General features: G+C 40.6%; 3 protein-coding genes across 4 annotated transcripts; 1 reads left to right on the top strand and 2 right to left on the bottom strand.

The window, feature by feature from the left end:
• Nucleotides 1-12,874: 12,874 nt before the first annotated feature.
• dnajc25 (DnaJ (Hsp40) homolog, subfamily C, member 25) lies at nucleotides 12,875-40,778 on the bottom strand. The gene is made up of 4 exons (XM_059974830.1): nucleotides 40,414-40,778; nucleotides 34,263-34,415; nucleotides 17,886-18,356; nucleotides 12,875-16,838 (listed from the first exon to the last, which is right to left on the bottom strand). The coding sequence occupies exons 1-4, from the start codon at nucleotides 40,717-40,719 to the stop codon at nucleotides 16,716-16,718; spliced, it is 1,053 nt and encodes a 350-aa protein (XP_059830813.1). The 5' UTR covers nucleotides 40,720-40,778; the 3' UTR covers nucleotides 12,875-16,715.
• Nucleotides 40,779-55,961: 15,183 nt separating this feature from the next.
• Nucleotides 55,962-97,076, top strand: smc2 (structural maintenance of chromosomes 2). The gene is made up of 24 exons (XM_059974827.1): nucleotides 55,962-56,371; nucleotides 61,432-61,581; nucleotides 66,425-66,547; nucleotides 68,454-68,492; nucleotides 68,720-68,830; nucleotides 70,748-70,792; nucleotides 73,040-73,273; nucleotides 73,679-73,828; nucleotides 74,186-74,419; nucleotides 75,525-75,684; nucleotides 76,035-76,152; nucleotides 76,545-76,683; nucleotides 76,812-76,931; nucleotides 78,249-78,453; nucleotides 78,715-78,850; nucleotides 79,522-79,646; nucleotides 81,734-81,927; nucleotides 83,993-84,136; nucleotides 85,581-85,775; nucleotides 90,832-91,032; nucleotides 92,457-92,573; nucleotides 95,177-95,337; nucleotides 96,341-96,488; nucleotides 96,885-97,076. Exons 1-24 carry the CDS (start codon nucleotides 56,204-56,206, stop codon nucleotides 97,074-97,076), a joined length of 3,609 nt encoding a protein of 1,202 aa, XP_059830810.1. The 5' UTR covers nucleotides 55,962-56,203.
• Nucleotides 97,077-98,544: 1,468 nt separating this feature from the next.
• On the bottom strand, nucleotides 98,545-124,410 carry LOC132396847 (neuroendocrine protein 7B2-like). Of its 2 annotated transcripts, XM_059974829.1 has the most exons (6): nucleotides 123,386-124,410; nucleotides 122,878-123,090; nucleotides 110,300-110,449; nucleotides 108,302-108,414; nucleotides 102,987-103,040; nucleotides 98,545-98,681 (listed from the first exon to the last, which is right to left on the bottom strand). In XM_059974829.1, exons 2-6 carry the CDS (start codon nucleotides 123,074-123,076, stop codon nucleotides 98,565-98,567), a joined length of 633 nt encoding a protein of 210 aa, XP_059830812.1. In that variant the 5' UTR covers nucleotides 123,077-123,090; nucleotides 123,386-124,410; the 3' UTR covers nucleotides 98,545-98,564. The 2 variants fall into 2 exon arrangements, with proteins under 2 accessions (XP_059830812.1, XP_059830811.1); XM_059974828.1 differs by having other exon boundaries at nucleotides 122,878-124,410.
• Nucleotides 124,411-125,734: the final 1,324 nt, after the last annotated feature.

Genomic DNA, 125,734 nt, shown 5'->3' with positions numbered 1-125,734 from the left:
CCAGAACTTGAGAAAGCCATGGAACCACACGTATTTAGAATTTGCCCGTGAGATGCAAATATATTGTGAGCGTTGGTGCGCCTCAAAAGGGGTTGATGAAGATTATGATAACCTGTTACAGTTAATACTGATAGAGCAGTTCAAAAGTTGTACCCCTGAGAGTATGAAGATGTACTTGGATGAGAAGGAGACAGAGACTCTGTCTGCAACTGCCAAGTTAGCAGACAAGTACGCCTTAACCCAGAAGTCGAAGTTTTCCTCAAATAAGAGTTACCAGAGAGGCAGTAGGGACGATAGAGAAAGTCCACCGGCTAAGGTAGAGAATAAGCCGGGAGCTAGTGGAAAAGAGAAGGAGGAGGAAAAGCAGGCTGGCAGGAAGGTTCCTAGCTTTACCTGTTATAATTGTGGGAAAGCTGGTCATATAGCATCTAAGTGCTTTGCTCTGAAGAAGAGACAGGAAAAGGGAAAACGGCAGTCCTGACAGATTCAGCAGATTGATGGGGAAGGCAAAGGTAGATAGAGCCCAAGAGGGGCATGAGAAGTTTATCTCGAAAGGGACGGTGTCTGTGAAGGAAGAAGAAACCCCAGTTCCAGTGCGGATCTGGAGAGATGCTGGGGCTGGTCAGTCATTGATTTTAAGGAAGGTATTAGATTTTGGTTCTGAGACTGAGACAGGGGAGGTTGTGTTAAGAGGTATCGGAAAAGGGACAGAGGCTGTACCTTTGCACAGGATATTTCTGAAATATGACCTGGTATCTGGACCAGTCAAAATAGGGGTGAGGTCAAAACTACCGATGGACGGTGCGAACGTCCTACTTGGTAACGATCTGGCCAGTGGTGACATGTATTCAGCAGTGAAGCTGACAAGTAAGCCTGTGAGTGCTGAGGACCCGCCCCTGGATTCTAAGATTTATCCCGCATGCGCAATCACTCACAGCATGTCTAGAAAGGTGGCTGAGAAAGGAGCCAGTTTAAATGAGTCCAGTATTGATTTAGCGGAGATGTTTTTACCGACCCTGTACCAAGAGGGTGGTTAAATGGATGATAGTGGGGTGAAAGAGAGTAAAGGAGAGGAGGTAGATTTACCCTTAGCCAGGAGGGACTTTATAAAGGAACAGAGTTGTGATGAGGAGCTTATGGTGTTGAAAGAATCAGCTCTTTCTGAAGTAGAGATTGATAAAGAACCAGAAGGCTACTACCTGAAGGAGGAAGTGTTAATGAGGAAGTGGAGGCCGACCACAGTGCCAGTCAATGAGGACTGGGCGGTGGTACACCAGGTGGTAGTTCCGAAGGTTTATCGGGATGACATTTTGAACTTGGCTCACAAGGGACCTCTAGGTGGACATTTGGGAGTAAGAAAGACAATGGATAGGGTTATGAAAGATTTTCATTGGCCAAACATGAGGAAGGATATTGTTAACTATTGTAAAAGGTGCCATACTTGTCAGGTGGTAGGAAAGCCAAATCAGGTTATTCCTAAGGCACCCCTCAGACCCATACCTGCCTTTGGGGAGCCTTTTTCCTGAATCATCGTGGATTTTGTGGGTCCTTTGCCCAGAACTGCGAGCAGGCGGCAGTATGTCATGACTATGATGTATGCTGCTACTCCATTCCCAGAGGCTGTGTCCCTGGGGAACATTAGGACTCCTGCAGTAGTAAAGGCCCTCATTAAATTTTTTACCATGGTAGGGTTACCTAGAGAGATACAGTCAGATCAGGGAAGTACCTTCACGTCCCGTGCATTTCAGCAAATGTTGACACAGTTGGGAGTTAAACAAATTCTAGCCTCTGCATACCACCCGGAATCTCAAGGAGCGTTGGAAAGATTCCACGCAACTTTAAAAACCATGATTAAAGCTTACTGTCAGGAAAACACTCGAGACTGGGATGATGCATTACCACTTCTGTTATTTGCTGTGAGGGACACATTTCAGGAATCCCTGGGGTTCAGTGCATTTGAGCTCGTTTTTGATCACAGGCCCAGAGGACCTTTAACCTTGCTCAAAGAAAAATGGTCTAGTCTGAATGTGCAAGTCAATGTGATTGACTATGTTTTGAAATTCCGTGAAAGGCTCCAGAAAGTTTGTGATTTTGCAAAACTAAATCTTAAAGACTCCCAGACTAAAATGAAACAATGGTATGATAAACAAGTCCAAAAGCAGGAATTTCAAGTGGGCAATAAGGTTTTGGTCCTGTTCCCTGTAGTTACCAACCCCCTACAGGCAAGGTTTCAAGGGCCATACAAAAGTGATTAAGAAACTAGACTTGCTGAATTATGTGATCGAAACACCTGATAGGCAAAAGCCGAGCCAGTTGGTTCATGTTAACATGCTGAAAGGTTATCATGACGTGACCCCCATGGTGGGTGGTGTTGTCGCGAAGACCGCTGAGGCAGAAAGGATTGATAAGGAGGGCCTGAGCGTTTTGAAAAGATAAGCATAGTACCCACCAGACTAGAGAACGCTGTTATTTTAGCCAACTTTGCTGATAAAGTCAGTCATTTGGAGCCTGCACAAAGAAAGCAGTTGACACAGCTAATTAACCGGCATGCAGATTTATGCCCAGATGTTCCCAGAAGGTGCAAAGTAACAGAGCATGATGTTATTGTTACCTCGGCCCAGCCGATTAAACAATCCCCTTATCGGATAAATTTGGAAAAGAGCAAGCTAGTGGAAAAGGAAATTGAGCATATGATAGCTGCTGGTATTATTTGTGAATCTTCCTCTGCATGGGCATCTCCATGCGTGATTGTACCGAAGCCGGACGGTAATATAAGATTCTGTACAGATTACAGAAAGGTGAATGCTATCACACAAACAGATGCTTATCCTATCCCCAGGGTGGATGATTGTATTGATAAAGTGGGTAAAGCGAGATACATCACTAAGATTGACCTGCTATAGGGATACTGGTGTATTTCTTTAACTGACAGGGCTTGAGAAATTTCAGCCTTTGTCACACCATCAGGGTTCTATGAATACAATGTGTTGCCATTTGGAATGAAAAATGTTCCAGGGACATTTCAGTGAATGATTGACGCAGTGATTAGAGAGTTAACAAACACAAAAGCTTATATTGATGATGTAGTGGTCTGGAGTGATACATGGGATGAACACCTTGAGGCTGTGGAGAAGCTGTTTAAACAAATGTCTGTAGCCCCTCTCACAGTGAACCTCGCAAAGAGTGAGTTTGGCCATGCCACGATCACGTACCTGGGGTATGTGGTAGGACAGGGGCAGTTGGCTCCTGTGCAGGCTATTTCCAAGGTTCCTGTCCCAACAAATAAAAGGGCATTGAGAAGGTTTTTGGGTATGGTGGGGTACTATTGGAAATTTTGTAAGAACTTTGCGGATATTGCCCTCCCGCTTACAAAACTCTTACGGAAGGAGGAAAAATTTGAGTGTAGCAGTCCGTGTCAGGAAGCTTTTGAAAAGTTGAAAATCATACTGTGCCATCACCCTGTGTTAAAAGCACCTGACTTTTTGAAACCTTTTTCCCTGGTGACTGATGCAAGTGATGAGGCTGCAGGGGCAGTCCTATTGCAGAAAGCAGGGGATGGAGTGGAACACCCAGTGGCGTATTTCTCTCAAAAGTTCAATGTGCATCAGAGAAATTACTCCACTGTGGAAAAAGAATTGTTGGCACTTATCTTGGCGATACAGCATTTTGAGGTCTAAATTTGTTCAGCACAGAGACCATTAATTGTTTATACTGATCACAACCCCTTGGTATTTTTGGCTAACATGAAAAATATATATAGGCTACTAAGTTGGAGTCTGTTGTTACAGGAATTTGATATTAAAATACAACATGTAAAGGGGAGTGATAATGTAATTGCTGATTGTTTATCTAGATGTTAATTTGAACATGTATCTGTATTATTCTTGTAGTTAAGACAACTACTGTATTATGTTAAACTCTGTAATTCAGTGTTTTATTAGATAATTTTCCCCTGGTGAAAATTCCCAGAAGGATGGGGGTGTTATGAGTGATGAACAGACCTGATGGACAATGGGGTGAAGAGTTAACCATCCCCCCCCCCGAGAAACACAAACTATTACTGTTGCTATACTGACCATGAGAAAGAGACGAAAAACAGGCAAGAACATCTGCAACAGATAAGAGAGAGGGGGAAATTGCTGATTAACCATATTGTGACTCCTTTTTGAATTATTTATTGTTTTGCTGCAAGGACAATAGTTTGCTCATAAACATTCCTCAGTGGACTGAAGGAGTGGGCTGATTTGATGGACACAGTCATTCAGGAGTGATGGATAGCTGAGTCCCCGTTAGTAGGGATAAAAAGACAGGTCTGGAGAGACACCCTCCAGACACGCCAGTGGACACTGATTGAGTGTTGGAACCCACAAGAAAGGTGGGGGCTTCAGAGACCGAACCAGGAGATTGGTCAGTAAAGCTCACAGTGTTAAAGCAGGGCCGGTGGGGACTTGTGTGTGTGTCCACTCATGCCAGAGTGACGAGTCCACCACAGAAGAACGGTCTAGCTGAAGGACGGAGAGGTCATAACTGAATGACCACACCGATATGATGGATTAAGAAAGCAAAGGAAGGTTTGCCTGACTGTAGCTGTTACATCTCGCTCGCTCTCTCTCTCTCCAACAATTACAATACAACAACCATAACTACATCAGCACTCATGAACTGAACTTTATACTTTTCTATGACAATTCATTTACCCCTAGACACCGATAGAGCTTGTTTATTATTATTATTATTATTCCTATACTTTTAGGTTTATTACTGCTAACTTGTTTTATATGTATATTTGCATTATTGATATGGTTTTTGCTTATTTTTATTAATAAACACCTTTAGTTTGGTACCACCAGACTCCAACGGATTCTTCTTTCTCTGCTGGTTAGACACCCAGTTACAGGGTACGTAACACTATGTCCCTCTGAAATGTGGGCATCTTATATCCGAATAAAGTTGCTCAAATTTCTATTGTAGTGATGTGCTACACACAGCGCTGAAATAAGTCGTTTTGAGACTAGTTTATTCAAACTTTGTGGCACTGGCATTTAATCCCTGGCGCCCACCCTCTCCAGGCGGAAATGACGTCAGAGGTGCATTACCAAAGTCTCCCTCCCTCCCCCCCCCCCCCCCCGCACACTGGCTATTTGTGAGCCGGTTCGCCTGCGCAGAAAGTGGGTCGGTCGCCACATAACCCCCCACCCCCCCAGAACCGGCGATACACCCCCCAATGTCCACAGTCTGGATCAGCCTCTGTTTGGGAGGTCTGCCTCTGCGCCGCAGTGCCTGAACCTCAACCGGCTGCGCCAAGCCCAAATGGGCTGGTTTGAGTCGGTCCACTGTGCAAACCTCCTCTCTCCCCCCAATGTCCAGAACATACGTGGACTCGTTGTTGTAGATCACCTTGAATGGCCCCTCGGCCGCTGTAGCGGTGCCCGGTGTCTGCCCCTTCGTACAATCACCAACTTACAGTTTTGCAGGTCTTTGGGTACATGGGTCAGGGTCCGTCCGTGCTGTGAAGTCGGTACGGGGGCCAGGTTACCAAGCCTTTCGCGTAGCCTGTCCAGGACTGCTGTGGGTTCTTCCTCTTGCCCTCTTGGGGCTGGTATGAACTCTCCCGGGACGGCCAGGGGTGTGCTGTACACCAACTCGGCCGATGAGGCGTGCAGATCCTCTTTGGGCGCTGTGCGAATTCCAAGTAGGACCCAAGGAAGCTCGTCCACCCAGTTAGGTCTGCTCAGGGGGGCCATGAGAGCCAACTTTAGGTGACGGTGGAAGCGTTCCACCAGTCTGTTCGACTGTGGGTGTTAGGCAGTTGTGTGGTGTAGCTGCATTCCCAACAGGCTGGCCACAGCCGACCACAGGCTGGAGGTGAACTGGGCGCCTCTGTCGGAGGTAATGTGGGCTGGTACCCCGAAGCATCCTACCCAGGTTGCGATCAGTACTCGGGCGCAGGAATCGGCAGATGTGTCGGTGAGCGGGACCGCCTCTGGCCACCTCGTGAACTGGTCTACCATAGTTAGGAGGTACCGCACTCCTCGGGACACTGGTAGGGGGCCCACAATATCCACATGAATGTGGTCGAACCTCTGGTGGGTGGGTTCGAACTGCTGCGGCGGGGCTTTAGTGTGCCGCTGCACCTTGGCTGTTTGGCACTGCGCGCACATTCTGGCCCACTCACTGACCTGCTTGCAACGGTTGTCCTGATAGATGGGTGCACCGAACCATATATGGAGTAGAAAACTCGCCGCCTCCAGGCTGCCGGGACGATGGTGCAAGGTTGGCCGGTAGCCACGTCGCACAGGAGAGTGCTCTCACCTGGGCCTACGAGAAAGTCCTGCAGCTGCAAACCCGAGACTGCGGTCCTGTAGCTGGGCATCTCATTGTCTGCCTGCTGCGCCTCCGCCAGTACTGCATAGTCCACCCCCAGGGACAGGGCCTGAACAGCTGGTCTGGAGAGTGCGTCCGCCACGACGTTGTCCTTTCCCGAGACATGCTGGATGTCCGTCGTGTACTCAGAGATGTAGGACAGATGTCGCTGCTGGCGAGCCAACCAGGGATCAGACACCTTCGTGAACGCGAAGGTCAACGGTTTGTGGTCCGTGAATGTGGTAAACGGCCTGCCTTCTAAGAAGTACCTGAAATGCCAGATTGCCAGATACAGTGCCAACAGCTCCCGGTCGAAAGCACTGTACTTGAGTTCGGGTGGTTGTACGTGCTTGCTGAAGAACACCAGGGGTTGCCAGCGCCCCTCAATGAGCTGCTCCAGCACCCCACTAACTGCTGTGTCGGATGCATCCACCGTGAGGGCGGTCGGAACGTCCGTTCTGGGGTGCACCAGCATCGTGGCATCTGCCAAGGCTTCCTTGGCATTAACGAAAGCAGCCGTGGCCTCCTCGTCCCAAGTAATGTCCTTGCCCTCACCCAACATCAGGGTGTACAAAGGGCGCATGATTCGGGCTGCTGAGGGGAGGAAATGGTGGTAGAAGTTCACCATACCAACGAACTCCTGCAGGCCTTTGACTGTGTTGGGCCGGGCAAAGTGGCGGATCGCATCTACCTTGGCGGGCAGAGGTGTTGCCCCGTCTTTGGTAATCCTGTGGCCCAGGAAGTCGATGGTATCAAGACCGAACTGGCATTTGGCTGGGTTGATCGTGAGGCCAAGATCTCTCAGGTGGGAGTAGAGCTGGCGGGGGTGGGACAGATGCTCCTGACGACAATTGCTGGCTATAAGGATGTCGTCCAAATAGATGAACGCAAAGTCCAGGTCACGTCCCACCGCATCCATTAGCCGCTGGAACATCTGTGCGGCATTCTTCAGGCTGTACGGCATTCGGAGGAACTCAAACAGGCTGAACGGGGTGATGAGTGCTGTTTTGGGGAAGTCTTCAGGGTGCATCAGGATTTGATGGAATCCCCAGACAAGGTCTACTTTGGAAAAGATTCTCGCCCTGTGCAGGTTTGCTGCAAAATCCTGTATGTGAGGCACAGGGTAGCGGTCTGGAGTGGTAGCCTCGTTCGGTCTGCAGTAGTCGCCGCATGGTCACCAACCCCCGGCTGCTTTGGGCACCATGTGCAGGGGGGAGGCCCATGGGCTGTCGTAACTCCGTACGATCCCTAATTCCTCCATCCTCTTGAACTCCTCCTTCGCCAGACGGAGCTTTTCTGTGGGGAGCCTTCGTGTGCAGGCGTGGAGGGGTGGTCCCTGGGTTGGAATGTGGTGCTGTACCCCGTGTCTGGGCATGGCCGCAATGAACTGCAGTGCCAGAATCGATGGAAAGTCTGCCTGGATTCTGGAGAATTCATTGTCCGACAGCGTGATGGAGTCCAGGTGTGGGGTCGGCAACTTGGCTTCACTAAGGGAGAATGTCTGGAAAGTCTCGGCATGTACCAGTCTTTTCTCTTGCAAGTCGACCAGCAGGCTGTGAGCTTGCAAGAAGTCCACCCCCAGGTGTGGTTGGGCCACGGCGACCAGTGTGAATTCCCATGTGAACCGGCTGGCGCCGAACTGCAGCTGCACTGTGCGGGTGCTGTAGGTCTGTATCGTGCTGCCGTTTGCGGCCCTCAGGGTGGGTCCTGGCTTCCTGTTGCGGGTGTCGTACCCCGTCAGGGGCAAGACGCTGATTTCTGCTCCAGTGTCGACCAAGAAGCAGCGTCCCGACTGTTTGTCCCAGACGTACAAGAGGCTGTCCTGGTGGCCAGCCGCCATAGTCATTAGTGGCAGCTGGCCCTGGCCCTTGCAGGGCAGGCGATAACGGCAGGCTCCTGTGCCCCACCGCTGGTGGTAGAAACACCACTGTTCACTGGCCTCCTCACTCCTGCCTCTGTGTTGTGTGCGCCACCCTGCCGGGCCTGGTCTGGTCTGCTGTTGGGCGCGTGGCCTGGTAATCTGACCAATGGACTCTCCCTCTTGGCTTTCCACAGTACGTCTGCCCATGTCGCCACCTTCCAGGGGTCGCTGAAATCTGTGTCGGCCAGCAACAGATGTATGTTCTTGGCAGTCGCTCTAGGAATGCTTGCTCGAACATGAGGCAGGGCTTGTGTCTGTCAGCCAGGGACAGCATCTCGTTCATCAATGCTGATGGCAGTCTGTCTCCCAAACCATCCAGGTGAAGCAGGCGGGCAGCCCGCTCACGCCACGAGAAGCCAAAGGTCCCAATGAGCAGTGCTTTGAATGCTTCATATTTGCCTTCTTCTGGGGGTGACTGTATGAAATCTGCAACCTGGGCGGCCGTCACCTGGTCAAGGGCGCTCACTACGTAGTAGTAATGCGTGGAATCAGAGATATCTGCTGAATCTGGAACTGGGCTTCTGCTTGGCTAAACCACACGGGTGGTCACAGTGTCCAGAAAGTCAGCAGTTTCAGTAAAACTGCGTGAACAGATGAGGAGTCGGTCATCTTTGGTCCAAATCCCATTTGGACAATCGGGGTCACCAATGTAGCGATGTACACGCAGTCGGTTAGTCGTTTTGAGACTAGTTTATTCAAACTTCGCGGCGCTGGCACTCTCCGGGCGGAAATGACATCAGAGGTGCATTACCAAAGTCTCTCCCCACGCGCTGGCTATTTGTGAGCCAGTTCGCCTGCGCAGAAAGTGGGTGGCCACACTATTCTATTAACCCAAATTTCACATGGCCAGTATGAAATGTGGGTTATCCCTAAAGCCGATTGCATGGGAAATGGGTAACAGACTAAAAACACAGGGAACAAATAAGTAATGGACTACAAACACAAGAAACAAATTAGCAGACTAAAAACACAAGAAAGAAGAATCCAGGCGTGTACTTCTCTTCCTTAAACTTTGTATGGAACTGCAAAATTAAAAGTCAATTCCTACAGAGGGAAAACACTTATCAGAGAACAAAAGGGAAGGGAAAAAACACTAGGTGGGGCTCAACATATTCACAGTCTCTTAAAGGCAAAATTTCTTAAAGGTATAACACACACAAGCAAATTGAAGCATGTGTCTACACCTCACACAGTTCTTCACATTCAAATCATTCACACGATTTACTGGAAAGAGAAATGCAGGTCGAATGATCCCCGTCCCTACAAGGATGAGGCGTGAAGGTGCTAACCACACCCCAATTCCCGCGCTGCTGAAGGTCAGCCAATGTAATGTCACCAACATGGGACTCAAGGCATCCTGAATGGGATGTGAGGAATCCAGCAAAGAACAAAAGGCCTTATTGGGAGAGAGTTAGAAGAATGTATGACCCTTTCCCGTTAATGTTTTCTTTGGAGAAATCCTGACGAAGGGTCTCGGCTCGAACCATCAACAGTGCTTCTCCTTATAGATGCTGCCTGGCCTGCTGTGTTCCACCAGCATTTTGTGTGTGTTGTTTGAATTTCCAGCATCTGCAGATTTCCTTGTGTTTGCTCTTAAAATGACTTTCTTTTCTCACTTCCTCTGGCTGTTCCCCCCCCCCCCCACATTGCATAAAGGGTGGTTGTGGGAACCTCATTTTCCTGCTCCTCCAGTCCCCAGCTTTGAGCATCACCAAAACATGTCCTTTCAGTTCATGCTGGATTCTCCCACTCCCCATCTGCTTATCCAACTTCCGTACCTTGTTACACGCACCCTTTTCTACATACAGTACTCCAAATTTTGTGATAATTGGATCATTGTACTTATGGGACAACCAGCGGCTGGCCCTATTAAAAGCAGCACTATTCCATTTAAATAGAAAGCTGCTGCTGTAACCACATATCCTATCATTCCAGAAGTTAATTCAATATCTTCTGGTAGGTTATCGCTATCACTGTACAATTCTATAATAAGAGCCCACTGGTGAAGGGTTTTAGTTCTTCCCCCTACTGTGCTCTATTCCACTTTGGGTTTCAAATTCCATTCAGAGAGAGAGAGTGAATTTAATTGCTGCTACTGCTTGATCCCATAGTAATGCATTATGTTCAGGGGAAGCAAGCTTAGAGAGTAGGTTACATGGTCAGCACAACATTGTAGGCAAAAGGGCCTGTAATGTGCTGTAGCTTTTGTTTCTATGTTTATTCTAATCCTCTTAAATGAAAGCTAACATTGCATTTGCATTCCTTATCACTGACTCAACCTACAAATTAACCTTTAGGGAAATCTGCACTAAAACTTCTAAACTCTTTTGCACCTCCAATTTCTGAATTTGATTTCCATTAAGTCTTTGCCTATATTCCTTCTACCAAGGTGTGTGACTATACACCTCTACGTTGTATTCCATCTGCCACTTGTTTGCTCATTCTCATATCTGCCGAAAAACTTTTGCAGACTCCGTTTTCTCAACACTATCTGCCCCACCACCTACCTGTGCATCATCTACAAACCTGACCCCAATTCTGTCATCCAGATCATTAATATACGTGAAAAGAAGTGGTCCCAACACCAACCCCTGAAGAACACCATTTGTCACCATCAGCCAACCAACAATTGCCCCCTTTTTCCCACTCTTTTCTGCCAGTCAGCCAATCTGCTATACAATCTTTTCTGGAATACTATGGGCTCCAGGTAAACAACTTCCACTTTATCTATCCTGTCTGTTACGGAGCAAGATTCCCCTTAAGGAAATTATGCTAACTTTGGCCAATTTTATTGTGTGCTCTAAGTACCTGACAACCTCATCCTGAATAATGAACTCTAACATCTTGTCAGACTAACCAGTCTATAATTTCCTGTTTTCACACCCTCCCTTGTGACATTTTCAATTTCACTTCAAGCATTCCAGAATACAGATTCCTGAAGATAATCACTAATGCCTCCACAATCTCTTCAGCTACACTTTTTCAGAAACTTTGGGTTTGAGTCCATCAGGTCCAAGTTGGTTATCTACCTTCACTTTTCAGCTTCCCAAGTACTTATTAACAGTGACTACTGTATACACATTTCTTCATCCTGACTCTTGAACTTTGCCATGGTGCTACTATCTTCTACAATGAAGACTGATACAATATACAATACTTACTCAGTTTGTCTACCATTTCTTTATTCCCCATAACCATCCTCCAGCTTCACTTTCCAGAGATAAAATATCCACTCTTGCCTCTCTTTTTACTTTTCATATATAGAGAAAAAAAACTTATTGTATTCCTCATCCTCTCTTTAGAACAGGGGTCACCAACCTTTTTTTTGCACCGCAGACCGGTTTAATATTGACAGTATTCTTGCGGACCGGCCAACGGGGGGGGGGTTAAACACGACTGGAATACAGCGATAATCGAAGGAGGTTCCTTATGTCCTGTCTATTCTGCAATTTAGTTTACACGGTCATCAGCACTTGCTTCTGTCCCACTTGCTCACGTTTTTTTCCCACTCAAAAAACAACAGGTTTGTCTTTAAGTGCAGGGTGCTTGGACTTAAGGTGCCGAAGTAGTTTTGAAGGCTTCATTGCCTCATTAGAAAGCCTCTGGGCCCGAACTCCAGCCTCCTGTTCACCCGCCACCAGACACCTTGGCCAGGTGCGACTGGTCGTGGATGGGGTGAGAGGACAAGGTAGGGGCCGCGGTGGTCGCAGTGCGGAGAGAGCAACTGACCAACCGAGGAGTGAGACAGGACAGGTGACCTCCCCTCCCCCATAGGATCTATCGGCTGACAGGGTTTGTCTTGAGGGATGACTTTCAGTAGATCGCGAGGTAGCTGCTCTGCTACTTACAAAACCCTGAGCCTGAACTAGGTCACCTGCGAATATTTTAGCACCGGGTTCCCCACGAACATTCGGTGTGCTAAACAGGTTTAGAGGCGGTGCCCATCTGCCCGCGCTCCAGGCCAGTAGCAATGGCGCTTCCCGCCGGCCAGCCCGTGATCCCTGGCGCTAGGTTATCACTGCAGTTAGGCGACTGATGACCTCGCGTGGGTTCAAGTTCAACGGTGGGCGTGATAGGGAATGAGAAAAGGTGCAGCTGACTCATATCATTTCCTCACGGCCCGATGGTTGGGGACCACTGCTTTAGAATACTGCTGCCTCTTTGGGATGAACCAATCCCTTGTCTTCCGAATTACTTCCAGAAACTCTGGCCATTACTGCTCCACCATCATCCCTTTCCAATCACCTTTGGTGAGCTCCTCTTTTATGCCTCCGTAGCTATCTTTACTCAATGGCAATACCAATACATCAAACCACAGGGAGAATTCTATTATATTGTGATCACTGTGCCTCCGAAGGGTTCCTTTGCCTCAAGTTTCCTCATCCAATCTGGTTTATTACACAACACCCACACCAAAATTGCCTTTTCCATAGTGGACTCAATGACAAGCTACTCTTAAAAAACAATGACATCTTGTAAGCATTCTGCAAATAACTTCTCTAGGGATCCAGCACTAAGTTCTGGGTGGGGATGTGGAGATTGGTAATTAGTTTATTATTGTACAGAAATACAGTGAAAACCTTGTTTGTATACAATCCATGCAGATCATTTTATTTAGAGATAGATCACAGTAACAAACTCTTCTGTTCTAACAAGTCTGCGCTGCCCAATTATATCCATGTGACCAAATAACTTAACCCATACGTCTTTGGGAAGAAATCCACAGGGTCACAGGGAGAATGCATAAACCCCTCACAGACAGCACCAAGAGTTAAACCTGGGTCACTGGTGCTGTAAAGCATTATCTAACCGCTATGATACCATGCCCCCCACTCCTAAAATCCCATACTGCAGTACAAAAGCCTAATAAACAATGTAGAATAGAACTGGCTAAGAGAAAGGGCAGTGTAGGTAGATAATAAAGTTCAAGGACTATGACAAGGTAGATCAAGAGTTCATTCTTGTTCTACAAGAGGTCCATTCCAGAGTCAGGAGATTGCCCGAGTTCATGTGAATCTGGAAGATGATGTTAAGGGCAGAGAACAAGCACTATTTCCTGTTTAAAGACACAATATGCCCCAGTGGTAATAAAATTATTATACAGATAAGGTTGCATGTAATTAACTTATTCTTTCCATGTGATTCTGAAGGGTTCCTCCATATATCCAGGAACAACTTGAATATACTTAGCCAAAAACTCAATATTTTGGAGGGGAGGGTGGTTCCAAAGAGAAGTATTGATAGGTATGGAATCCGCATAGGGTGGAACAGGGAATACCATCCCAGCAACCTAGTTTGATCCCGATCACCACTGCTATCTGTGTGGAGTTTTAACATTCTCCCTTTAAGTTTCCATACCCTTGAGTCTCCTTCCAGACACAATGGCTGTGAACAGACTGCTGTAAATTGTCTCTTGTGTATTGAGTTGGGTGGGGAGGGGGGGGGCAGAGTTGAATAGGATTGCAAAGGGTTATAAGACAAGTTGCTGGAGGAACTCAGTAGGTCAGAGTGATAATTGGCATTTGATACAGGGTCAAAACCTGAAATGTCTGCTGTTCCTTTCCCCCCATGGATACCACCTGACCCGGTGAGCTCCTCCAAGAACTTGCCTTACTTGCTCCATTCTACAGAATTTGCACTCTGCTGTCTCATTAAATGAGTGGTTGATGTTTGAAGGGACTGTTTGCAAGCTTCACCTGAATCTTAATACTTCCACAGAAGGTAGTAATATTGAAAATTGTGCAAGAGACACTGCAAAGTATGATACCAATAACATTGCACAAAATGAGTTAAATTTATTTATAACCATATTTAAATAGTGTACTCTAAGTTCAAGATTCCTTATTTTTCCATCAGAAAAATTAACTTTGGATAGTGTATATCAAATATTTTTAAATAAACATCACTTTTCCTTCTTCGTTTATAGACTTCGGTAGTAATTCTGTAATCAAAACATTCAGAAAATATTTTGAGGGAGGAAGGAGGATGATTCAAATTTGAACTCATGAAATGGACATCTGAACCCTGTTTAGGATTATAATCACATAGCATGGGAAAAATTAGCAATAGCTATAAAATTGTTCATTTCAACAAAAAGATAGAAAGCAAGCAAATACTCAAGGGCACAACTTGAAAACTTTCCCCAATCATGCTGTAAGTATTGCAACCTCAGAACAAACTTTGTTATTAATATAAAGATATTAACATAACACACTAGTTTCATTTCCCTCTTCCACTTTAAAGCGTTGATACCTTGTTATGTGGCTCAAAAGCTTGAATTTAGAAAGCACCTCCAGATTCAAAATGTTTACTTTTGTATTTTTTGCAGTGCTGTTACAGTTTCCATAAGCATCAATTTGATAATGACAAACCAATTGGTTGAAAGATGAAAATTGGTGAGGCCATTGTTCATGCACAATGAATAAACACAAGAGAAACCTTACTTGATGTGCTTTTCTCAAGTCCAGGATCACAATGGTGATGGACAGTAATAAATTTCAGTTGATATCAGGCTACTATAAAGACTGGGGATTGAACCTACCACCTTCTCATATACTTATACCAATTATCCACTAAAAATATCCCATGAAGTGCAGTGCTTCCATTTAACTATGACATGGAAGCAACCTCTGACAAATTATCTGGCTACCTCTTGACTATATGGAGTCCACCTTGTCTCAGGCTGTTTTACTTTAGTAAACATCCATAAAATATTTACTATAATCAAATATCAGCCTTGAGGTCACCACTCAAGGAACTTTTATTTTCAGCTACAAAACTATTGGGACATATTTTGTGAACTGCATGGGATGCACTATATTAATAATACCCAAGAGATAGTTGACCAAGGGGAAAAAAAATCACTGTAGTGAATAAATAACTGCTATTTTTGGAATATATATTCGCACACAAAATTTCATTGCAAATAAAGCATTGAAATGAAAACAAAATGCAGATTTTTAAATGGTTGCAAAAACTCTCAAGCTTCTATTTCTTTGATTCTGAATTAACAAAAGAAATATCAGTTACAAAGATTCTGACATTTTGTATTCAAAATAACTATAAAGTTATAGATAAATGGAAAAACATAACACTGTTGGGTTTTGGAAAAATGTTTAGGTTACATGCTATAGAATAGATAACTGAATAAAATGTTACTCCCTCATCCAATTTAGCCTACATACAAAAAAAACTCAATCCATATTGATGGACCATGTGTCTGAAAGCATTATTTAAGAAATTCATAAAATCTTAAATGTTTTCTAGTTTATGGTTAACTGTTCAAACTATCACTGCAAGGGTGCATTCATAGGTATTAGTTTTATGTAGCACAGCCAGAATTAAATTCTTTTTCTTTATAAAAATAAAATAGATTAGCCATGCTTGAGTTTATGAATTAGGCTATCTGTACTTTTTTTACAATCAAAGCCACATAACAAAGCTCACAATCTTATTCTAAAGCACAATTCTGATATTCATAAAATAAGCTGAAATGTCAAACTGAGGATGTACATCTAAAACAAACAGAAGATGCACTTCAAAATACTTCAACAGGTTGAAAGAGACATTAAATACTAGCAAAATAAAAACCTAATTTAATAGCTGGGTATCAAACAGTAGCCACTGCCTTCTGAAAATGTTCAATTCAGAGCAAGTCACTACTGAATTAGAAAGTAAATTTTTATCAGACTTGTTCCCAAGATAGAACTCCTGCTACTCCAAAGGCAGAAACTCTTGCCAAAGGAAATGTAAAAACAAACATAATTTTACAGGAGTAAAAATATAAAATAATTGCATCAAAATGAGAAAATGTATAACAGGAGTACAAGCAATAAATACAATATAAACTGAATTCCAGCATGTGTTTACAGAGCTGTGCATGCAATTGTGCAGCCAAAAAATTAACATACAAATTGCAGGCACCTCAAGATGTTTGCTATTTGTCTGGAGCATCTTTAATGTAAAATTCCATCCAGAAAGCTAATAACCACTAAATGTTTAAATTTCACATTTTGACTTTTTTTGTATTTCAAAATATGTAATTTACAACTACAAATTCTACAATGACCAAGAATTAATGACTTAACCGTCATGATAATGCAATTTCATCTTGCCTATATATTAATACATCTATAAGTAAATAAGGAGACAGTACTTTTCTTGTAAATAAAAACTGTCCATTCTACCAGTTCAAAAATATAATCTGAGCAAAAATCATGTAATGAGACTTTATTAAATATCAGTGCATTACCCACCAATATTTCAGAACACTCCCCTTTTCTGAAAGAGCTCATGTTGTATTAGGACTGCTAATCCATTGTATTAACTACATCCTGAGTTACTTAATCAAAGATATTTATATATTGTTATCAAAATAGAATCTCTTTTGTAGAAAAGAACACTATAAACAACAGCAAGATGGCAGAGGTATTTAGTCGTCTATGAAGGTTAATCTCCCAGGGCCCTCATTTTTCATCCACCGACGATATCGTTTCCACCGTGGATCTGAGGCTACTTTCTTTTTAAGTTCTTCCTCTTGTTCCTGCTTATAAACCTAAAATTAAATTAACAGGCATGATTAAATCCTAATGTATGCTGCTCCTCTTTCTATGCTTATGCCAGCTTACAATTAAGGAAAACCACTGGTTAGAGATTGCTGATCACAAATAAAGATTGGTTATGGAGTAAAATAGCAGTCTCAATCACACAGAATTTGATGTATCGTGCTCAGTGTTTGCACATGAACTGGGTCGGGGAAAGATCAGATCAGACTGCAACCCAATCCTTTAGATTGTAGGCTAATGCTGTCCCAAAGCTTGTCCTGCCAAACAACCACATCAAGGAGGATCTACATCTCCACTGCAGGCAGCATCTGGGGTCAAATTACCTGAATGCAATTGTCTCTTACTGGCTATACTTCAATAGTGAAATAAATTTCAGTAACAGACCAGACTATGTAACAGTTCATTCCCCCAAGCTATCAGACTCCTCAATACCCAGAGACTGGACTGACAACAACTTACTGCCCTCTACTATCTTGTTTATTATTTATTGTAATACCTACACTGTTTTGTGCACTTTATGCAGTCCTGGGTAGGTTTGTAGTCTAGTGTAGTTTTCTTTTCTGTGTTGTTTTCAAGTAGTTCAGTGTAGTTTTTGTACTGTTTCATGTAGCACCATGGTCCTGAAAAATGTCTCGTTTTTACTGTGTACTGTACCAGCAATTATGGTCAAAATGACATGACTTAATTAGTTCAATGATGCAAATAAGGTAACAGAGCTGTAAGAAAATTTGGTTAAGAGATTATTTCAGAAATAATATTTTCCTAAAGATGAACTGCAAATCAGAATGTATAATTATTAAAAACTTAGTCATTCTGATACCAACTCACTCAGGAGGAATTCAATTTTTAAAAATTACAATATTCTTCATTTTAATTTTACACTCACACTGTTTACCTTTAATATTTGGATGCATAATACAGAATGCTGAAAATATTCAAAAACTTCAGTACTGTACTCCCACAACCATAAGCACAAATTTTGTGCATTTTTGTTGACATAATCCACTGTGATCCAGACTGCAGTAAGCAATGCTTACCTCAAAGTTTGCCTTTAACCACAGTCTCTTCTCAAGGAACATCTCTTTTTGATTATCTTCAAGACTATCGAACTGGCCTTGTGACATATTCATATTTCTTCGGATAATGTACAACTTCTCTTCTTCTCCATATTCTTCTCTTAGAATGTGAAAACGATAGATCCATCTGCAATACCAGATAATGTACCTACATATGTAATAAGGAGCCAAAATTATTTGGAACAGGAGAATATCATATAAGCTTGGTTTCTGATAACCTCCTTTAATATCAATGTTGTTTTTGATGATGTTTTTAATGATTTCCTCCTCTTCCTCTTTGATTTCTTCTTTAGTGCGTCTGTTTTTCCCTTTTTCTTTAGTTTTATTAAGTAAACCTTGCTGCTTAGCAATTTCTGTTGCCTGGATTCTATACTTTGGCACCGTGGTGAGATAATTAATGGCTTCAGTGTAACTGCTCCACCAGCTGTAGTACTGCAACAAAAAGAAAAATTTAACATACACAGAAATAACAGCAGAAGCCATTAAGTACTGTAATATTTTACAAACACGATTTTCAAGTCAGTTTTCAGTAGCAAATCATTATGCCCAAGACTAAAGTTCTGGAAAACAGTTTAAACAAAACTTGGTTTATTTTGGCAGCATTATATAACATTTATAGTCTTCCATTAATTGGATGATGTTTACACAGTCTAGAAATGAAGGAATGTAACCTGATATTCTTCAGGGTCTTATACAAGTGAAACCTACAAGTTTGCAAACTATTTCTTTTGCAACATACACAAAATGCTGGAGGAACTCAGCAGGCCAGGACTCACCTGCCCTGAAGGGTCTCAGTCCAAATCATCAACTGTTTACTCTTTTCCATAGATGCTGCCTACCCTGCTGAGTTCCTCCAGCATTTTGTCTGTGGGGCTTTAGATTTCCAGCATCTGCAAATTTTCTCATGTGTGAGAAACTATTTCTTTTGACTGCTTTAATCTAATTTGAATTCAATGTCTATATATTATAAGTTTATCATAATGCACCATCTCACCAGTGCCAGTATTTATGAAAACATGTGACATTAGAGGAAGTTCATTTGGACCATCTGTCACCAGAATGTTAGTTCCTGGTACATAACCTTCATGAAGGCTGCTCTTATCACACCATACTTCTCCAAGTATTTTAGTCTATTTGCAAAGCATTCGTTTTTTTTTAATAATTTTTTTAAAATTAGTTTTTCAAAACATTTTACAAATTAAAAACCCCAAATCCCAATGAGGAACATTAAAACAGTGCAAAATTAAGCATACAATAACAATATGTTACAAAGGAAGAGAATTTAGCAAAAAAAAAAGCACCTAAATTAAAGACAAGTAAGCTTAGTGTCCTCCCCAAGCCCCACAACACAAGAAAAAACAACAGCAACTCCAGACCAACCACAACACAATATAGAGAGTATAAGTAAGGACAGCCAAGCTCCCAGACTGTGAATACACTCAGCAACAGAGGATAATAATGCCTTCTACCAGAAAAAAAAAGCTGAAAGCAAGGGACCGAAGAGAAAAAAAAACCCTAGTCAAGAGGAAGGTTATGAAAGTACTCGATAAAAGGTCCCCAGACCTTATGGAACTTTAGATCTGAATTGAGAACTGAATAACGAATTTTTTCGAGGTCCAAACAGGCCATGATGTTGTTAAGCCATTGAGCATGAGTGGGCGGGGCAGCATCTCTCCATCTGAGGAGGATCAAGCGTCTAGCTAGAAGAGAGGCAAAGGATAATATTCGGCATTTGGTTGGACCCAGACATAAATCTGTCTTGCCCCAAAAACCGAACAGAGCAATTAAGGAGTTTGGTTCTAGGTGCTGATTCAGAATACACGATAACGTAGTGAAGACATCTTTCCAGAATTTCTCCAAGCTAGGACAGAACCAGTACATATGGATGAGAGAGGCCACGCCCCTCTTGCATTTATCACAGAGCGGACTAACGCTAGGGTAGAATCGAGATAGAGCCCATATGTCTAAATCTAAACTATGAACAATCTTAAACTGTAAAAGGCAGTGGCGAGCGCAAAGAGAGGTTGAGTTAACCGATTTGAGAACTGAATCCCAGCTCTCCTCAGATAAGGAGATATTTAAATCCTGCTCCCAGGCCATTTTGATTTTATCCATGGGGGCCCGTCGTAAGGCCGCTAGTTTATCTTGGATGATTGATATTAAGCCTTTGCCTAGTGGATTCATGTAAAGAAATAGGTCCATTGCATTTTTCGCAGGCATTTCAGGGAAGTTAGGAATTAAAGGAGCAATAAAGTGTCGGATTTGGAGATATCTGAAAAAATGAGCATTGGGCAGATTGAACTTAACAGAGAGCTGCTGAAAAGAAGCGAAGCGATTATCAATGAAAAGATCTTCAAAATGTCTAATGCCCTTCCTATACCAAACCTGGAATGCTGAATCGTATGTAGTAGGTAAAAAAAGGTGATTGTGAGCAATAGGGCTGGAAACGGAAAACCCCTGGAAACCATAGCATTTCCTGATCTGAGCCCATATACGCAAAGTGTGTCTAACAAGAGGATTAGCTATTGATCTGGGAAAAGCATTCGTTTTGATGCAAAAAATCACTATGAGAACATTAGGAGTCAATCAGATAACATGGGACTACAAGCACAAAATTAGCTAGATAAATGGGGCAAATTCCTTCCACATAGACATTAAGTCAATTTTTATAATATTGAAATTTAATCACTGTATGACTTTAGATCTCTGAATGCTACTTCATACCACAAACATTTATATTTTGCATAAACACTAAATACCTTTAAGTCTGAAAGACCATCAGTCTTATAGGTAAAAAAGATGATTCCAATGCACCAAGTATTATTATCAGTTACCAGAGTGGATTCATTGTGTGTGTATATCAATGCTTTGGAAAAGCAACAAAATTCATCCCATTTTCCCAATCTTAATCAATAACCCTGCAAATGCCTCCTTTTGAAATTTATTTTTTTTTTACATAAAATTTTTTAATTGAATTTTCAAATAGGTTACAGAAGGAAAAAAAATTAAAAAAATTATCAACCCTTCCCCCCTCCTCCCTAACATATCCCTAATAGAAAGAGGAAAAAAAAGAAAAAAGAAAGAAAGAATGCCTGGATATCGGAAGATCCCCACATGCTCCATGGAGTTAATAATAGCTTTAGTATATATATTTATTTCTTTCCCCAGATAACCAATAATTTTATCTTTGGAGCACCTATATATTTAATCCTATCTTTTGTAAATAAGGGCGCCAAGTTTTCAGAAATATTTCATATTTATCTATTAAATTATAAGTAATTTTCTCAAGTGGAATGCAGCTAAAAATTTCATTCTTCCAACGATCTATACTTAAGTATGAATCCGATTTCCAAGTAACTGCAATAGCCTTTTTGGCTACTGCCAATGCAATTCTTATGAATTCTTTCTGATATTTATTCAATTTGGATTTCAGTTTTATCCCTTCAATATCGCCTAGTAAAAATAATGTTGGATTATGTGGAAGTTGTGTTCCAATAAAATTCTTAAATTTGTCCAAAAAGGTTGAATTTTAAAACAAGACCAAGTAGAGTGTAAAAAAGTACCAATTTCTTGATTACATCGGAAACATTGATCAGATAAATTTGGGTTTAATTTAGTTATTTTTTGTGGTGTAATATATAATTGACGTAAAAAATTAAATTGCACTAATCTTAACCGGACATTTGTTGTATTTGTCATACTGTCTAAGACATAGTCTTGACCAACTTGTTTCTTCAATTTTAATATTCAAATCAGTTTCCCATTTTTGTCTTGACTTATGAATTCCTTGTTTAATTGCCCGTTTTTGATTCAAACTATACGTACAAGAAATAATTTTTTTAATTTTTCCTTTTTGAATTGAAGTTTCTATTTCATTAGGTTTTGGCAATAACATTGTTTGACCCAATTTATCTCTTAAATAAGCCCTTAATTGGAAATAACAAAAAAGAGTGTTGTTTGATATTTTGTATTTATTCTTTAATTGATCAAATGACATAAATATACCTCCTTCAAAACAATCTCCTATATATCTAATCCCTTTTTGAAACAAATTGTATAAAAGTTGGTTATCCATTGTAAAAGGAATAAATTTATTTTGAATTCAAGGTCTCTTTGCTAATAAAGATTTCATTATCTCATCATCAACATTTATCTTATCCCATAAATCAATCAAATCTTTTAATATAGGCGACTCGTTCTTTTCCCATATCCATTTAGATTCTCACTTATATATAAAATCTTCTGGTATATTTTCTCCTATTTTATCTAATTCTATTCTAATCAATGCCGGTTTATCTTCATCAAGAAAAGATGCAATAAATCTAAGTTGATTTACTTTATAATAATTCTTAAAGTTTGGAAGTTGTAACCCTCCTAGGTCAAATTTCCATGTCAATTTTTCCAACGATATTTTTGACATCTTACCTTTCCAAAGGAACTTCCTCACACATTTATTTAACTCTTGAAAAAACTTCTGCAGTAATTGTATTGGTAGTGTTTGGAATAAATATTGTAATCTAGGGAATATATTCATTTTTACAGCATTTACTCTGCCTACTAATGTTATTGGTAACGTCATCCATTTATCAAGATCTTCTTGAATATTTTTCAATAATGGTAAATAATTTATATAAATTCTTTATATCATTATCAACTCTTATACCTAAATATTTTATACCATTTATCGGCCATCTAAATTGAGTTATTAGTCGACATTGACTATAATCTCCTTTAGTAAGGGGTAGAATTTCACTTTTATCCCAATTTATTTTGTAGCCTGATATTTTCCAATATTCTTCCAATCTAGAAGATAATTTACGCAGCAAATACAATCGGTTTGTTAAATAAAGCAAAACAACGTCAGCAAATAATCTTATATTCTTCCTGGTCAACTCTGAAACCCATAATATCTGGGTCCATTCTAATTAATTCAGCGAATGGTTCTATCGCCAACACAAATAAAGCAGGTGAAAATGGACAACCTTGTCTAGTTGACCTTGTTAACTGAAATGATGTTGAAATTTGACCATTGGTCACTACTTTAGCTTTGGGATTAGTATTTAAGGTTTTAATCCATTTTATAAAAGATACTCCTAAACCATATTTTTCCAATACCTTAAATAAAAAATCCCACTCCAATCTATCAAATGCTTTTTCTGCATCTAAGGCAACTGCCACACTCATTTCCTCCCTCTTTTGTGCCAAATGAATTATGCTAAGTAACCGAGTTACATTATCTGCCGATTGTCTATTTCTGATAAATCCTGTTTGATCCATATGTATTAATTTTGGTAAGTATTTAGATAATCTATTAGATAAAATTTTTGCTATTATTTTTTAGTCAGTATTCAACAAAGAAATAGGTCTATATGATGTTGGTTTGAAAAGATCTTTATCTTTTTTTGGCACTATTAAAATAGCTGTCGAAAAAGATTCTGGAAGTTTATGCGTTCTCTCTGCTTGGCATATTAACTCCATAGAAGGAGGAATTAGTAAATCTTTAAACTTTTTATAAAATTCGGGCAGAAAACCATTTTCTCCTGGAGATTGATTACTCTGAAGTGATCCTAGAGCTTCTTCAACCTCTTTCAATGTAAAAGGCATATCCAATCCCTTCTGTTCTTCCGAATTCAATTTTGGAAGAGTTATTTGTGATAAAAAACCTCTCTATCTCGACATTATCATTTTGTGATTCTGATTGATACAGTTCAGAATAAAAATTCTTAAAAGTTTCATTAATTTCTAAAGGTTTATAAGTAATTTTATTTACACTTGTTCTAACTGCATTTATCGTTTTGGAAATCTGGTCTGTTTTTAACTGCCAAGCAAGAACCTTGAGTGATCTTTCACCTAGTTCATAATATCTCAGCTTAGTTCTCATAATTGCTTTTTCTGTTCGATATGTCTGAAGTGTAACTTGTAACTTCTTGTTAACAAGTTGTCTTCATTTTTCTTCTGTCATATATCTTTCAGATTCTTTTTCAAATTTTGTAATCTCTTTTTCCAATTGATCTATTTCTACCATATATTCCTTCTTAATTTTAGAAGTATAACTTATCATCTGGCCTCTCAAATATGCCTTCATTGCTTCCCGTACTATAAATTTATCATCAACTGAATGTAAATTTGTATCTAAAAAAAAATGAATCTGCTTTTTCATGAAATCACAAAAATCTTGACGTTTTAATAATATTGAATTAAATCTCCATCTGTAAATCGATTCCTCTTTATCCATTATTGTCATTGTCAAGGAGGAATGATCTGACAATATTCTTGCATTATATTCCATATTTTTCACTCTGTCTTGAATATTCGTTGATAATAGGAAAAAAATCTATCCTTGAATAAGTTTTATGTCAATTTGAATAAAATGAGTAATCTCTTTCTTTTGGATTAATTCTTCTCCATATATCAATCAAATTTAAATCTTTCATCAATGATAAAGTTAATTTTGCTACTTTTGATTTTGTAACAACCTTTGTTGATCTATCTAAAACTGGGTCTAGACAAAAATTAAAATCTCCACCTATTAATATTTTGTCATGTGAGTCAGGCAAATTCAAAAAGGCCTCTTGTATAAATTTTACATCATTCTCATTTGGTGCATAAATATTCATAAGAGTCCATAGTTCTGAAAAAATTTGACAATGTATAATTACATATTGTGGCGACCCATTTCATGGCACATCCGAACCGACTCACAATTAGATAGCCTACGGGGGTCTGCGAGCACAGAGCTTTGGAGCCTCTGCGCCATGGGGGGCAGGTTGAGGGAGGCTTAAAAGTGAGGCTGAAGATTTCGAATAAAGTTTTTTCCTTCGACTGCAGTTACCGACTCCGTGTTGTAATTTTAGCGCTGCGTGTAGCACACCGCTACAATTGGTGCCCCTGTCGGTCCAAACAATTTTTGGACCAGCAATGACCGACGCCGCCTCTGTTCATGCGGTTTCGTTGAAACTGCCGGGTTTCTGGACACAGCACCCGAACCTATGGTTCCAGCAAGCCGAAGCCCAATTCCACGTTCGCCAGATCACCTCAGAAGACACCCGCTACTACTACGTGGTGAGCTCCCTCGACCAGGACACAGCGGCCCAGGTCACGGAGTTCGTACAGTCGCCCCCGGCAGACGGCAAGTACACGGAATTCAAAGCCCTGCTCCTCAGGACTTTTGGACTCTCACGGCGCGAGCGGGCTGCCCGTTTACTGCACCTGGATGGCTTGGGCGACAGACCTCCATCGGCTTTAATGAATGAGATGTTGTCTCTCGCCGACGGACACACACCCTGCCTCATGTTTGAGCAGGCATTCCTGGAGCAGCTGCCCGAGGACATACGCCTGCTGCTGTCCGACGCGGATTTCAGTGACCCCCGGAAGGTGGCAGCCCGGGCGGACTTGCTGTGGAACGCCAAAAAGGTGAGCGGGGCGTCCATCGCACAGATCTCCCAGCCACGCTCCCGGCAGCAAACCAGTCCAGGCCCGGCCGCAGAGCCCGCCAACCCCCGGCCCAATGACCGCTGGTGCCTCTACCACCAGCGGTGGGGCGCAGAAGCCCGCCGTTGTCGCCCGCCCTGCAAGTTCCCGGGAAACGCCAGGGCCAGCCGCTGCTGATGGCTACGGCGGCTGGCCATCGGGATAGCCTCCTGTATGTGTGGGATAGAAGGTCGGGACGCTGGTTTTTGGTCGATACTGGGGCTGAGATCAGCGTTTTACCTCCGACGAGTTACGACACCTGCAGCAGGGCACCGGGTCCCCCCCTGAGGGCCGTGAATGGCAGCACAGTAAGGACCTATGGCACCCATCAGGTGCAGCTACAGTTCGGCTCCAGCCAGTTCACGTGGGACTTCACACTGGCCGCCGTAGCCCAACCGCTTCTGGGTGCGGATTTTTTGCAGGCTCACAGCCTACTGGTCGACCTGCCCAGGAAGAGACTGGTACACGCCGAGACCTTTCAGACGTTCTCCCTGGGTGCAGCCCAGTTGCCAGCCCCTCACCTCGGCTCCATCACGCTGCCCGACGACGACTTCACCAGGGTCCTGGCGGATTTCCCATCGATTCTGGCACCGCAGTTCACAGCGGCCATGCCCAGACACGGTGTACAGCACCACATCCCGACCCAGGGACCACCCCTCCACGCCCGCGCTCGGCAGCTTCCCCCGGACAAGCTCCGACTGGCGAAGGAGGAGTTCCAGAGGATGGAGGAATTGGGGATCATCCGGCGGTCCGACAGCCCATGGGCCTCCCCCCTGCACATGGTGCCCAAAGCGAGGGGGGCTGGAGACCGTGCGGCGACTACCGCAGGCTGAACGAGGCTACCACACCGGACCGCTACCCTGTGCCGCACATTCAGGACTTTGCAGCAAACCTGCACGGCGCACGGATCTTCTCCAAGGTAGACCTCGTCCAAGGGTACCATCAAATCCCGATGCATCCTGACGACGTCCCCAAAACGGCTCTCATCACCCCGTTTGGCCTTTTTGAGTTCCTCCGCATGCCGTTCGGCCTGAAGAATGCCGCACAGACGATCCAGCGGTTAATGGACGCGGTGGGACGGGACCTGGACTTCGCGTTCATCTATTTGGATGACATCCTCATAGCCAGCAGCAGTCGTCAGGAGCATCTGTCCCACCTCCGTCAACTCTGCGCCCGACTGAGTGCGTACGGTCTTACAATCAACCCCGCCAAATGCCAGTTCGGACTCGATACCATTGACTTCCTGGGCCACAGGATTACTAAAGACGGGGCAACCCCTCTGCCCGCTAAGGTAGATGCGGTCCGCCTTTTTCCCCGACCCACCACGATCAAAGGCCTTCAGGAATTCGTAGGTATGGTCAATTTCTACCGCCGCTTCCTCCCTTCAGCTGCCCGGATCATGCGCCCCCTGTTCGCCCTGATGTCGGGTCCGAGCAAGGACATTACCTAGGACGAGGAGTCCGCCGCCGCTTTCGTTCAAACGAAGGAAGCTTTGGCGGACGCCGCAATGCTAGTACATCCCAGAATGGACGCCCCTACCGCCCTCACAGTGGACGCATCAAACACGGCAGTCGGTGGGGTGCTGGAGCAACTCATCGCAGGTCGCTGGCAACCCCTGGCGTTTTTCAGCAAACACCTGCGACCACCCGAGCTCAAATACAGTACTTTCGACCGGGAACTGTTGGCGCTCTACCTGGCAATCTGGCATTTCAGGTACTTCCTAGAAGGTCGGCCCTTCACCGCGTTCACGGACCACAAACCGCTTACCTTTGCGTTTACGAAAGCGTCCGACCCCTGGTCGTCCCGCCAGCAACGCCACCTGTCCTACATCTCTGAATACACGACGGATGTCTGGCACGTCTCGGGTAAGGACAATGTCGTGGCGGATGCGCTCTCTCGCCCTACTGTTCATGCCCTTTCCCAAGGGGTAGACTTTGAGGCACTGGCAGAGGCGCAGCAGGCGGATGAGGAGATTCCGAGTTACAGAACCGCAGTCTCCGGTTTGCAGCTCCAGGACCTCCCCGTGGGCCCGGGTGAGAGGACCCTACTCTGTGACGTCGCCACCGGCCAGCCCTGCCCCGTCATCCCGACAGCCTGGCAGCGCCGCGTTTTCGACTCCATTCATAACTTGGCGCATCCCTCCATCCGGACAACTGTCCGGATGATTTCTAGCAGGTTCGTTTGGCACTGACTCCGCAAACAGGTCAGTGAATGGGCCAAAACGTGCATGCACTGCCAGACGGCCAAGGTGCAGCGGCACACCAAAGCCCCACCGCAGCAGTTCCATCCCGCCCACCGGCGTTTCGACCACATTCATGTGGATATCGTGGGCCCCCTGCCAGTGTCGCGCGGAGCGCGGCACCTCCTGACTATCGTGGACCGGTTCACAAGATGGCCAGAGGCGGTCCCGCTCACCGACACCACCTCCGAATCTTGCGCCCGAGCCCTGATCGCCACCTGGATATCTCGCTTTGGTGTACCAGCCCACATTACCTCCGACAGAGGCGCCCAGTTCACCTCCAGCCTGTGGTCAGCTATGGCCAGCCTTTTGGGGACTCAGCTGCACCACACCACTGCCTACCACCCACAGTCGAACGGGCTAGTGGAGCGTTTCCACCGTCACCTGAAGTCGGCCCTCATGGCCCCCCTGCGAGGAGCCAACTGGGCGGACGAGCTTCCCTGGGTCCTACTCGGCATCCGCACAGCGCCCAAGGACGACCTGCACGCCTCGTCGGCCGAGTTGGTATACGGCGCGCCCCTGGTTGTCCCCAGGGAGTTCCTACCAGCCCCAAGGGGGCAAGAGGAAGATCCCGCAGCAGTCCTGGGCAGACTACGTGAGAAGCTCGGTAACCTGGCCCCCATACCCACTTCACAGCACGGGCGGCACCCGACCTGCGTACCCAAAGACCTACAGAACTGTAAGTTTGTGTTTGTACGAAGGGGCGGGCATCGGCCACCGCTGCAGCGGCCATACGAGGGGCCATTTATGGTGCTCCGGAACAACGGGTCCACGTTCGTGCTGGACGTTGGGGGGAAAGAGGAGTTTTTCATGGTGGACCGCCTCAAACCGGCCCATGTGGACCTGGCGCAACCGGCCGAGTTTCCAGCACTTCGGCGCAGAGGCCGACCTCCCAAGCAGGTTCTGGCCCAGACTGTGGACATTGGGGGGTGTATCGCCGGTTCTGGGGGGGGGGGTGGTTATGTGGCGACCCATTTCCTGGCACATCTGAACCGACTCACAATTAGTTAGCCTACGGGGGTTTGCGAGCACAGAGCTTTGGAGCCTCTGCGCCATGGGGGGCAGGTTGAGGGAGGCTTAAAAGTGAGGCTGAAGATTTCGAATAAAGTTTTTTCCTTCGACTGCAGTTACCGACTCCGTGTCATAATTTTAGCGCTGCGTGTAGCACACCGCTACAATATCTCCCTGCAGAATCAATTAATACATTTTGTATTTTAATTGGTAAAGTTTTATTAACCAAAATTGCAAGTCCCCTTGCCTTTGAATTAAATGAAGCTGCAATAACATGTCCAACCCAATATCTCTTTAATTTCTGATGTTCCATCTCTGTTAAGTGTGTTTCTTGTAAAAAAGCTATATCTATTTTCATTTTCTTAATGTATGTTAAAATTCTTTTTCTTTTCACCGGTCCATTAAGCCCATTAACATTAAAACTTTAAAAATTCAGTAAATTAGTCATTATTTTTAACAGGGTTACTCCAATCTATAGTAATACCTAACCTTTCAACTTTCATAGTACCTTGGGGAATCTTTTTAAAATTCTCCATGTTGCTATGTGTCTCTCCCCCCCCCCCCCCCCCGATTGTCTAGGCAAAGAAAGAAAGATAAAACAAAAATAGATTATAAAGAAAAAAAATAACAAAATACCCCCTTACTAATGTTGTGAATAAAAAAAAAACACATTACCCCCCTCCGTTGTACGGGTTATGGCAATCGCCATGTTTACACACGTGAGTGCCGTAGCAGTTGATCCAAAGTTCCCCTAGCACCCCCGTAACATTAAAAAAGTATATACAAGAAAGGAAAAAAATATCACTACTCTCAATATCTCTCAAATTTTTACCTTTCTCCCCCTGTATCATATTATTAAGAATATATTTAAATATTCTTCTGTCCTTAAACATCCGTCAACTCTATTCACAGTCCCTGTCTTCATCTTTAATCCGTTTCACTTTTAAATCTTTGGCTGCGGTTAGCGAATATTTGGGAGTTCTTGTGCAAATTCTTCCGCATCCTGACAGCCAGTAAAAAAATCTTCTTTTTCCTTCATCCAAAAATTTATCAGGGTTGCCGGGTGGCGCAATATAAATTTATAACCTTTTTCCCATAAAACTTTTTTTGCTGGGTTAAATTCCTTCTTTCTCTTCAAAAGGTCATAACTTATATCAGGATAGAAAAGAACTATTTTCCCTTCTATCATCAATGGCCTGTTTCTCTTTCTGGCATGTTGGGCAGCTGCCTTCAGGATCTTTTCTTTATCTTGATATCTTAAGCATTTTATCAAGATTGATCGTGGGTTTTGATCAACTTGAGGTCTTGGTCTTAATGCTCTGTGAGCCCTTTCAATTTCAATTAACTGGGTTCCTTCTTCCATTTCCAAAATTTCCGGAATCCATTTTTGAAAAAAATTTATTGGATCCTCTCCCTCTGTACCTCCTTTAAGTCCAACAATCTTAATATTATTTTGTCTGCTAAAATTTTCAAGTACATCCACTTTTTCCAACAACCGTTTTCTTTCTGATGTCCAGGCAGAAATATTATCTTCCATTTTATTCACTTTATCAATGGTGTCTCCAGTTGTTTCTTCCAAGTTTTTTCGTTTTCTTGTCCATTTTGTCCTGTCTTTTCATCATTTTATCAAACATAATCTTCATATTGTTAATATCTTTTTATTACTTTTAATGCTTTTAATTTATGAATTATTTGCACCAAAGTTTTTTTTATGTCTCCAATATCACCTCCAACCTCTTCCTGTTGCTCTTCTTTGTTTGTCTCTTCATCTTCGTCTGATTTATCCAGAGAATCTGATTCCACCTCATATTCACTTTCACTTTCAGTTCCGATCATAGCTGGGATTTGTAGTTTGGGTTGCTTGTGTTTGCGCATGCCTCTTCCTTCAGGTATGCGCAATTCCTGTTGCTCTTTTTTTTGGAAACGGTTGATGTTGCTGCAGTTTCCTGTTCTGTATCGCCGGAGGTAAATTGCACTTGAGCCCAAGGCTCTTTCATGGCGGCCGGCCTTGATTCTTTTCCAACTTGTGTTGTCTTCAAAGTAGTAGTTTTCTTCTGCTTCTGTTTAGGAGGCATATCTTAAGACAATCCTGAGTAGTTTATAAGTAATTTTTAAAAGATGTTTACTAACTTTTCTTCACTTAAACATTATTTTACTGGATTTTTACGGGAGAGCTGGATTTCCATGTCTCGATCCTACGTCATCACGTGACGTCCCCTCTTTTTGAAATTTCTAAGTTCAAAGTAAAGTACATACAGTGACAAGCAAAAGTTTGGGCACCCCTGGTCAACATTTCTGTTACTGTGAATAGCTAAGTAAATGATGACCTGATTTCCAAAAGGCATAAAGTTAAAGATGACTCATTATTTCCATCTTTTACAGTTTCAAAATAACAAAAAAGGAAAAGGGCTTGAGCTAAAAGTTTGGGCACCCTGCATGGTCAGTACTTAGTAACACCCCCTTTGGCAAGTATCACAGCCTGTAAGGGCTTTCTGTAGCCAGCTAAGAGTCTTGTTTGGGGGATTTTCACCTATTCTTCCTTGCAATAAGCTTCTAGTTCTGTGAGATTCTTGGGCCGTCTTGCATGCACTGCTCTTTTGAGGTCTATCCACAGAGTTTCTATGATGTTTAGATCGAGGGACTGTGAGGGCCATGGCAAAACCTTCAGCTTGCACCTCTTGAAGTAGACAATTGTGGATTTTGAGGTGTGTTTATGATCATTATCCTGTTGTAGAAGCCATCCTCTTTTCATCTTCAGCTTTTTAACAGACAGTGTGATATTTGCTTCCAGAATTTGATGGTATTTAATTGAATTCATTCTTCCCTCTACCAGTGAGATATTCCCCGTGCCACTGGCTGCAACACAAGCCCAAAGCATGATCGATCCACCCCCGTGCTTATCAGTTGGAGAAGTGTTTTTTTCTCCAAACATACCTTAGCTCACTGGGGCCAAAAAGTTCTATTTTAACTTCATCCGTCCACAGGACTTGTTTCCAAAATGCATCAGTCTTGTTTAGATGTTCCTTTGCAAACTTCTGACGCTGAACTTTGTGTTGAGGACAAAGGAAACTATATAACAATTACAGCATGGGAACAGGCCATCTCAGCCCTTTTAATCTCTGCCATACGCTTTCTCTCACCTAGTCCCACCGACCTGCACTCAGCCCATAACCCTCCATTCCTTTCCTGTCCATATACCTATCCAATTTTTTTTAAAAAATGATAATATTGAACCTGCCTCTACCACTTCTACTGGAAGCTTGTTCCACACAGCTACCACTCCGAGTAAAGAAGTTCCCCCTCATTTTACCCCTAAACTTTTGCCCCCTAACTCTCAACTCACGTCCTCTTGTTTGAATCTCCCCTACTCTCAATGGAAAAATCCTATCCACGTCAACTCTATCTATCCCCTTCATAATTTTAAATACCTCTATCAAGTCCCCCCTCAACCTTCTACGCTCAGAAGAAAGGTTTTCTTCTGATGACTCTTCCATGAAGGCCATATTTGTGCAGGTGTCACTGCACAGTAGAACAATGCACCACCACTCCAGAGTCTGCTAAATCTTCCTGAAGGTCTTTTGCAGTCAAACGGGGGTTTTGATTTGCCCTTCTAGCAATCCTACTAGCAGTTCTCTTGGAAAGTTTTCTTGGTCTTCCAGACCTCAACTTAACGTCCACCGTTCCTGTTAAATGCCATTTCTTAATCACATTATGAAATGAGGAAATGGCTATCTGAAAACCCTTTGCTATCTTCTTATAGCCTTCTCCTGCTTTGTGGGCATCATTTATTTTAATTTTCAAAGTGCTAGGCAGCTGCTTAGAGGAGCCCATGGCTCTGCTGATTGTTAGGACAAGGTTTGAGGAGTCAGGTAATTTATAAAGCTTTGAAATTTGAATCACCTGGCTTTTCCTAACGATGACTGTGAACAAGCCATTGCCCTAACAAATTAATTAAGGTCTGAGATCTTGGTAAAAGTTATCTGAGAGATCAAATCTCTTGGAGTGCCCAAACTTTTGCATGGTGCTCACTTTTTTTCACTCTAAAATTGTACAAAACAAAAATAATACACTAATCTTGCTTAAAATGTTGAAAAGAATGTTTCATCTTTATGACTTTTGAAGATCAGTTCATCTTCTACACACAGTAACAGAAATTTTGACCAGGGGTGCCCAAACTTTTGCATACCACTGTATATAATCACCATTTACAACAGTGAGATTTGTTTTCTTGCAGACATACTCAGTAAATCCAAGAAACATAATAGAATCAAAGACTGCAACCAACAGGATGGACAAAACCAATGAGCAAAAGATAAACTGTATGATAATACAGTTCCTGAACCTGGTAGTGTGGGTCCTGAGGCTCCAGTACCTTCTTCCTGATGGCAGCAGGAGAAGGGAACATGGCCTGGGTTGTGAGGGACCTTCATTACGGATAATGCTTTCCTGCTATCCAGATGTTTTCCAAGGTTGAGTGAAGAGTCAATGAGATGGCATCTGCTGTGGACCTGTTGTGTTGGAGTGCAAATTGGAGTGGATCAAGTCACTTCACTGTAGAGATGAATACTACTGGACGATAATCACTGAGTCAGGTTACCACATTTGGCTTAGGCACTTGCATAACTGAAGCTTGCTCAAGCAGACAGAAACCTGAGACGGCCAAAGCGACAGTTAAAGATGTTGGAAAACACTCCAGCCAATTGATCAGAAAAGGTCTTCAGTATTTGGCCAGGTACACATTTAGGCCAGATACTTTCTGTGGGTTCATCCTGCTAAAGGATGCTCTCACATCAGCCTCAGACTGAAATCAGAGGGTCGTCGTGGGACTTTGTGAAGGTTCCTCCATGTTCTGACAGTCAAAGCAAGCATCTAAGGCATTGAATTCATCTGTGAGTGAAGGCTTGTTGTCATCTATGCTGTTTGGTTTCACTTTGTAAGAGGTAATAGCTCTCCAGCCACAGTTATCGGGCATCTTTTAGTGATTCAAGTTTGGTGTACAATTGCCACTTTGACTGTGAAATGGCTTTACGGAGGTTGTATCCGGACCTCTTGCATCTTACTTGGTCACTAGACCCGAATGCCACCATGCTTACAGGTAACACAGATTGAAATAATTTGCTACATGAAACAATTCTCATTTTCTTCACAGGCTTTCTTTTGCCTCTCATCTTAAATCAGTAGTTTATTGCAACCAACTATGTATGCCCTGGCCAGTGGACCCTCTATTTTAGCACAAAATTTCAATTTTGAAGTTCTCAGAAAAATTACCGATCAGGATGAAAGCAATGCCAGATTTTCTAATCCCTTGACACAAGAATCCAAAATTCAAATCTCAAATCAAAATACATTTTCTACATTGATTGCTTATTCTACCAGTAAAACTGAAACTGAAAAGAGAAAAACAGTTGAGTGGAATACCAGATGCCAATCAGATACTTCTGAAAAAGTATTAATGTCTCATAAACAAACAACAGAAAGTCCTTTAAACAAATAATATCAAAAATTGGATTTAAATCCATTGAACATCACATTCATACACAAAGTTTGGTAGTCTAATGTAGCCATAGCTCATATGATGCTGAACTTACGTTTATTCAATTGCTCATTTAGTATTTTACCTGGAAGAGTGAAATGGCACAGACTGTCACGATTATAACTATCCTGACGTCCACTTTGGGTGCCAGCCTTCTCCTGTAATAGTGATAGTAGTGTCTGTAGAATTCATCAGGATGATCAAGCATGTAGTCATAATCTTTCCTGGCCTCATCATCCTACAGGGATAAGTTTTTTAAAAATTAGCTATTGCTTAATATCAAGTTTATAGTGAAAGATAACTGCTTTAAAATATGAAATACCTCATAATGAGTATTTTAATAGTTTCATGATAAACTAATTCCAGCAAAAAGCATCAAAAACAGATGGAGTGAACAGCCAGGTTTTCTATTTAAAACTTTCAAATCTGATGTTAATAATCTACCAAAAAAAAACACAAATGAGTACAGCAGGTTTTTCTGCCAAGCAGCATCTCCTTCAATGCAAGAAATATTCTGATTAATTAAAGCAAAAATACTTCAGATGAATGTGCATAAAATATGATAAATATCTAAGAGCGTCTTCTGTCGTTCCCACTATTTTGTTGCAATTTTAATCATGGTGATGTGCAAAAATCATTAAATTCCACTATTGCTGCAAATTAAAACTTACAAATTTAATAGAGCCTATTACACAACTTATCAGTTTACATCTAAGCCCTCAACACAATGAAAAGCAGTCCTTGCTGTTGATATCCCACATAGATTCCCAATTCCAAGAAAACAGACTTTAAAGAGTCTAGAAGAAAATGGCAACCTCCCCTATTTCCTATATAGTGGGTTATAATAACATTATGATTTCATGATTTCACTCTTGCAATTCTTTGAAAGATCATTTATTACAACTTCTGAGGTCACTAAAATTTCCATAAACCGAGAATATTTACTGGGTAATTTACACTTTGCTTAATACAAGCTATTGAAGCAGACAAACCTAACAATCCCACGTGTAACAAACAGAAAAAAAAGCAGGCTATGCTGGTTCCAGTTTTGACTACCAAATTGAGCTATTCAACTGACAACAGCTAACCAGTGTATGAAAGGCAAATGCTCTGATTTGAGACAAATCGAAGCATGCAGCCTCTGTTCAAACCAATCTGGACTGAATATTTATTCCCCCAATAGGGAAAACTACACTATTGTGTCTGGTCTCCCTTATCAGGTTATACACTCAGTGGCCAAGGTATTAGGTACACATGCTCGTTATCTAATCAAGTGATCATGCAGCAGCAACTCAATGAATAAAAGCATGCACACACGGTCAAAAGGTTCAGTTCTTCAATCCAAACATCAGAATGGGGAAGCAATGTGATCCAAGTGACTTTGGCTGTGGGATGATTATTGGTGCCACACAGAATAGTTGTGAGTACTGCAGAAACTGCTGATCTGGGATTTTCATACACAGCATTCTCTGGAGCTTAGAAAGAATGGTGTGAAAAAAAAACGAGTTAGTGACAGTTGTGGGTGAAAATGCAATGTTCATCAGAGAGCAGAGAATGGCCAGACTGCCTCCGAGCTGACAGGAAAGCGACATTAACTCCAATAACCACGTGTTACAACAGTGGTGCAGAGAAGAGCATCTCTGAATGCTCAACACGCCCAATCTTGAAGTGGACAGGCCACAGTCGCAGACAACTCACTGGGTTTCACTCACATACCTAAAAAAATAACCACTGAGTGCGTACAGGGCAGCAATATTCCAGGATGAGCAGCAATTTACTGCATCATCTACTAATTATCTTTTAGCCATCACCAAAATAGAATAATCTATCATAATTCTCAGATTTGCAAATACACTGCATAAAACTTACAAAACAATCACTACTTTCAGCTGTTAAGTAGTTTAGAATATCCAAAGGATATGAATGGGACACATGCTTGTTGAAGCACTAAGATTGGAACAGTCAGGATTTACTGTTCAATGAATCATCTTTCCCCATCCATTTCCATATACATCAAAAGACAAGTCCATAAGACCATAAGACATTGGAGCAGAATTAGGCCATTTGGCCCATCGAGTCTGCTCTGCCATTTAATCATAACTGATCCCTTTTTTCCCTCCTCCTCAACCCCATTTCCTGGCATTCTCCCCATAACTTTTGACACCATGTCCAATCAAGAACTTATCAATCTCTGCCTTAAATACACCCAACGACCTGGACTCCACAGCTGCACAAGGCAACAAATTCACCATCTTCTCGCTAAAGAAATTTTTCCGCATCTTTTGTTTTGAATGGATGGCCCTCTGTTCTGAGGCTGTGCCCTCTTGTCCTAGACTCTCCCACCATGGGAAACATCCATTCCACATCTACTCTGTCAAGTCCTTTCAACATTCAAAAGCTTTCAATGAGATCACCCCCCCCCCCCATCCTTCTGAATTCCAGTGAGTACAGACCCAGAGCCATCTAACGTTCCTTGTTTGATAACCTTTTCATTCTTGAAATTATCCTTGTGAACCTCCTCTGAACCCTCTCCAATGCCAGCACATCTCTTCGAAGATGAGGAGCCCAAAACTGTACACAATACTCAAGATGAGGCCTCACCAGTGCCTTATAAAGCCTCAGCATCACATCCCTGCTCTTGTATTTTAGACCTCTTGAAATGAATGCTAACATTGCATTTGCCTTCCTTACCACCAACTTAACCTGCAAATTAACTTTTAGGGTGTTCTGCACAAGGACTTCCAAGTCCCTTTGCATCTCAGATTTTTGGATTTTCTCCCCGTTTAGAAAACAGTCCGCACATTTATTTCTACTACCATAGTGCATGAACTTGCATTTTCCAACATTATATTTCATTTGCCATTTTCTTGCCCACTCTCCTAATCTGTCTTTCTGCATTCTGTTTCCTCAACATTACCTGCCCCTCCACCAATCTTTGTATCAACTGCAAACTTGGCAACAAAGCTATCTATTTCATCATAGAAGTGGTCCCAACACTGATCCCTGTGGAACACCACTAGTCACTGGCAGCCAACCAGAAAAGGATCCTTTTATTCCCACTTGCTGCCTCTTACCAATCAGCCAATGCTCTAACCATGTTAGTAACTTTCCTGTAATACCATGGGCTCTTAACTTGGTAAGCAGCCTCATGTGTGGCACCTTGTCTGGTCCTGGTGACATATACTTTTAAGTCTTTCAGCTTTTTGAGCATCTTCTCCCTTGTAATAGTAACTGCACCCACTTCTCTTCCTTCACACACAACATCTGGTACACTGCTAGTGTCTTCCACAATGAAGACTGATGCACAATACTCATTTAGTTCATCTGCCATCTCCTTGCCCCACCATTATTATTTTTCCTGCCTCATTTTCTAGTTGTCCTATATCCACTCTGATCTCTTTTTTCTACATACTTGAAAAAGCTTTTATTATCCACGTTGATATTATTTGCTAGCTTGCTTTCATATTTCATATTTTCCCTACTAATGATTATTTTAACTGCTCTCTGTAGGTTTTTAAAAACTTCCCAATCCTCTATCTTCCCACTATTTTTGCTTTGTTGTATGCCATCTCTTTGGTTTTTATATTAGCTTTGACTTCTCTTATCAGCCCCAGTTGTACTGTTTTGTCATTTGAGTATTTCTTCACATTTGGAATACACATGTCCTGCACCTTCCTCATTTCCCCCCAGAAACGCACGCCATTGCTGCTCTGTTGACATGCCTGCCAACAGCTCCTTCCAATTTACTTTGGCCAACTCCTCTCTCACACTGCTGTAATTTCCCTTACTCCACTGAAATACTGTTAATGTCAGACTTAATTTTCTCCCTGTCAAATTTCAAGTTGAACTCAATCATATTGTGATCACTGGTTCCTAAGGGTTCTTTTACCTTAAGCTCCCTAATTGCCTCTGGTTCATTACATAACACCCAATCCAGTACAGCTGATGCCCTAGTAGGCTCAACGACAAACTGCTCTAAAAAGCTACCTCATCGGCATTCAACAAACTCACTCTCGAGATCCATTACCAACATGATTTTCCCAATCAACCTGCATGTTAAAATTTCCCATGCCCATCTCCCAAGTCAACATTCTCCCACCTATCGACCACATTTGTCTGGGCCATTAAGAAGCAACATGTAGTGATTCAGCTTCATATCCATCACTTTCAACAAGGAAGCATCACCCTTTCCACTCAGCTTTGCTTCACAAACTCTCCAAGATCAGAATCATGTCAAATTATCAATGTCACAACTTTTAAAAATCAGAAAATAACTTTACAACAGATTGAAAATAGTGCACATGAAATAGTGCACATACTTCAAATTTTCATGAATGAATAGCAATTTATATGAATATTATATGGAACTAGGTTATACCTTAAGTGAAATAATTGGGTGTATTTCAAAATTCCTATAGAATGCAAGTTTTGGGAATTAGTAATCAGAAACAATTAGATGGTTGATGAATCAAGCAGATATCTTGCATCAGCCTTCACTGTGCAGGACAGACAATATTATGAAAACATCTGTATATTAAGAATTTGAAAGATGAGGGAACATGAGAAAATTATAATTGCCAACAGAATGATAATGATTGAAGTGTTGAAGTGTAGGTTAGCAAATCTCCAGGTCCTGGCAGATTTCACCTTAACATCTGAAAATGTCTTCCGAGATCATTTAGGAGTTTGTATGTTTAGAGATACAACACAGAACAGACACTTCCAGCCGAATGAGCTGCACCACCCAGCAATCCCCTATTTAACAATAGCATAATCACAGGACAATTCACAATGACAAATTAACCTACTAACTGGTGCATCTTTGGAATGTGGAAGGAAATCCACACACTCATGGGGAGAACATACAAACTCCTTACAGATGGTGCTGGAATTGAACTTCTTACTCCAAAATTCCTATAGTTTGAATAGTGTCTTGCTAATTGCTACCATACCATGACGCATTAAGCTATTGTTATAGGAAATAACATTGCAGCAACCAAAGTCAGCATGGTTTTAAAAAAGGGAAATTATGTTTTGACCATTTTTGGAAGACTCTGAATAAGTTATAGGTTGTGGATAACGGGGATGGATGTTTGATATCTAGATTTCAGAAGAATTTTCAAAAGTGTTTCATCGATGATAATTGCAGAAAATAAAAAAGACGTGATCCAGGAAAGGCCAAACTGGCGCAGATATTTTAATAAACTGCACACCTTTTCCTGTCAGCCAGACAGCCAAAAATGGATCTTTTTTGGTTGACAGGAGGTAATCAGTGGTGTGTCATAATGAGTTGATTAGCGCTGGGGCCTGAACTTGCTACATTAAAAAAGTGGCTTGTTTGAAAAACATAGACACAAAGACAGTCCACAAAAACATAAATAGTTTAAGTAACTGGGCAAGTATCTAGCAAATGTAGCAAAAGGTGGAAAAAAATCAAATTGTTCATTTTGACAGAAAGAAAATGAGAAGGCTTAAAATCTAATGGCAACATTACAGGATCCTTGAGATGCAGAGGCAAGTGGGTGTCTTAGTGACCAATTGGCAAAAGTCTATTATGCAGTTCCAGAGATAGGGCAAAAGTTAAAAGAATGTTGTTTATAGAAAGAGTAACTGAATACCAATGTTGGATTATTGCTTAGTTATCTAGGATACTGGCAAGGCCAGATCAGCAGTAGTGTGTGGGCTATTGATTTCCTTCTTACAGTAAAGATGCACAAGGCAGACTTCTATCTGCTGAAATTAAACAAGATTCACAAATTCACTTCTGAGGGGTCCAGACAGGATGACTTCGCAGAGAAGGTGATGGTGTACACAAGGCCATCATCATCTTTTGTGCTTGCTAGTCATGTCTGTCCCATATTCCAATAACCTCACACCCACAATGATCATTTCCACTCCAAACGACCTCACACCCGAACTGCCCAACATTGCCAGAACTCCAACGTCCTCACATCCCCCAAACAAAGCCCCCTCTCCCACCGTCATCGCACCCCCGACACTGCCCCTTCTCCCACCTCCCTCGCACCCTGACACTGCCCTTACACGGGGTTCAAACACCCCCCCCCCATGTTAAGAACCTGTCATCTACCACCCACACGCCCCCCAGGCACACCAGACTCTCCACCTCCACCCCGTAGTCAGTGCAACACGCCTGTGGACGTTGCTGGTGAGGGTATTTGGGGAAGTCTTGACCAAGCTATACGTCCACCACTCCCGCCGCCTGCCATCATTCTGACCTTCAGAGTCTCGTAGGCGGTGGCGATCAGTATGAACTTTTTCTCGGGATCCTCCTCTGCATCGCTGGGCCGATAGCGATCGGGGTGATAACGTCGGGCTAGTTGCCGGTAGGCGCGGGCGATTTCGCCCTTAGTTGCTTCCCTGGATATGCCCAGCACATCATAGCAGGATACAGCGCCACAGTAGAGGCCTTCAAGCAGGCCGTCCACCTGGCCCAGCAGCAAACAGGACTGCAAGACGAAAGCAACGGCGCAAACGCGGTACAGCGACCGAGGGAGCCCGGCCGTTCTCGCCGCAGACACCATGTCAGCACCGGCGACCCACGATGTCTGCGCGCAGGCGCGGTGCGAACACCGTCCCTTGTGGACACATGGCACGGAAGGGGCGGCACGTGACTGCTCCAGTCCCGGACCAGGACGCATGCGCAGAGCCGGCAGGTTGCGGTCCGGAAACGGTTCACGAATGTGTTGGTGAGTTGTCAGTCCGCCGTGAAGGGCAAATAAAATCAGGTTTCATAACACCGGCATATGTCGTGAACTTTGTTGTCTTTGCGGCAGCAGCATAATACAATGCATGATAATAGAGAGAAAAAAACGTGAATTACATTAAGAATATATATTAAATAGTTAAATTAAACGTATTTGCTGCCTGGCCTGCTGAGCTCCTCCAGCATTGTGTGTATTGCTGAATTAAATAAAAAGTAGTGAAATTGAGTTCATGGGTTCACTGTCCATTCAGAAATCAGATGTCAGGAGAAGAAGCTGTTCCTGAATTGTGGAGTGTTTGCCTTCTGTACCCGCTTCCTGATGGTAGCAATGTGAAGAGGGTGTGTCCTAGGTGATAGGGGTTCTTAATAATGGATATTTTTGAAGCACCTGTGTGGATGAGTGTGTACCTACAAAGGCTTACTGCACATTCCAAAATCAAAAGCCGTGGATGAACCTCGAGGTACGCTGTCTGCTGAAGGCATTCAAGTCTGGCGATCCAGGCCTGTACCAAAAAACAAGGTATGATCTGCAGAGGGCTGTTTCAAGGGCGAAGAGATAACTTCAAACAAGGTTAGAGGTGACATCGGATGCACAACAACTCTGGCAGGGCTTGCAAGACATTACTTCCTACAAAGTGAAATCCAATAGCATGAATGACAGCAATGCTTCACTACCAGATGAACTCAACACCTTCTATGCCCACTTTGAAAGGGAGAAAACAACTACATCTGTGAAGATCCCTGCTGTGCCTGATGATCCTGTGATCTCTGTCTTTGAGGCCGATGTTAGGCTGTCTTTAAAGAGAATGAAACCTCTTAAGGCAGAAAGTCCCAATGGAGTACCTGGTAAGACTCTGAAAACCTGTGACAACCAACTGGTGGGAGTATTCAAGGACATTTTCAACCTCTCACTGCTACGGGTGGAAGTTCCCACTTGCTTCAAAAAGGCAACAATTATACCAGTGTCTAAGAAGAATAATGTGAGCTACCTTAATAACTATCGCCCAGTAGCACTCACATCTACAGTGATGAAATGCTTTCAGAGTTGGTCATGACTGGACAGAACTCCTGCCTCAGCAAGGACCTGGATCTGTTGCTGCCACAATAGGTCAATGGCAGACGCAATCTCCATGGCTCTTCACACGACTTTAGACCACCTGGACAACACAAACACCTCTGTCAGGATGCTGTTCATTGACTATAGCTCAGCATTTAATACCATCATTTCCACAATCCTGATTGAGAAGTTGCAGAACCTGGACCTCTGTACCTCTCTCTGCAATTGGATCATCGACTTCCTAACCAGGAAACCACAATCTGTGTGGATTGGTGATATCCCTTCCTCACTGAAGATCAACACTGGTGCACCTCAGCAATGTGCCTTAGCCCACTGCTCTACTCTCTATATACACGTGACTATGTGGCTAGGCATAGCTTAAATACCATCTATAAATTTGCTGACGATACAACCATTGTTGATAGAATCTCAGGTGGTGACGAGAGGGCATACAGGAAGGAGATTTGCCAACTAGTGGAGTGATGTCACAGCAACAACCTGGCATGTAATGTCAGTAAGACAAAAGAACTGATTGTGGTCTTCCAGAAGGGTAAGATGAAGGAACACATACTAATCCTCTTAGAGAGATTAGAACTGGAGTGAGCGAGCAGCTTCAAGTTCCTGGGTGTCAAGATCTCTGAGGATCTAAACTGGTCCCAACATATTGGTACCGTTTTAAGGAAGGTAAGACAGCAGTTATACTTTATTAGGATTTTGAAGAGATTTGGTATGTCAACAAATGCACTCAGTAACTTCTATAGATGTACTGTGGAGAGCATTCTGACAGTTTGCATCACTGTCTGGAATGGGGGCGGGTGCTACTGCACAGGACAGAAAGAAGCTATAGAGGATTGTAAATTTAGTCGGCTCCATCTTGGGTACTAGCCTGCAAAGTACCCAGGACGTCTTCAAGGAGCGTCCATTATTAAGGACCTCCAGCACCCAGGGCATGCCGTTTTCTCACTTTTACCATCAGGTCGCAAGTACAGAAGCCTGAAGGCACACACTCAGCTATCCAGGAACAGCTTCTTCCCTTCTGCCATCCAATTCCTAAATGGACATTGAATCCTTGGACACTACCTCACTTTTTTTAATATATAGTATTTCTGTTTCATGCATGATTTTTAATCTGTTCAATGTATGTATACTGTACAAAGTATACTGAATAAAATTTACTTATTTATTATTATTACTATTATTATTTTTTCTTCTGTTACGTATCCCGTAACTGGATAACTTACCAGCAAAGATAGAGAGGTCCGTTGAAGTCTGATGTCACTATTTTTAAATGTTTTTATTTATAAAGGGGCACAAAAGTAAGGTTAATGCAAACATTCAGATAATGCACATCACCAATACGCAATCTAAAGCCCGGGTATAGTCATAATCATCATTAATCTCGGCTGTTGTCCAAGGGATAATATTTTTGTCCATTGGAAATCTAAAGAGTAATTCAGAAGTCTTTCGAGGAATTGTTCGGTTTCACGTGTCTTAGAGGGATCGGTGAGAATGAAAAGAAGACTTGCCCGTATCTTTTTGACCACTCCGTTAAAATCAGGGGAGCGTTGGTTTCCCCGTTATTAGTTCGAAGTCCTTCTCGGTATTATCAGCCACCCGCTCCCCAGACAAAGGAGTTAGGAGCACACGTGGCGTTGAGTGGCTTCCAGCTCTCCCGGGAGCGTTGAGTGAGCAAGTTCTTCTGGTGTATCGCTAGGGTACTGCCTCCTGCAGTCCGCTTTTATCTTTACTTGCAGAGTTGTAGCTGTCCATCAAAGTAGGGGGATGCAATCTCCACCCCCACATGGCCCGAGGGTGTTCAGGTTCATGGTAGTTGTCACGTAGCCGGGACTTGCACGTGACACAGGTGCCTCTAAGAACAAATGGTCAAAACCGTTGCATTGTCTCTCACTTCCGAGTCCCGAATTAATAGCGATCTTGCTATTCTCCGGAAGGAGGGGGCAGCTCCCGCTACTTCGGTCCCTCAGAGCTGTGGTACCTTCATAACACCTCCCCTCTAAAACCGCGTTTTTTACCAGCGGTTAAAAACGGAGTTGTACAGTGTCTTACAGGACTTTTACTCTAACACAATACCCAAGCTTTTTCTCTTCACAGAATACTACCGTTATACATTCAAGTTAGTATCTAAATAGTTAACGATTACAGTGCCCCTTTCTTTAATATCTTAAAATCGCAGACCGTACTAAAGACTTGTAGCATCAGACTTCAATTCAATAATCATCTATTTATGAGTTTTTTTTTACACAACAAAACTAAGGAGGTGTGACCTTAGCTTAGGTGCATTTACAAAAGTTTATGCGAACACTGATTGTTTCAGTCGTTTTACGTAACCAGCAGGTCTCCAAAAGGGGCTGTCTTTATCATTCACAGGCTTTGGCGCAAACCCGTTCAACCTGCTTGGCTGTCTAACAATGGCATCTCCATTAACCGTCGCCTCTTTTTCGGCGAGTCCCCCCGTGGGAAACTTGAGTAATTTTTTGTGGTGAACTCCCGCCAGCCTCGTTCATCAGGGTTATTTTTGCAACACCATGCCCCAAACTTAGACCCTTTCCACCCAATTCTTCGATTTTACCCAGGTGGCTGGCCCTTTTATCAGTCCCCTTCAGGCTATTGGTGTTTGATTGGAACTCTTCGCTCAAGTAGCATATCGAAGGCGGCCTCTTCACACCCCATCCTGGCATAACAATAGAGTGGGGGGCCCCGCTATTCCCCGGCTCACTCTGTGAGTGATCTGCCAGGTTTAAGATTTCTTCCTTCGATTTTGAAACTACAGACTTTTCGTTTCCTTCTCTAACAATCCTCACCCCCCCCATTCTTAAATTCTGCATTAACTTTGAACACTCCTTTGAATACAAACGCCGGGGAACTCACACTTTCCCCCGTTACCAAGGTTAACCCTTTTCCCACTGAACCAAGTCCATCTGACCCACAAGGACGGCCGCCCCGTTCCACTGGATCAGATACCTCAGACTTCTTCTGAGCTCCGTTACCAGGTTCAGCACCACGTGCATCCCCATCTCGGACACACTCAAACGGGACATTGGCCTCTTCCAGGCTTTCAACACCAGTACCTTTTTCAAATTCTAACTTCCCCCGATCCTCCCAGTTACTCTCTGTGCAGCTCCCACCCAGGGAAGGCGCAACCCTGCGAGCTGAAACAACCTCCTCGGCCCTTTCAGCAGACCCCTTCAAGGCAAGGGTATCCTTTCCATCTAGGACTGCCCTCCTGTCATTATCGGGAACACCTTTAGAACGCTCAAGTTCTTCAAACAATTCTGCCAAACCAGACAGATCATCCATGTCCAACTCTGGACCTTTTAACAGCTTTATCTGTTTCTCATCTTTATTTCCTACCTTTAGGACCTTTCTCTTCGCTAAAGGCAGATCTGTCTCCTTTCCCTTACGCCCTTTCACTTTACTACTCTTCGTCTTACCACGCTCTAAACCCGCATGGCACAGGGTCAGCAAAGACGTCTCGGCCAAATCAAAACTGGCCAGATTTAAACTGCTCTCGTTCACAGCTCTCTCTCTCTCGACAGGCTGCGAGTGACCGCGCCGGCGAGATGGTCCTTGGGCGCTAGGGACGGGGCCACCATACTCGCCGGTCACCAGGTCGGCAGCATGGCTGACCAAACCTTACCCCCTGCTAAGTCGTTTCCCAGCAGGATGTCCACGTCATCTCTCGGGAATTTTAAGGGCACCCCTATTTCAACTGATCCATACACCAGCTCACAATCCAGAATGACCTTATATAAGGGCACCATTTCTATCTGTTTATTTATTCCTTCCACTTTTACCATGCCCGTTTCCCGACCAAATTCTAGTACCTTACGGCTAACCAGGGATAGTTCAGCGTCCGTATCCCTCCAGATTCGTACGGCAACTGGTGTGTCTCCCTCCGTCACAGACACGGTTCCGTGTGACAGACAACTCTCAGAGCCTTCTCGTACTCTGTCTACCCTCAGCTCTCTGGTCGATTTGCTGATTACCACGGCACACCCGATAGGGACTGCGGCTTTCCTTCTTCCTATCTCCTTCCTCGGAGCAAAGCATCGAGATGCAATGTGCCCCTCCTTCCCACAATTAAAACAGGTCAAACCCGGAGCCCTCTGGCCGTCTTGCCTTTCCCCCTCAACCTTACCGCTAGCTCCCTGTGGGACCTCTGTCTCACTCGTCGGACTTTCTCGATTGTTCCCACGGTCTCTCTGGGGATCTTTATTCGAGGAAGTCTTTGTCTTGTGGGTTAGGGCATATTCGTCCGCCAACCTGGCAAATTCTGAAATGGACTTATCCGGCTTCTCATTCAAATACACTCGGATCTCCTCCGGAACACAACTTTTAAATTCCTCAATCAAAAGTAACTCCCTGAGACGCCTATAATCCTCGCCCACTCTTTTCGCGGTGCACCAATGGTCCAAGAGCACCCCCTTCTCATGGGCTAGCTCGGTATACGTTTGATTCCACCCTTTCCTTAAATTTCTAAACTTTTGTCTATAGGCCTCAGGTACCAATTCGTAAGTCCGGAGAATGACCTTTTTTACCTCATCATAATTCTCCGCTCCTCCCTCCTCCAGGGACAAGGCCGCATATGCTCGTTGGGCCTTCCCCTTTAACACACTTTGTAACAATGCCACCCACTGCTCTTTTGGCCACTTCTGATTTACTGCCACCTTTTCAAAAAGCAAGAAATAACTATCGACATCTGTCTCCTCGAACGGGGGCACCAATCTCAACTCCCTACTAACATTAAACCGCTCTGCTTGGTCTAACACTTGATCTCTTCGCTCGTTCTTCATCTTCTCAATTTCCCGGTCATGTTGCCTCTGTTTCTCTTTCTCGGCCCGTTCCCTCTCTTTCTCGGCCTGTTCCCTCTCCTTCTCGGCCCATTCCCTCTCTTTCTCGGCCCGTTCCCTCTCTTTCTCTTCTGCTTCTAGCTTCTTTAGGTGAATTTCATGCTCTCTTTGCCTTTCTTTCTCTCTCTCTCTCTCAGCCGCTTCCAGTTCTTTTAACTTAATTTCACGTTCCAACTTTAATTTCTCCACCTCTAACTGAACCGTCCCACTTGATGGTACTTTGTCAGGGATATCTTCCAATACCTCATCTTCAAACACATTCTTCCCAACGTAATACTGAGTTATGGCCCTTCGTACCTCCCGCTTTTTCATGGACGACCTCACTTCCGTGAGGTTCAACCCCTTCACCAAATTTAACAAGTCTGATTTGGTGGCCGCCTCTAGCGTTTTCCATAAATTCACCCACGTCCATCTTTGCTGGTTTCCCGTCTGGCTACCCGCGTAACCAGATTCAAGTTTTTGCTTTACAAGCCCGATTCACTGGCCTCCCAATTTGGTGTCAAATCCCGGACGAGCCCCCAAGTTGTTACATATCCCGTAACTGGATAATTTACCAGCAAAGATAGAGAGGTCTGTTGAAGTCTGATGTCACTATTTTCAAACGTTTTTATTTATAAAGGGGCACAAAAGTAAGGTTAATGCAAACATTCAGATAATGCACATCACCAATACGCAATCTAAAGCCCGGGTATAGTCATAATCATCATTAATCTCGGCTGTTGTCTAGGGGATAATATTTTTGTCCATTGGAAATCTAAAGAGTCATTCAGAAGTCTTTCGAGGAATTGTTGGGTTTCACGTGTCTTAGAGGGAAGAAGACTTGCCCGTATCTTTTTGACCACTCCGTTAAAATCAGGGGAGCGTTGGTTTCCCCGTTGTTAGTTCGAAGTCCTTCTCGGTAGTATCAGCCACCCGCTCCCCAGGCAAAGGAGTTAGGAGTGCACGTGGCGTTGAGTGGCTTCCAGCACTCCCAGGAGCGTTGAGCGAGCAAGTTCCTCTGGTGTATCGCTACGGTACTGCCTCCTGCAGTCCGCTTTTATCTTTACTTGCAGAGTTGTAGCTGTCCATCAAAGTAGGGGGATGCAATCTCCACCCCCACATGGCCCGAGGGTGTTCAGGTTCATGGTAGTTGTCACGTAGCCGGGACTTGCATGTGACACAGGTGCCTCTAAGAACAAATGGTCAAAACCGTTGCATTGTCTCACTTCCGAATCCCGAATTAATAGCGATCTTGCGATTCTCCGGAAGGAGGGGGCAGCTCCCGCTCCTTCGGTCCCTCAGAGCTGTGGTACCTTCATAACACTTCTATATTATGTATTGCATTGAACTGCTGTTACTAAGTCAACAAATTATACATCACATGCTGGTGATAATAAACCTGATGCTAATTTTGATTGAAGATGTCTTGGATACTATGGAGATTAGTGCCCATGATGTAAGTGTAAGCACAAAATTACACTTAATGGCCAGGAGGTACCTGATAAAATGGCCTCTGAGTGTATTTCTGTATGTTTGCGGTCTTCTGCTGTTGTAGCCCATAACACTTTGAGTGCTGTGCATTCAGAGATGTTCTGCACTCCACTGTTGTAACGCGAGGTTATTTTTGTTACTGTCACCTTCCTGTCAGTTTGAACTAGTCTGGCCATTCTCCTCTGACTTCTCACTGACAAAACGTTTTCACCTACAAAACTGTCGATCCCTAGATTTTTTTTTTGTACTGTTCTCTTTAAACTAGAGACTGTTGAGCATGAAATCAGAGGAAATCAGTAGCTTCTAAGATACACTAACCATTCCGCCTGGCACCAAGTATCAATCAGTGGTCAAAATCTCTTAGATTATTTTGCTTCCCTCATTCTGATGTTTGACTTGAACATCAACCAAACTTTCTGACCATCTCTGCATGCTTTTATGTATTGAGTTGCTGCTGCATGATTGGCTGATTAGATATTTGCAATAATGAGCTGGTGTACCTAATAAAGTGGCCACTAAATGTATATACTCTCAGTGCTGTGGTGAGAGAGTGTACTCATTTAGTTGACACCTGAAACGGAGGTGAAACTAAAAAAACCTGAAACTAAAAAAAAAAGCTACAGTGCTGTAACTCTGCAACGAAAGAAAAAATGCTGGCAATGATGAGTGGGTTGCGTAGAGTCTTTGGGAAGATATACATTTCAGGTCAAAGACCCTCCATAATCCCTTCTCTGAAGCTTGAGTTGGTACACTTTGGGAGATCAAATGTCGAAGGACAGTACACAGTTAATAGTGGGATCATTTGTAGTGTTGGTGTGCAGAGGGACGTTAGGATCCAAGTCCAGAGCTCATTGAAAACAGCTACATATGCTGATAGGATGGTACAAAGGCGTAAGGCATGCTTGCCTTTATTTGTCATGGCACTGAGTTCAAGAATCAAGAAGTTAAGTTGCAGCTTTGTAAAGTTCTGGTTAGGCTGCATCTAGAATACTGCATTTTAGTGGAAAAGAGTTTTGGCCAGGAATCTGCCTGGATCAGAGGAGAAGTTGGACGAATTTGGGTTATTTTTCTGTGGAGTAGTGGAGGCTGAGGGGAAGCTGTATAGGCATAGAGTAGGCAGCCGGTATCTTTCCAGTTTCAAAATGTCTCATATATTTAAGGTGAGAGGGAATAAGTTCAAATTAGATGTGCAGGGCAAGTTTATTTACACAGAGAGTGTTGGGTGTCTGAATGGCACTGCCAGAAGTAGTTGTGGGGGCAAATAGAATTGCAAAGCTTGCAGCTAGGCACATTAATGTGCATACAATGTGGGGGTATGGCTATTAAGCAGGCACAAGAGATAAGTCTTGCTAGTTATTTCATCACTAGTTTAATTAATTTGGCACAACATTGTGGGCCGAAGGGCTGGTTCCTGTGCAGTACTGTTCTAAGTTGTAACAGCATTGGGGCACAATTTCAATTATTTCATCTTCAGAACATCACAGTGTTTCCTTCATGTAATACCGAAACCCTGTTTTCTCAGCTGTTTTTCAATGACCTTTATTGATGTAAGACCAGCCGTGTTTATGTTTACTGCTAATTTCATGGTGTTCATTTTGCCAAAATACAGCAATTGTTACCCGTGTTGTGCAAGACCTAAACAATATTCACGCACAGCAAGTAATACCCATTGTGCACAATATAAAGCAATGAGTATTTTCAACAAGGGGAATTCTTAACCACTTCAATTCATGATCAACTGTATTAGCTTTGCCAAATTCTCCACAATTGATATGGTTGAAGGGTACAAATCATGTACTGAAACCTAACTGGACCAATACTGGAAGTATCCTGAGAACTAGAATGGTTTGGAGTTTGTCGATTTGCTTGTCTCTTGACTCCTTACAATCCTTCCAATATTAAAAAGTCGTGACAGTAGAATCTTCTCTTGGGTCGATGAGTGCATCTATTTAGATTGAGATATGTTTAGTAGGGAACATTGAGTACCTGTTCACTACGTCTTATAATAAAGAACAAATTAACTCAGAATGAATCAGTCATTAGTATATTTATTTTACTTGCTGCAAGGGAAGACTAGCACTGCACAAGTGCTGGAGATAACTTTGATAGAACAGACAGCATAGTCACTCCTTTAAACCCAAGTGCAGCTTCAGTTCAAGGACTTTCTGTATGTCTGCTTAATCAGTATACTTGGCATTCTTCCAGTAATTGAATCTGCTGGGTCTGCAGTTTGTCAAGGACTCCGGTTCCAGTGGTATAATGTTGCACAAAAATTATTAGCAAAGCATTCTGGTACAATACAGGTTGCATTTTGTTACAGACAAAAAAAATGCCACTTTGTTACTGCAGGTAAAGTACATTTCCACATTCCCTCCTTTTTGTCATTTCATGAAAACACCACATAGCACCAAATACTGTGATTGAAATATGCATCTATATGTATATAAAGCAACGATGCAGTTTCAAAGTCCTACCAAAATTCCCTTTTTATCTATTTCAACGGGTACCCACTCCTTTCCTTAATATCCTCTCCTTTGTCCTGTTATTACACAAAAAAATCTTAAAAGATTAACAATCATTATTATAATACAGATTGTTACACCATAATGCAGAATAATTGCCCACCATCCTCCCAGAGTATAATATTTGTGATACTGGTCCCCTACTTTCTTAATCTCCTTGGTAGCTTCTCCAATGTGATTTGCCAATTTAGTTATATTTTCTGCTTTGTCAGGTATGTAAGTACAGCAACAGAAGTGCCTCCCTTTTCTGACAGAATAAAACCCAAAGCCATTCTGTTCTGTAATGCTACTGTATGAACAGCCATCAGTCAGCAGAGAACTTGGTTAATGCTTCTTGGGTTTGATTAAAGGCACATGCAGTTTCATTTGTATATTCTCTGAAACCGATGCCATATAAATCAGTTCCTGGGACAATCTCACAGTTCCGTGTCCCAGAAAGGTCATCATTGAGAATCTCTCGGCCTTAGTTATGGACCTCTGGTGCCACCAGACTGGAGGGTGGTAAGGTATTGACGCCGATGTCACATGTGGAGCATTGCATAGACAAGATAACAGCAGTCTCCCCAGGGCCAAGGCTCTCTCTGCCTCCCCTCATATATGAGGGACGTGCCCGGCAGCCAGGGATAGGTGCAGTAACCACATACCCTATAAGTGTTCAGAAGATGGGGAGGACAGTTCCATACGTGTACCCTTACTGCTCCACAGATATGGACCCTTGCCCTTCGGATTGTGGTGACATGTTACCTAATCAACACCCTTGGTTCCAGATACAAATTTGAATCCTTCTCTCTATCGTTGAGGAGCCATCAGTGGACACAATCAAATCTTTGGCAGAGTAATAACCAACAGGATGCGGACGGTCTCTAGGTTCCTGAATTAATATTGCTGTCATGTGTTTCTCATTGATATACTGGGCAAATTGGCCAGCTGTATTAGGGATTCCTAATGCAGGTGCAGTACACAATGTCACCTTTCAAAGTTTAAAACACTTTCAGTTGTTCTTCATTAATTGTCACAGGGTTGCCTGAGCATTTCGCATCCTTCAGCAGATTGTTGAGCTGTTGAGCAATAGTTGATTGGTCTGCCACAAGCTTGCCAATACATTAATTAGCAATAGTTTCATCTGACGTAGCTGTCAATCTTTTTGTTTCATCTCTGTCATTCTCACCTAGGTTGCTTAGGGCCGCTGTAGAGCCCATGTCACGTCCATCCTGTAAACTCTCAGTTCAGATGGTTTTCATTGTTCCCAGTGTCCTGTAATTCTCGGATGCTTGCACTGTACAGGGAGACTATTCGATGTAAGCTGTAATCCCTTGGGTGGAGCTTCGGAAGGTGTCTCCCGGGGTGGAGCACCAGCAGTTGGATCACTAGCTACAATGGAAATGTTGGTTAATCTTTAAGCCTTACACACTTCTTTTGTAACCTTCCCAGTAAAGAGGGTATCATTGTTGCTAGACAGGTTCCAAGGGATAGGTGAAGGGGCAGGTAGTGTTGAGGAAGCAAAGAGGATGCAGAATGTCCTAGGCAAATTAGGAGAATGGGTAAAGAGGCGACAGATTGAATACAATGTAGAGAACATTTCTTCCTGAAGCCTGGACTGACACCTTGCCCTACTGTCCTGTTTATTATTTATCGTAATGCCAGTACTTTATGCAGTCCAGTGTAGGTCTGTAGTGTAGTGTAGCTTTCTCTGTGTTTTTTTATTATGTAGTTCAGTCTAGTTTTTGTACTGTGTCATGTGAACCATGGTCCTGAAAAACGTTGTCTCATTTTTACTATGCACTGTACCAGCAATTATGGTCGAAATGACAATAAAAGTTGACTTGACTTGACTTAACTTGACTTGAGAAGTGTATGGCCATGCACTTTGGTTGAAGGAATAGAAGTTAGATTATTTTCTAAACTATTTTCTAATCTGAGGTGCAGGATTCCCTAAAGGTTAATTTGCAAGTTGACTCGATGATGAGGAAGGTGAATTAGCATTCATTTCAAGAGGACTAGAATATAAGAGTGAGGATATAATACTGAGGCTGTATAAGACACTGGTGAGGCCTCACTTGGAGTATTGTGAACAGTTTTGGGCCCCTTATTTAAGAAAGGATGTGCTGACATTGGAGAGGATTCAGAGGAGGTTCACGTGAATGATTTTGGGACTGAAATGGTTATCATATGAGCAGTGATTGAAGGCTGTGGGCATATACCCACTGCAATTTAGAAGAATAGTGGGGGGGGGGGGGCGGCAAAGGAATCTCATTGAAACCTATCGAGTGTTAAAAGGCCTAGATAGAGTGGATATTGAGAGGATGTTTCACTTGTCAAGAAATGGTGCAGAATATATTGTTTGATTGCAGTTCCTATGGAAGTGCAAGGGAAACATCTGATTTGTAAATTGGGATCTTGAGACAGACACAGTTTAGCATGGAAGATCTGTTAGGGTATCACTGCCGTTGTAATAAGTGTGCATTTGACTTTCTGTAAAGCTTTAGACTTTTTGATATCATTCGAGTTTTTTTAGGGGTGTGTGTACTTTGGTGGGCATATAGTGGGTCTCTTTGCTCCACATTCCAACTCAGCAGATGGTGGTAAAGCACATCATCAACACACACAAGAGAGGTTTCGGAAATGGACCAGGTAAATTTGAGGGCAGGGTGGAAATTGGAGGCAAAGTGGATGAAGTCAACGAGTTCAGCATGGGTGCAGGAAGCAGCAAGCTGAATTCTGCTCTCAAATTTATCTGGTCTATTTTCGACACCTCCCTCCCCTTTCTTGATCTATCTCCGGAGACAGCTTATCCATTGATGTCTATTATAAACCCATGGACTCTCACAGCTACCTGGACTATACCTTGTTCCACTCTGGTTACTTGTGAAAATGCCATGCCCATCTCTCAATTCCTCCATCTCCACAGTATCTGCTCTCAGGATGAGGCTGTTCATTCTAGAACGAAGCCAATGTCTCCTTTTTCAAAGAAAGGGACTTCCCTTCCTCCACTATCAAAGTTGACCTCAACTGCATCTCTTCCATTTCACAGATGTCTGCTCTTAACCCATCTTCCCAGCACCCTACCAGTGATAGGGTTCCTCTCCTACCACCCCACCAGCCTCTGCGTTCAGCATATAATTCTCTGAAACTTCCACCACCTCCAGTGGTATCCCACCACAAAACACATCTTTCCTTCCTCTTCCCCCACTTTCTACGTGACTCCCCTATCACTCGTCTTATCCTTGTAAGCGGAACAAGTGCTACACCTGCCCCTACACCTCCTCCATCACTACCATCCAGAGCCTTAAACAGTCTCTGCAGTTGAGGTGGTATTTCACTTGTGAGGTCTGCTGGGGTCAATTGTTGTATCTGGTGCTCGTGCTGTGGCCTCCTACATATCGGTGAGACCCAAGTAGATTGGGAGACTACTTTGTCAAGCACCCCTATGCTCATTCTGCCAGAAAAAGCAGGACCTCCCATTGGCCACTCATTTTAATTCCACTTCCCATTCCCATTCTGGTATGTCTATCCATGGACTCCTCCACTGTCATGATGAGGCCACACTTAGGTTGGAAGAACAACACCTTATATTCAGCCTCCAACTTGATGCATGAACATCAGTTTCTCAGACTTCTTTCACCATTTTTCATCTCATTTTTCCTCTCTCACCTTATCTTCTTGCCTGCCCATCACCTCCCTCTAGTGTTCCTCCCCGCTTTTCTTTCTTCCACGACCTTCTGTCTCCTTCACCAATCAACTTCCCACCTCTTTACTTCATTCTTCCCCCTCCAGGTTTCACCCATCACCTAGTATTTCTCTCTCCCCTCCCCACATTTTAAATCTACTCCCTAGCCTTTTTCTCCAATCCTGCCAAATGGTTTCTGCCTGAAATGTCAACTGTACTTTTTTCCATAGATGCTGCCTGGCTTGCTGAGTTCCTCCAGCATTTTGTGAGTGTTGCTTGGATTTCCAGCATCTGCAGATTGTCTCTTGTTTGAAGTGTACCATATGTCGGTCTGCCAGCAGCCATTAAACTTTACAACAAGAATGTGAGGGAGGATATCTAAGGAGACTCTTCAAATGAGGCCTTATGGATAGAGATTAGAAACAAAAAAGATGTGATGACTTTGTTGGGATTATACAGTCGTCCTCCTAACAGTCAGCAGGAAATGAGAGCAGATATGTAGACTAATCACAGTCAGGTATAATAGCCATTGGATTGGAAGAAGTGGAGATTTTAAAGTCTCCTAGAGAAATTCTATATGTTAGAGTCCAACTAACGATGGGAAAACGCTAATGAAGGAATGAAGCTGGGTAAACAGATGAAGTTTCATGTTAGCTGGTGATTATTTTGGAGATAGTGACAAAACATCTGTAAATTTCAAGGTAGTTGTAAAAAAGGAAAAGGATGGTGTAAAAATTAAGGTTCTGAATTACAGGAAGGCTAACTTCAATAACTGGTAGATATGGTGAAGACGACATATGGCATGCTTACTTACATGTAAGATAAAAGGTGCAGAAAATAAAAGGTGGGATACTATGTTACAACTTTACAGAATACTGGTCAGCACGGGGTACTGTATGCTCTAGAGACAGTGCCGAGGAAAGACTGCATCGGTTGTTATTTCCCTGGAGTGAAGAAAGCTGAAGAGTGACCTAATAGAAGTACATAAAATTATAAATGTAGACAATCGGAATTCATTTTCCTTGATAGAGGTATCAAAATCCAGAGGACAAAGTTAGATGAGAAGAATGTTTTTAAGGGGATTTGAGGCAATTTTAACACAAATTTGGATAACCAGATCTCGATTGTCGTTAGATACAATCACTGTCTAAGAGACAATTACACTGGCACTTAAATAAGTAAAACATTGAAGGATTATGAACAATAGGATTAAGGTAGATGAACAAAAGTACCTGGCCATGGCCACGGCCACGTTGGGTCTAAGAACCTGATTCTATGTCCTACAACCCAGTGAATATAGCTTTTATATATTTACATTTTAAATGGTTATTTAATTAAGCATGTTCCTTTAAGAATACATAGTAACCCGCGCCCTCGTGACGTCACAGCATCTGATATACGAGGACCCTTTTTGTTACTGTAGAATATGCCTGTATTTGAAGTTAAATTTTTGTACGGCGCAGTCAAGATTTAACAACTACCCAAACCGACTCCAAATACAATAATTCGGGCATATTGCATTGGAAGCAACTACATGGTTATAGAGAAAGAGCATAAGGTCAGGGATAATAACACATTAACGGTCAGCAATTGGCGCCAAAATTCAAAGTGAGCGGAAGGCGCTCGAGAGGCGCTGCAGGCTCGGCTGAGACCGACAAATCGGAAATAAATCGCGAAATAACACTTCGATCGGTAACACACAGCCACGAGGGAGGATGTACATCAAGTCGATCATCATTGACGGCTTCAAGTCGTACGCGCAGAGGACGGAGATCAATGGCTTTGACCCCCTCTTTAATGCGATTACCGGTCTGAACGGCAGCGGCAAATCCAACATCTTGGACTCCATCTGCTTCCTGCTGGGCATCAGCAACCTGTCACAGGTCAGTGTCGGACCGTACCTCTTCCCTGATCTTTCCCCTCAACGCCGGCTTCAACATACCCATGGCACAACACCTTTCATGTTTTATTTAAACGCGCATCCAGAATGGTTCATAACTGCGGAAGAACCCACGCAACCCTTCGTAGTAGAGCTGCCCATCAAACCACTTAAAATATGTTATCAACGCAATGTGATCTGGTCATCCACGGAATACTTTCTGTAGGACGTGTTGTGCAAAATTTGGGTTATTTGCATTTCACTGGAACCAGAGATCTTGGATCAGCTTGAGGTTCTGAAAGACGTCCCACAAATAAAAGGTTTGTTGTTACATGGTCAGGTAGATGATAGGTTCCCTCAGCACATCGAAAATAAACCATGGATTTCTATGGTGTTCTTAAAAATGTTGCAACCCTTTTCTAAGGAAAATTTATCATTCAAAATGGTTAACTAATCAAGGCCTGCAATTTGTAAAATGCTATGTGAACATCAGGCATTTTATTGTGAAAATCTAAGTGTACATATTTAACAAAAACGAACTGGTAAATTAATTTATCAGTAAATCAATCCTGTTGAAAGGTCTCGGCCTGCACTGTGTACTCTTTTCCTTAGATGCTGCCTGGCCTAATGGGTTCCTTTGATTTACTATTGTCACATGTACTGAGGTACAGTGTTAAACTTATCTTGCAAACCAACCATACAGAACAATTCATTACACAGTGCAATGAGGGAAAACAATGGTGGAGTAAATTTTATCAGTGCAGTGCAGGTAGACAGTAAGGCGCAAGATCACATTGAGGCCGATTGTAAGGACCCGATTCCATCTTATTGTACCAGGGAATCATTCAATAGCCCTATGACAGTGGGATAGAAGCTGTCCTTGAGCCTGATGATACATACTTTCAGGTTTCTGTCTGATTGGAGACGAGAGGAAGGAGTTGTCTGGGGTGGGTGAGATCTTTGATTATGCTGGCTGCTTTACAGAGGCAGCGAGGGGAATAAATAGCCGCTGGAGGGTGCGGGACCTAGTTTTAGTGATATGCTGGGTTGTGGGCATAAATCACTGCCGTTTCTTGCAGTCATGAACAGAGTAATTGCTCTGCCAAGTTGTGATGCATCCAGATAGGATGCTTTCTGTGGTGAATCTTCAAATATGGTGACCGTCCTTGAGGAAGGGAAATACCCTGGAGTGGCTCAGGCAATTTTGGTAGAGAGAGAAGCAGAATAAAGGTTTCTGGTTGATGACCTTCCTCGGTGAGAAAGATAGGTACAAAACTAGTTTTAAATTATAGAGAAAGAAGGGCTGGAAGAACAAAAGTGCAGGTTTGTAGTGGGAGGAAATGCAATCGAGTAATGTGGTCAGGTCACCAGCTGAATGATGCCATTAAAGGTGAATTTGCAAGAGCTATGAACGGGGGTAACAAATGAAGTGATGGAAGAAAAAGTACTAGAAAAAGAAATGGATATTGGAAATGTAAGGTGCAAGGGTTACCTGAAGTTGATTAGTCCTGAGTGCTGGGACACTTGGGACAGAGTAGGAGGTTAGTGTGGGAGTGAGATGGAGCATTAAAATGACCAGATGACATGAAGGGCAGGGTTGCTCTTTTGAAATTGAACAAAAATGTTCCGTAAAGTGATCTGTTTTATGTCCTTATTGTGAAGGAAACCACACTGTGAGCACCCAGTAGTACATTAAATTAGAAGAAAAACGAGGAAATCAATATTTGGGTTGCCAGACTTTGGGACGAGAGCAAGTGAAAGGGCAGATATTGCAGCTTCTTTGGTTGCTTGGGAAGATGTGATGAAAATGGGAATGATAGAAACAGAACAGGGGACTGTAAAGTGCTGTGGTGACACTGCTTGTTCCCAGACTAGTAATCCAGAAATCTAGTGTACCAATTCAGAGACCCAAGTTCAGTTCCAACCTAGACAGCTGCGGAATTTAAATCCATTTTGTTTTAAAAATCTGTCATGGGTAATGATGATTATGCTCAATTATTGTAAAAACCTGCTTAATTCAGCCAATGCTTGTGGAGGATATTATGCTGTCCCTGTGTGCTCTACGAGTGATTCTGGTTCTTTGGAAATGAGCTATAATGTCAATCACTATCTTAATGCACCTGGATAGGCTGCAGTAATATCCTCACTAAATTTGCATCAGCAGGAAATCACCCTTGCAATATCTGTAGACTGCTATCTAAATAACAGAAAATGCTGGAAAAACTCAGCGGGTCAGGCAACATCCATGGAAAGAAAAATAATGTTTTGGATTTATGACCCTTCGTCAGAATTGAAGAATGTAACTACTGCCTGAACTTCTGAGATTGTTCCTGTTCCAGATATTCAGCTTTTTTCTTTGATGTTCATTAGCCTATTCTTCCCTTGCCATCATACCTGACTATGATCCGCTGGTAGGACAGACATAGTAGAAGTGGTAATAAAATGGTATGTAGGAAGGAGGGATTTGTATAGAGACTGAATGCTTATAGCATCAGGTCAAGCAAAGACAGTCTTTGTTACCTTCCATTTTCCTCCCTAAACAAATAAATTCGTATTTATCCAACTTGAACCACACTTGGTAGGAGGAGCAAAGTTTCAGAGACTGAGAGCATGTGAGGAACAGCATCAAATGTACCAAAAAATGAAATCCTTTTATTGAACTTACAACATGGGACCATGTGTACCAGACCCAAGAAATCGGACTATGGAATCCCACCACCAGAATTAATGCTCTGTAGACTACAAATGGGATGCTGTCTTGTCCCATCACTTTTCGTATGAGTGGAAGGAGTAAAGTTCAGACTTGATGTGGACCAGACACTGTTGAAAGCCCTGTAAATTCTGGTAGAGGATAAAGTATGGTTGAAACGAAAGAAAGATATTACAATTACTATAGGTAATTGTCTATTATCTGAAATGCTTGGGGCCATGAGTGTTTCAGATTTCAGATTTTTTGGATTTTGGAATATATAATGAAATAGCTTGGGATTGCCGTCATTTCTGACTAAATTTATGCGATACTGGTAAGCAACCTTCTTACATTTGATCATCACACTTGCATACTTAACAGTAAAAATTATTACATGCTGTTAATATAATGACAGTACAGTGTGTGTAGGGTAACAAGAAGAATAGCAGCATTGGGAGAATACCTGAATCAGCTGTTGAACAACAACAAACAGTGGCAAGCTTTCAATCTCCACTTACCATGCAGTGTTTTGATTAAAATACACTATATTTGTAGTTTACTCTTTGTTAGGTTTTATGTAAGATACAAAAACAATCGGCATTGTAGACTTGTCCTGCTGTTAAGATTTTCATCAGCAATAATCTTCATAAACTCATCAATGAATTTCTCTGCTGCTTCATGATCAGCAGATACTTCAAAGATTTCAAAGTTTTAAAATCTTTAAAAATTGAAGGCTGCACCTTTTCTTAAATTTTTGCAACCAGTCTGCTGAATACTCATAATTACCTTAAATTTTTAGTTCACCATGATAGATCTTTGTTTGTTTTATGATCAGCATACCAGTAGTGGCATATGTTTGCTCTGACTTGGCTGAATCCATTATTTCAATACACAATTGAGATCTTCAATGTTCACTTTATGCAGTGTTTTTCTGTTTTTTGTTAACTTATGTGCATTATTCATGTGAGGTCACTTCTCAGAACTGTCTGTGGTACGCAGACACATGCTCATCACCCAGAAACCTTCCCAACACCTTATGGAATATTCCATTTGTGACATTATGTTAGTGCTCAAAATTTCGGAGGTTTTCATATTTTTGCATTTCAGATGAAGTACTCAACCTGTTCCATGAAAGGTGGTGTTGTCAGATACAACATGGCAACTGGGGAATGGATTGAAGTTCTTGTAGGAAGCAGGGTAGAAAGAAATGCTGTCAAGGTAGTTTTGGGCTTTTAGTGCAAACTGGTTTTGAGTTACCTCTTGAGATGAGTATAGAGACTTTGTGGAAACTGGTGGCAGAGGCAATGAAGCTGTTGATTTTGGTTTAACAGTAGAAAGTTTCTCTATAACACTAGAAATTGACAGTCTAGCAAAGGAGTTGTGGAAGGGGGACTGAATAGGACTGAAGAGTTTACAAATTGGAATACGTTCACAACAATTTTGTATCGTTACATATGAATCCTTCAATTTTACTAAGAATGGCAAAGTAACAGCACTTATTTCAAAATATATGAAATGTGATTTGGAAGCTGTAGCATCAGGGAAAGTGAAATAAGTGTAATGTTTCAGTTTGATAGCCCTTCATGAAAGTCACTGTTAGCTTAAACAATGTGGATATTGGTCGATGCATGCCTGTCTCCAAACCTCACTGTTATTTTTAGTGACATATCTTTAGATTGTATTTTTACTAGTGATTGGGCTTGTAGTTTATAATTTAAAACATTCATATACCAGCTAATCTTTATCAACTTTACAATTAAAGCCTCAAATTTAAATTTCAGAGTTGAATGTGTGTAAAGCACACATTAGGCTGTAACTGGAGTATTTGATTCAGTTCTGTTCACTACAGTTTGGAAAGGGTGTGAAGGTCCTGAAGACCTCCCTAGTAAAAGTGTACAAAAGATCAGTTAGAGCAGTTCCAGAGAAAAGAGCTTCCAGCTACTGTACAACATTGGAATGTAGAAGCTGGGAATGGTTGTTGAAGCAAAGAATGTTGAGAGGAAATTTGAAAGGTACAAGATCTTGAGGAGTTTAGGTAAAGTTAATGGAAGGAAGCTGTTCCCATCAGCAGGTTTTTCAAGGAACAACAGATTTGGACTTGAAGGAATAGCCAAAAGATATTGGGGGATGCAAGGAAAAAAAAAACACTGTACATGAAAACGTTACTCAATGGAACTTGCTGCATGTTTAGGAAAGTGGAAATGGAATTGATAAGGTCTTCAAAATGTAATCTAATAGGCCTTTGAGGGAAGATAACTTTTTGCATTGGACACTTGTTTAATTAGAACAACATGCAACCTAAATAAAATGTTTTTACTTTTGAAATGGTTTGAATGTTGACATTTTCATGGGATATCTTTGTTTTCTGCTATTAGGTACGAGCATCAAACCTTCAGGATTTGGTTTATAAAAATGGACAAGCAGGGATTACGAAAGCCACTGTTTCAATTACCTTTGACAACAGTGACAAAAAACAAAGTCCTTTGGGCTTTGAGACTCATGATGAAATTACAGTTTCAAGACAGGTACTTCTTAATCTATTTTTTTGAAAGATAATGATTTTATTTCATGATTCAAAGAGCTTGAATATTTTAAAAGAAATAAGCAAGGTTAAAGTTAATACAGTGAATTGTTAGATTTTAATGAAATAATTCCTTTGTCCTCTTTTTTTTTCTATGCCCACTTTTTGAGTTCTTGGTCGGGAATAGCCCAGGAAAAAATAATTAATTTTGTCCAAGTTGCAATATGTATCTTAATATCTAACCAGTTGTGGTTGTGCAGTTAGTGTGGGTGGTTGATGGATCTTAACTTGATCCAGCACAATTTGACAATTGATTGGAGTTCAAAAATATCATTGTAAACCTTCGCTAAACTGCTTAATGGACCTTTATCTGAATTTTTGTTTACTTTATGCAGATAATTATAGTGGATGTATAGCTTTTAGCTATGACTGGAAGGACATTAATGACTGGAGGAGGTTGTCTAAAATGTACTCTCTTCATGTTTGAAGGGCAACCAAATATGTACTAGGTTTGCAAAACAAAGCAAACTAATCTCATTTTGCATTGTAGACATGGAGAATTAAGTTCTTTGTTTTTTTAAAAGATTTTTTTCTCTCCTTTCTCTCTCTCAAGTCCACTCATGCTTGTTTGCTTCAGCTTTGTACAAAGCAAAGGAAAACTAATTTTTCCCTAAAAATGAACAATTTGTCTCAGGAATGGAAGAACATGTGTTTAACATTTGTTAATTGCAGCAAGATGATGCTTATGAACTATGGTGGTGTTCTGCAGGGTATGTGCAATAATTCTAAATGCACCTCTTTTTAATTACTCTCATTGCAATCTGCAGCATATAAATTCCTTTAAGCAATATACTTTTAAATCAACTATTGACCTATGGATTTCATGATCTTCTGAAGGACTTGGTGGACTAAGCAGGTATGGCACTTTAAACAGATGAAGGTTCATTGACATAGCTGGAAATGAGGCAGCAGGAGTGGAATCCAAACCAGGTTGAAATGCAGAGGGATGAGGCTCCCTGTACCCGAATTTTGTTAGCAAATGTGCAGACTCCAGATAACAAAATTGAGAACCTGAGGCCAAAATTGCTGAATTGGAGGGAAATGAGAAATTGTTATGTTCTATGGTTGAACAAGATGTGTCTTACTCTTAATACGCCAGATATGGCGATCAGACCCAAAGGCTTCTTGATTCACAGACTGGATCAAACTACTAATTCAGAACAGGCAAAAGATGGAGGTGTATGTTTCATGATAAACTCCCGGTGGTGCTTTGATTTGGTGATTTTGTTGAACTTGTTTTTCCCTGACCTTGAACACCTAATGGTCAAATACATCCGTTATATTTACCTAGGGAGTTCTTCATATTCCTGACGAGAGTTTACATACCATCGGTGGCTGACTATAAGCAAGTGCTTGAGATACTGCTTGATTCCGTCTCCGAATAAGAAACAGTTTATTCTGATGCATTTCAAATCATAATCAGGGACTTCAACCAGGCTTGTCTGAAGAAAACCCTGCCTAATTACTATCAGCGTATAACCTGTAGCTTCAGAGGTTGTGATACACTAGACCACTGTACACCGAGATAAGGAGTGCCTACTGCTCCATGCCCAGTCTGCATTTCAGGAGATCGGATCACTTGGCTGTCCTCTACCTGCATAAAAGTAGAAGCTAAAGAGCAAAGCTCCAGAGATTAGGCCAACAAAGGGCTGGTTGTGTGAGACAGAGGAGTGGCTATGGGATTGATTGAGTTGGTGAACTGGGCTCTGTTCAAGGACTCATCTGTGGATCTGAATGAATATACCATGGTTGACATGGACTTTATTAAAAGAGTTGTAGACGATGGTATCCCACAAAATCATTCAGTCTTTCCCAACCAAAAACCCTAGATGAACCATGAGATCTGCAATCTGCTGAGGGCTAGATCAGAGGCATTCAAGTGTGGTGACCAAGAAAATTGCAAGGGTCCAGGTACAATATCCAGAAATCCATCTCATGGGTGAAGTGGTAATTCCGGACTAAACTTGAATCAACAAAGGCTGCTCAACAGGGCTTGAGTACTATCCCCTCTTATAAAGTTAAATCAAATGACATCGATGACAACAGGGCTTCACTTCTATACTCGTTTTGACTGTCAAAACATGGAGGAACCATCACAAGCTGACAAAGTCCCTGATGATCCTGTGACTTTAATCTCTGAGGCCAATGTGTGAGCCCATAAGAAGCATCTTGCCTGACAGAGTACCTGGCCAAGTACTAATCAACTGGCTAGAGTGTTCACTGAGGTCTTTAACCTCTTGCTTCAGCAGTGTTAGGTACCCATCTGCTTCAAGCAGGTTTCAATTATACCATTGCCCAAGAAGAACGTGGTAACCTGCCTCAATGACTATTGTCCTGTAGCTCTTACATCCACAGTGATTAAATGTTTTGAGAGGTTGGTGATGAAACATATCAACTCCTGCCTGAGAAGCGACTTGGATCCGCTCCAATTTCTCTACTGGCACAACAGATGCACAGCAGATGCCATCTCATTGTCTCTTCACTCAGTCCTAGAATGTCTGGACAGCAAAGGTGGATACATTAGGATGTTCTTTATCAATTACAGTTCAGTATTTAATACCATTGTTCCGTCAAAACTAATCAATAAGCTTCAATTGAATCCTTGATTTCCACACTTGCAGACCCCATTCAGTTCAGATTGGCAACAACATCTGCTCCACAATCTTAAACCAGAGAAAATCTGCAGACGCTGGGAATCTGAGCAACACACAGAAAAGCTGGAGGAACTCAGCAGGTCAGGTGTAATCTATGGAAAAGAGTACAGTCGATGTTTCGAGCTGAAACTCTTCAGCATTTTGAGTGTGTTCCTCCACAATCTCCATCAGTATGGGTGCACCACAAGGCTTTGTGCTTAGCCTCTTACTGTACTTGCTTTACACCTGCGACTGTGTGCCTAAGTGCAGCTGCAATGCCATTATCAAGTTTGTTGATGACACCACTGTTGTAAGCCAAATCAAAGGTGGTGACGAATCAGCATTAAGGAGGAAGTTTGAAAATCTGGTTGAATGGTGCCATAAAACAATCTCTTACTCAATGTCAGCTGATTATAGACTTGAGGAGGAAACCAGAGGTCCATGAGCCAATTTTCATTGGAGGATCAGAGGTGGAGAGGGTAGGCAACTTTAAATTCTTTGTTGTTATTATCTTGGAGGGCCTGTCCTGAACCTGGCACATAAGTGCAGTTTTGAAGAAAGCGTGGAAGCACCTGTACTTAGGAGCTTGCAAAGATTTGACTTGGCATCTAAAACTTCGACAAATTTCTATAGATGTATAGTGGAGAGTATGTTGATTGGCTGCATCACAGGCTAGTATGGAAACCCGAAAATGCCAAGCTTATTTATTTCTAATTATTATTTCTTTCTGTCATTCTTTCTTGTATTTGCACAGTTTGTTGTCATTTGCACACTGGTTGATTGCCCATGTTTATGCTTTCTTTCATTGATTCTATTATGGTTATTATTCTATTATGGATTTACTAAGTATGCCTGCAAGAAAATGAATCTGAGTAACATCAACACACACAAAATGTTGGTGGAACACAGCAGGCCAGGCAGCATTTATAGGGAGAAGCACTGTCGACATTTCGGGCCAAGGCCCTTCGAGAGATGACAGACAACAGGCCCAAAACGTCGACAGTGCTTCTCCCTATAGATGCTGCCTGACCTGCTGTGTTCCACCCGCATTTTGTGTGTGTTGTTTGAATTTCCAGCATCTGCAGATTTCCTCGTGTTTGCTCAGAGTTGTATATTTACTTTAAACTTCGGAATGCTTCTAATGTCTCTACAGGTCGTTAAGTACTTCTTGGTTTGGTCACTGTAATATCGAAAAATGTGGCAGCTGTTTCGTGGAATGCTCAAAATTATTTATAAATAATTTTTATAATCTTCACTTATAAATAATGATGAGTATACTAGGATAACTTGTGTGGGAGGTTAACAGTTAAATTCATTAGGATTTTAAGGGTACTGAGAAATGAATGTTTTAGTCAATAATCCAAAGCTCATTTGCATTTTGCATTAGTATGCCTTGAAATGTGTATTGTATATTGCAGTTATAAAAGAAATGTTGGATTTAAGATTGACTATATGAAATCCAATCGCATTAGGTTTGGGTGGGTAGTTTAGTACTAATTTTTTTTTTTGAAAATTTTCAGGACAGGAGCAGAATAGCTGTTTTAAAATATTTGCCTTGCATGAATGAGGAAAAGATAATGATGTATCCTGCAGTGACCCACGAGGCCAATGTTGAATTACACAGTTATACATGGTTGCTGAATAAGATGCTGTAGCTCAGAGCTGTAGATTGGAAAATTAGTTGACGTTTTAGGTTCTACCTGCATACAGCTATGATGTTGTGCACTAAATTGGGCCATGGGTGGGGGGGGGGGAAACAGAATATCAATGCGTGTAATTATTAGTTAGCTTTTCCTTTGACATGCATAAGTCTTGATTAAAACATTATGGCAGATGCACTTTCTTTTACAAAGTTTTATTTTGAGGAATCAAATTTAAAACAACATCAAGATTTGAAGTATTACAAAAATATGTTAAGAAATGATGATACATTTTTCTAATCCATTAATATAAATAGCTGGATTGATTGACGAATTTGCCATTCTGTTGCTATTGCACAATGATTATGTAAATCAGAGGTTGCTGAGACAGCCTTATTAGGATTATTGACTAGATTTGTATCCTGACTATTTTCATATTAAACTACATCTTTTTTAAAGCTGCTTGTGAAATTATTATGCTCATTTTATGCTACATTTAAAACATTTATTTCAGGTGATAATTGGTGGGAGAAACAAGTACCTAATTAATGGTGTGAATGCACACAACACCAGAGTGCAGGATCTTTTCTGTTCAGTTGGTTTGAATGTCAACAATCCCCACTTCCTCATAATGCAGGTTTGTATGTTTTTATATATACTTTTTTATATATGCTTTTCACCTAGCAATGTGTTGAACCAAAAATATTTTTTTATTTAGTTAAGAGTGAAACAAAATCTTGTCAGAATGTGTTGGCATTCACTGTTGTTTTGTTAGACTATTTCCACAAATATTCTCAGCTTCATGAGGATTTGGAGAGTATGGAGTACTGTAATAGTATGAAAAGAATGGAAGAACTGGACCCAGATGTGGAAACGTTCATTTTGGGGCATAGGGATGAGAAGCTGGTTACATAGGGACTGGACAAGTTGATCAGAATTAGATGGGACTCTGAGAATAAATTGGAATAAATGGTGTTGGTTTAGTAATCAGGATACAAATGCAGGATACAAGAAGCATTTTTTAATGTATTGAGCTACTGTTAATCTGAAATGTACAGCCACAAAGGTGATGAAAACAAATTCTACAGCATTACTTTAAAGAGCATGGGATGACATTTATAAGAGAGATTAGGCAGTGGCAAATGTGCAAGGTATTGAGGCTAATTGGATAGCCATATCAAAGAGCTGTTGCAAGCTCTGTGACGTAAAACATTACTCTGTCAGTAGTCAGTAATATTAGGGAAATTGTAAATATTTAGTCTTTGAAAATTTGAAAAGACAGTACATACTCTTGAGTTGGGCACTTCAGTAGGAGTGGCTAGAGTACATCACCATTGCCTGAGTTACACTTTTAAGAAGGATTGTTGTCAGACTCAAAACAAGTGGTACAAGATTTAACCTAGAGAATAACCTACATGACCCAAGCATATTTCTAGCAGATGTATCCATGATACAGGTGGGTGAATGGTTTCCTCTTTCAGTTTGAGGACACTCCATTGAGTGATGTAACACTATCTCTGTAAGCAAAGGTTAGATTAAAAATTAATTTAGCAGCTCAAGAAAATACACATGATGTGTGACCATTATATATTGAAACCCAAAGATGATGTGAAGTATTTCTATGTCTAAGTTTATTCATAGCATGTGGGTATTACTACAAAAGCTCTTTATTGCATATTACTCATTATCACACCCCTTCACACACAACCATGATCAGCTATATTTAAGGAAAAGATTTCCTACACACTTTCCCATGACTTTTAAGTATAACTTTGAGTTAAATTTATAATTGAAATTCTGGTGAACATTAGTACTGTTGCCCTTGGAACAAAATGCTACTGTAAAAAGCTGTGTTTTTCTATTTGTGGCATTTGCAGAACCACTGTACCCCATTTGTTACAGGATGTGGGAAATAGTAGCACAAGTTTTTACATGGAGTGGATGAAATAATGGCTGGAATCCAGGATATCATCTATCCTCATTGAATGGAGCCCTTAACTTGGGAGGGAAATTAAATAATCAGTTATTCAAGGCTGCTGTATATTCCTTGGGAGCATGAACCATTTTCTGAAGCTTGAACTTTTAGTCTGTCCTTGCTTTGCCAAGAACTTTCTTTTAATCAGACAGTACTAAGGAAATTGGAGAAGAAGGTAATAAATGGAGTGTGTAGTAAGGGGAAATCTTTCATGGAAAGTTACATACTTAAGAGCATAAGAAATAGGAGCAGGAGTAGGCCATCTGGCCTCTTTACTTGGGAATGGTTCTAATTTGTAAGCGTTGTATCAGCTTTTACGCATTGGAAATTACAGTACATAAATGAAATATTTCTCCTTTATGCATTTGGATATTGTTTATTTTAAAATTAATTATTTTGCAAGATTTTATTTAAATTTTATTTTCTGTTGTTTATGTTAAGTCAACTTGTATTAAAATTAGATATATGCTGATGCATGTCTGAACATTGTAAAGTTAGACCCATGTTGTTTAACATGTACCGTAGACACTGTGCTGAATCTTTAAAATTAAATTTGTTTCACTTTTAGGGTCGTATTACTAAGGTTTTGAACATGAAACCCCCGGAGGTAAGTTTTCTAGTTTATGTATGGATCTTGATGCTATGAATATTGGTAGAAACACGTGTTCATGCCTATCAGTTACATTGTGCATAGCCCGTGCTCATTTGGAGATATTCAGATGATTAATGATGTACCATTTTCAGAATTTATAATCTAAGTAAATATAAATTTTGTAATTGTTATCACTGTTTATAGAATACTGCTGTACATAATTGTACATTTTTGTACCACAGATCTTATCACTGATAGAAGAAGCAGCAGGAACCAGAATGTATGAATGTAAGAAGTTAGCTGCCCAGAAAACAATTGAGAAAAAGGAGGCCAAGTTGAATGAAATCCATACGGTAATTCATATGTCCCTACTGCACTTTATATAGAAAAGTACAGGATAGAAATAGGCTGTCAGCACACCTTGCCCGTGCTAACCATAATGCCTGTCAATGCTAGTTCCATTTGCCCACATAAGTCCCATATCCCTTTATGCCATAAGTATACAGGTACCTTCAAATGCCTTTGAACTGTTGTATCGTATATGCTTGTAATACCTCTCTTGGCAGCTCATTCCAGATATTCACCATCTTTATATGGATAAAACCAAATTGCTCCTTAAATATTCTTTAGATTTCTCTCCTCTCATCTTAAACCAGTATCCTTCAGATCTAGATTCCTGGCCTGGGATAATGATATTGGCTATTAATCCTACATATACCCGTTATAATTTTATACATCTCCAAGGTCAGTCTTCTATGTTCTGAGGAGAATAAACCCAGTTTATCCAAACTGTTACAGCTATGCTCTGTATTCCAGACACCATCCTGATGAAGGAATGCTTCTGCAATCCTATTGTTATTACATATTTCATGTTGTGTGGCTATACATGTTCCTGAGCTACACACAATGCTCGAAATACTTCCCAACTAATGTTTTGTACAGCTGCAACATAATGTTCCAACATTTATATTTAATGTCTCAGACTATGAAGATAAGCATAATAAATGCTTTTTTCCATCACCCTATCTACCTCTAATGTGGTATTGCTCAACAGTTTTCCAGAATTTGCTCTTTGTATTTAAGACTGCCAACATTTTGCTTTCTAATTAATGTAAATGATCTTGTTAAATGAATATTGGAGAAGGATAGTTGCAATGAGTAAGAGGGAATTGAAGGTTAGTTCATAAGTGAAATGTACTGAAGCCATTATGCTGTTCAGTTCAGTGGATTCTTATTTATTGTTTGGGGAAAATAGCTTCCAGATCTACAGAGTACACAATTATCATCTTTTAAAGTTATGATAATACTGGATTAGTATTGAGGACCTACAGTATTTGTTGATGGAGAGGTTGGGGGCTCCTTAAAGCAAAATGCATAAGTTCCATTTAGGAAGGCTGCTTTTTCAATTTTTGGTTTGTCAGCTCAGTTCAGATGGATGATAACAGAATGAAACTGAGGGGCCAGGTGCATGATGTGTAGGAAAATCAAGCATGTCTTTGTTTTACAGTTCAGTAATGTGGGTTGTCCAGAACTTTGCATTGGAAGAGGTGCATGCAAGATTGGAATGGACCATGATGCCATTATTTAGGCTCAATATTATTCCTCTTCAGAATCAGACTTTAATCGCCAAGTACCTGTACACATACAAGGAATTTACTTCCGGCAGATGTTGTCTCTCTGCTCATAACAATAATAATGATAATATAAATGAAAATATAGATTATACATACAAGTAGTGCAATCCAAGTAATAGTTAGCCGACAATTAACCGGCAGTTAACTGTTCAGCAAAGTGACCGCAGTAGGGAAAAAACTTCTCCAGTGCCTATTAGTCTTAGTCTAGAGGGATCTGAAGCGCCTACCAGACAGGAGCAGTTCAAACAGTCCATGCGCAGGATGGAAGGAGTCCTTTATGATGTTCCCCGCCCTCTTCTTCAACCTGGAAGAGTACAGGTCCACAATAGAGGGCAGGGAGGCTCCAATGATGCACTTGTTCTTGTTATTATTTGCCTAGAATTCTGTTTTCAGTAATTTGTGCTATTGAATAAATCATAAGTTAATTAACATTTTAAATGATATTAACTTGTTGAGATTGTGTGGGTGTGTGTTACAGATCTTGTGTATGGGGTGATGTAGAATAGAAAAATTATGTATTGAAGAACCAAACTAAAATTATGTTATTTGTATTTTTGGTACAATGTTTGAGTTTGAGAATCCTGTGCATTTGTAATTCATGAAACTTTTTTTAACCAGCTTTTTTATATGTCTTAGATTTTGGAAGAGGAAATTACTCCTACTCTTCAGAAATTGAAGGAGGTGTGTATTCATAATTTTGCCAATGGAAAAAAAGTGGGAAATCATGGTTTTCACAGTTGCTATTTATTGCTCCGACTGGTTATTGTGTATTAGGAGAATGCTCAATCTCCAATGACTATTCCTTGATAAAGTAACATATGAAGTAGATTTTAGGACCGAAAAGGGGTTTATGTTTGAAGTTTCCCAATGCATTGTTTGCTGAGAGATGATTACACTGGATGGATCACAACTAAATCTAGATAGATTCAAGATTGTCATTGGAAATACCCTGGACATTCGATTGCTTACCAATAATTTTTTTCTTGGCATTGTGCAATTTGAAAACTTCTTTTTCTCTTTCTAACTACACCTCCAGTGAAATGTGATTGAATACAATTACAGGGTCAACCTATGTCACATGCATATTTGACAGGGGATTTCCAGATGGGAAATAATTGTATCCTCGATATTATTATTATAGCCAGTGCATGTGGAATGATCTCACTCCACGTACACTACTCATTGGCACTACTTGAGCCTACTTGAGTTGTTGCTAATCGTTTGTCATTCTCAGCAAAGTGAGGTCTTTGTGCTGTTCTTAATCACTTTTTGTCCTACATCATCTTGACTCCACAATTTCCAAGTGCACTAGCTACAACAGACCCATCTCCAAGCCAATGTCCCCTTCCTATGTTCCATTGAAGCTTCAGATCGAGGCATTGATCCCTGAATTTTCTTCACTGTTTACCTTTATCCTATGCAATTTTCTTTTCTCCACCCGAAGTAAAATAATGAGTGGCATATTTGGGCATTTGGTGCAACAGTTATGTAGGAAGTGTGGGTACTGATGGGCAGTAGTTAAAATGACTGTGAAGTTCTGCTGCTATGCCAATCTAACATCAGTTTTTAGATGTCCTAGAATTTTCAGGCCATGTCATCTTTGTAAAACTTTCTACACAGATTGTAATTAGAATTTATTTTAATGCTCTTTCTCGACATGGTATCCATTTAACTTGGGGTGGTTGAACAGGTAAAGGGAAGGAGGTTTTGCTGGCATATAGAGCCCTTGCAAGAATTTAATAGCATCTTTAACCATTGGGATGAGAGATGAATGACGTGTACATTCAGACCCCACTTAACGCTGAGGATGCGTTCCTCGGAGGTGGAGCGCTATGCAGGGTCATTATTACATGTAAATGGACATGTGTGCCTGATTTTTAAAAAAGTCAAACCCAAAATATATGCTGTATTATTTTAAGTATACACAATAATTCATGGAGTGACAAACAGGCAAATAGGCCTAACCTGTACACCAGTGGAGCAGCAACAGATCACAGCAGCAGTGGTGGGAAGCAGGTGGTGGTCACATCTTAGAGAAGAGACCAGGCTGCGGGTCCTCTAACTTTGGCATCTTTTTCAAGTAGACGTTGAGATTTGATCGCCTTTACATAAGTTTCTTCTCATGAAGTAATTCTCAGTAGCAGGAAATCATATTGAGAACACCTCTCTTTGCCTTATTACTTCGCTCCCAGTCAGGGTCATTATCGATGAACTAGTCCATGATTTGTGTGATCGAGGTGATGCTGAGGAATTTTGTGGTGAGGTTTCTTGTTGGTGTTTCCTCTTCTCCTTTCGTGTCCTCAGATTTACCCAGGATATGTTGCTCTGCCAATGCTTGAAGCTCTTCGTTATTAAGGCTCTCACCATGAGAATGCCTTAACTCTTCCATATCACCAACATTAACATTCATTAATCCTGCTTCGTTGGCCAGTTCAGTGATGTTTCACGTCCATACTAATGCTTTTCCTAGACATCTTAAATGTCCTACCCTCACTGGAAGTTGCAGGCAGTTTTCCAGATATTTTGGGTGAAAGAAATGGAAAAAATTGGCAGGGAGCAAGAATGTCTACACACATGGGGGAGGCAGAACATGAACTAATTCATGATTGGCTGTCAGTGGCTCAGCATATGTAAAGCACTCTCATTGACTGAATGTTTACTATAATGGTAGTCTTATGTGTTGTTTCGAATGAATTTTTGTCATTTAAAAAATTTCAGTAAAGAATTGAATAACCACATTGTGACATCAGTACGATGCAGATAGCATTATGTGGGGTCAGAGTGCATATGTGGTAAATTTTATAGAAGAGGTTTCCTACATTTAACAGTATGGGGGGGGGAAAGGGTATCTCTAATTTAAAGATTATTTACCATAATGTCTGACTGTCAAGTCAATTCCCTTTTCTAATTTTTTTTTGTAACTTGTAGGAAAGATCCTCTTATTTGGAGTTCCAGAAAATAGTGCGTGAGATAGAACATCTTACTCGTCTGTATGTTGCATATCAATTTGTATGTGCAGAGGAGACGAAGCTGCGCTCTGCAGAAGATCTAAAGAAGATGCAAGACAGTATTGTAGGACTTAAGGAAACCATTGCAGAGAATGAAAAGAAAGTGAAGGAAATCAGCAAAGAAGTCAGTGAGCTGGAGCAGATCCGAGATAAGGCAAGTGCCAGTAACAAAGCGCTTTGCTATTCTCAGTTGTCATCAAGCAGTGTCACCAAGTTGTGCTTGGACTATACCAATTGCTGGTATAACTTGCTTTCAAACTTAGTTTCTATTGAAAATTGTCCACTACAGAAAAATGGAATATTGATGTTTTTGGAGTAATTGTTCTTGATTTTCGGAATTACTGACCTATTGAATATGAATATCTCTGGAATTATCTCGATGTTCTTGTCAGAACATGATATCGATTTGTGCTTATCTAGGCTACTGTGCATTTTATATAATTATTTACCATGCTACGTTATTCCTTTTCTGCTGTTCTTTCAAAATGGGTTGGAGGGGGTGGTTTGTCAACTCTGTGTTTATTTGCCTGGCATAAAATTAGGACTTGATGTGTTGTAGGAAGTTGGTGGGGTGCTTCAGTCTCTGGAACAGGCACTTGCTGATGCTCATCGTATGGATGCTAAGGTGCAAAGTACACTCGACTCCAAGAAAGACAATCTCAAAGCTGAAGAAAAAAAACGGAAAGTGCTTGTCAAGAGTATGGAGGAGGTGAGGCATTCATTAGTTATTGTTAGTGTTTCAGATAGCTTGCTTTCTGCTACCTCCTTAGCATACTTCCTGAATATTGAAATAAATTTCCTGTGCCGCATTCAATGTTCAGTTACTTTACTCTTGCTCGGTTCATCTGTTGAGTGAAGGAAATTTTAAATGGTATTTTGACATTTGAACTTAAAATGCGGAAGTAATTTGCAGTCCAGGTAGTATACAAGATTTCAATAGTTTGGTTAGCTAGCCCTCATACTATCCTCTCCTAATGCAAAAAATCATACACACGTGTAAAGAATCAGCTTGTGAGCAAAAAGTTAGGCCGAGCTCAAATAAATCCTGCATGTGCATTTTTCCCAGGATGGCAATGCTCTTGCAGCTAAAGAAAAGGAAGAGAAGAAGATTTCCAGTGAACTGCACTCTCTAGAGGAAACTAGCCAGAAAGATGACAAGGCTCTAGTCATTGCACAGCAGCACTTCAATGCAGTTTCTGCTGGTCTTTCCAGTAATGAAGATGGAGAGGCAGCCACACTTGCTGGCCAGATGATGGCTTGCAAAAATGATATAAGCAAGGCAGAAACAGAGGCCAAACAGGTATGCAAATCACGTTGTGAATAATGTCTGTTTTTAGCTTAAAATGCAAGTTATCCAAATTGTGACATGATCCTACAGTGGTTGATTAATGGGTTTAATTTAAATATTCCATTGAGTTATTCACATATTTCTTCAACTCTGTCCATCAGGTCTCTATGCTTGTCAGAATGCGTGCCTCTTGTATATAAAGCTTTAAGCCCACTTTGTTAAGCTGTTGATGAGATTATTATTTAACAAGTGGAATATAGTTCTTGGAAGAGGTGGGAGGTTGTGCAAACAAAGTTGAAATATTCTTAAAATTTTAACCATGTTGAAATAGAATGTTTAGGTAATGAATAATGTAAAATAAGTGTACTTAATTAGTTTAAAAGATAAACATATACTGAGTTGTAAAAAAATGGTAGTGAAAACTGAGTAATAGAGGCTTAGAAAAATAGTTGAATGGCCTCAATGGACTTTGAAGACAGAATGGGACAGATTATTTGGTCTGCAGGAAGCTGGAGTTGAATCATAGGCTAAATGGCCTCCTTTTGTAATAATTTTATAATTCTAATGTGAGTTTCAATAATGAAAGTATCCACTTTGTTGTAGTTACATTTTCTGACGACATTATATTGAGAATTTGATGTTAGGGTGGTAAAGCTGAGGCGGGGAGGACGGGAATAAAAAGCATTTGGTTTTTCATTAGCTGACACTTGTTGCGCCAGTTGAATTTTCAAAACTTAAAGATTACAAACAGTGTGTGTAGCCAGGGCCAGGATTCCAGAGTGCAACTGGGACTGGGGTCTGGACCATGGGCTGGGTTGTGGATTGGAATAGCAGCGGTCAGAAAAATGGGTAGGTTTGCAGCTGGAGCTGGGGTCTGGATTGCTTTTATATTTCTCATTCCCTTTAAAATGCAAAACATTATCATGCCACCATCTTACATGTTCTAATATCATGCTTTGGTATTACTGGTAACTTCAATGGTGTGGAAAATTTGTGAAATCAGCATCACCAAAGTTCCAAGGGTGCTAGATTACCAGAGCTTTTCTGCATTGACAATTTGTTTTCTAAAATGTGTGTTTAGAGATTTTGAAGTTCCATCTTAGATGTTCTGCTGTAGGCTCAAATGAAATTGAAGCACGCCCAACAAGAATTTAAGACTAAGCAGGCTGAAGCAAAGAAGGCGGACAGTGGGTACAAGAAAAACCAGGAGGCCTTTGAAACTGTTAAAAAGAACAAAGAAAAAATTGAAGCAGAAATGCAGAAACTGAACTATGAAGGTTTGGCGGGATTTTGAAAACAAATTGTGTTTAATCAGTTTTAATAAACAGATCATGGTGCAGAGAAACATTAACTGTCTCATTTTAGTCTGTGATGTAATTAAAAATAGAATTTATTTCTTTTCTAGTACTTCTATCAATCTTATTGTCAGTTTTTAAAATATTTAATTTGTGTTGTTGGTTTGGTCAAATCATCAATTGAGTATTACATTGTTTAATGTAAAAATGTACACGATGCTTAAGGAGAAGGTTCTTGTCAACAGTTGCTTAATATAGCTAACTGTTTTCCTAATGTTGTTTTCAACCCCCACTTCCTCACCACCTCACCATTTCAACCTACCAAACTGAAGATGGGAAGGAGGAGAAACTTTTGGAACAACGTCGCGCTCTGGCACAAACTGTGAACAAACTGAGAGAGTCTTATGAATCTTTGATGGTGAAGTTCCCTAGTTTGAGTTTTGAATACAAGTAAGTTTATTCTATCTCTAGGCTGAAAATTTGATTGTTGCATATAGCAAAGCCATTGTCTTCTGTTGGCACCATTCTCTAATAAGATAAATGTTCTGGTGACCTATAAAGTAAGTTATCATGCAGTTAATTTTTTGGGGGGATTTTGTGTCGCATAGGCATAATGTTCTAGAACACTGAATATTGAATTTTGATTTCTGTTTATGCTTCATTTCTGCATTTATTGATAAATGGTTTAATATTTTTATTAAAGCAATGGTTTAATATTTTTCTAGTCTAGGTTGCCTTTATTGGTCAACTAAAATATTTGGGTCTTTTTGTATTTACGATGAAGTGATTAATAACTTTTGCAAAAACTTTGTACAATTCAAAATTTTAAATGCTTATTTTAGAGATCCAGAGAAAAACTGGGATTCTAATCGTGTGAAAGGCCTTGTTGCCACACTTCTCTCTGTGAAAGATATCTCCACAGCGACAGCTCTGGAAGTGGTTGCTGGAGGGCGTCTATATAATGTTGTAGTAGACACAGAGGTAGGTTACAAGCATATATGGTACATGTATTTGAACAAAAGGCTGATATTTTTTAAATCTGTCTCTAATAGTTATGTGCCTTCAAAAATAAGGAGAAGGGAGTTACTCAATGTTGTTTTGTTGTTCAGGTAACTGGAAAAAAACTTTTAGAAAAGGGAGAGCTTAAGCGAAGATATACCATTATACCACTTAACAAAATCTCTGCCAAATGTCTTAATGAAGGTGTTGTAAAGGCAGCCAAAAATTTGGTAAGCATAAGATATTGTGGTGTTTCTACTTGATTCTTCTATGTGCTGTTTATCATTGATCTGCATACTGCTTGTTCTTGTGACTCAGTTTAAATCATGCATCAGTGTAATTTTGGCAACCAGAAGGTTCTTTATGGCATTCAGATTGTAACAGATACAAACTTTTGCCTTAAGTTTAATCAAAACATTTTGATAATGGGAACTGAGATGATAGCAAATAACATTCCAAGGTTTTCATTCAGCAGCATGTTTATTTTATGTTAGCAAAGGAACCTGGGGATTTTGAGGGTAAAGTTTATTTTCCATGGTTGATACCTTGATGTGGGCAAATGGGATTAGTGGAATTGGGTGAAAGAAAGATTGGCTTGGATGTGATGTGTGTGAGGGCCTGTCTGTTTCTATGCTGTGCAACTCTGATTAAAAATCATTGTTATTCAGTTATGGCCAATAAACCAGATTTTTCCTTTCCTTGGGTTTTGTAAAATTGCATGCTCATTTTCAGGTAGTTTTTATGGAGCTGATGAGAAGCTCCTTTTTCTCTGGAAGTTTGGTAGATTGAGATTGGAAAAGCACCGCAAGAATGCCAGAAGCCAATTGAAAGATAACTTACAAAACATTCTTGGATACATACATGGACAGGGAAGAGTGGAGCACTAGGGAAAAGAGCAAAGGGACAGGGACTAGTTGGAGTGGTCTTCAAAAAGATGGCATGTGTCTGATGGACTGAATTGCTGGCTTTTCTGCTATTTTATTTGGGTGACAAAACAAAGCAAGGCTTATATTTTGTACTTCGTATTTTTTTATAAATGTTGTTAAAAGAGTGTGATTTATAAACAAACATCCATCTGTCATTTTAATGATAATTTTATAGGAAAGATCTTGTGGAGGGTAACTCCAGTTGGCCTAAGTCATCTCAAGAACAAAAAAAAAATCTCTTGACCAGTATTTTTGTTTTTATATAGAAGTGATTTCTGTGAGGCCAGAGATGAGAAATTGGTAATTAATAAATAATAAATTGTGAGGAACTTCCTTGGCCATAGAATAGAAAGTGTGGAATGTGTTACCACTAAGAATACGATGAACAACGTAGATGGTATTTAAGAGAAATTAAGCACTTGAATAAAATTTTGATTGAAGATTTTGATAGGGTATTAAATGAAGAGGGGTACGATGAGGCTCCTATGGAGCATAAACACTTCTGTTGACCTGTTGGTTTAAATGGTCTGTATCTATGAAGAAAGTCAAGAAAACTCATCTTGTAAAGTCCATGCTATTGCCAATTAATTGTAATTTGCACTTTCTGCTTTTCTTTTCCAGGTGGGTGCAGATAATGTGCACGCAGCTTTATCCTTGGTTGGATATGAGCATGAATTAAAGAAAGCAATGGAATATGTTTTTGGGTCTGTGTTAGTATGTGACTGCTTGGAAAATGCCAAGAGAGTGACTTTTGATCCACGGATTATGACCAAGACTGTCACTATTGGTGGAGATACTTTTGACCCACAGGGAACATTGAGTGGAGGTTAGGTTGTTAAAATATCATTCTTTATTAGTGACATGTCATTTATCTTGTGCTTTACAGTATGTTTCACTGTTTCTACTAGAGAATGGAGGCTATACTCTTTGCTTAAATTGTATTGATATCTCAGGGTCACAGCAATGAAGGAAACATGTTTGTATTTCATATTGTAATACCTGTGTAAAGTATTCTTGCAAGTTAGGGATTTATAACTTGCATACAGCTCTTTGTTATTTTCAATTATGTACTCATTTTATTAAACAGGTGCACGTACGCAGTCTACCTCTGTGCTAATTAAACTTCAAGAGCTGAAGGATGTCCAGGGTGAGCTCAAAACTAAACAAAATGAGTTGCAGAAAGTGGATAAGGAGCTGGGGAGTCTGAAGAATACTGCAGAAAAGTATGTCAATTTCTTGGCTTTTGAAGCACAAAAAGTTCAGTTCTTGTAATGCAAATTTCAGTTTAGTAGTGAAGGCATTCTTCCTCTGGAGATGGTGCAAAAATATATTTATAGTTTTCAATGTTGAATTTTTTAAATCTATTCATCTTGTTGCTGAAAGTGTTGTCTTGACATGCTGCTTTTAAGTCAAGTGTCTGTTTCTAAATGAGTTTCCTTGCCCATAGCCTGAAACACTTCCCAGTTCCCTTTGCTTGAATCTTGTACAGTAAAAGATTCTCACTTTCAATGTTTTCCATTTGTAGCTTGTTTGTTACTAATATTGTTGCTGAAGAGTTGAAGGAGGAATGAGAAAGCATTCTCCTTGATACTGAGCTGTTGGGAAATGTGGATAATTTTGGATTCCTGTGGAAAATATTCTTAATGTTGGCCCAAATCTGGAGTATAGATTTATTGTGGATGAAGTTTTATATGCTAATTTTGATGTCTTTATGGAAAAAAAAGAAAAAAAATGACTTAATCAACGAGTAAGAACAAATTAGATCTATTGTCTTCTGTATTCATTTTAGTTGTGTGTTGGCTCATGCAATATAATAAATGGGCTCCTCACCTGCATTTTGATATATTGGATTTGGCACATTGCAAAAATTGTGTTTGACAATTTTCTTTTTCAGGTACCGGCAGTTGAAGTTACAATGCGAGTTGAAATCACAGGAGGAGGAATTACTGTTAGTAAAGCTTCAGCAGAGTGCTTACCACAAGCAACAGGAAGAGCTAGAATCTCTTCAAGCAACTATTGGTACTTTTATTAAATTGGGGGCATGTATGGTAGGGAGTGATTCTGTGTTGCGTCGCCTTTCCTGCCTGACCTTCCCCATATCCCTTGATTCTCCTTGTGTCTAAAATAGCCAATTCCTTATCCTGAACCTATATTCCCCTAGATTGGGGTACCCAACCTTTTTTATGCTATGGACCACTACCACTACCAAAGGGTCCTTTGACCCCAGGTTAAGAACCCCTGCCCTACATGTTCAAGCCTGAGGAAATGGATTCTATTCTATCATTTCCTCAAAAACTTTAATGATTAATTTAATTGCCTGTTGTAAACTGTGGGAAAGGGCCAATCTTCCATTATTTTTGTGAGATAATTCTCTAATTCCTAGAGTCAATATAAAGTCTCCAAGTTATCAAAGATGTGATAACAGCACATTTGGAAAGAGGTGAAATCATCGGACAAAGTCAGCATGGATTTGTGAAAGGAAAATCATGTCTGACGAATCTTATAGAATTTTTTGAAGATGTAACTAGTAGAGTGGATAGGGGAGAGCCAGTGGATGTGGTATATTTAGATTTTCAAAAGGCTTTTGACAAGGTCTCACACAGGAGATTAGTGTGCAAACTTAAGCACACAGTATTGGGGGTATGGTATTGATGTGGATAGAGAATTGGTTGGCAGACAGGAAGCAAAGAGTGGGAGTAAACGGGACCTTTTCAGAATGGCAGGCAGTGACTAGTGGGGTACCGCAAGGCTCAGTGCTGGGACCCCAGTTGTTTACAATATATATTAATGATTTAGACGAGGGAATTAAATGCAGCATCTCCAAGTTTGCGGATGACACGAAGCTGGGTGGCGGTGTTAGCTGTGAGGAGGATGCTAAGAGGATGCAGGGTGACTTGGATAAGTTAGGTAAGTGGGCAAATTCATGGCAGATGCAATTTAATGTGGATAAGTGTGAGGTTATCCAGTTTGGTTGCAAGAACAGGAAAACAGATAATTATCTGAATGGTGGCCAATTAGGAAAAGTGGAGGTGCAACAAGACCTGGGTGTCATTGTACACCAATCATTGAAGGTGGGCATGCAGGTACAGCAGGCAGTGAAAAAGTCAAATGTTATGTTGGCACTCATAGCAAAAGGATTTGAGTACGGGAGCAGGGAGGTTCTACTGCAGTTGTACAAGGCCTTGGTGAGACTGCGCCTAGAATATTGTGTGCAGTTTTGGTCCCCTAATCTGAGGAAAGACATTCTTGCCATTCTTGCCACAGAGAAGGTTCACCAGATTGATTTCTGGGATGGCAGGACTTTCATATGAAGAAAGACTGGATCGACTAGGCTTATACTCACTGGAATTTAGAAGATTGAGGGGGGATCTTATTGAAACGTATAAAATTCTAAAGGGATTGGACAGGCTAGATGCAGGAAGATTGTTTCTGATGTTGGGGAAGTCCAGAACGAGGGGTCACAGTTTAAGGATAAAGGGGAAGCCTTTTAGGACCGAGATGAGGAAAAACTTCTTCACACTGAGAATGGTGAATCTGTGGAATTCTCTGCCACAGGAAACAGTTGAGGCCAGTTCATTGGCTACATTTAAGAGGAAGTTAGATATGGCCCTTGTGGCTAAAGGGATCAGGGGGTATGGAGAGAAAGCAGGTAGAGGGTTCTGAGTTGGATGATCAGCCTTGATGATACTGAATGGCAGTGCAGGCTCAAAGGGCCAAATGGCCTACTCCTGCACCTATTTTCTATGTTTCAACATTCTTTGACTGCTAAGACCAAAATTGTGTTCTTATTGAACCCTTGTACACTGCGTAAAGAACTCCTTACCCTTATTCTCCAAGCTATTGGAATAGAAGCTAATGTAACATTTGTTTTCCTGATTGTTTGATGTGGCCACTGTTATATTCCAACATGTCCTCAATCACGAGTTCTTAGCACCAAACTAAAATGTTAGATGATCACATTTTAAAATGACTAGTTTGATAAACAGCTGGCTTTCTGACAACTCATTTTACGTCTGGAAAATGCAAGTCAAAAATAATTTAAGATACCTTACATTAAAAGCATAATATTAAAATTCTTGTGTATTCTCTTTGCTTTTAATTTTTAGCTGAATGTGAAGAAACACTTAACAAAACAAAAGAAGTGCAAAAGAAGGTTAAAGAAAAGTATGCTATTTTGGAAAATAAGATGAAAAATGCTGACGCTGAGAGAGAAAAAGAATTGAAGGATGCTCAGAAGAAACTTGATGATGCCAAAAAGAAAGCTGACATATCCACTAAGAAGACAAAGGAGAAAAAGCAGGTACCTGCACTTGAAATGTGTGGTTCTATATCTACGGTGGCATGCAAAAGTTTGGTCAAAATTTCTGTTATTGTGAATAGCTAAGTGAGTAATAGGTGACCTGATTTCCAAAAGGCATAAAGTTAAAGATGACACATTTCTTTAGTATTCTAAGCAAGATTACTTTTTTATTTCCATCTTTTACAGTTTCAAAATAACATAAAAGGAAAAGGGCCCGAAGCAAAAGTTTGGGTACCCTGCATGATCAGTACTTAGTAACACCCCCTTTGGCAAGCATCACAGCTTGTAACCACTTTCTGTAGACAACTAAGAGTCTTTCAATTCTCGTTTGGAGGATTTTCACCCATTCTTCCTAGCAAAAGGCTTCTAGTTCTGTGAGATTCTTGGGCCGTCTTGCATGCACTGCTCTTTTGAGGTCTGCTAAATCTTCCTGAAGATCTTTTGTAGTCAAACGGGGGTTTTGATTTGCCTTTCTAGCAATCCTACGAGCAGTTCTCTTGGAAAATTTTCTTGATTTTCCAGACCTCAACTTGACCTCCACCGTTCCTGTTAACTGCCATTTCTTAATTATGTTATGAACTGAGGAAACGGCTACCTGAAAACGCTTTGCTATCTTCTTATAGCTTTCTCCTGCTTTGTGGGCATCATTTATTTTAATTTTCAGAGTGCTAGGCAGCTGCTTAAGAGGAGCCCATGGCTGCTGATTGTCGAGACAAGGTTTGAGGAGTTGGGGTATTTATTAAAGCTTTGATATTTGCATTACCTGGCCTTTCCTAACGATGACTGTGAACAAGCCATAGCCCTAACAAGCTAATTTAAGGTCTAGACCGTGGTAAAAGTTATCTGAGAGCTCAAATCTCTTGGGGTGCCCAAACTTCTGCATGGTGCTCCTTTGCTTTTTTCCACTCTATAATTGTACAAAACAAAAACAATACACTAATCTTGCTTAAAATGTTGAAAAGAATGTTTCATCTTTAACTTTATGACTTTTGGAGATCAGTTCATCTTCTATTCACTTAACTATTCACAATAACAGAAATTTTGACCAGGGGCGCCCAAACTTTTGCATGCCACTGTAAATATTGTTGATTTCTAGATAGTAAAGGCTGATTTATACTTGTACATCACATCTACGCCATAGGTATCGCGTACCCTACGCCGTAGCATGATGCACACCTCCCCCAAAAAAGTAACACGCGTCGTGGCGATGCAGACTGTTAACAACTGTGATTGGTCTGCTTGGTAGCATCGCATTTCCTCCTACGCATTTCTAGTTGTTTCTTCTCTGCCATGTCTGGGCACCAATACAAAATAGATGAACTAAACCATCAAATCTACCTGCTGACATGCGAAAATGTTTGAAATGCATTTCCTCGTCCAAGTCTTTCATGAAGAAACTCCACTCAACACAGTGGCATTGGAAACCCCACCGCCAACTAGTGTTTTGGCGCACACCAATGCATGCTCGCTACGGCGTAGAGCCTACGCAGAAGTGAAAATCAGGGCTATGGTGTAGCCTGTACACACAAGTATAAATCAGCCTTTAGACTTGTGTTAATTCAGAAGTTAACACTTACTTAAAATACCAAATAGATACTAGCACTTTTCCGAATTGGGTAATGTTTTTCTGTTGTTTCTTTGGCTCTGTCTGCCTGCAGACAGGAATAAATCTCTGGGATTCTATACCCAGAGGGTTGAGGAGGCTATTTCAAGAGCAAGCATAAAAGTTTTGAAATATCAGGCTATTGGAACTTTTGGAAAATGGGCACAGAGGCTAAGGCCTGGTGCCAATCAGCCATAGTCTTATGAAATGGTGGGTAGGTTTGAGGGGCCTACTGCTGCTTGTATCTTCAATTGTTCTTGTGTACCTAAAAATAAAAACGGTCAATAGTGCAGACTAATCATCTTTATTTAATTATTCTCTTGGATTGTATAGTAAATTTGATCAGCATTTGCTTACGTAGCATAACTTTAGAAGGTTTCAGAATGAGGAAAAGGAAAAATTGTTTCTGGAGTTTATTCAACTTATTTTCTCTAATAAGCAACTTTATATTTATATCTGTAGGAAATGGATGCTTTACTTTTAGAATTAGAGTCATTGAAGAATGAGCAGACTGGATATAAAGAGCAGATTGAGGCTGTGGATACAGCTGTCAAATCCTACAAGGAACAGATTGAAAACATGGCTGAAGAAGTGGCTAATAATAAGGTATTAATGATTAGAATTTGGATTAGGTAAAGGTGATTTACATTTTTCTTTGTTCTTTGTATCAGACATTTTCAATCATGATTTTTTTAAAGTGTGGATGTGTATTTCTTTGTGTTTTATGCACATGACGATTGTAACCTACAGATTATAGTTTTTCATTTTTAAAACATGCTGTGCTTTACTCTGAAATTATGCATGATTTAAAACAATTCCCACTCTGATCATGTTTAAATTACAGGGGCTGTTCAATGCTATATCTCTAATTAAATAAAATAAATTCCAACCTCCAGAGGTACTTTGTATAAAAAAGAGACATGAGAGTATGTCTCTATTGCTAAGTATTACATCCGCCCTTACATCTAGGGTCTTAAGCAGGGCTTCCAGGTGAAGCAGCATTTGTGAGTGCACGAGTGTCATTTATTGCATCTGATGCTGCCTCTAAATTGCTTCCTGTCTATGTGGAAATCGCTTTGTTGAGCACCTTTGTTCTGTCCACCATAGCAGTCAGGATCATTTTAATTCCACTTCCCATTTGCACAGAAACGTGTCCTGTACTGCCAAATTGAAGCTAGGCATAGATTAGAACACCTTCTAATATCCTGTCATGTCATCTCCAACCTGATGACATCAGCATTGCTTAGTCTAATTTCTGGTAAACACCCCTCTGCTTTCCCTTTTCTCCACCCTCCCACACTTTAGTTTTTCCTTATCCCTCTGGCACCCTTACCCCTTCTCTTTCCTCTCCCCTGCTTTCCCTACATGCCCATCAGCCCCACCTCCTTCCCATTATTGCATGGTCTCCTATGAGATTCCATCTTGTTCAGCCTTTGCCTCTTCCACCTGTCACTTCCCACTAACCCCATAACCACCCCTCCCCCCCCCGGATTCAACAGTTGCCCAGGGGGTCATGCACCTTTCCCCCTTTCCCTTTCCCTTTTTTACCCTTTTATTCTGGCTGATGAAACATCTTGGCCTGAAATATCAACTCTTTTCCTCCGTGGATGCTGCCCGATGTGCTGAGTCCTTCAGCATTGTACTAAAGATTTCTTTGTCGGCAGGCATGAGCGCAGATCTCAGCATACATCTTTGCATCACTACTGCCCTAATCTGTGGCCCTAAACGCTACTGCTGTCTGGAATGGCTTTGGGTTGCCATGAATTAATAATACTGAGTTGGAAACTCTCTGCTAAATTGTGCGGGTCTGTTTTCAATATTTGTTATTGGAGGAAACCACTAAAGTAATTTCCTTAAGCAAGGATATTTCAATTTCATAATTTCTTTATTGATTTCATTTGATTTAGCATTAAGGCAGAATGTGGTATCCATATAAGACTTCAGCCATTTTTGGACAAGCTAATGAGCACAAAATTTAAAATGAAAGAATACAAATAATCCATATATAAGAGCTTATGTGATCTATTTGATTTATACTTGTGTTTTGTAGGAGGCTGTGAAGATGGCTCAGGACAAGCTGGTTAAACAAAAAGAAGCTATAAAGACCCAGAACAAAGAAATTCAAATTAAAAACAATTCAATATCAGAGTTAGTAAAACAGAAGAATGAAGCTCAGTTGAAAATCCAGGAACTGGAACACAATATCAATAAGCATAAACGTGACACTGCTGATGCTGCTGCAAAAGTAAGTTCAAAAAACATATAGAATAAGTCATTTGTTTCCTGGCTGGTATTGTTCATTCAGTAGGTCATACAGTATAATGGAAGGTTTATCTTCTATACATTTTGCAACTAATAGTGTTGCTATAAATACAAAACTCTGGGGTTCCAAACAACAAGGCTCTATTAACAATATGGCCAGCAAGGTGATCAAACTGATCAGTCAGACACTTAGTATTAGAATTTGTCAGGCATACTATTGTTTTCTCTTAAAATCACAAAATAGTATACTACCTAAAGGACCCATAAAAATAACTTAATCAGCATTGTAGTTTATGGCTTCTCAAGTGATTTGCTTTTTAAGTGTACGTATTGTGGATTTCTGGCGTTATCATTCTTTCAGGCACTGACTTCTAGATTGTCATGACTCATTCCCACGTGCTGCTTAATGATCTTTACATATAAGAATATGGAAGTGCACCCCATGGTTTCTCTGTTGAAGCCTATCATTTATTATTCTTTCCCTAATGAATAACAATTCATTTATGTGGATTGAATTCTATTTTCCCACTTCATGCCTTCATTGATATCTTTTCTACAAACTAGATTTTTCTTGAACTATGTCAACCACACTGTCACCTTTGGTATCAAAAGGAAATTTCTTAATTGTGGCGTTTACATTTTAGTCCAAATTATTTAGTAAAAACTTTGTAAAACAAATGCCTTTTACCAAGTTGTGCAGAACCCAACAGGATACAGGATACATTGTTCTAACTTTTTTGATCTTTTTTCAAAGTAAGTTTGCTACTTTTCTTTGGATTCCATCTGCATTTCTTTTCTTTCAATCAATCCATTGTATAAGCACTTCATTAAATTCTTTCCTCTGATCGAAAATCCTTGTTACCTCAAAAAATTCAATTGGATTTGCTTTGCAGAACCTTCCCTTAACAAATCTGTACTTGATTGTTTTTGGTCTCAGTTCATTCCCCTTTTTTGTCATCTTCCTCTACCTTTTATTGGTTTCCCTTGCTCTTTTGTCAGCAGCAAAGACAAAATGCACAGCTTACCATGTTCCCTGCAAGCAATTTGAAAATACAGCTGCTTTTCAGAAAATGTTATTGCAAGGTAGCATGGTAATTTGAAAGTAACTTTAAGAAAGGATCAGAAGTTTCTTTGTAAATACCTCCTTTTGTTTGGTTATTTACCTTTCCAAGATTGAAGGTGACATGTAGGCTTCCTACTTCGAAAATCACTCTCTGCTCTTCAATTCCATTTCTTCTATATAGGTATTCGCTTTTTTGTACATCTAGTGTACAATACATCAGATTTATTTCTTACTTGTCTATACTAATTAAATATATGATCATTCCCTGACCTGATAATTAGAAGCAATTTGCAAAAAAAATGTGTGGGAATTCAGACTAAAGCCAGTTTGTATGAAAGTTCATATTGAAGAACATCATTTTAATTATAGTTCTGTAGAATGACTAATGTTTTTGTTTGAAAATTTCACAACTTTGATAATAGTTAAAAAATAGTAGATATACGAAATATAAATATAAGGGAAATTGCTGACCCTGTCTATAAAAATTCCTCAATGAAATCATGAAGAAGCAGTTACATTTACATAGCTTTATTTGCCAAATGGAAGTTCCTTGTAATAGTGGCAAACAAGAATGTTGGGAAGAGAAGAGAAAGAAAAGTTTGTTGAGAGAGAGGTGAATTGGGTGAAGCTGAAGGCATAGCTAAGAGCTTGCAGGAATTGGGGCTGAGTTTTGCTCTCTGATATGGAAGAACATTTGTGACAAGCTTATGGACTCTCAGTGAGGCAGATTCAAGCTGAGTGCTGTTATTACTTAGAAGAAAGAATATTACAGCACAATACAAGCCATTCAGCCCACAATGCTGTTCCCACCTTTTAACTTACTCTAAAGATCGATTTAACTTTACCCTCCAACATAACCATTTTTCTATTGTCCATGTGCCCATCGAGGAATTTCTTCAATAGGCCTAATGTATCTGCCTCTAACACCACCGCTAGCAGGGTGTTCCAGGCACCCACAATTTTCTGTGTAAAGAACTTGCGTCTGACATCCCCCTGTACTTCTTACGAATCATCTTAAAATTAGGCCCCCTTGAATGAGTCGTGACTGCCTTTGGAAAATGTTTCCGGCTATCTACTCTATACTTGTCATCTTGTACACCTCTATCAGGTCGCCTATTATTCTTCCTTGCTCCAAAGAGAAAAGCCCTAGCTCACTCAACCTATCTTCATAAGACATTCTTTCTGGTCCAAGCAGCATCTTGGTAAATCTCTTACGCACCCCAAGATCATGCAGTTCCTCTATACTGCCAAGAATCCAGCCATTAAACCTGTAGTCCACCTTCAAATTTGATCTTCCAAAATGAATCTCTTCACACTTCCTGGTTGAGCTCCAGCTGCCTTTCCTCTGCCCCACTATGCAATCAGTCAATGTCTCATTGCAACCTACAATAACCCTTCACACTATCTACAACTCCACCAACCTTCATGTCATCTGCGAATGAACTAATCAACCCTTCCAATTTGTCGTTGAAGTTATCACAAGGAGTGGTGTTCCCAGAACTGATCCCTGCAGAACACCACTGATCACCAACCTCCAGGCAGAAAACTCTTCATCTACTACCACCCCTGCCTTCTGAATTGTCAAGCCAATTCTATGTCCACACAACCAGATCTCCCCATATCACATGCCCTTAAAGATAGCGGAGTCAAAGGATATGGGGAGAAGGCAGGAATGGGGTACTGATTGCGAATGATCAGCCATGATCACAGTGAATGGTGGTGCTGGCTTGAAGGGCCGAATGGCCTACTCCTGCACCTATTGTCTATTGTCCTCACTTTCTCAATGAGCCTACTGTGGGGAGCCCTATCAAATGCCTCACTAAAATCCACATATATCACATCCATTGCTGTCTCTACTGTCATCATTGTGTTTTCTCACATTCTCAAAGAATTCAATCAGGTTTGAGAAGCAAGACCTGCCCCCCAAAGCCTTGTTGACTATCTGAATAGTCATAAATCTTCTCTCTAAGAATTCTTTGCAATAATTTGCCCACCAATGAAGTAAGACTTGCTGGTCTATAATTCCCTCCTCCCTTTCTTGAACAAAGGAATAACATTTGCCACCTTACTACTGGTACTACTTCTGAGGCCAATGAGGATACAAAGATTTTTGCCAAAGGCGCAGCAATCTCTTCCCTCATTTCCCCTGGTAATCCTGTCTGGTCCTGGGCTTATCTATCTGAATGTTTTTCAAAGGTTCTAGCATATTCCCTATCTTTACATCAACATGTTCAAGCATATTAGCCTGTTTTACACTGTCTTCACAAACATCTCACTCGTGAACAGTGAAGCAAAGTATTCATTAAGGACCTTCCCTATCTCCTCTAACTCCAGGCACATGTTTCCTCTACAGTCCATGATCAATCTTCACCTCATTCTGGCTGTCCTGTTCTTCACAAGCATGTAGAATGCCTTTGGGTTTTCCTTAATCTTACTCACAAAGACCCTCTCATACCCCCTTCAGCTTCTTCCTGCTGCCTTCTAACTCCAGAGCCCTGTGTGAGCCTTACTTTCCAGACCTTAAGTAAGCTTTTTCTCTTCCTGTTGACTAGATATTCACATCCTTTGTCAACCATGGTTCCTTCACCCTACTATCCTTTCCCTGTCTCAATGGGACAAAACTGTCCAGAATATCCAGCAAATGTTCCCTAAACAACTTCTACATTCTGTTGTGCATTTCCTTGAGTACATCTGTTCCCAATTTATGCTCCCCAGTTCCTGCCTAAAATCATTATAATTCCTCCTTTCCCAATTAAATACTTCCTTATGCCATCTGCTCTTATACCTCTCCAAGGCTATAGTAAAGGTCAGGGAGTTGTGGTCACTTTCTCCAAAATGCTCTGCCACCTGACCTGGTTCATGGCCTAGCACTAAATTCAATCTGGCCTCTCCAGTTGTTTGGTCTACATATTGAATCAGAAATCCTTCCTGGACACACTTAAAGAATTCTGCCCCATCCAAATCTTTTGCCAATCAAGGAGGTTCCAATCAATATTAGGGAAGTTGAAGTTCCCTTGACGACAACCTTGTTGTTTTTGGACCTTTTCAAAATCTGCCTCCCGACCTGTTCCTCAGTGTTGCTTTTACTATTAGAATATACCAAATAGAGTGATTGCTCCCTTCCTGCCTTCCACCCACACTGACTCAGTAGACAGTTTCTTCATGATGTCATTCCTTTCTCTTGCAAAACTATCCCTGATTACCAATGCCCCTTTCCCACTTCTTTTTCTTCCCTCACTGTCCTTTTAGAAACATAACATCTAAACCCTGGAATAACCAGTAACCATTCCTGCCCTTGTGAATCTGTAAAAAGCTTCCCGTCATCTCTATAAGTTGTTAATTGCTTGATTTCCTTACCCTTTCTTTTTTAGCAGTCTCTCAGTGCCAAGCCTGATTGGTAGAACCTGCCAATTAGCAGAGCTGCTTCTTTGCAGTTCCAGAGATCCTGGCTCAATTCTGACATTGGGTGTAACCTGTGTGGTGTTTGTATGTTGTTTCTGTCACCATGTGGGTTTCTCTGGGTGCCCTGGTTTTCTTCCATGTCCCAAAGACATACAGGTTGATAGGTTAATTGGCCCCTGTAAATTGTTTCTTGTACTGGTGAGTGGTAGAATCTGGGGGATTGTCAAAGAATGTTAGTGTAACAGGGTCAGCGAGTTAAAGGGCTTGTTTCTGGTATCACTTTGACTCTGACCTTGTTTTTAAAAAAAATGAAATGGACTCTGTAATCATGAATGATGATTGGATACAGCTTGGATGTTAGTCCTATTTGACCCCTGTACACTGTGCAAGAAGGGACAGTGTCCTTTTGAGTTTAATTTGATTGTTAGGCTACTATACAGCAGGGACAGAAAAGAATTCTTTCTCTTTGAGATGAACTAGTTCTTATGAGATTCGTTTAATTAAAAGATTGGAGTTGGGCTGTTGTTTTTTTTAAAAAAAAACTATTCTTTCTCTTATTTGAAACTTTTTGCAGGTGACTCGGATGCAGAAAGAGTATGAATGGATTAATTCTGAAAAACACCTCTTTGGCCAAACTAACACAGTCTATGATTTTAAAGCAAATTGTCCTAAAGAAGCAGGCCAGCAGCTGCAGGAACTACAGCAGAAGAAAGACAAACTTGGCAAAAATGTTAATGTGAGGGCAATGAATATGCTGAGCCAGGCCGAGGATCGGGTATGATTTTACTTATGAAGCTCTTTAGAAATTATAAGAAATGAAAGCAGATATACACTCAGTGGCTACTTTATTAGGTACACCTGCATGTTAACGTAAATATCTAATCAGCCAATCATTTGGCAGTAACTCAATGGATAAAAGCATGCAGACATGGTCAAGAGGTTCAGTTGTTTTTCAGACTAAACATCAGATTGTGGAGGAAATGTGATCTAAGTGACTTTGACCGTGGAATGATTGTTGGTGCCAGGTGGGGTGGTTTGACTATCTGAGAAACTGCTGGTCTGGAATTTTCACGCACAACGGTCTCTAGAGTTTACAAAGCAAGGGAGAAAAGTCATATAGTGCATGGCAGTTCTGTGCCTGAAAATGTCTTGTTAATGAGAGAGGTCAGAGGAGAATGGCCAAACTAGTTCAAGCTGATAGGAAGGTGACAGTAACACAAATAACCACACTTTACAACAGTGGTGTGCAGAAGAAGATCTCTGAATGCACATGTCAAACTTTGAATTGGACGGGCTATCTCCTGTACCTAATAAAGTGGCCAATGAGTGTATATCTACATATTTAATATTTGTGTTCCCCACAAGTGAACTGTTTTTATATGTATTAACAAAAAAAAAGCGTGGCCATCTCCTAAATGTAAATAATTAAGTGTTTTTTTTTACAAAGACATTTAATTAGCTACCTGCATCAAAGATAATGGCTTGGAACTTCCTGTTAATTTCATGACCTTTCCATAATTTTAATTACCTTAATTTAAACTATATCTTGTAAAAGAGTTTGTCGTATACACGTTACCATTAAGTAGCTTCAAAAATTGGTGTGGGCTTATTTTGACGTTTGTGCTGGTAAAGGAAGACTTCATTGATTAATAATCACAGGTGATGATATGTGTGCTCTTTAAAACAATTCCTTGTTACCATTTATCTTTACTAAAAAGACTCATTAAAGAGCATTAAGGTGGTGTTTGTTCTCTGGTTGTGGGAGTGAATTCTTCTGGGTCCTGTTTGGATCACATCACATTTGGATGGCTGTTACAATTTCTTTCCTTTTTTTAAAAAACCCCATGTGCATCTCCATGAGTATTTGATTTATTTTGACTAAATAAAGCGAGCTCTGCAAACTGAAAAAGAGGTTGAACACTGAAATCTCAGTGCAATGCATAATTTGATCATGGCTTCCATATGAAATGTCTGAAGATTGCACTTACACAACGAAAAATACATTTTAATCTGTGAAGTTATATTCATATCTGATTATTAAACTTTGTGTTATTGTGAATATTAAGAAACTGCATTGATTCATATTCTAGATACCAGTTTAATATGACTACCTGTTGACTTGTGTAAATTAAAAAATAATAACTGGATCTTGGAAAGCTTGATGAAATTTAAATGGGCTCCTTTTATGTTTCTTCACAGTACAATGATTTAATGAAAAAGAAACGAATAGTGACAAATGACAAGTCAAAAATTCTTTCAACTATTGAAGAGCTAGATAAAAAGAAAAATGAAGCTTTGAATGTAGCTTGGAAACAGGTAAACAAAGATTTGTATCTCAACAGTTCTTTTAGTATTGGATTGGATTTTTTTTGCAGTTTTCTTTATTTCCTTATGGCAGGTGAAAGGCATTTCACTCAGAGTCTTTGCCAACTCAGAGCAATTTCATTCTCATTCTAATTTTCCATGAAACTATTTGCAATGAGCAAAACCACATTTGCTACAGTTCTACCACCCACCTACACTAGAGGCAAAACAGCGGCAAATAACTTACCAACCTGCACATCTTTTGGATGTGTGGGGAATGGAACACTTGGGTAACCAAGTGTTCACCAGGACTATGTGCAAACTACACACAAACAGCACTGTAAAATAGGATTGAACTCTGGTCAATGCAACTAAAGTCAGCAGTTCTACAAGCCACATTTGTAAGGGATATTGAGCAATGCAGTCAAAAAATCTGCTTTGGGATATTGGTTTTTTAAAAGATTAAATCTGAAACGAATATAGTAGTATCAAAGCATATTGATCATGTTTAATAAAAACAAAGTACATTGGAGTCCTTTGAGGGTGTAATAATCAGGGATTCCTATAGATAAAATTGAATTTAAAGGCTGTTTTATGTAGTGTCACAAAAATGCTACAAAAATTAAGACCTTGTAACATTGGAGGTAATATCTTAGAATAGATAGAGCAGTAACTTAAATTAAGTAAATAACTTATACAAATTCATTCACTCCTTTTAAGGATAGTGTTTGGTTAGCTCTGAGGAATATGCAAAAATTTTACATAGATGAGTTAAGTGTGTGCAAAAAGTTTTTAAATGAAGTATCGAGGGGAAATTTGAGATCTTTTTTAGTGTGAAGAAACAGAAGAGCAGAATATTATTTAAAGGGATAGACTACAGGATCCTCCAGTTTTTGTAAATGTAACAAAGTTATTATGTAGGGTAGCAGATAATTAGGAAAGTAAATTGAATACTAACATTATTTTAGAGGCACAGAACAAGTGTACAGAGTATTGGTGAGATCATTCTTTTAGGCACTGGATAAGAACTTAAGAAAGAGGAGCAGGAATAGGATGCTCAGCCCTCCCAGCAATTTAATGTGATTTTGCCTGATCTATATTATCCTCTTTTTTTCACAAATTTTCCATAGCTCTCTACTACTTCTTTAAGTACCCCAATGATCTAGCCTCTGCAACTCTCAAGAGGAGGAAGTCCTGGCAATTCCTATGCACCTTAGATTGTAAATGATGGCTCTGTAATCTTGTAACAATTGCCTCTTTTAAGAACTTGTATATTTACACTGGAGGAAATTCAGAGAAAGTTTGTTAGGTTGCTTCCTGACATGAAAGGATTGTCAGTGAGGGAAAGTTGGGCTTAATCTTTTAGAGGTTACAAGAATGAGAGATCTTCAAACATGTAGGATACCACGGGGTAAGATGGGATGGGGAAGGATAAACTGATGGTGCTTATCAAGTTAGATGATAAGGTGTTTCCTTTTGTGGGGACTCTCAAACTAGGGAGCCATCACTTTCAGAGATGGGGTGGGGGGGGGGGGGTTTCATTCATGTAATACTAAGATGCAGAAGAATTTCTTATGGAGGTCATGAATCCTTGGACTTCTCTGGAGCAGGGAGCTGTGGAGGCCAAATAATTTAAAATATTCAGACTGAGATTTCTGTACAGAGAAGCCAACAATTACAAGGAACAGGTGGGTAAGTAGAGCAGAGGTTATGATCTTTAATGGTGTAGCATGCTTAAGGTCTATACTGGCTTATAATTGTTACTACTGATGGTTTTATATTGATCAGTAACAGAGGATGGGCTTCCTGTAAAAGATATTTCGTAATTGCTGGTATTGCAAGGACTATATTTGAATATACCTTTTGTCTGTTATGCTGGATATTCTCTCATCATTTATTTGTTGACTTTTTTCAAAGATTCCAAATCTCCCTTGCCCATCCCTCCCACCACCTTTTCATTCTTAAATTCCCAACTACTTCTTTCTTCTTTCAAAACAGGATCTATTTCAAATTGGCAGTTGACCTTTATTGTATCATTATGAATAGTTGTTATATTTCACAATCGGTAGCAGAAAGTGGCACTGATGTTAAAGTTTAGCAGTGACCTTGCTAATCTACTTAATTGGGAGGAAGAGGTACAGCAGTGATAGGCAGTTTTTTAAGTTGTGGTTCAGGTCTAATTTAATCCACAAAATTTATCACTGCATGTTTATCAGAATCTTTAAGCAATCTGAGTTGGGCAAAAGATAGCCACATGTTAGTAATATGCTCCATCAAACTCCTGTGCCATTTGCTGGTTACAAATATCAGTATTGAAAATTACACATTAAGGTTTTATATAGAATTCTTATTTTTGCTTTTTTGTTGTGATTTAACAAATTAGGAAAGCAAATTAGGCTAAAAACATGCCCTGTTAAGTTCATGTGATAAAGGACCAGCAACTTCTACCCACTCTTGAAATGCAAAATCTGTCAAGTGAAGATGCAAAGTCACTTTGAAAATCAGATTATGACTAGGTATTTATGCTGCTTGAATAGAGCAAATAATTCTCAACCAATCTGTCTATGTATTTGCTGGTAGAATTTCTGTCAACCAAGGTTACCTTTATTATTTAGGTAAACCAAGATTTTGGCTCCATTTTCTCCACACTACTTCCTGGAGCAAAGGCCAAGTTAGTTCCTCCTGAAGGCAAGACTATACTAGATGGACTAGAATTCAAAGTAGCTCTTGGAGGCGCTTGGAAGGAGAACCTAACCGAACTTAGTGGTGGTCAAAGGTATGTCTTTTTATTAAATTTTGAAATCATCTCTTGCAAAGAGATGTTAGAATAGTTCTCAGTGTCTTGGCCGACATTCTTCTCTCAGTCAACACTGCCTGAGTCAGTGGTAGAGACAGATACACTAGTGAAGTTTAAGAGACTACTAGACAGGTATATGAAGGAATTTAAGGTGGGGGGGTGGTTATATGGGAGGCAGGGTTTGAGAGTTGGCACAACATTGTTGGTCAAATGGCCTGTAATGTGCTATACTATTCTATGTTCTATAACACTTTTAAAACTGATTACATTTTACTGTATTTGGATAGTTGTGTGGAAATTGCTACATTTCCTACATTATTATAGTGACTGCAGTTCATTGGCTGCAAAATAATTTTGAATGTCCCAAAAGGAGTTTTTTTTAAAAATCCTTATTTATGCACATCTTCCTTTATTAATTGGTCCCTGATACTCACTAAGATGTTTAATTTATACATTACAATTTTCAAACTCGGCAATGTGCTATCAGTAAATGCTGTCCTTTTATTCCTGAAAGTGTGCTTATTTTTTTAAATGAAGAATTAAATTACCACCTACCTCAGCATATAGTTTTGTGTGTGTCAAGACAATCCAAGCCAGTTGAGCCACAGTTTTGTAAGGAGATAGATATGTTGCATGCCAGATTTGATCAAAGACATTTTTTCTTTGCTTACAAACAGATATCTCAATGTTATTGACCTTTTTTATATTTAGGTTGATATTTGAACACTCAGTTTTTAGTCAGATGCTATTTTGAAATCAAGGCACTTGTATCCCCTATCCTGAACATCTTGAGATTTTACCTCATTGATTACTTCTTTGCCCTGTCATATTTTTTTTAAAAATGAAATGAAAACCCAAGAAAGTTAGAGAGGTCAAACAATTTTTAACAGGAAAAATACAAAGGGGTTGAATTAATGATATTGAAAATCAAGTAATATTATGGTAAATTGAATGTTAATGTGCCATTGTGTCTATTCTATAGATCACTTGTGGCACTTTCTCTGATTCTGGCTATGCTACTTTTCAAACCTGCTCCAATTTATATTCTGGATGAAGTAGATGCAGCCTTGGACCTCTCACATACACAAAATATCGGCCAAATGCTGCGAACACATTTCCGCCATTCTCAGGTATATAAATTCTTCAGTCCGTTTTCTTTCCTCCATACTGAGATGTTGAATATTCTTTTTGCAGAGAATTTTGTTGACATTAAACCTGAATTTATCCATCCACACTGCTTACTATTGCAAACAGCTTGTCAAAGTCCTGATTCTTTAAACCTACAGATTGACCCTTGCTCAATGTCAAATGTGTGAACTTCTGCATTGTGTTTTGGTAGTCAAATGATGTCCTTGAATAGAACAGATGTTATTTTTGAGACAAGTAAAATTCCATTCCTATTTCCTTATCTAGTTGGTTACAAATCTCTGTTGTTTCTGGTGTAGATAATGTATAGGAAATGGGAATTACATATTTCTTCCAAGTCTCCATTAATGTAATTTCTTTTTTAACTTCTGTTCCTGCAGTTTATTGTTGTGTCATTGAAAGATGGTATGTTCAGTAATGCCAACACTTTATTCAAAACGAAGTTTGTGGACGGCGTGTCAACTGTCACAAGATTTGCTCAGAGTCAGAATGGTTCGGTCACACCCAAGAATCTCCCTAGCCAACCAGATAAAGCAAAAACAAAAGACAAGAGGAACAGACTGAAAATATAAGTATAAATAGCTTGTCCAAGCTTCTCCAGCACAGCAATATAGAATTGTGTATACTGTCTTCCATATATGTAATATCAGTTTTTTTCTTTCCCTTTTATATTTTTCTGATCTTTTTACGTTTTCAATATTTCTAATAAACTTACGAATTGTTTTTATTCTATAATTATGTAAACTTTTCATGTAGTAACTTGTTGAAAATAAATCTCTTATTGCTTCTTTCTCACTTAGTGCTATTAGGCTGCAAGTTTTACACATTTGATGTTGCTGTCATTTGGTAATGAATCCTTTGTGGCACCAATTTTCTGTTTAAGACAGGACTATTACAATCATGTTCCTATCAAGTCCAGATGTACTTAAATTCCTTTCTTCCCACATTGAAACCTGGATTCACCACAGTATTGAATGTGAACTCCTTTTTAGATGCTCTTAGTCACAGAACTCTTTATTTCCCATTTTCTTAGCAACTTGTATGATTTCCAACATTATAAAACCACTGTTGTGCTAATTAATTTAATCTTCTGATTTGTGGTTTTGTCTCCAGTTGGTTGATGCTGCACCAGTACTACCTGATGTATTAAACAAAAATCAGGAGAATAAATTATTCAGTTATTTCTTCATACATTGAAGAATTACTTCCACAGTGTAGTTTGCTTACAACTTAAATTGCAGTAGCCAACTAAAATGCCACTTTTAAAGAAAATTTAAAGTTTAAGAATCATTTGTCCAAACATTACTGAATGAACTACTTTTAGTAATAATTAGCTTTAGTCTCTGAGGTTTTATTAGAATATTGGTTAAGCATTTCTAATTACTGAGTTGCTGAACTGTGAAGCAGTGTTTTTTTTTTATTCCTTTTTTGTTCCATCTTACAATTAAGCAGCATAAATAATGATCAGAGAAATCGTATTCTGTATTTTATGGTTTATCAATATGGCGTCAAATATCTATCTACAAATTGTTTTCACCAGAAGTATTTTGTCTCGAAGTAACCATTTTAAATACTAATATGGGTACACAGTTAAATTCCCAATTGCTATTAATATATATTCATTGTTTTTTGTTATTAAAATGAAAGTTGGATGCACTTATTAAGATGTGAAAGTGTTAGTACTTGCAAGGGTCTGGACTGGAGATTGTCTCAGTTAACCCAAGGCTCTTATTAGAATTTGAATCTGCAAATCCTGATAATACAATTTCAAATATTGGGATGAGTGCTGAAATTTTGCTTAAAATCATTTAATGCTTCATTAAGTTCTGGGTGCATTAATTTTAATTTTAAATTAGACTTGTATTACAATTGTAGTGATTGACCTTTGTGCAACCATCAGGGCACTCTTACAATATTTCTTAAACTTAAGCTGCCACCACTGCCAGAAACATGCAACAGCCAGATTTTCTATTTGCTATCTATGTATCAACAGTGAGTACTAAAGCTTTGAATTGAGATGTGATGATTGATTCATATCTGACACAGTAAGTTGAGATACTCTAAATTTGGTTAATGATAAACTCATTGGCACTTTTGTCCTCTTCAGAGAAATGAGGAGCTGACTTCTTGGCAACAACGTTGTCGAGTCTCTTCCCTTGCAGGTATGGATTCAAGCTCTGGAAATTTAAGCATCATTTTAGTATTTGCCGCCTATTATTGAGATAATATTTTTGAAACTTTATAATAATATGCAAAAAGCTCTAGGTGCTCAAAGTGTGGTCTTGAATATAAATGTTAATTTCAACCAAGACCACCTTAATGATGGAGGTGAAACTTGCTAGAAATGGTTTGAATGAATGTTAGCAGGCATTTTAAGCAATAAATAGCAGTTTAGTGTTTCCTATCACAGGTTTCAACTGTAATGTCAAGATGATCTCATAAGAAACTAACACACATGTTCAAGACTCCTTCTTGCACATGGACCTCAACTCCTCTGCCTTTCTTGAAAACCATTTCCAATCCCTTGACATTTGAAGTATCTCAAAGTATATTGTAGCACCTTCTGGCTATTGGAGCATCTTGGGTAGGTGGGAACCTATGACCTAATCAGTTTGGATGCTAAATTTGCATTACTCTGACTTTGGCAGCACAGGGACATTCATATTATAATGATAAAGCAGGAAAAGAATTGTTTTAAATCTAAACCTTCAAATAGGCTTTGTAATAGTTTGCTGCCGATTTTGCCCTTTGACAGAAATCACTCCCTCAAGATTTATTAACTGTTAAATGACTGGCATGACATCCTTGCTCTTGTATTCTAATCCTTTTGAAATAAATGCTAACACTGCATTAGGCTTCCTTGCTACTGACTCAACCTGCAAGTTAACCTTTGGGGAAACCTGCACAAGGACTCCCAAGTTTCTTTGCACCTCTTAATTTTGAATTTTCTCATCGATTTAAAAAAAAGTCTGCACCTTTATTCATTCTACCATACACTATATTCCATCTGTCACTTCTTTACCCATTTTCCCAATCTGTCTAAGTCCTTCTGCAGACTCCTGCTTCCTCAACACTACCTGCCCCTCCAACTGTCTTCGTATCGTCCGCAAACGTGGCCACAAAGCTATCAAAAATTTCATCATCCAAATTATAGACATATAACATGAAAAGAAGCGACCTAAACACAGACCCCTGTGGAACACCAGTAGTTACCAGCAGCCAACCAGAAAAGGTCCCTTTATCTCCACTTTTCCCTCCTGACAGTCAGCCAAACTTCTATCCATGTTAGTATCTTTGCTGCATCAGTAATACAGTGGGCTCTTGTTAATTAGCCTCATGTGCAGCGCCTTGTCAAAGGCCTTCTGAAAATTGAAATAAACAACATTCACTGACTTTCCTTTGCCTATCTTGCCTGTTATTTCCTCAAATAATTCCATTAAATTTGTCAGGCAAAATTTCCCCTTAAGGAAACCATGCTTACTTTGGCATATTTTATCCTGTGACTCCATGTAACTCATCTTTAATAATGAACTCCAACATTTCTCCAACCACTGAATACAGGCTAACTGGCCTATAATTTCCTTTCTTCTGCCTTCTTCCCTACTTAAATAATGGAGTGACATTTGCAATTTTCCAGTCCTCAGTAGTCTAGTGATTCTTGAAAGATCGTAACTAATGCCACCAGAATTTCTTAAGCTACCTCATTCAGAACTCTGAGGTGTAGTCTATCTGGTCCAGGTGACTTATTTACCTTCTGACTTTTCCCCTTCCCAAGCAACTTCTCCTTAGTAATAGCAAGAAAACTCACTTTTGCCTTCTGACACTTGCATTTTTGGAATTCTGCTAGTGTATTCCAGTGAAGACTGACGCAAGCTATTAAGTTCCTCCACCCTTTTCAGTGGTCGGTTATTGAATTTCTCTCTTTTACTCCTTAGATATTTGGAAAAACCTTTTGCATCCTCTTGTATTATTGGCTAGCTTCCATTCATATTTCATTTTTTCTCTCCTTATGGCTTTCTCGTTGCCCTCTGCTGGTTTTTAAACACTTCCCAGTCAGCTAAATTCCTACTAATTTTTGCAATACTGTGTGCCCTTCTCTTTTGCTTTTATACTGTCTTTGACTTCCCTTGTCAGCCATTGGTTGCCTTATCCTTCCTTTAGAATACTACTTCATCTTTGGGATGTATTTATCCTGCACTTACTGAATTGCTCCCAGAAACTAGCCATTGTTTTTCTGCTGTCATCCTTGCTTGTGTCTCCTTCCAATCAACTTTGGCTAGTGCCTCCCTCATACATTGACTTTATCTTTTCCCTCTCAAACTGCAGGGTGAATTCTATCATATTCTCTCACTGCTTCCTAAGGATTCCTATAGCTAAGCTCCCTAATCAAATCTGGTTCATTACACAACACCCAATCCAGAATTGCCTTTTCTTCAGTGGGCTCAACCACAAGCTGCTCTGAAAAGGCATCTTGTAGACATTCTACACATTCTCTCTCTTGGTGTCCAAGATCAGCACCAATCTACCTACATACTGAAATCCTCTATTACTGTCATAATATTCCCCTTTTGCACATGCCTTTTCTATCTCCTATTGTAATTTGTTTCCCACATCCTGATTACTGCTTGGAGGACTGAATGTAACTCCCATCCTATGTTCCTTCTAAGCTGTGAGCGCGCACAAAGGAAATTCATGTGTGCACAAAAGGTTAGTTACCTAAAATAATGTAGTAATTAATAATTATACTTATTAAAAATAATATTTTAGACAATGTTTCATGGAGTGACAAAGTTTCACTAAGCCAACAATGTGAAGACAACATCACAGTAGATACAAGTTCACTGTTGACTTTTAGAAATAGTCTTTGTGTTCATTTAGAAGAAAGGTTTCCTGAAGATAGGTACAAGAATGGTCAGCTTTTGATTTCTCCGCAATTGCAGATTGTGACTTCACATGTGGCGATGAACAAGTTAATAATGCCTTACGTCTAATATATCTTGATTTTCTAGCTGAAAATACTGAAATAGTTTGACAGTTTAATGATTTCAAATTTTCTGTGCAAGAAAAATTAAATCCAAACTGATCTCAAACTTTGCTCAAGTGGTGGCATTTGTACTTCAAAATGAACAGTTTTGCGACCTTGCACAGTTGATGGACATCGGGGGAACATTTCGTTTCTAGCGCAGACTGAGTGAGGTTTTAGCCAAATGAATCAACTCAAAAACAAGCTGAGAAACCGTTTAAGTGAATGTCATTTGGATATGTTAATGAGAATCAAAAGCTATCAATTGGATGGAAGTTCTATTAGTTTAGATAGAGTTTACAAAGAATGGGTAAATGCCAAAGATAGGAGAGAGGAAAAATAACTGAGTGACTTAAATATGTATGTTATTTTGCTGTTATTCTGTGCAGTTTTAGTTCAAATATTTTGTAAACCTACATAAACGGTGCCATGTGTGCATTCAGTGCGCACATACTTTTGTCACAGGAAAAAGATTTGCACAAATAAGATTTTTGCATACACTGACTACTAAAAAATTAGGGGAACATTGCTCCCATCAGGGTGTTTTTACCCTATCCCTCTGCCTTACCTGCCTGTCCTTTTGATACAATGTGTATTCTTTGATGTTAAGCTCCAAATTATGATCTTCTTTCAGCCATGGCTCAGTGATGCCCACAGTGTCATACCTGCCAATCTATTTGTGCTACATCATTTATCTTATTCCATATATTGTGTGCTTTCAAGTATAGCACTTTTAGTCCTATATTCATCACCCTTTTCGATTTTGCCCCCATGTTGCACATCGACTCATCCCACTGCAATTTTGCCTGATCATCTTCCTGTCTTCCTCAAAGTCGTATCACTACACACTGCATCTACTTGTAAACTTCTGTATAGTGAGGCACATCTATATAACGAGGGTGCTTAAGGCCTTTGCACAGTACTGTAGTAATTTTATGTATTGCACTGTACTGCCCAAAAACCTGCAAACTTAATGATGCGAGTGATCATAAATATGATTCTGATATGTGCCTTGATTGTGGACTGAGAGTGGGAAGGGGGCAGGTTGAGGGGAGTCATGGTTGGGAAAAGGGAAAGGCAGAGGAGAGGGAGCTGGAAGTACTAGAGAGACATTCTGTAATGGCCAGGAAAGCAGTGGTTTGGAATCAATGACCTTGCATGGTGTCTCAGGGTTGGGTGGGTCTGCACCCATGCCATCCCCTGCCTTTGGCACTCTGCCACCTGCCCCACACTCCGCCTTTGCTCTCCACTCCATATTGACAAATACAGTACTTTGCAAAAGTCTTAGGATTTTATATGTATATGTAGTACCTGTGGATGTATATAATATTTATTTTTTGAGTTATGAATTGGTCATGATTTTTATAAATACTGAAGCAGACTTGAGTGTTGACATGAGCCTAACTTTGCTTTCATTTCTAATGCTCTAAACAGAAAGGAAAGTTTAAATAAAATTTACCCTTTTTCTCCTCCTTGCTGCACTTTTCATATTTCCATACATCATGTTCTTGTTCTGTGAGGAAATTTAGACATGTTTAAACTTATTCACAGTTCAATATCTGTAACATGATAAATAATTAGTAAAATAAGGGAATTTCTTTGTTCCTTATGGTTATTGCAAGTTAGCATAGCTCAAGTTCAAGTGTATTATAAACATGCATACATGGTATGATTGACATAAAATAACTTTGCAACAGCAGCACAGCACATTACAAACTAGTACAGTAGTTGCTGCAATTCTGTGTTCTCCAGCAGGTGAGCTGATGTCATTAATTAACTTTCCTATTTAAAATAATAGCTTGTCGCTCATAGTTGAAGTCACCTTGGCAGAATGCATTATTTTTTCAGAATCAGATTTATTATTACTGACATATAATGTGAATTTTTTTGTGGCAACTAAGTTTTTTTTGCCCCAGACATAAAAATCTTTGAATTACAAGGATTGCAAAGAATAATGACATAATATCACTAAAGAAACTAGAAACCTAATAATATTAAGGCAGTGCACTGATGCAGAAGTTCGAACTACTGGCTTATAGCCCCAGGACCTGTGTTGGGACTGACAGCTCCCATTGTGTCCATGTAGGCAAGTGGAACATCAAGGGCTAAACCCCTGAAAAGAATTCAAGGTTCTAAACTGTGTAATATCAATGCAACTAAGCTGAATACTTGACTAAGACTAGCTTGGAAATTCATCGTAGGTATCAATAGCATAACAGGATATTTAATTATTAGCTCTATTTGTCACATATACATCAAAACGTAGTGAAAAGCATTATTTGTGTCAAATGAAATCAAATCAGCAGATTTTGTGTGGGGGGTAGCTGCAAGTTTCACCATGCGTCTGATGCCAACATAGCATGCCCACAGCTTGCTAACAGTAACCATACATCTTTGGAATGTGGGAGGAAACACACATGGTTCAACGTACAGACTCCTTACAGACAATGGTGGGAATTGAACCCCGATCGGTAATTGCTGGTGCTGTAAAGCAATTGTGTCAACTGTGTACATTTTGATAAAATCAACTTGCATTTTCCTAAACTCTAGAGCATCTGTGCTCAGACTACCATCCCTGTAGAACAAACCCATCAGCCCTAAAATCAGGCGCTATATAATTGTAGTATGTATCTTGGCTTTTCTTGAAGAACATACCAACGTGCCAGGATTACATACTGTAGTTATATCCTGATCAGAAGGTCTGGGTTCCTAGTCCATTAACTTTCAGGCTCTAGCCAATATTTTCTATCACAAATCTCTTAATTCCAGTTATCATGGGCGTAATTGAGGATCTCATTGATAGGAATACACCTTTCCAACTGGTCAGGCCTAAAAAAAAGTAAGAACATGAAGTAGGGGAAATCAAGTTCATATACAATATGTTGTGATGGAGAAGCCAGTAAAGCAATAAAGATGCAGTTTAGAAAAGAGGAACAGGAAACAGGAAGCCTTTGCAATTTACAGTACTTTTCTGCTGATAGGCTTAAGCATATTGTAGTTAACTTCAGATATAACTATTCCAATGCTTTCTTTAATGAATTTTATCTTCCATTTCTCTTACCATCAACCACCATAAACATGAACTTACCCAAACCTCTCTGCTCATATTACCACCATATCCACGGTCCATGTTGTCTTCTCATGGGTAACGTCTCATTTTTTAAAAAAATGTTTATCATCTGATTTGAAATATATCCATGGTCATCTCTTCCAGCTCAACAGTATCTCACAAATCTCAGTTTTGAACTTTTCTGGCTACTGATCTTGGTGATCAATGGAGATGACTGACTGAAAGCTCTGGAATTTCCTATCCCGTCCTCACCAGCTTTCCTTTCTCCACAAAGTTCATAAGAAAAACATTAATAATATACTATTTTAAAAGAAAAAACACAATTAGAACAAAGTCTGTTCCAGTGCAAAATGGTTAAAGTGGTCATATTACTAAACTGTAGTGATTAGGTTTCACCAGTAGGCTCAACCGAATGGTTGAAGGGGAGTAGCCGTTCTTGAACCTGGCAGTGTGGGACTTTGTTTCTGTATTTCCTGAACAATTGTAGCTACAAGAATATGGTATGGCCCAGAAGATGAGAGATGTTGCCTTCTTGAAGTAACACTTCCTTGATACTACCGTTGGTGGGGAGGGACATCCAGGAATTTAAAACTGCTGACTCTTGTCACTACGAATCCCCTCAGGTATCACTCTCCTTCCCCTTCCTGGTCAACAAACAGCTCTTTAATTTTGATGACATTGAGTGAGAGGTTGTTGCTGCAGCACCAGTCAACCAGGTATCCAATCTTCTCCAGAAAACTAATTGATTGCCACCTGTGATATGTCATATGAATAGTGTCATCAGCAAATTTTACTATCAGCAATGGTATTCAAGCAATGCTTAGCCATACAGCTATGTGTATGGAGAGTAGAACAGGGCCCGAAGCACACATCTTGAGATGCAACTGTGTAAATAATCAGCCAGGATGTTACCTATCCTCACTGATTGAGGTCTCTCACTGAGGAAGTCAAGTATCTGGTTTCAGAGGGAGCTACAGTTCTTGAAGGTGAATTTGGATGGGACGATTTTATTAAATGGCGAACTGTAGAAAACTGCAGCCTGACATGATTCCCAGTTGTGAAGATGGTCCAGAGCAGAAAGAAGAACCAGAGAAATTGTATTTTCTATTGACCTGATGAGGTGAGGCTTATCTAATACTATGTGTCTATGATGCTGCTGCAAGGAAGTTTTTCATTGCACTTGAATTTGAAATAACAGTTGAACAGGCAGAGGGAAAGACCATGAGTCACAATGCCTACATAATAGTGAAGTTTAAGAAAGCTGCCAGAGGCCAGAAGAATAACAAGCTTTTGTTGTGTTTTCTTCAATGTTTCTTCTGCAAGATTGTTCAATGTTACTTCCAGTACACAAATGTAAGGGAGAACAAAATAATTGTTATTCTGGATCAATACAGAACCAAAACATAATAATATAAAAACACCATAATACAAACACATAAGATAGCTTATATACATAGATTGTATGTTCATAAAGTGACGCTGGGTACAGGGTACAGGTACATAAGGTGACTGATAGGAAATGATAAAATAATGGTGGTGGTGGGGGGGGGGGGGGGGTTAGTGGGTGTAAGTGTTGATCAGCTTGCGAAAATAATTGTCTTTGAGTCTAGTGGCCCTGGTGTGGCTGCTACATAGCCTCTTCCCTGACGGGAGTGGGACAAACAGTCTAGGAGCAGGGTGGGTGGGATCCTTCATGATGTTACTGGCCTTTTTCCAGCATCTTTCTGTATATATGTCCTTGATGGCAGGTAGACTGGTAATGCACTAGGCAGTTTTGACTATCCGTTGTAGAGTCTTCCTGTCTGTCGTGGTGTAGTTTCAAACCAAGTAGTGATGCAGCATTTAAGGATGTTCTCTACTATGCATTCATAGAAGGGCATGAATATTGCCAGGCATAGCCCAGCTCTCTTCACCCTCCTCAGAAAGCAGAGGCCTCAATGAACTTTCTTGTTTGCGTAGGATGTGTTCTGGGACCACAAAAGTTTATGCAAGATGTGCACTCCCCAGAGTTTGAAACTGTTCACAGTTTCCACTCTGTGCCACTGTTGTGAGTTCTACTGAAGTGGATAACCTTCTCCGTTGACTTATTGACATTGAGGAAAAGGATAGTTGCCTGGTACCAGGCCTTGAGCTCTTCCACTTCCTCTCGTTGGTGATGAGCCCAACTACTGTCACATCATCAGCAAACCTGAAAATGTGATTACTTGGGTGTTTAGCTGTGCAGTTGTGTGTGAGCAAAGTGTACGGTAGTGGCTCAGCACATAGCCCGGGGGGGGCGGGGGGCGGGAGGGGTGTTCATCCATGTTGAGGATGACCTGCGTAGGGAACCTGTGTTTTCGCTATATTCTATGTAATGTTGACCATAAGGTTGAATTGAAACTGTTCAACACCCAACTCAATTGAAAACCGTGTATTTTGCTCTAGGGGTCTTAATTTTCAAACAAATTTTACTTTGTAACTTAATTAATGCCTCTTCAAACAACCGGTTGAACTGTTCCTGGGTGTCAACATCTCTGAGGATCTAACCTGGACCCAACATATCGATGCAGTTACAAAGAAGGCACGACAGTGGCTATATTTCATCAGGTATTTGAGGAGATTTGGTATGTCACAAAAACACTCACAAATTTCCCGTACAGAGCATTCTAACTGGCTGCATCACCGTCTGGTGGTGGGGTGTTAGGGGTGGCTACTGCAGATCTACAGGGAGTTGTAAACTCAGTCAGCTCCATCATGAGCATAGGTCTCTGTAATATCATCAAGGAGTGATGTCATTATTAATAACTCCCACCACCCAGGTCATGCCTTGTTCTCATTGCTACCATCAGGAAGGTGGTACAGAAGCCTGAAGGCACGCACTCATCAACTCAGGAGCAGCTTCTTCCCCTCTGCCATCTGATTTTTGAATGGTCATTGAACCCTTGAACATTATCTCACCACATTTTATTTTTGCACGCACACACACACACACACTAATTCAGTTTTTTTTTCTGTTTTGTACCGCTGCTGCAAAGACAACAAATTTCATGACATATGCTGGTGATAGTAAACCTGATTCTGATTTGTTTGGGTAATTTTACAGATTAACCCATGATAAGTCAGTTGTTTTATTCCCCATGTGTTATAGATTATTAATGTGATTAATAATGACTTGCTAAAATACATTGCATTTCAGATACTGAGTCATTTGCTCTGCATCAGCAACATTTTCTGCCTTTTATTCTGGCTGTTGAAGGGTTTCGGCCCAAAACGCTGTTCACTTCCCTTCGATTCTGCCTGACCTGCTGAGTTCCTCCAGCATTTTGTGCATATTACTTTCCTTCTGTTCTCTTTAGTTATGCTCTCACTTTTAACCCAGACTCTGAAAGCTCATTCTCCATTAGTTGTTCCTTTTAATTTTCTATGGATCAGCTTCCACCAGGTATTAACAATAGTACTAATCAATATTGTAGCAGATGTAGCCCATCAAATCCTCGTAATGAAAATTTCCAAGGAGAAAAATCATAACACTCATTGAGGATAAAAATAAACAATACAAATAAAACAAAACTTGATCTGTGGACTGCATCGGAAGGTTCAAAACCACAATTAATTTGTTTTAGCCAAGTACACTGATTGAATTATGTACTGCGAAAAGGTGAGTCATTGCAACGACTAGGCAGAATTTGGATTGAAATGGAAACAGAATTCTTTCCCTTACTTACCCATTTCCCTCCTGCCGGATATTTATGCTCTGAATTAAACAGGTTTTGATGGCTCTGGTATTCACTGCTGAATTTGGCTGTGTCAGGAATGTGTTCCAAGCATCCATCAGAAGCTGAAAACAATTGTATACTTTGTTTTATCATCTTGTGAGCAGATCCCAGTTTAAGCACAGTTTATTTACATTCTATGGCCACTTTACACATGCTCATTAATACAAATATTTAATCAGCTAATCGTGTTGCAGGCATTGTCAAGAGGTTCAGTTGTTGTTCAGACCAAACATTATAATAGGCAAGAACTGTGATCTAAATGACTTTGACCATGGAATGATGATTAGTGCCAGCAACAAAAGACCACACCAGGTTCCACTCCTGTATCTAATAAAGTGGCCACTGAATATACATGAGTCGGGGTTGAACCTTGCTGACAAGGCCAGGAATTATTTCTCATCCAAGATGTCATTCAGAATGTATTGGAGAGCTGCATTGAACTGATAGTAATTCCTACAGGGTGGAAGAGTAGGGAGCTCAGTTTTTAAACCCCAGACTGTTAATTAAAATATAAAATTCAGGAGAAGGAGAACGTCACTTGACCTTGCAAGCCTTCTTCACCATTTAGCAAAATCAAAAGTGATCTATCTCTGTCCTATTTTATTGCACTGTCCTCGTATGTCTTGATTCATCTAATATTCAGAAATTTATTTGTCTCTATTTTCAATGAACTCACTGACTGAGCATCCACTCCTTCATGGCTGAGTACTCTAAGGGTTCACCAAGTGCTCAGTTATAAACACTCTCAGTACTGAATGGCCAAACCGTGTTGACTTCCTAGACTCCTCAGCTAAGGGAACTATTCTCCCTAAATGCAACTTACAAATTTCTTCATTGTGGATTCCAGCATTAGTCCATCTGGTACCCTACTAGTCATAGCCAAACAACCTCAAAGACCCATCCTACTCTATACTTTACATTTGGCAACCTACTCTCAATCCATGCCAGTAGATTATCTATCCCCACCTTCATGTGCTCCTGCATTATCTCTAATTGATTAGCTAAGCATGATTTTTCTTTCATAAATCCATAGTAACTGGGTTCAATTCCATTTTTTAATAGTTATACTGTTATCACACCCTTCAACAGAGATCCAAGTATCTTCCCTATTACAGTTGATCATTTCCAGTTTTCTTACTCCTGCTTTCCTTAAACATGATTTGTGTACCAGGGACTGTTTTACTATCTTGTGCACAAGAGGTGAATGATCTCAAATTTTTCCATATCATATTTCATCAGCAACGTTTGCCATATTAGGTTGATTGAATGGAAACTAACTCAGTCTCTTTATGACTTATTTTAAAAATAAAGGATATTATTCTGGGCAACATTACTCAACAAATTAGTCAATTTCATTCTTGTAAATCTGAACAAACATTCAATCATGCAAAACCAGAATGAACTGCAGTAAATTATTCTTACAAACATCGCTAGGGTGAGCATCACATAATTATGATGATTCACTAAAGCACATTAATTGGGAATTACCATAAATGTTTGAATATTCTTTCTCTGCAGCCATAACACTATATTCTGCATGTTTGTTTTTCTTTTGCACTGCTATATGGAATGATGTGGATGTGGATGATGTGTGTACAAAAGCTTTCCATGTATCTCAGTGCATATGACAATAATAAACCAATTACCAATTTAGACAACACACACAAAAGGCTGGTGGAACACAGCAGGCCAGGCAGCATCTATAGGGAGAAGCACTCGACATTTCGGGCTGAGACCCTTCGTCACGACTAACTGAAAGATAGTAAGAGAAGGGTCTCAGCCCGAAACATCGACAGTGCTTCTCCCTATAGATGCTGCCTGGCCTGCTGTGTTCCACCAGCATTTTGTGTATGTTGCTTGAATTTCCAGCATATGCAGATTTCCTTGTGTTTACCAATTTAGACAGTTGTGTTGGAATTAGAAGCTGCCCTGAGCAGTGTGAATTACCTTTTCGCCCCAGTGGACAGGGGTTGGGTGGATCTGGGTAGCCTTGATCTTGATTGAAATTCTTTGGAACATTATCTCCTGTGAGCTCAGCCACAATGTTGGGAATGTTGCTATAGGGACCCAGGTGCTGCAACCCTTCATGAGCGCCACCTAAAGACCACACAAGAAAGAACATCTTGATTTTATACAGCGCCTTTAGAGTCTGAGATGTCATGTTGAAAGCTAGACCCAGCTCAATGAAGTTCCCAGAGCCAATTCCACTTCCTCAAGCCCCTTCTTAGATCAGCTCAGTCTTCAAAGATCAGAGACCAAAGAAGAAAATGTGAGGAATGAGCAAAAAAACAAATTATTTTTGAAGAAACATATTAAAATTCAGAACTTCTTCACAGTATGTTCATTTTTCACCATTTCATTTCAAACATTTTAATAATAACTTATTTATAGAACACTTTTCATACAGATGATGAAATTCAAAGTGCTTTACAATGGGATAAAGTGTAAACATGAAAATAAAATAAAAATGAAAATGAAAACAAAAAGACGTTAGTTAAAATCGGTGTTTAATAATGTCAAGTAGGTCTACATCTCTTACAGTTTTAGGTATTGAATTCCACATTTTAGGAGTATAGTTCAAAAAAGCTGGCCTGCCCATTATCTTTCGAGGGAGATTGTTTAAATTTAAGATACAGGCAGAAGAAGACCTGAGAGTTTGAGCAGGGTTATAAAATGAAAATGATTCTGTGATGTACTCTGGTCCCAGACCACTAAGAGCTTTCTAAATAAGTAAGATAGCTTTCAGATCAATTCTAAAAGAAAATGGAAGCCAACACAGAGCAGGTAGGATAGCTGTGATATTTTCCCTCATCCTGGTGTTAGTTAAACGCTTTGAAGTTTGCCAATAGATTGCTTTGGAAGGCCAATAAAAAAGTACACTGCAATAATCTAGTCTATTCAATATAAAGGCACAAATTAGTTTTTCAGCATCATTAAACGATAGAAATGGACATACCTTTGCAATATTCCTTAAGTGTAGAAATGCTGCTCTGGTCACTTTCTTAATGTGGGATTTAAAATTCAAATCTGAACCCAGGTCTGTTACTGCCCCTTTACAAGGGAAGCCAGGTTCCCAAGTTTATCAAGAAGTTTATCTCTTTTGGCTTTGGGACCAACCAAAAGTATTTCAGTTTTATCTTCATTTAGGTTTAGGAAATTATTGCTCATCCAATTTTTAGATTTGTATCCCTTCGCAAAAGGGTCCCCACAACAAGACAAACAATTTTCTCTCAGATATATGAATGAAGCCAATTAAAGGCACTACACGAGAGACAAAGGCGATCTAGGAAAATGTGGTTAATTGTGTCAAGGGCAGCACTTAAATCTGGATGAATTAGAACTGAGACTCTGTTGGCATCAATGCTGAGCGCAAGGTCTCTGAGAATGTTGGTAAGGGCCGTCTCTGTGCATGGTTTGCTCTAAAACCTGACTGAAACTTTTCTATAGTATTATTCTCCTTCAGAAAAGTATTCCTTTTGTTGAAAATGGCTTTCTCAAGAATTGTGCCCATGAAAAGAAAATTTGATATAGGCCTGTAGTTAGCTAGTATCTCACCATCGAGATTTGGCTTTTTAAGTAGGGGTTTAATAGCCGCAATTTTGAAGGCATCCAGATGACTTAAAAATTTTCCTAACAGAATTGAAAATTCTATTGAAAGAGTCCTTAAAAAGTGTCATAGGGACAAAGTTGAGACAGCAAGTAAACGGTTTACTCTTTGTTATAATTTTATAGTGTTCTGAATCAGATATTACTTACAAATTTCAACATTGTTGCCGTTGCTTTACAAGATCGGCTGTAGAGGTTATCAGCATCTGTAGCCATATTCTAATGGAGGTAATTTTATAGATAAGAATATTGCAGATTCCTCACATTTTGTGGTAAATGCTTGACAGAGGACGTTACAGGTTGGGGTGGTGTTCAACAGACAGTTTATAGTTGAGAACTATATTCTTGAATTGGTGCTATTCTCTGTAATAATTTTGGAAAAATGGGTCTTTCTTGCAGAGTGTATAGCAGTGTTACAGGAGCCTAGTTTTTCCTTGAAAATATTACGGTGGACTTCTTAGCCCAGTTTTCTCTCAGCTACTCTGCATGATCTCTTGAGTTTGCAAACAGAATCTAACCATGGTGATGTTTTACTAAGTGACTTCTTTATAACCCCAAGTGGGTCCACTGTGTTTAATATATTTGTCAAGTTATTGTTGAAAGAATCAACTATTTCATTTACTGAACAGTTTAGGTCACATGGGAATTCAGATAAACTAGTTAGCTCAGAGAATTTAAGTTTTGTTGCAGCATCAAGAAACCGATTTTTAACTGTAATTTCTTTTGTGGTCTTGGTTACAGGCAGTAGGGCATCGAAATGTACACAAGATTTATCAGAGATGGTGATATCAGACAGAGAGCCATTAATAGTATTTAACCCTTTTGTCATTACTAAGTCAAGTTTATTTCCAAGTCAATGGGTAGACTCAGTGACACATTGGACAAGATCCAGGCTGTCAAGTAAGTTCATAAATTCAGCTGCCATACAGTTCACGTTTGAGAGGTCATTAATTTGAATATTGAAATTACCAGTGATTACAAGCCTGTTGTAATTGCAATAATAGAAGGTGAGAATTTTGAGAATTCCGAGAGAAAGCAGGCATTGAATATAGGAGGGCAATAAATGATAAGAGAGAACAAGATCCATACTACATCTAAACATATATACCTCAAAACTTGAAAAATTGTTACAGTAGATTACACCTAAAATGCTTTTTGAGCACTGTGGCCAGCCCGCCACCTTGGCCACTAGGCCTTCAGAGGCTGAAACTGTTATAATCAAGGGAACACAGTTCAGATAACAGGCTGTATTCAAAGGCAGCACTGTATTCAATTGGCTTTAACAATTATTCAGTTAAGAATATAAAAACAAAGTCTATAGAAGTAATAAAATCATTTTAGAAGTCTTATTTGAAAGGGATCTCACATTTAGAAGAATTAGCTTAAACAGAGTAGCTTGCAGTGGTGCAACAGGGGAGGCAGATAGTAAGAGTAGAAGGTTATTTCTGTTGACACCTTCAACAGGGTAGTTCAAACTGGGGATCCTTCCAGTGACAATGGTCTGAATAGGATGGGTAACATTTACAGAACTGCTGGACAGTGAGGAGGAAGGAGTTAGAGAGGGATCACACATGCCATTGATTGTAAAGAGTCATCCATGTGGGTTTGTCAAGAGTGCAGTGGAATATTGCCATGTTTTCTTGCTGTGTATTCTGTTGGAGGTGCTGTTCTACGAGGCTGTGGTGGCCAATGCTATCATGTTTGCTGTTGTGTGCTGGGGCAGCAGGCTGAGGGTAGCAGACACCAACAGAATCAACAAACTCATTCAAGTTGCATGCCATCTTGGACAATGACCCCCATCCACTCCATAATGTACTGGTTAGGCACAGGAGTACATTCAGCCAGAGACTCATTCCACCGAGATGTAACACTGAGTGTCATAGGAAGTCATTCCTACCTGTGGCCATCAAACTTTACAACTCTTCCCTTGGAGTGTCAGACACCCTGAGCCAATAGGCTGGTCCTAGACTTATTTCCACTGGGCATGATTAACTTGTTTTTATTTAATTATTTATGGTTTTATATTGCTATATTTCTTCACTATTCTTGGTTGGTGTGGCTGTAAAGAAACCCAATTTCCCTCAGGATCAATAAAGTATGTCTGTCTGTCTGTCACTTGGATGAGATATTAATGCGAGGTGTAAAGGATCGCAAAGGAGCACTTTGAAGAAGAGTGGTGGAGGCAGTTGGTGATTATCCCCAATGTCCTGGCCACATTTATCCTTGAATCCACATCATTAGTTAAAATTAAAAATAGATTAAATATAATTATGATGAATTCTCTACTTTGAAGGGTTGTGGGAATAGGATCATTGGGAAAGTATTTGAAGAAGAAATAGATAAAGCTTTGTAAAATCAAGGCATTGAGGACAATAAGGAACTGGGAGAGAAGGGAAAATACGTCCTGGGACAGATAATCTCTGATCATATTGAATAGTTGGGGCAGGTTGGAGAAGCTAAATGTCCTACTCCTATTTTTATGTTCTTATGACGGAAGGAGCTTGTATGTCAGCCAACACTCACAGGCTCTACTGACTTGAAGGCTAGAGTGGCAAATGCGTGGGAACACCTGGAGCAGCTTCTCCAAATCAGAAACTATTCTAACTTTAACATCTGCCACTGTTCCTTCATTCTTTTATCCTCAGGCCAACAGCACTTCCAATGGATGGGTTGCAGTTTTACAAGAAAGAAACACACTGATGCCTTTTCGAGGTACTTAGGTTGGTCAATAAACGCTGGCCTTGCCAACAGAACTCACTTCCTGCAAATTCACAAAAGCAATTGGATGCCAGGTTTCTATGTTTCAATGACTATAATGTATGATAATAGGCAAAAAGCATGTTGCCACATTCCATGGCTGTGAATGGCTCCATATAATTGCAAGTCACGTATCGAAGAATGGATTATACTGAAAAATCTCACAAGTTTATTTTGGTGGGGAGAGTGAGTTCACATTTTGACAGTGTAATGGATGATGTTGTTGGGTATGTGGATTTTCAGTTTTGAAGGCTATTACTGAAGATATACTGCCATATCTCATGCAATACTTATTCTCAGGCAAAAGAACACAGGGGCATATACACCAAGGTGATGTGGGAAGCCAGCTACTTATTCAGGGTAATGAAAAATCTGAAGATATTAGACAATCATTTTAAAGCCTTAAGTGCAAGAACTGATTCAGGTGATAATGGTTATGTAATTCTGAATTCTAATTGACTGTTTACATAAACAGAACAAGCAAGTATTAATCAGATGCAAAACAGACTTACCTATGAAACCACTAACTAAATCACTTAGGTTTAAAATTAGAATTGAGGCCCAGGAATGATATGAGAAGATTTTATACTGCTCAGTTCTTTTCTACTCTGATTATTTTTATTTAGCAATACAGCACACTGTTGCCTTTTCTGGCCCCTTGAGCCAGGCCGTCCCAGCGACCTGTGACAATCCCGCTAATAGGACAGTTTACATTGACTGATTAACCCTCCAACTGATACAGCTTTGGAATGTGGGAGCAAACTGGAGCACCTGGAGAAAACTCACACATTCCATGAGAAGAACGCACAAACTCCTTAGTGAATGGCGTGGAATTGAACTCAGGAATGCCCTGAGCTGTAATAGATGTGTGCTAACTGCTACGCTACTGTGGCTGCCCAGTTAGAGCTGTATTCTCTTGTGAGGTAGCATACCCATTATAATTTTATTATGTAGCAGATAAAATGGGTAGATTTTTAGTGGTGATAGTGCCTTCATCAATTTGAGTCACAAGCTGGATAACAAGATGCATTTCTGTAATCTTCCAGGAAAAATTCCTGCTTCCAACTTTGAAACAGGTCTAAATTGTCTCATAATAAAAGTGTCAAGAACTTGTGATTTCCAGAGGGATGTACAATCCTTTCCCATCACCAAAATAAATTTCATATCTGATGAACAGCAAGCCCTAGAGAACAGCAAAGAAATTTTGTTCCGTGGTGGGGAGGGCTTTTCCAGTGATAGACTGGGCTGTATCCACTGCTTTGTGTAGTTTTCCTCTGTTCCTGGCCACTGGCGTTTCCAAACCAAGCCATGGTGCAACTAATTAAGATACTGTGCATCTGTAGAAGTTTGTCAAGGTTTAAGCAAGTAGATGCGCTGTCATGCCTTCTTTGTGATGGCATGCATAGCTCAGTGCCAGGACACTACCACTGATATGATAACACCAGGGATGTCCCAGTGCCAGGACACTTCCACTGATACGACAACACCAGGGATGTCCCAGTGCCAGGACACTTCCACTGATACGATAACACCAGGGATGTCCCAGTGCCAGGACACTTCCACTGATACGACAACACCAGGGATGTCCCAGTGCCAGGACACTTCCACTGATACGATAACACCAGGGATGTCCCAGTGCCAGGACACTTCCACTGATACGATAACACCAGGGATGTCCCAGTGCCAGGACACTTCCACTGATACGATAACACCAGGGATGTCCCAGTGCCAGGACACTTCCACTGATACGATAACACCAGGGATGTCCCAGTGCCAGGACACTTCCACTGATACGATAACACCAGGGATGTCCCAGTGCCAGGACACTTCCACTGATACGATAACACCAGGGATGTCCCAGTGCCAGGACACTTCCACTGATATGATAACACCAGGGATGTCCCAGTGCCAAGACACTTCCACTGATATGATAACACCAGGGATGTCCCAGTGCCAGGACACTTCCACTGATACGATAACACCAGGGATGTCCCAGTGCCAGGACACTTCCACTGATACAACAACACCAGGGATGTCCCAGTGCCAGGACACTTCCACTGATACGACAACACCAGGGATGTCTCAGTGCCAGGACACTACCACTGATACGATAACACCAGGGATGTCCCAGTTCCAGGACACTACCACTGATATGATAACACCAGGGATGTCCCAGTGCCAAGATACTTCCACTGATATGATAACACCAGGGATGTCCCAGTGCCAAGACACTTCCACTGATACGATAACACCAGGGATGTCCCAGTGCCAATATACTTCCACTGATATGATAACACCAGGGATGTCCCAGTGCCAGGACACTTACACTGATATGATAACACCAGGGATGTCCCAGTGCCAGGACACTTCCACTGATACAACAACACCAGGGATGTCCCAGTGCCAAGACACTTCCACTGATACGACAACACCAGGGATGTCCCAGTGCCAAGACACTTCCACTGATACGACAACACCAGGGATGTCCCAGTGCCAGGACACTTCCACTGATACGACAACACCAGGGATGTCCCAGTGCCAGGACACTTCCACTGATACGATAACACCAGGGATGTCCCAGTGCCAGGACACTTCCACTGATACGATAACACCAGGGATGTCCCAGTGCCAGGACACTTCCACTGATACGATAACACCAGGGATGTCCCAGTGCCAGGACACTTCCACTGATACGATAACACCAGGGATGTCCCAGGGACCAGATGGGCTATTACAAGGTTAATATGGGAAGTAAGGGAACATCACTGGGACATTGACAATGATCTTTGCATCCTTACTGGACACAGGAGTAGTACCAGAGGATTGGAGAATAGCAAATCAGAATCAGAATCAGACTTTAATCGCCAAGTACCTGTGCACATACAAGGAATTTACTTCCGGCAGATGTCTCTCTGCTCATAACAATAATAATGATAAATATAAATGAAAATATAGATTATACATACAGGTAGTGCAATCCAAGTAATAGTTAGCCGACAGTTAACCGGCAGTTAACTGTTCAGCAAAGTGACCGCAGTAGGGAAAAAACTTCTCCAGTGCCTATTAGTCTTAGTCTGCGGGGATCTGAAGTGCCTACCAGACAGAAGCAGTTCAAACAGTCCGTGCACAGAATGGAAGGAGTCCTTTGTGATGTTCCCCGCCCTCTTCTTCAACCTGGAAGAGTACAGGTCCACAATAGAGGGCAATGTTGTTCCTTGCTCAAGAAAGCTAATAGGGATAATCTGGGAATTATAGAGAATTGAGTCTTACATTAGTGGTGGGCAAGCTAATGGAGAGGATTCTTAGAGAAAGGAATTATGAGATTTGGAGAAGCATTGTCTTATTAAGATATGTCCTAATATTTATTAGGGATAATCAGTATGGCTTTGTGAGAGGCACGTTGAATTGAACTGACTATTACTTACATCCTTCACATACATGAGGAGTAAAAATCTTTATGTCTCTGTCTAAATGTGCAATTTATAGTAATTTATAATAAATAGTATGTACAACAGGACAGTCAATATAACATAGAAATACAGTTGTGTCAGCTTGAATTAAGCAGTCTGATGGCCTGGTGGAAGAAGATGTCCCAGAGCCTGTTGGTCCTGGCTTTTATGCTGCGGTACCATTTCCTGGATGGCAGCAGCTGGAACAGTTTGTAATTGGGGTGACTCGGGTCCCCAATGATCCTTTGGGCCCTTTTTACACACCTGTTATTATAAATATCCTAAATAGTGGGAAGTTCACATCCACAGATGCGCTGGGCTGTCTGCAGCACTCTCTGCAGAGTCCTACGATTGAGGGAAATACAGCTCCCATACCAGGCAGTGATGCAGCCAGTCAGGATGCTCTCAATTGTGCCCCTGTAGAGTGTTCTTGGGATTTGGGGGCCCATACCAAACTTCCTCAACTGTCTGAGGTGAAAGGCATTGCTGTGCCTTTTTCACCACACAGCTGGTATGTACAGACCTTGTGAGATTCTCGGTGATGTTTACGCCCTGGAACTTAAAGCTGTTCACCCTCTCCACCCCAGATCTTTTGACGTCAATAGGGGTTAGCCTGTCTCCATTGCTCCTGTAGTCCACAATAGGACTTTGTTTTTACAACATTGATTGAGAGGTTGTTTTCTTGACACCACTGTATCAAGGTGATGACGTCTTCTCTGTAAGCTGCCTAATTATTATTTGAGATTATGCCAGTGTAGTGTTGTCAGCAAATTTAATTAGCAGATTGGAGCTGTGGCTATTGCGTTGTCTGTCGATTGGTTGTGTTGGTAGGTGTATTGTAGTGGGTCCAGTGTGGGTGGTAGCATGCTGCAGATGTAGTCACTGACCAGCCTCGAAGCATTTGCTCATTATTGAGGTGAGTGTGATAGGATGCCAGTCATTAAGACATGTTACCCTGGTCTTTTTAGGTACAGGAAAAATGGTGGATGTTTTGAAGCAGGACGACCCTCTACACTGGGAGAGGGAGAGATTAAAATGTCCGTAAACACACCTGGCAGCCGGTCCCGCAGCCTTGTGAGTGTCCACTCGTTGGAAACACCTGCGTACTTCAGCCTCAGAGATGGCCAAGCTGCAGGTCTCCTCAGGGGCTCAGTGTTGGCAACTTTGCGTCAGGGAGAGAGGCAGCGATGTTAGAAACTCCATGTGCTTAGCTTTTAAGTCTGCCTCACAAGGTTGATTGGCTCTTTTTGAGAAAGTAGAGCAGTAGATGTGGATTCTGAGGTGTCTGACAAGGTTTCCCATGGAACACTCATCTAGAAAATCATGAAGCATGGGATTCATGGAAACTTGGCAGAGTGGATTCGGAACTGGCTAGCCCACAGAAGGCAGATGTAGGGAGCAGATGGAGAATATTCTGTCTGGAGGCTGGTGACTATTAGTGTTCTGCAGGGATCTGTGCTGGGACCCCTGCATTTTGTGATTTTTATAAATGGATGAGGAAGTGGAAGGGAGGGTTGGTAAGTTTGAAGACAACAAGGTTAGTGTCTATAATTCTTGAAAGTGGCATCACAGGTAGATAGGCTTATAAAGAGAGGTTTTGGCATATTGGACCATAATTCAGAGCTCTGAGTACAAGAGATGGGATATTATGGCATTGCTGAGGCCAAATTTAGAGTACTGTGTGACTGTAGGTCACTTACCTACAGGCATGATATGAATAAGCCTGAAAGAGTACAGAGAAAATTTAAAAAGATGTTGCCAGGAGTTGAGGAACTGAGTTATAGGGAAAGGATGAAAAGGTTAAGACTTTATCTTCTGGAGCATAGGAGAACGAGAGAAGGTATGCAAAATTATGAGGGATATAGATAAAGTGAGTGAACGCAGGTTTTTCCCCCTCAGGGTTGGTGAGACGAGAACTAGAGGCAATACGCTTAGGGTGAAAGGTGAAATATTTAAATAGGAAGCTGAGCAGGAGCTTCATCTCTCAGAGGGTGCACACGTGTGGAACGAGCTGCTGATGGAAGTTCATTTGGAACATTTAAAAGAAATTTGAATGAGAGAGGTATGGAGGGCTACGGTCTGGGTTCAAGTAGATGGGACTCAGCAGAAAACCTGGCGAGCGCACACTAGATTGGGCAAAGCGCCTATTTCTGTGCTGTAGAACTTCAGGACTCTATGACTATGGTGGTGTGGATAGTGGATATTTTCTCAGGGCAGCAATGGTTAATACCAGAGATTGATAATGGAATAGGTTAAAAGGTTGGTGCAACATCATGGGTTGAAGGACCCGCGCTGTGTTGTACTGCTCTATGTATTCATCCCATACCTCTCTTTAGGATCGCATCTACTCCAATAACATTACCCCTCATTATCCTTTTGAGTGGATTTAGCAATATTGCTTGGGGGATAAATGTTGGCTAAGTCACTGGGGGTAAACCCTTCAAAATATTGCCAGGAGGTAGAGCATTATAAAACATTGTGTAGGCCACAGCTGAAGTGTTGTGTAGAGAAAAGATGTGATTGCAATGGGGCTTTTCAGTTCTGATCAAAGCTGGACAGGCTGGGATTGTTCTTGGAGTGCAGGAAGCAAGGGAATCCCAATAGAGGTATACAGAACCATGTTAGGAAGCTTTCTACCATAGTATCTCCTGAAAACCAGAAGAAAATAGGTTTGGGGTAAGGGATAGGTGGTTCAGAAGGAACCTGAAGGATGTTTTTCCTCCCAGAGGATGGTAGGATCCTGGAACACACAGTCCAGCAAGAAGGCAGAGGCAGATGCACACAACATTCAGGAAATATCTGTGTGTTGCCAAGGCACAAAAGGCTACAGACCTGGTAAATGGGATAGTTTGGTACTGGATGGTCAGCACAGATGTGCTGGGCTGAAGGGCCCATTTTTGTGCTGTTTGACTGGATGATTCTTTAAGATGATTTATACCCACCTAACCTGCAAACTTGTTTTAATATCCGATCTCAGAGGCAACACACAATGAGGCAGAAATACCTTCAGGCCTGTATAAAATGGCAGCCTGGATTTTGTGCTTTCAAAATTTGATGTCATTACATCTTATCAAAAGACAAGTGTCACACACCAAGCCATGATAGGTACTGAAATAGTGTCTGTGTCCTTTTTGAAAAAAATGCATCCACATAATCAGCCTGCATTAGGACAAGTGTATAGGTTACATTCTAAAACAATTCAGCTTTAATGGTTTGAGGAGCTCACTAATGCAGAAACAAACCGATTTCACTGTGTGTATTTACATTCAGGAAAGAAATGCATTTTGTGGCTTAACCAGTACCGTTGGACAAATCACAGGCTGTGATGAGTCAGTACACTGCCCTTCAAGACAGCAGAGGCAGACTTACACAACATTCGCAAATTTCTACAGATATATGGTGGAGAGCATTCTAACCGACTGCATCACTGTCTGGTATGGGGGCCGAGGGGGTGCTACTGCAGGGAGTTGTAACTCTGTCAGTTCCATCATGGGCATCAGCCACCCCATCATCCAGCACATCTTCAAGGAACGATGCCTCAAAAAGGCAGAATCTATCATGAAGGACCCCCACCACCCAGGTCATGCAGTATTCTCATTGCTACCATCAGGGAGGTGGTACAGGAGCCTAAAGGCACACACTCAACTATTCAGGAACAGCTTCTTCCCCACTCTCTCCCCACCATCTGGTTTCTGAATGGACATTGAACCCATGAACACTACTGCACTAATTTTTAAAATTTTTGCACTACTTATTTAACTATTTAGTGCTTATATGGATATGTTGTAATTCATGTTCTTTTCTATTACTATGTATTGCATTGTACTGCTGCCAGAAAGGCAACAAATTTCACAACATATGCCAGCGATATTAAATCTGATGCTGAACATTTAAGAAATATCTCAATGTTATCAAGGCACAGAAGGTTACAAGAGTGAAATAGGACACTTGATTGAGTGGTTTTACAACAACACTTCTGGTCAGTAAAACTGAAGAGCTGATTGTTGACTTCAGGAAAGGAGGGGAGAGGATGAACGTGGGCAAGGCTACACCGGTGATGGAGAGAGCAGCATCAGCATTTTTAGGATGGTCTACATCACAAGTGGTTGGGAAGTATTGAGCCTCGTGAGATCATTGATCTCCAGAGGTTGATGGAGGAGTTTGAAAAGTACTGCTCCATATGGATTGTAAAGACAATCTCACTGTCAATAGTGGCCAATGTGCTGCATGGTGATGCAAACTGTGGCAAATTATTTCTGTCTGTTTACTAGTTATCAACATTTACCTAACCACGTAACCGATCCAGAATATCAGTAAGACCACGGGGGGGGGGGGGGGGGGCCTCCTTTTCTGCCAGAAGTTGGTATGATTGTAAAAAATTCTTTGAGGTACAGTCAAGTATGTCAGCTTATAAGCTATTTATCAAAAGATGAATAGAGATAAGAGGTAGGGACCAGGGCCAGGACTCTATAGAATATTAATTGTGCGGTGTCACTATGGTGCACTTGAATCAGTATTTCGACTGCATTAGGAATGCAAGATATGGCATCCTTTTCAGCTTTAAACTAATTTAATTTCTTCTGATTTCCATATTAAAAAGTCTAATACGTTACCTAATGGTGGATTCACAATAATTTCTAGGATTGACTTTATAGATCCAAATAAATGAAATATTCCTTCCATCCAGGCACAGAATATGCCAGGACCCTTTACCTTCAATATTCTGTGGCCCAACCAGGTTTGTCGCTTGGTGAGCCGGGTACTCGACTCGAGGCCGAGCAATGCCTAACTGTTCCATGACTCCGTGCAGCAACCGCTGGATGTCTGCATCAGTGACCTGGTCTGCGTCCTGGGAGCTGTGACCCGAAGCCACAGCCAAGCCAACCAGAGTCAGCAAAACCGTCTTGAACATGATAGCTGACAACCCTGAACAGGGAAGGAGAAATGCAGTCAGTGGGAGAATTGTTATACTTACGGCATGCATCCGAAACAAAAACCAAATGGAGCGAAACAGAAACAGCACTGTGAATAAAATATGGAACAGAACACCGAATCGGCAGTCGAAGTATAAAACATTAGCACATTAATTATTACTGAAGTCCAGTAATGGTCAAATGCATTGTATTTTTGTCTTCAAAATCATTTACTTGAAGCAGGTACTACATTTTTTTTTAGAACAGCCATTCTTCACGTACTGCATGATGTAAATATGCTGAGTTACCTGTTTGCGCTGCTCACGGAGACAAGAATTACCTTTGAGTCGCTGAGCGTCTGGCAAATGTGTCCTTCCAGAGACAGATGGTGATGTTATTTTTGCTGTTTGTGCTCTCTCCTTTTATCTGCCGTGAATAACTTAATTGCTGTTGCCAAGGCAACAGGGCAATGACATCACCCACCTTAGAGGACCAGATGCTGCAGTGGATTTCAGGCTGTTCACACCAATGACAGATGAAGTAAAGGATGTGTGCAGCGTTGCTGAAAGGCTGTTACAATAAATTTCGCAAAGGGATAATTTGCCTTTTCAATATCTGAGCAACATTCAGTCAATGCTGCTCAATCCCAGGTCATCACCGAGTGGCATAAGTAATGTCTGAGAGGTAATTAACCCTTTGCAGCCGCTGTAGGAAAACCCGATTACAAAATGGCAGCCTGGATCATTGTATTCGTGACTGTAAAACTCATGTATTTTAATATTCATTTTCATGGAAATCGGCTGGATCTAGACCGGCTCCTATTTTTTTAAACACAATATTCAGAACATGGAAGATATGGGAAATAGTGCTAAGCTCCAGAACAGGCTAAAATGACAACGTGAGGTGTTTTGTTTTATACATGTCTCTGGCTGAGTAGAAATAGACTCAATGATTGCTCGCCAACCTCTGAGCTTTCGGTATGTTAATTTTCAATGAGAAGCAGATGATCTTTTCATTGCCCAAATGGATGATTCATGACCGACACCCTTTTCCATCTTACAATATTTTGTAACGAATAAACACGAGACTAACAAGCACCTGGAAGTTGCTGATTTTGGTTTTTCTCCCAAGTGTTGCTTGAAGATGGATCTTCAGTTCCTGTAGGTTCTGGGTCGGATGCTTGTTAACAGCTGTAACCCATTGATACAGCTTTTCCATTTATTACTGTTCAATTGTCTGGTTCTGTATTCAACAGCCTTTAATGTACAGTTATCTGGGGACATGGAGCCACAGAACAGGAGCATTCCAGTGGCATGTAATATATTCCAGTTAAGTGAAATATGGTGTTTGTGTCAATTTTCTTATTATAATTTATTTACATATTTGGCAGTTTAAAAACATGTTTAAGTTCGCAAAGGACATCAAGTCTGTTTGGACACCTGGCATATGATTGTGCCATTGAAGAGTGTATTACATGTAGTCCAAAATCCTAACATTGTCTTGGTTGGCATGGATATTTCTCTGTGGCATTTCTTCCTGTAGGAGAGGAATCTTCCTAGGAAGAACTCAACATCTTACGATTAGTGACTAGTTTAGCTTAATCAATCAGAGGGTTGCAGCAACACTTGGGAATTAAGCAGACCTTTTTAGCAGTGGAGAAGAATCTTGGAAAGGTAGTAATAATACGGTTACCTTATTACCTTTTGTAGGGAAAGGGGCAGTTCACAGTAATATTACTGAACACTTACTTTCAACACTTTGGAAGTGTTTCCAAATCCAGATGAACATTGAAGGGCTACAATTTGTAGAGGCTAGGGTGAACAGCAGAGATGCATTTAAGGGGCAAGCTAAATAATTGTGAAGGAGAAAGGAATGAGTCATCACCATCAGGTTAAAAGATTTGTAGGAGGAGGCTCATATGGAGATCAGTTGCTGCAAATGCTTATTTCTGTAGTATAGATTTGTGCAATCTAGAATTTCACCAACATTGTCAGCGGTTTAGACCCCAATCAACTAAGATAGTAGAACAACTTAAAGATCAGCAATTTATGTTAAAATGAAAGCATAAGGCTACAATACAAAGGTGAGGGAAAATGATGCAATTAGCACAATAGTCTTCTTAATGGTTGGGACCGGATGGACTGAATCCACACAAGTTATTGTGAAATTGAACTTTGCCACAATTAATTTCTTCTGAAGATTATACAATCAAGTCCCATTCAGGATACCAAAGCATTAAATCTGGGCAGATGTCAAATCTATAACCTTCAACATATGAAATAAAGGCAGCAGACACATTGGAACTTTCATTATCTGTGAATTCATTTGCCATGTCTTGGAAAGGTATTATTAAGCTTACATCACCATTCACCATTACAGTCACCAGATACTGAAATGCTCTACCCAAAAGCACATTGAGAGTACTTTACCATGGTTCATAGCAATTTAAGGTGGGGACTCACCACCATTATCTCAAGGTAATTGACATTAACTGTAGGTGCTCCCAATGATGCCAATGCATAAATTAATCAATAAGCATCTATGACCTGCTGAACCCACTGCAAGGCATGGTACTGTTTTTCAAACTTGATGTCAAATTATCTCCTTTCTAAATAGGCAAAGAAGATCCCACAAGACTGTTAAAAAGAACATGGCTC

Source organism: Hypanus sabinus, chromosome 7 (genome assembly GCF_030144855.1).
Source record: "Hypanus sabinus isolate sHypSab1 chromosome 7, sHypSab1.hap1, whole genome shotgun sequence".
Classification (NCBI taxonomy): domain Eukaryota; kingdom Metazoa; phylum Chordata; class Chondrichthyes; order Myliobatiformes; family Dasyatidae; genus Hypanus; species Hypanus sabinus.
The sequence above is the reverse complement of the archived record's forward strand: the minus strand, read 5'-3'. Positions and strand labels throughout refer to the sequence as shown.

Excerpts from the sequence above, each read along its gene's own strand:
- dnajc25 (XM_059974830.1), bottom strand. The coding sequence starts at position 40,719 with ATGGTGTCTGCGGCGAGAACGGCCGGGCTCCCTCGGTCGCTGTACCGC. Across the intron at positions 34,416-40,413 it reads CCGCCTACGAGACTCTGAAG|GATGATGAGGCCAGGAAAGA; the intron begins GTCAGAATGATG and ends TTATCCCTGTAG. Across the intron at positions 16,839-17,885 it reads GGTTAAAGGCAAACTTTGAG|GTTTATAAGCAGGAACAAGA; the intron begins GTAAGCATTGCT and ends ATTTAATTTTAG.
- smc2 (XM_059974827.1), top strand. The coding sequence starts at position 56,204 with ATGTACATCAAGTCGATCATCATTGACGGCTTCAAGTCGTACGCGCAG. Across the intron at positions 66,548-68,453 it reads CCCACTTCCTCATAATGCAG|GGTCGTATTACTAAGGTTTT; the intron begins GTTTGTATGTTT and ends TTTCACTTTTAG. Across the intron at positions 73,829-74,185 it reads TTGTCAAGAGTATGGAGGAG|GATGGCAATGCTCTTGCAGC; the intron begins GTGAGGCATTCA and ends CATTTTTCCCAG.
- LOC132396847 (XM_059974828.1), bottom strand. The coding sequence starts at position 123,148 with ATGCATGCCGTAAGTATAACAATTCTCCCACTGACTGCATTTCTCCTT. Across the intron at positions 110,450-122,877 it reads TGGGCCACAGAATATTGAAG|GTGGCGCTCATGAAGGGTTG; the intron begins GTAAAGGGTCCT and ends TGTGGTCTTTAG. Across the intron at positions 108,415-110,299 it reads CTGTCCACTGGGGCGAAAAG|CTTCTGATGGATGCTTGGAA; the intron begins GTAATTCACACT and ends AATTGTTTTCAG.